General features: G+C 34.5%; 1 protein-coding gene across 1 annotated transcript; it reads right to left on the bottom strand.

The window, feature by feature from the left end:
- Positions 1-20,132: 20,132 nt before the first annotated feature.
- Positions 20,133-114,198, bottom strand: UBASH3A (ubiquitin associated and SH3 domain containing A). The gene is made up of 14 exons (XM_074300568.1): positions 113,968-114,198; positions 110,986-111,039; positions 99,331-99,517; positions 92,979-93,177; positions 66,840-67,009; positions 60,559-60,767; positions 48,585-48,708; positions 45,466-45,565; positions 40,957-41,079; positions 39,177-39,269; positions 35,182-35,326; positions 29,320-29,420; positions 26,824-26,933; positions 20,133-20,427 (listed from the first exon to the last, which is right to left on the bottom strand). The coding sequence occupies exons 1-14, from the start codon at positions 114,078-114,080 to the stop codon at positions 20,293-20,295; spliced, it is 1,863 nt and encodes a 620-aa protein (XP_074156669.1). The 5' UTR covers positions 114,081-114,198; the 3' UTR covers positions 20,133-20,292.
- Between the last annotated feature and the right edge of the window lie 23,523 nt (positions 114,199-137,721).

Here is a 137,721-nt window from a genome sequence, read left to right on the forward strand (position 1 = left end):
CTCCTCTCCAAAAGGGAAGAGAAACAACTTAATAAGACAAATAAAGAGGTGGAAATATATATTTACCAAGAATGAAGCTGTGGAGAACAATGTTACAGTTTCAGTGTATATATATGTATATATATTTTTTTAATTTTAATTTTAATTTTAATTTTAATTTTTTTTTTACTAGTTTCTACTTTCAGTTCTTAGCAGTACCCTAAGCTTTGATTGTTAACATTTTACAATAGCAAGGGTAGTGAGAATGTTGGGGATGTGCAGGCTTTTATTGAGACAAGGTGCCGGTGAAGTAAAAGAATTTACTAAATTATAAGTAAAAGTAGAAGTTTAAGTTTATTATAAATCATCAATGGAGCAGAACTCTGATGGAATTAGAGTTCTGTCCATTCTGCTCATCCACCCATTCTTCCCACCCTCGTATATATGATTTGAGATAATACAGAGCTATTGGGTTTGAATAGGCTTAAGTAAGGCTATAGAAAGTTTGATTAGTGATAGTTCAAATTGTATAGAACTTAAGTGGAGGTACTTAACGTGAATTCAGTTCTATTGAAAGTTAAGTGGGGGTACTTAGCATTAGTTCAGCTCTATAGAAAACTTGGGTGGTGTCAGCTGAACTCTATAGAAAGGTAAATTAGTGGTACTTAACAGAGGCAGGTTGGGCTGGCTTCTAGGTCAGGATAAGTGGGAAGTGACTCTTTTTAGGGTTTCCAGCCTCAGTTTCCCTGGTCAGATTCCCATCAAGAATGGCTACCCTATGTCAGGGTAGGCCCTTCTAATACGCCATAGTTAGCAGAGAAATCCAGAAGCACTGATAGGATTATAATACTCCCTGGGCAAACAAGGAAGTGTTTAGATGGAGCCAACTCAGCCTTCAGTGGGCCTTTTGTTTTTTAAGTAGGTGTTTATCCTCTTGGACTTTAGATTGCAGCCTCACTTCTGGTGGAGGTCTCTGGTAGAAATCATCATAACCTTACTTTACTGTATTCATTCTGGAAGCCAAGTTATGATATTGAACTCCCTGGGGTTATATTTCCTTTATAAAAGTTCTGCTCATCCTTGCTAAACTTGTCTATGAAGTTAGCCTTCTGGTCTCCTTGTATAACTAACCCTTTTTGGGGTTTGTCTACATATTTACAACCAACTCCTTTTAGGATCTTAAATTCCTTTTAGGGTTAGCCCTATAATTTCCCACTTGCCAGGTTTTAATGGTATTTTCCTCCTGATTCTTTGCAAAAGGGCCCTGGAAGAATCTGTTCTCTTAGGAAAGTACAGTTACAAATTATCTAAATCTTTAATCCTTATTTCAGAGGCTAGAAATTTGAGACTTTTGTAGAAGCAGGTACATTCAGCTGCTCAGTTGTTTCGATGTCGTCTTTTAATTTTTTTCCATTCAGTATATATACTTCTAAGTTAGTACTTTGTGGTTCCTTAGAAACTGGGGACATTAGAATCTTAATGTGATAGAACAGGTAAAGCAAGTAAATTATGATAATCAAATTTTCCCCCTAAACCAAATAAGATGCAATAGAAGGATTGATTTTTAACCTATTAAAAATATGGTATATGAGGGACCCAGAAGAATCTGGTCACATTTGTGACAAGGGAAGGATTGGAGTAGTTTAAAATTTGAGCACCATCTAGTGGCTTGCATAAATATTGCATTCCAATTAATTGGGAGTCATATGGCATGACCTGTCTATCCATCTGCTTACCTTTCTGCCTCAATTATCAATGTAAAAAAGCACTCCTATAGAGAAGAAAAACCTGTAACTATACCCCACAAGTTATAAAAGGGTATGGTAGCACTGTCCACAGCAACCTCTTTTTTTTTTTTTTTATATTTACTACATTTAATGTGGATAAACTAGAATCCTTTTTAATATGATCAGGGTCAAATGTACATTATCAACCTTATTTATCAGAGAGCTAAAAATTCTATCTATGGCAACAAGATTTAATAATGCAATTTGGAACAAAAATATGAATCCATTCCTGGAGACTTCGCTAGCCCAAGACTAAAGGCTCAGACTTTTTATATAGATTCTTTTCCAGCTGAATACAAAACAGTTGGGAGTAGCCTTAGGGAATTTTTCTATCTGTGTAATCCCAGTGAGGGACCTTTGCTTATCTGAATTACTCAAAGTGTCCTCAAGGCCTTTCCTTGTTGTGTATTCCCTTGCTGCTATATCTTTTTTTTTTTTTTTTTTTTCCCATTATAGCTTTTTATTTACAAGATATATGCATGGGTAATTTTTTCAGCACTGACCCTTGCAAAACCTTCTGTTCCCTCTTTCCCCTCACTCTCTCCTCTAGATGGCAGGTAGACCCATATATGTTAAATATGTTAAAGTATATCACAACAACCTCTTTTTGTATGCTTCCCACCCCCCTCAGGGAATATATTTGATGTTGTTTTGTATGTCTATAAAGTCTGTAAAAGCCACACGTCATGCTCTCCAAACCACCCACTTGGTGCTATTATTATCTTCTTTGTATTCAAGACTTTATGAGAGGCATCATGGAAAATTTGATAATGTTGGACTTTATTCAGGAAGATTCAAATCCCATTTTAGACACTTGTTTGATCCTGAGTAAATCACTTACCTCTCTAGACCTCAGTTTCCTCATTTGTAAAATAAAGGCTGTGGACACTATTGCTTGCATTATTTTTAGCTCTAAACCTAGTGAAATATAGATTTGATCCTGTTAGTGGCAGTGATGAGAGTTGTGGGAATCCCTTCTGGCTGACGCATATCCAACATAAAAGAATTCATGAACCCGAAGGTCTGAATGGCAAAAGGGAAGTTTATTGGTACTGAAAAGCCAGCTTTACTAGGAAGACAGTGACAAGGTCCTGGCAGAAAAATAACAAAAGATTACCACTGAGAAGAGGATCTCTCCACACCAGGCAGGAGTCCTGGCATACAGCTTTGCCAAGAAGAGAGATTTGTTGGCAAAGCATAATTCCTACTTAGGAATTCTGCAAAGATTCGGAGTTTGAAATGGTCATTTTATAAGAAGTCTGGACTTAGAGCTTCCATTGAATGAGATTCCTTCAATGTTGTCACTGCTCCCAGGCCTAGATTTCCAGTTGAATGAGACCACTTACTTTCCAGCTAAGTAAGGAGTGATCCCGGGTTAATCTTAATGAAATCACTTAATTCCCCTGAAGGGTGGGTTTCTGTCAAAGGAGAGTTTCAGAGCTCACTCCACAAATCAACGAGGACAGTTTCAGGGATCACCCCCTCAGATTCTTTTGTAATTTTTACAACTTTTATACTGAGCTTATTCCTATTCAAATCTGAATATTCCAGAGTTTCCTTAATATTGCTCCCATTTCTAGGATTTCCTTGGCTCCCAATTGATTGATCAAATAAAGGTAACACACTTTGAGATGAAAAAGAATGGACTCTTTTCCCTGGCCCAATACTTTATCTATTTTCTACTTTCTTAAAGACAAGATGCTGAGTACTCTCAATGACCCCCAGACATAGAACTAATGACATCTGAGTGTAAATTGAATTTTATCACTTTTTAAAAACAATGGCTAATATGAAAATGTTTTACATGTATAATTTATGTCATACTGCTTGTTTTCTCAGTGGGTGGGGAAGGAGGAATAGAGAGATAGAAAATTAAATTCCAAATTTGAAAAGGAGAGTTTAAAAAAATAAAATAAAAATAAAAAGATCCCTAAGCTTCTAGGATTGGATTAACCAGAGATGATTATTGGAGCAAGTAAGTTTATACCTAGGACTTTAAAAAAGCATTTGAATTTAAATTGACCACATATTAAATAATATAAAATATCATTTTCCCTATACCCTTTTTTCTCTACTGCATTTAATTTAATCTTTCTTAGAAATTCAGTTACAGAAACTTCCTGGTCACGTGGCTAAGGAGATAGCAGACTAGGCCTTATCTGTAATCCTTATCACCTCTTTAATCTCTCACAGCATAGATAAAGCAATTTCAGCTGTCTCCATGGTCTAGGTAGGTTATCAAGAAGCCAAACAAGTTAAAAACTTAAATGAGCTAACAATAAGTAAAGCCAGTATCCCCTAACCCTTAATAAATAATCACTGAGCAGTTTTTCTCCCTTGGTTCTATCACACTTTCTGTATGATCCTGATCACAAGCTTGTAACAAAATTGAACTTCATAAGCCAAACCCTCCTTCAATCTTTTCAAAGGAAAATAGATCTAAAGTAGAAGTGGTAGAAATTTGCTCAGATTTTAAGCTGTATGGCACCATTCTGTGATTCAACAGAACTCTGCCTGATCAGAGGAACCAAGGAACTAGGACAGTATAAATGATCAGGCTTATGATAGAGCTCAAATTCACACTCTGCTATCAGTTACATGGAGATCCAAACTCCAAATAGCAGAAATCTATCCTGTAATGTTCAGGCTAGTTGTTTGGAGGTCCTTCAGACAGGCCTTGGTCTCATCAGGATAGACACCAGGAGAATGGTCAAGAACAGTCTAGATTCTTTATTCTAGTCTAGTCTTGATCTCAGTGCAGGAGGTATGAGAGCCACCACAAGGCTGGTCAAAGATAGAATGTCTTTTTTCCAGTTCTTGTTGGTCCTTATATACCTTATTGTAATTACATTATTACAGCATACTGATTATGTGTGAATTTAGAGAACCATTACATCACCATGCTAAGTACTAAATGTATATGTGAACTAGAGAACAATTATCTCATCAATTCCACTGAATTAACGCCTTGTTTCAAGTATACTTTGGAGACAAAGTTCTACCTTCTACATATCCAATCTGTGATTGCAATATAGTAGTGTTCTCTAGGTGATATTAGGCCCAGGCCGAGTATTTTGATTGTAGGTATTGGGACCAGTGCTAGATCCCTTTCCCCCAAATTAACTAATCAGAGACATCTTCAGGTACAAAGAGAAAACACTTATTTAGCTAAAACTTGTACTTTAATGATTAAGTGAATAAGCAAGCAGGTGACGGAATATTGCTGCTTACATCAATGAACAGGAATCAGACCCTACTTCCACCAATTTCCACTATCTATCTTAGAAACTCCATCATCACAGAACAGATTGGAGTCTGGCAGCCAGTATTATGAGGAGGGAGGCTCCAGGGGCCTCAAGGCCATTGTCACATCATCCTCACCTCAAACAGCCCAGACCCAGATTTATTTGGGACAAAGGTCTCGTCTTCTGAAGCTGCTTCAGGCTGATAAGGGGCATAGAGCTGGCACTATCCAGTGGGGTCCAGCCTGAGGGGAGACAAATGACTTGTAGGTGATGTCAGCAGCATCTAGAGCTGAATGTCAGAATCAGGTCTCAGGTGATTTCAGATTGATCAAGTGGTTGGAATTTCATGATTTGGAGTCTGGAAGAAGCAACTCTCACAAGTATATTAAAAATACAAGGACTTGGTTCTGTTAGGTGGCTCAGTGGGTAGAGCACCAGCACCAGGAATATCTAAATTCAAATCTGGCCTTAGACACTTAACACTTCCTAGTGTAAAGCCAGAGAAATTGAGTAAGATAGAGATTAGAGAACAATTTAATAATTTATTTAATGGGAGAGATTTATTGGGACCAAATGGATCCATGGTTGGTCCCAGGGCTGAAGGAGACTATCCTCTCAAAGAATCCAGCCCTGAATGTCAGATACAAGATTCGTTTATAAGGTAACAAGAACAATGACATAATGAGGGAGATACCTGGATGGGGATGGCCTAATGGGGCTGGCACCTAGGATGACATAATGGGAGGTACTGGAGAGGCTCCTGATATTCTAATGATGTCTAAAAATGGATAAAGACCTTTATCCCATCAAACATTAAGAGGGAATGGCTATAGCCTAAGGTCTAAGACATAAGACCTTTATCCTGACATTAAGAGGGAATGGTTATAACCTGAGGCAGAGTAACTGAATAGGACAATTAGGGAAACTGGGTCGGGACATTAAAAGAGAACTGTGGCACAACATTAAGTATGTGACCCTGGGCAAGTCACTTAATTCCAATTGCCTCAGAAAAAACCAAAAATAAAATAAAATAAAATAAAAATACAAGGACTAAATGTGTGCAAAAGAAAGCAATAGACAAAAATATAGTTAATATGGAGATTACTAGGGATAGTAACCAGGAACCCTACCCAGAGGAAGGCTGAGGGGGAAGAGGCTATCATAAATGCCTCTCCTCCAGTTTTTCCTAGGATAATTACTGAAGATTGTTTTCCCCAAATTTTTGCTTTTGTTTTCTCAAAGGAATAGGTGAAATGGGTAAAATATTGTGTCCTTCAGTGAGTATGATCTCTCCCAGCAAAACCCCTAGAATCTTACAAGGAAAGACTTTTGCCCAACTAGTGTAGGCATTAACAAAACCAAAAGTGGTTTGAAATCCCTGCAAGGGTGCACATGTGCAGGCTTTTTTGACAGTCTTTTCAGAACTTACTTGTCTGGAAACTATATGAGGGAATATAGCAGTCAGAAGTTGGGGAATTAAAGGTGCCATGGTTAGGGGCGAAACAACAAGCTTCTTGGGGGTTTAAATAGCGGAAGCTATTTTCATTTTAAGGCTTTTCATTGGATAGATTAAAAAGACATAACTATTCTTGACCAATGGTCACCAATATTATCTGTTTCCCTTAGTGTCCTGTCACTTTCTGCAACTTCACTAACTTCCTGCATCCCAAGGTTCAAGGTCTGGGAATAGGGATCATGTGACTTGGTCTGAAACTGAGAAAACTTCATCCAGTCTCATTCATAGGGCATACCAGAGAAAATTGTGCAATGAATTGGGTGAAGTCAGGGAAACTCTTCTTTCTGAATTCAAATCTCACCTCAGTACTTGCTGGCTGTATGACCCTGGGGAAGTCACTTAACATTGTTTGCATCATTTTTTTTAATCTATAAAATGAATTAGAGGAAGAAATGGCAAATCATTCTGATCTCTTTGCAAAGAAAACCCCAAATGAGGTCCAAAGAGTGAGACATAGTACTCTATATGAGCTTGGTAGTCTCTGTGACACTGGGCTATAAAGCTGAGAAACAGAGGGAAGAGAGGGCTGAACTTGTCTGCATGGGACTATATGATATTACATTAAGCCTGAAGGACAAATCTAGTGTGCAGTTGTGACCAATTCTATCTCCTATAAGACACTTGGAGCAGAGACTTGTGCTAATGAATTATGAATCATTCAATGTGAGAGGAGACTGAGACACTTTTTGAAACAAATTTCTCCCTTCTAACGAAGGTTTCCTTGGAATACTACCAATGTGTAATCTTGTAAATTATTTTTTTTTTTGTTTATTTAATTAATCTGTTTAACAGTGCAGACCTTTTGCTAATATTGTTTTCAATGTTTTGTTCATTAGAGATACTGATCTATAGTTTTCTATCTTTCCATTACTAGGCATCAAATCTATATTGGCATCATAGGAGTTTCATAGTTTTTTATGTAGTTTCAACAATATATGAATTAGGGGCAGCTAGGTGGTGCAGTGGATAGAGCACCAGCCTTGAATTCAGGAGGACCCGAGTTCAAATCTGGTCTCAGACACTTAACACGTCCTAGCTGTGTGACCCTGGGCAAGTCACTTAACCCCAGCCTCAAAAAGGAAAAAAAAAAAAAACAAAACAATATATGAATTAATTTTTCCTGAAATCTTTGAGATAATTCATTTGTAAATCTGCCTGGTAATGGACTTTCTTCATTTTAATGTTTATTTATTGCTTATTCAATCTAATTTTTTGTTACATACATTGTCTAATTCTCATGCTATAATACTACATATTTTATACTTTTATTCATATATGTCACTCATGTAAGTTTTGAATTTTTTTGGTTATTTTTAAAAATTCTGTTTGGTAATTTCCTTTTTGTTTTCTTCTTTTTGGGGGATTTTTTTGAAGTTTTGATAGTAGTAATTTTATTTTCTTCTCTCTTTTCAAGTTAGACCAGGTAGCTTCCAATCTAATTTTTTAGTTTTTTTTTCCCCAAAACATTTTCTGGGTTTTAAAAATATCCTTTTTTTGACTTTAATTTTGTTAATCTCTTTGATTTTGAGAACTTCTGTTTTAGTGTTTAGCTGGAGGTTTTTTTTAAATTGATTGATTTTTCTAGGTTTCTTTATTGTATATCAAATTTGCTGATCTCTTTTCTTTTGTTAATGAAAATGTTTAGAGATATGAAATATCTAAGGATTGCTTTGACTATATACTAAAGTTTTATTATATTTTCCTGTTGTTAAAATTAACTTTGTGGACTGGGAAATGAATGTAAACTGTTATTTTTACCTTCTGAATCCAATTCTTCCTGTGCAACAAAAAATTCGGTTCTACACACATATATTGTATCTAAATTATACTGTAATATATTTAACATATATAAGACTGCTTGCCATCTGGGGGAGGGGGTTGGGGGAGGAAGGGAAAAAATCTGAATAGAAGTAAGTACAAGGGATAATGTTATAAAAAATTACCCATGCATATGTACTGTCAAAAAATGTTATAATTATAAAATAAAAAAAAAAAATAAATAAAAAATAAAAAAAAAAAAAAAGAAAAAAAAAAATTAACTTTGTTAGAATTGTTTCTATATTTTCCTTTTAATTAATTAACTCTTCAGATTAAATTATTTAGTCTACAATTAATATTGAATATTTTCTTCAAATATCTTTTATTAAATATTGATTGATTCTGAAGTCAAAAGCCTTGGGGAAATCCCATATTTTATGCTTATATAGCCTGTGACCATGGTCAAGTGACTATTTTCAATGGGCTTCTGATTTATAAAACAAGGATATTGGAGTAGAAAGTATATCAAATCTCTCCTATTCTATATCAATCTATGATGATCTTATTAGTCAGTACAAGATGTATTCAATATTTCTACTTTTCTGAATTTGTGAGAATTTTTAGCCCCCCTCCCACTTTTCTCTTTAAGTAACTTCCAGAGTTATTAAATTTTTTGTATTGAATAAATTCATCTCTAATTTGTAAATCTTGTAAATGTGTTATTGGGAATTTGCTTTCTCATCTATTGTGTAATATTTTCTCAGGTCCTTTTAACACATTTTTATCATTATTTTCCCTTCAATTCCTTATTCATGATCTTTCAAGTTCCAACTTGAATTCTGTATGTATTTAACATTTTTTTGGTCCAGTTTTGATGAAACCAAAATCAAAATGTTGACCTTTTCCTTATTCCCTTCACTATGTTTGTATATTGTTATCCATCTACATTTTGTGAGATTCCACTTCACTAATAAAATCTTTTAATGAAATTTTTTCCATCTTTTTTCTCTTTAGGCCATGTAAACAGAAAAATAGTGCTTTAGTCCTTTTTGTTTTTATTTAATTTCCTTTATGTCCTTGAAGGACTATGAAGAGACATTAAAATTTTTTTTTTCTTCATATTAAATGTTAGCAAATTGTTTTTGTTTAACTCCTTTCTTTTATTCAAATTTTTATTTATCTTTTTATGTATTCCTGACTCCTGTGTTTGAATTTTAAGGTTTTTCCTCAACTCTCATACCTACATTAGAAATACTTGAGAATTCTTTTTTGTCATTAAATTCCTATTACTTCTCCTCCCCAGTATAATTGTACTCAGGTTTTATTCTTGGTTGCAAGATTTTATCTTTTTTCTTTGAGAATATCAATGTTCAGGATCTTTAAAGAATGGATATATGAAGAAATATTAGGAAAAAATATATTTAATGAAGGATAGATCTGTAATCCCAGTCCTTACACACAAGAAAGGTGTCATTGATGTATCTTATAAATATGGAAGAGGCTGTGGAACCTGTATCTGGGAGTCATCATGATGTTTAATGAAAGTGGCTCAAGGAAGCTTTGGAACATGCACAATCATTCTATAATTGGCTTTTGTTTTTTAATCATTTATTGAATAGGATCCTTTTAATTGACTGTGCACCAGAAAACAGGAAGATTAAAAAGCCTTAGTTAGACTTAGCCCTTTCTTTTACTTTGACTTCTCTCTAGTTTACTTCTTCCAGTTAGGCAACACATAAAAGACAATTGTTTTTAAGGACAGAGACTTAAAGAGCTCTTTTTCTTTTTCATAGAACCTGTGACTCTATGAAAACATAGCTCCTCACTACAGCATTTGTTTTAGGTTAAAGAGATTAATTAGGAGGTTGCAATCTCTGAATTTCAGTATATCAGGTAAATCCCCAAATTTTAGGTGATTGAAAAATAAGGCCATGTTAGGTTTTGCAGCCTATGCTGCAAGCCTATGATTAATGCCCCTAGGAGCAAGAAGTGAATCTCAGAATACGGCTAAATAGTAGCTGAGATTAGAATTAAAATAATATTGATGCTGATTTTGAATGTGAGTTTGTGGGAACAATCCTATGTAGTATGCTAAATCTGAACCCATTGTTCCAGAGATTGAAGGGAGTGTTATAATGCTGGAGAAACTGAGGCAAGATAAAGATTAGAGAGTTTTTAATATTTTATTTGAAAGGGAGAAATTTACTGGGACCAAATGGATCCATGGTTTGGTCCCCAGGCTTGAATGAGAATCCAAGAATCCAGCTAACGTGTTCTTCCCATGAAGTATATATGCACATGGCTCCAGGCTACTAGGGCATAGACTGAGGCAGGGGCAGAGTCAGCACTGAAAGCAGGAAATGACTATCAATCAGGTCTGACAGAGTGGGGGTAGGTACTGGGCATTCTGATAAGTTGGGATCAAAAACAATGACAGAATGGGGGAGGCACTGGATATTCTGATAAATAGGGAAGGTCTGGGTTCATCATGTCTAAAATAGAAGGTCTTTTTCCTTATCTTAATCATAATGATTAAGAGGGAAGGGTGGTGTTGCAGGATTGAGTAGAACAATTAGGAACTGAGGCAGAACAATTCAGGGAAACCAAGGCAGGACAATTTAGAGAAATTGAGTCAGGATTGTGTGGTACGGAAATGGTGAGGGAACACCATTTAATAAAAAAAGCTGGAGAGAGCTCTAGAGAAAAGCAAAGTTTATTGTACATTCTCGCGAGAAGGGCATCCCACTCTTCGAGTAGACTATCAAAGAGAGGAAGAGCCTCCTGTGGGCAGGACAGCACCTTTAATCCCTAACGCAAAACGCCCCCTCCCACCACTGACCCTCATCCTCATTGGCTGAGAGTCTTACATTCTAAACTCGAGATCTACCCATGAAATTGAACTTGACCAATAAGTACATAGTTGCCCATATTTGGATGAAATAGGGAGATGTCATAGGAGGGGAAGGCAATGCCCTTTGCTCGAACTTCAGAGTCCTTCAGGCCTACTCAAACTCTGAAGTAGATGAAGCCTTACTCGATTTTCACAACTGTCTTGAAAGATCTCACCTCATCTCATTCAGTCCCTCCTCTTATTTTGTACACTGAGATCTCTTCAAATTTTTGTAACATAATTTCACATTCCCTATGAATTCCTCACTTCCTTCTGGTTCCTGTTGGCCTTGGGCCACCGGCTCCACCCTTACCCTTTTAACAGCATCTATTTAACAGACCCTTCAGCTTTCTCTTCCAACCTGATCATTCCAGATGATGAGTTTTGGACAATTCTGGTTATTAATCTGATCAAACAAGGGATATAGATAGGAAATAATATAACACCACTAAGAGCTATAAGGCCAAACCAAAGGAGCTGCTTCCACCAGCTTCCCAAACCAGGACCATCTAGAAGTATTGAACAGTGAAGTCCAAGTCTGTACAGGAACATGAGCAAGTTTCCTAATGTTCTTAGTGATTTCCTTCACTAGATTACCATTGTTATCAATCTTTATACAACATGTGGATAAATTTAGTTTAGCACAAACTCTCCCTTCCTCAGCCAACAAATAATCCAGCACAAGTCTATGTTGTAAAACAGCCTCTCTGGTTTGAGTAGTTTCATCAGCCAAAAGATGTAGTGCCTCAGCTGTCTGATTGGTGATAATCTCTACAACTGCCTGAAGCCTAATTATCCTGTTCAACATGTATATTGGAGTTCTATATCCCCAACTTCCATCTTGAGCCCAGGTCGCTGGCCCATACTCTTGACTATTCTTTCTGGAGGCCAGGCCTCACCCCAACCATTTGCATCTCTAGTCCAAGTGATGGAGTTATCTAAACTCCGTTTCCCCTTCCCAAATCATCATACAACTGAATCCCTAAATATTGGTTTGCCTGTTCGCGAAGAAAGAAAAATTTTGGCTTTATTAGTCCAATATAATAATTCCCTGTCCAATTGAGGCAGGTGAGTATAGGCAGTTAAACCATAGATCCAATAATGACCCTTTAGAGCAGGTTGTTCCCTTGGAAATATGTCTGAGCTATTCCTTGTAAAAGGGTAATATTGTTGGTCTCTCGTCCCTAGGGGGCTTCCCCCCACAAAGGGGTCATACTGGCATTTCCATAAACCTTGCTCTTTTCTCCAACTACAATTGGCAACTGGCCACTGGCCTGTTAGATTAGAGGTGCTCCAAAATGTGGAAAACAGAGTCCCATGTTGCCCGGGTGTCCCTGGGGTGACATTATACCAACCCCATTGGTAACTGTACCCAATGTATATGTTCCCTTTCCTCTTATTCTCTTTTATACATCTTAATACATCCCATTCTACTTCATTACACTCAGCAGTAGTGACTTGTTGATAGCAATATCCCTGCTCTCCTATTTCTGGGAGAACATTCAAGGTACAGTCTTTCTAGTCCTTCCCACACTTCAATTGAGGATTCCTCCCCATATCCCGCCAATATTTAGACATTTTTGTACAGTCAATTGTCTTTGGCCTCAGGTCTGTTCTCAAATAGGTCCACTCACATACACTATTTCCCAGCTTCAAACCTTGTCCTGTCTGATTTAAGCAGTATTTCCCTTTCCTATCTTCGGTCAATGACCACTGATGTTTCTCTTCTCAATTCCAGAAACCGGTCCCATTATGAATTTGGGATCTGTTGCTAAGGATCCAGGCTGGGCTTAAGGGGACAGGTACCCATGGCCATTGGTTCAATTGTTGGGATCCACCACAGATCCAACAATTCGATAAGTTAAATGTTCTCCCTATATTCTGCATGAGCAAGAGAAATTGGTTCTCATCTCTAGAAGGTAAAGGTCTAGTTTCTATGGCTATCATAAGGAAATAGATAAACCCAAAGCTTAGGGAGAGCCTCATAATGTTCAACTATTATAACACCGTGAAGTTAAGGTGAACTTCCCAAAGGAAAATATATCAAATCACAAACAGGCAAAGAGACCCAAAGTAAGAAAAGAGAAGTCATACAGTTACAATGCACTGGATTCAGAATCAGTGTTCCCATTCAGTGGAGGTCCCCTCTTCTTATGTAATTGGAGGTCTCCCCTGTCTTCAACTGTCCACTCTGATAAAGGTGGCGCCACAGGTCCTTTTGTCCTGGTGTGCGAATCACAGTATCTGAGGTCAGTATCACTTGGTAGGGTCCGTCCCAGCACGGAGTCAGCTTCTCGTCCTTCCAGGAACGGATGAGCACCCAATCACCAACCTGAATTCTATGAACAGGGAAACCTAGAGGAGGAGTCTGAGCTATTAGCCCTTTTTGTTGAAGTCCTTACAAATGTTCCAGCAATGATTTAACATATCTCTTAACAAACAAATCCTTAGTTTCTAAAATAGGGTCCCAGTCTCCCTTAGGATAAGCCTGGAAAGGATGACCATACAATAATTCATAAGGTGAAAGCCCAATATCTCTACGCGGCTTGGTCCTGATTCTGACCAGAGTGAGAGGAAGGCATTTCGTCCAAGGTAGTTGGGTCTCTAAAGATAACTTAGTCAGCTGCCGTTTTATTTCTTGGTTCATCCTTTCTACTTTCCCAGAAGAGGGAGGATGCCAAGGGGTATGGAGATCCCAAGTGATTTCTAAGGCCCTAATCAGATTCTGCAATACCTGGGCAGAAAAATATGTTCCCTGATCCGAGTCTATCCTCTCCACCATTCCATATCTAGGAATAATTTGTTCTAATAAGACCTTACTTACTGTCGAGGCAGTTGCTCGGCCTGACGGGAATGCCTCCACCCATGAGGTCAGATGGACCACTATGACCAGCAAGAACTTAAGGCGACCCACTGGTGGCAGCTCAGTAAAGTCCACCTGGATGCTTTGGAATGGTTTGATTCCAGGAGGTCGTCCCCCTTTTGGAAGCTGGCGTTGAGCAGCCCTGTTAGTCCTTCGACAAACAAGACAACCGTCCACCAGTTGTCGAGCCATAGTATATAGGCCAGGGGAAACATACCTTGTCAGTATAGCATCACACAGGTTTTGGACATCCCAATGACTGCCCTGGTGCAATTGCTGAAGGACTTGCCTCATACTTGCTTTGGTCAGTACCTCTCTGCCGTCAGGTAAGAGCCATCGTCCTTCCGAGTTCTTAACCGCTCCGAAAATTGAGGCCTTCTCTTTTCCTTCTGAGTAAAACTAGGAGAGGGTAGACTAGGGGGAAGTACAGGTATCAAAGCCATTATATGAGAGATTTCCTGATCTCGGGCTCCCTTGGCCTCCCAGTCTCCTAATCTATTTCCCCTTGCCTCAAAAGAATTTCCCATCTGATGTCCCTTTACATGTATTACTGCTATATTCCTAGGAGTCAGAATATTTTCTAGTATCTCTCTGACTAGTGTATGATGAACCAGTTCTTTACCTTTACTGTTTACATATCCTCTTCCTCCCAAATCCTCCCAAATACATGCACCACACCCCAGGCATATTTAGAATCAGTATATATATTCCCATCTTGGTCACGCAATAATTTTAACGCTTGATTTAAAGCATACAATTCACAACAATTCACAAGTTTGAGCCAACTAATGGGCAGGTAGACTGCCCTTGGTACAGTGGAAGTTCTAACAAACCCATTTCTTTTCCCATTTACCATCCTAGAAGAACCATACATAAATTCTAAACAAATATTTATCATAACCTTGTGTTGATAACAATAAGGAATTTGTCCCAATGAGTTTATATCCAAGTAGATCTTTCATAAGTGAACATTATTCATACAAATCAGTTTGTTTTTAAAAACACCCAATGCAAATACAATCATATACAGAATGTCTAATTCCACACAAGAGAATTCAAGAAGTTTTGATAAGAGATTCCCATTAACTTGTAATGGGAGAGACATTCTGCTATTCTGAAACATAAGGTCTTATCAAGTATTCTGATAGAGGCAGGGGGGGGAGGTTTGCATAACTAAGAGACAGGGAAACTGAGGCAGGACTGAGTCAGGACAATAATTCAAAGTTAAAACATAAGCTAGCCAATCATAGTCTAGCAAATTTTCAGCTAGAGTCCCCTGTAAAGGCCTTTTGTCTCTGTAGCCTTCTCCAAACCCCGCATCTGCTAAAATCAGGTGTGTCTAGCTAGTGGACAGGTAAAGAGCTTTTTCAACTTTTTGCAGCCTCTCCCTTATCTGTAGAGACAAGAGAGCGAGACAAAAGGAGACCTTTCGTCAATCGCAGCAATTCTTAAAAGAATTGTGCCGAGCATAGAGCTCTAACAATGATCCAGGCCAGAAGCAGCCTGGATGTCCGCTGCAAAAAAAGAAAAAAAATCTTTTACCTTTTCCAGAGTTCCATTCAGTACCCAAATTATGTCTATTTTTCGAGGTCCTTCATCAGGGAACCAAAATGATGAGGTAAGCAAAGAGTAAGTAGTTTCCAATTAGGCCTGAACTGAAATAAGACATCAGTTTTTCCCAATTTTCTGACCAGTTGAAATCTCAGTTTCCCTTCCCCCCCTGTTTACAGAAATTATCAGATTAAACACAACAGACTAGTAAATTTCCCAAAATAGCAATAGTCATACAGTTTTATACAGCAATAGTTCTGTTCTCCAGGGGACAAAAAGGAAGCAGGATTAAAATCGTGATCTTGGATTATGGAACATTCTTTTCTAATAGTATTGCCTCATGTTTCAACACTATGGAATCTGTGAGCCATCTCCCAGCCCTCTAGATTTAATATTGTTCTAACTTGAATACCCCTTCATTTCATCTTCTCTGCATATTTAATAGGGGATTGAGTGTCAAAAGTTCTTTCCCCACCATGATCATGCAAAACATGAAAAACGCATCTGAATATAGATCTATAGTCAGGAACTTGGGATTGGGGTTCCAGAGATTGCCAGCTTCGTCTCAAAAAGAAAGGCAAAGTGGGAGCGGTCCTAGCAATGTATATCTCACTGACCACTTGGCTCTGATTACAAACATAAGAGGAAAAACCAGGGGCATGATTTAAGGCAGTTTTACTTCAGGTAGCTGTCCTAATTTTAACCATCCCACCTCCAGATGGTGGAGTTTTAACGACCTCTGCAAACAGTTATACCTGAATTCAAAACTCCAAGTAAATATTAGCTTCAGTCCCAAAAGATTTTATCTAAATGCAGGCTGTTCCTTTAAACAGTAGAAATAATTAATATCTAAATCAGCAAGGAGGTGCAGTTATTAAAAACAAACTAACAAACAAAAAAAAAAACCCACTATACTTAATGGGAGGAGGGACCTCTCCACGTGGTCACCCTTCCCCCACACCACCATGCTTCCCGACCCAATATATCATAGCTCCATTTAAACTATTAATTACTTTTACAAATCAATCTTTCCTGTCCCGTCTTTAAGTAAATATATATGTATATATTTTTAAACTTTACACTTCAATGTTTGCACGTAACTGACCCAAATTTCATAAAACTTAATACATGCCCAACAGAGCTGACAAATACTTAAGGCATAGCTCAGTTACAAATTACCCAATACCTCTAGCAAACATGCCATCTAAGTAGGGAGATACAACCACAACCTCCCTTAAGTAAGCTACCAGCATTGTTTTAAAAACCTATGTTTTAACTTAAAATCCCAATCACAGCTTTAAATTCCCAATAATATAAAACTACTTTGCTATCATATTTAAAACAATGAACTTCACCAAATAGCGGTTTCTTTCCCCCGGCCCATGTGGCCCTGCTGCAGTCAGGACACGTGGGAGGAAGAGGAAGGAAGCCACCATCTTCACTGGCTCAATCCCACATACTTCCCCGTGTACAGGGTTTCTGATCCCAAATGGGATCTACTAACAGCTATTTCTGGTTAGCTGAAATGACCCCTGCTTCAAAAGACTTATTTCTCCTCCCTGCCCGAAGGCCCCTGGAAGGGCTAATGGAATTAAATCCTCTCAGGTCCTTCCTTTCAGGTACCATTTAATCCTTTTGGCACCACCAGTCTGCAACAAAACAACAATACCTTATCATCTTTTTCTTGCTTTTTATTTTTCCTCATATTTTGGCAGTTTGTTCCAATTACTTAATTTATCTCCCAAGGGAATATCTACCGGTATTTTCTGATATTTTTCTCATTTCTCTCCGCGAGGGCTGGCTGGGACTAGGCCACACCCATTGAATTTGGAAGGAGTTTAACAGACTCCTAAACGCCCAAACACGCTAACCGTCGCCGGTTAACTCAGTCACCCAGGAAGGCCTAGCTCTCTTCCTGTCTACCGTCTACAGCCCCCTCCAGAACCTATAACTAGACTCAAGGGGCTTCACAGGACGCTTACCTCCACTGGGTTGCTGCGCAGCAAATTTCTTGACTGATCTGTCCTCCACCAACCGGTTGGGATTTTCACCGCGGAGTTTCCGTTGCTTTTCTCTGAGTTTCTCCACTTCGGGTCCACTCTACGTCAGGGAGCAAGGAGAAGCCCCTGGATGCTGGTGGGCTGCCTAAATCAAGGCAGGGCGCCATCCCACTAGCACCCAGGAGTTCACTTACTCACCGAGTAAAGGATCCCGGACGAGCCCCCAAACTGTGTGGTACAGAAATGGTGAGGGAACACCATTTAATAAAAAAAGCTGGAAAGAGTTCTAGAGAAAAGCAAAGTTTATTGTACATTCTGGCGAGAAGGGCATCCAACTCTTCGAGTAGACTATCGAAGAGAGGAAGCGCGGGCAGGACAGCACCTTTAATCCCTAACGCAAAACGCCCCCTCCCACCACTGACCCTCATCCTCATTGGCTGAGAGTCTTACATTCTAAATGCGAGATCTACCCATGAAATTGAACTTGACCAATAAGTACATAGTTGCCCATATTTGGATGAAATAGGGAGATGTCATAGGAGGGGAAGGCAATGCCCTTTGCTCGAACTTCAGAGTCCTTCAGGCCTACTCGAACTCTGAAGTAGATGAAGCCTTACTCAATTTTCACAACTGTCTTGAAAGATCTCACCTCATCTCATTCAGTATGTAATGCCAGAGAAACTGAGGCAAGATAGATATTAGAGAGTTATTTAATAATTTATTTAAAAGGGAGAGATTTATTGGGACCAAATGGATCCATGAGACTATCATCTTAAGAATCCAGTAAACAATGTGAGTTCTCAATAACATATATACATGTGGCTCAGACTCAAAGGGTAGACTGAGGCGAGGGGGGGAGGGGAAGGAGAGTCAGGGTGCTGAGAGTGGGAACAGGGCTCTGGCAGGGTGGGGCAAGCCACCAGAGGTGGGATGACATAATGGGGGGAGGAACTCAGGAGATGGAGAGGCATTCTGATATTCTAAAATATAAGATCTTTTATCCTTTTATCTTTACCAAATATAAAACCTTAAGAGGGAAGGGTGGTTTTACAGGATTGAGCAGAACAATTATAAACTGAGTCAGAACAATTAGGGAAACTGAGTCAGGACAATAAAAGAGAACTGTGGCGTAACAAAAATAATTAGGGAAACTGAGTCAGGACAATAAAAGGGAACTATAGCACAATAGCATATACTGCTTAAGTGTTGTGTGGTACAGAAATGGTGAGGGGTCACCATTTAATAAAAAAGCTGGAGAGAGCTCTAGAGAAAAGCAAAGTTTATTGTACATTCTAGAGAGAAGGGCGTCCCACCCTTCAAGTAGACAATGGAAGAGAGGAAGCACCTCCTAACGCAAAACGCCCCCTCCCACCACTGACCCTCATCCTCATTGGCTGAGAGTCTTACATTCTAAACTCGAGATCTACCCATGAAATTGAACTTGACCAATAAGTACATAGTTGCCCATATTTGGATGAAATAGGGGAGATGATATCATAGGAGGGGAAGGCAATGCCCTTTGCTCGAACTTCAGAGTCCTTTGGGCCTACTCGAACTCTGAAGTAGATGAAGCCTTACTCAATTTTCACAACTGTCTTGAAAGATCTCACCTCATCTCATTCAATGTCATGGGAGGAAATGTTTGTACTTTTGCTCTTGAAATATCTTTGAAATAAATTAGTAAAGATCAATTTATAAAACCTAATCAATATCAGAATTGGATAAATTTAGAGTACTGACATCTATTGAAGGGGAAGGAACATATTCAGAATAGGTATTCCAAGTTTCTGGCATTAAGGGAGAGCTGTCTGCAGTCCCTTAAGAATATTTTTCTAGAAGGGTAGATGTATTTGGTCTCAGTTTTAAAGAATGAGGCCAAAGAATACTCATTACAAACAAAATAAAATAAAATAAAATACATATAAAATAAAATGTGAGTCTTGGATAATTAGGAATTATTGTATCTTCACTATTTTGATGAAAAGTAGCAAATTTTATTTTGAAATTTTTAATACTTAGAACTGTAATGCCTCTATCCTAAGGTAGGATAGAGATTAGAGAATAATTTAATATTTTATTCTTAAGGGAGAGTTTTTGTCCCAGGGCTGAATGAGACTATCATCTCCAGGAATCCAGCCACAAATATCAGATACAAGATTCTTTTATAGGATAACAAGAATGATGACATAATAGGGAAAGTACCTGGGAAGGGGATGACCTAATGAGGGGAGGCACCTCAGATGTGGATGACATAATGGAGGAAGATATCGGAAAGGCTCCTGATATTCTAATGATGTCTAAAATATAAGACTTTTATCTTATCAAACATTAGGAGAGAATGATTATAGCCTGAGGCCTTGGGGCTAGAATAACTGAGGTAGGACAATTAGGGAAACTGGGTCAGGACATTAAAAGGGAACTGTGTCACAACAGAACACATTAAAGAGACATGCCAATATAAGTTATGCTTAGATCATAAATACAATATGAGATTTCTTATAGGGTTCCCTAGAACAAAAATTACTACTAGCCATACCACAATCTAAAAATGTAAGTTTTATTTATAAATTCATACCAAGAGAACAACAACAACAACAAAAAAAACCCCTTCACAATCATAATATTTTGTAGTTCCATAAGGTGCTGTCACAAGGAAATATTTTTTTATTTATTACATTTCATTACATTAATAATGGAAAGCTTTTAACAATCTTGTATCCACTTTCTCCAGTTAAATGCTGAATTTGACCCATGAGTTAGTGTTTTAACTGGTGGGTTGTTCAGCTGCCATTTGTTCTCTTCCACTTCTTCACAGAAACACATGCCAAGTGAAGGGATCTAGAAAAGAGATTTTAATAGCTTGTTAATGAGGATTTTTGGCCAAGATAGCTGCTTGAAGGAAGGCAGAGGAGCATCAATTTCACATATGCTTACTTCAACAAAAACCTTAAGTTCATATAGGATAGAATAACAATTAGGAAATCAAATGAAGGACTATAATGTGTCCCTTTGTCCCCTCAAGAAATACATGGATTTTATTCAGGAACCCATAGCAAAGCTGAGAGAAACATAGGCAAACAAGCTTATAAGCAATGAATAACTTTCAGGACAGTTGTACAACACAATCAGAATGGCCAGAGATATTTGTAGTAGGTACTTGTTGGAGTCCAGCTCCAATGAATACCGAGAATGTGAATGAATATCCCAGGCCTGGTGGAAGATGTACTTTGCAATTTCCATTTATTAGTGTGAGAGCCAGCGTTTATATATCTTTTAGGTTATGTTATTATTAGCTACCTTCAGGTAACATATACCTTCTAGGGTTAATGCAAAGACCATACTTTGACATTTCAGTATCCAACTTAACTGTCAATATCAAGTTACTTATCAACACACAACTGTAAATAGCATAGTTATGATGCTCATCAATATCAACAGAATTGTAAATAGTTGTGATGTTTATCAATATCAAAGTACTTATGGAAACAAAGTAGTAAATAGCAGAAATTATCATGGTAATGTATTTACCTCAAATATGTCCTTAAGGAATAGTATAGTTGAAATGTCTTGTTCTTGTCTCATGCATTCTCCATCAAAATTGTCTTAAATTTATCTCATATCTTCATAATTCATTATTAGGAAGATGATGAGCCAATAGTTTGAATTGCTTGTCCTAACAGAGATCAGATCTCAAGTAATATCTCAACATGGACTTATTCAATACTGGTCCTCTACAGGTACTGTACACTATTTCAGTATCTTTGCCAAGAAAATACAAATGGGATTATAAAAGAGTTGGACATGACTGAAATGACTAAACAACAACAAGAAATAGATTGATTGGTGTAATGGATCAGGTGCATAATACATGAAAACAAATGAACACACTAAACTACTGTTTGACACACCCCAAATCCCAGCTATTGAGGCAAGAACTTACTATTCAACAAAATCTATAAGGAAAACTGGAATATAGTGTGACAGAAATTAGGTATTGATTGACATCTATATCATATACTTGGATAAGTTCAAAATGGTTACACATTTAGATCCAAAGACTGACATTATAAATAATTATTGGAGCATGGAAGAAATTACTTGTCAGATCTATAGATGGAAAAGACTTCATGACCAAAAAAGAGACAGGAAAGTTGACAGGAGGTATGATGATAATTTTGATTATATAAAATTAAAAAGTTTTTGCACAAAACCAGTGGAGCTAAAGGAGAAGAAAAGTAAGAAATTGGGGAAAATATCTGCATCAAGATTTTTTTTGAAAAAGGCTTCATTTCTAGGTTTTATAGGGAATTTGATCAGATTTATAAGAATCAGAGCCATTTTCCAATTGATAATCAATCAAAGAATATGAATAAACAATTTTCAGAGGAAGGAATTCTATGTGGCCCAATGCTTATGAAGTGAGAGGGAAACTGTTCCCTTTATTGAAGCTGTGTTCCCTTTAAGATTATCACTAAACTGTGTTCCCTTTAAAATTAAATTGTGTCCCCTTTCTGATCTGAGAGATAAGGATCTAGGCTCCAAGGAATCTAGAGAGAAGGCCCATCTTCCCAGGATGAGAGAAGCCACACTAGAAATCCTGTTTTGATCAGCTCAGGCTGTCCCACCCTCCCACCAAGATACCCATATAATAGGATCCCTTAAACTCACTTCTTGCAGAAGGCCTAAAGTAGCTTGTTCAGCTGTTGAGAAGGCATTCTCAGCACCAAAATCCATTTCCCCAATAGGACTCTGCCGCGATAGAAGTTAGTCTCTTAGCAAACTGGTTTCTATCCAACAATAAACTTTTATTTTGCAATTAATAATTTGGGAATAAATGAATTTTTTCATTTTAAACTTGCGGCTGACCAAAATGAGGATTTTAACAACTCTCATATTGCCACAAACCTCATCACCACCAGGAATTGAAGGGATACAAACTTCATCATATAGAGTGCTGGGCCCAGAATTAGGAAGATCTAAATCCATCCAGCCTCAGATAGGGGTTTATTCAGTGGGGGAAAAGGAAAAGGATGGAAGAATATATGGTTGGGTGAAAAAAAGCCTCATGATTGACTATTATGAGGGAAATGGTGTACAACCCACATTCTTACTTTCCAATTGATAGATCACAAAATTTTTGGAATAATGCCACAGCCCTTAACTTATGAAGGAAGTATAATATTCTGTTTGGAGAAGCAAGTGATCAGGATGCAAGCTAATTTGAAGAGACTGCATGAAGGATTAGAAAAATTAAGCAAATAACTTGATTCAGAAGGAGTTGAGTGGGTGAATCCTACATTTCCAGCTTGAATGTGTTCCACTTGTTGGCAGCAAAAATTTTTTTATAAAAGTAGAAACAACCTAAGTTATCACCTACACAATAGGAATAATTAATTAAAAGGGAAGTATTAATAATTCTCATCCATGAGTTGCTATTGTAATTAATTTTCCTTCTTATATAACCAATCTTATATTAGTATTATATTATGAATTACAAAGTTGACTAAAGAGACAAAATCCATACTTATTCCAAGTGCCAAAATTACTATTTATAGCTCTGTATTAGTCACCCAATGACATTATTACTTGTCTACATGGAGGTGGATTTCATCATGCATTTGAAACTGCAGTTGGTCATCATGTATATCAAAGCTCCTAAATCTTTCAAAGTTTATCTTTACAATATCACTCTCACTATATAAATTATTCTCCTGATTCTTCTCTCTTCATTTGGCAATAGTTCATACAGATCTTCCCAGGTTTTTATGAAACCCTTCTCATTTGGCAATCCTTTGGATCTTACTAAAGTAGTCTTCCTAAAAAATTAAATATTTAAATATGAATAGGAAATTAAGGTACCATAATATTTATTATGTAGAATCATGTTTTTAAAAAAGAGGAATTTGGATTTATTCTGAAAACTTTGCTGAATTGAGATATATAATTCAGAGATAATTCACTTATGCTTAGTTTTGTATTGTGTATGGTGCTTATACACTGAAAAACATATTTCCTGAAAAGCTGTTATGTTTACTATTATTTGATTGTTGTATTACATACACACAAATTTTTAAAAAGCAATTCATTTGCTGATCAAAAAATAAAGAAACAAAGAACAGAATGATTACTTGTTAACAGACAAATGGAATAGACCCATTTATGCTATTCCCCCAGAACACATACAAGAATAGTTAGAATATAATGAAACAAATATACCCATACTGCATACCATGAAATTAATGTATTAATAATTATTTTAAAATAATAAAATTATTTTAGTGGAGGCAAAATCTTTTTATATTATTATTCAATAAAGATTTTAAATATTTAAAATGGGTTGTAAGATTCTTTAAAATATCTATTTTATGCATGTTGTATAATGTATATAATGTATTATATGTATACATATCTATGTCTCTAAATAAATATATATATTTTGGGAGTACATTCTGAATTTTTATTGATAGGAACATAATGTCATAAAATCAAAAATTGATTTAAATATTATTTGGAAAGATTTAATCATGCTAGATTTAATATTTCCTTTTGTAGCTCCTTCTTGTAAACTTTACTCACCATTTGTAACCTGGAGAAACTTGCCTAAAGTCAAGCTTTTTTCTTATAATTACTTCTACCTTTCTTTTTGATTTTTCCAATTACATGTACAAATAAATTTTTACCATTCATTAAAAAGTTTTGAGTTCAAAATTCTCTTTCTCCTTCTCTCCATTCCCCCTTAGTGAGAAAAGAAGCTTTTTAATATAGGTTTTATATGAGTAGGAAAGAAAAACACATTTTTCATTAATGATATTGTGGGGGCAGCTATGTGGTACAGTTAGATCACCAGCCCTGAATTCAGGAGTTCAAATTTGATCGCAGACACTTAACATTTCCTAGTTGTGTGACCTTGATAAGTCACTTACCCCCAATGCCTCAGAAAAAAAAAATATTGTGAAAGACCAAAATAAAAAAAACCAAGAAAAATGGAGAACTTTAAAGAAAAAGTATACTTCAGTCTGAATTCAGATTCCATCTGTTATTTCTATTATTTCCCTGTTATGTCCAACTTTGTAAATCCCCCCCTCCCCATCACCCATTTTCCAGAAAAAAATTGATTTACCTAAAAGATCAAATACTACTGTAGCAACTCCCATCACTTGGGAATCTTTGTCTTGTGACTCAGATCATCAGTCTTGGCTGTGGTTAAGGAGATTTCAGAAGGGGAGGTTCAAATGATGTAATCTCAATTCTACTGTATCATCAATAGCCAATTAGAAAAAGACACCCTTGATGCTTGAGGTTTTGTTCTATCATCTTACTATTTGTTATAAAAGACCCTGTCAGCCCCTGTTCAAAATTTCTGGCATTATTGAGATAGTCTTTGATTCACTGCATTAGTAGATCCACACTGTGTTAATAAAGTAATAATGCTTGGAATGCTGTATCTTCACTGTTGTCAGTCATGAAATCTATAAACTAAATATCTAGTTTCACTTCTGTCATTTGAAAATACAAATGGGTAAACAGGACAGTTTCCTTTACATCATGGTCAATTCAAACAAATAACACAGGTAAGCCCTAAAAGTTATAAAATAAAATTTTATTCTTTATGTGAAAATGGTGGAGAATGGAACAAAATTGATGTGATAACTATGAGAAGTTTATAATGCCTTGTGATTGTTTTAATTTTCCTTTTCTCCTTTTCATCTATCAGGAACTAGTCTGTCCAACATTCAACATCTCTAATAATGAAAAAGAATCTCATGTAGCAATAAATAGTGAACTTCAGAGCTAGGAAAGCCTAGATTTAAATTTCACCTGATACCTATTGGTTACAAGATCCTGGGCCAATTAAGTAACCTTGTAGTGTTCTAAGTAACTCTCAAATTGAAAGTTGTAGAGAAGATGTTAAATTTTATTTGTGAAATTTATTCATCTAGAAGATATCTATTTTAATCAAAATGCCAATCTACTCCCTGATCCAATGTTATTTTGGTCCTTCTCCACTGCTGTTTTCAGTAATGTTGAACACTTAATTTTATTTTTATGTTTCACTTCCATTCTCACATATATTGGACTGCTTCCTGAAGAAAATACCTATGTAAACACAAAACAATGCTTGAGACACCTCTGAGCTCATGTTACTATATATGGCCTACATCAGGGAGAGAGAAGTGGTTTGAAAGAAATATGGAAAAAGAGCTACAGTATGAGCTTTGAAATAGCTAATGGACATCTCTGGTGCCTTAGATATATGGAGAAAGCTAATCTCTAAATATATTCCTTAATTCCCAACACTAGCAATCCCAGATGCGTTTCATCATTCCTAAGCCAAAGAACCCATTTAATATTATTTATTCTAATCTGTTATAATTTTTGTGATTTCTGTGTTACTCCTTGCTTAGATAAATGTTTGCTAGCTATTTGTAGTGATTATTGTTATTGTTGTTGTTGTTGTGTGTGTTAAATTTTTCTTTTGAGGGAACTAAACTGTCTGAGAGTAAGCTAATTATTGTTCTCAAAAGTCTAAGGCAGGATTTCTTCTCACCCTGAGAGTGGCCAGAAATATTAGTTTTTATTCTAACTTCAGAAAAGACTGCATATAATTTGATATGTAGTAGATAGATATAATTTTATCTCCATGTCCCTCTTGGAGACAGAATGGATTGTAAATGCCCTTCTGCTCTATTTGAAGATGCAAATAGCATTCTTTGCAGATGTGTAATGAGGCTTCACAGATCCATATATCTAAATATATATATTTTTTCTACATGGGCTGCCCATGATACTTATGTCCACCATCTATACTCATTACATTAGTGAGCCAAAAAAAAAAAAAAAATCCTCTTATATTTATTTCTGAAAAGAAAGGCAGAGTAATGACCTTAGAGAAAACCAATTGAATTATCATTAGGTTGGTAAAGGCAAAGGATCATAGTATCTAGAGTTGAAAGGGATCATAGTCATCATTCTGTCTAACCTTCTAATTTTCTATGAAAAGAACAAGGTTGAGGTATGTAAACTGATCTCTTCCAGATCACATGAGTCTTAGTACTCAAGACAAGGATACTTTTAGTTCCCAATTCATTTATTTTTCCATAATATTATACTACCCATTTAATTAGTTTCTTACTAACTCATTGATCAAGATTGGTGGCAGGCATTAGGACACAGTACAGCATTTAAAGAGAAAATAGCATTCTATATAGATTTCCTATATGAGAATGTATTTACCTTTCTGACTAGTTGGGCAAAATCACTAATGTCTCTGGGTGGGAGGTCAAGTAAAGGTCGAGTGCAGGAGTCCAGAGCTGAGCCATGACTTACAATTGAAATTATGCCACCTGAAAAAAAAAAAAAAAGAAAATGAAAAATAACCAAAGTAATAACTATTGAAATGCCCAAGGTTTGGGTTAGGATAACTCAAATAGTTTGTAGAGTGAAGTCAAAAGTGTGCAAGCAAATATTTAATAATCAACTTTCTGAAAATATGATAATTTAAAAGAGAAGATTCAGCAGCTACTTGTTAATAATGGGTATTATGATCAAATACTTTTTTTTTTAATTAAAGTTTTTATTTATCAGATATATGCATGGGTAATTTTACAGCATTGAAAATTGCCAAACCTTTTGTTCCAATTTTCCCCCTCCTTTCCCCTCCCCAGATGGCAGGTTGACCAATACATGTTAAATATGTTAAAGTATAAATTAAATACAATAGATGTATACATGTCCAAACAATTGTTTTGCTGTACAAAAAGAATCGGACTTTGAAATAGTGTACAATTAGTCTGTGAAGGAAATCCAAAATGCAGGCGGACAAAAATAGAGGGATTGGGAATTCTATGCAGTGGTTCATAGTCATCTTCCAGGGTTCTTTTGCTGGGTGTAGCTGGTTCAGTTCATTACTGCTCTATTGGAATTGATTTGATTCATCTCATTGTTGAAGATGGACACCTCCATCAGAATTGATCATCATATAGTATTGTTGTTGAAGTATATGGAGATCTCTTGATCCTGTTCATTTCACTCAGCATCAGTTCATGTAAGTCTCTCCAGGCCTTTCTGAAATCATCCTGCTGGTCATTTCTTACAGAACAATAATATTCCATAATATTCTTATACCACAATTTATTCAGTCATTCTCCAATTGATGGGCATCCGCTTAGTTTCCAGTTTCTGGCCACTACAAAGAGGGCTTCCTCAAACATTCTTGCACATACAGGTCCTTTTCCCTTTAAGATCTCTTTGGAATATAAGCCCAGTAGTAACATTGCTGGATGACCAAATACTTTTAAGTTTAATCTGACTTAACATTTTCTCTATTACTTTTTTTCTTTTTTATTAATAGTGTTTATTTTTCCAAATATATGTAAAGATAGTTTTCAACATTCATTTTTGTAAGATTTTGTGTTCCAGTTTTATTCTTCCTCCCTTTCTTACCTCCCTCTCCCCAAAACAGCAAGCAATCTGATATAGGTTGTATATGAAGAATCCTTTAAAAATATTTCCATATTTGTCATGTTGTACAAGAAAAATCGGACTAAAAGGGAAAAACCCATAAGAAAGAAAAAGTAAACAATAAACAAAAAGGTAAAAATAACATTTTAATCCACATTCAGTCTATATAGTTTTGTCTCTGAATGTGGATGTCATTTTCCATCCCAAGTCTATTGGAATTGTTTTGAATTACCTCATTGTTGAGAAGTGCTAAGAATATCATAGTTGATTATTACATAATTTTGCTGTTACTTTATCATTTTCTTTTCAACAAAAACAATAAATCAACCCTAATTTTAAATATTTGTTCATTTCTAAAATAAACAAATGCTCACCCTGAAGAATTTTTTTTTTTCTTTCTTTCTTTTTGAGGCTGGGGTTAAGTGACTTGCCCAGGATCACACAGCTAGGAAGTGTTAAGTGTCTGAGACCAGATTTGAAACTTGGGTCCTCCTGACTTCAGTGCTGGTGCTCTATCCACTGTGCCACCTAGCTGCCCTCACCCTGAAGAATTAACATTTGGTTTTTACAAGCTCCATGGATGAAAGTATTTTTTATTCCTCCCAAAACTTGAGATTACCTGGAGAATAGTGAGGGGATAAGGTATATCAGCATAATGGTAGAGTTTTAGGGGCAAATCAGTGTATGGTTAGGAGTGGCAAGGATTCCTTGCCAAATTTGGTCCTAATACCCACTATTAACAGTAGGTATTATTATAACAACATTTTTTAAATAAAAAAAAAAAAAGTTGAGCTATTTGATTTTGACTTGACATATTTACTTGTATTCACTCATATTATCTTTGCTCTGACCCAAGATATACTTGGATATAGGGAGTGAGGGCACAAGAAAAGGAGAGAGTATAACTTCCAAAAGATTGACAAATATTAAATCAATCCATTGAATTAACCCTAATGTTGTTGTACCAGAATTCTACTATAGGAAAAAGACACTAACATATTTAAATAGTAATTATTTTGGTGGTTTCTTTTTCTTTTATTTTTTTGCAAGGTAGTTGTGATTAAATGACTTGCCCAGGGTCATATAACCACTACACAGGATATGACTGAGACTGGATTTGAACTGAGTTCCTCCTGATTCCAGGGCCAGCACTCAATCCACTGTATTATCTAGCTGTCCCTCTTGGCTAGTTTATAATATAGGATAAATATTCTGAAGATAAAGGAAATGAAAATAATTATATATATTGTGAAAAACAATTGCTTTTACCTGGGCAGGCAGCAACAATTTGCTTCACAGTCATAGAACACCTTTTTACATAGTCATCGTAACTTTCTGATGGCATCAGGGAGGAAAGTGGAAATTCAGATCTAAAAAAAAAAGATAAAGGGAACAGTCATGTTACCTCTATACCAAAAAAGAATTGCCTCCCTCTCCCTCTTCTGATAATGATGGTTCTGTGATCTCACTGATGAGGATATAAGGTAATGATGACATTGCCTTATAGGCCATAGTTCATATGTACAAAAGAATCTATGAGATTCTTGTTTATGTTTTCCTGTATGTCCTTTATAAAAAATTGACCTAATGGGCCTTCTTCTAGATTTCTGGACCTGCTCATGAATCTATATATGCAATGGTTATGCCTCAGTTGCACTATATAAGAAAATCAGTTAATAATCCTTGCTGGCTATATATGAACTTAATTTTAAAAACATGTTATCTATACTTTTCTATCTTTTTATTTATTTCCCAGTTATATTTTAATCTGGTTCCTGGTGCAAGGGAATATTGTGAGCAGCGTGGTTCACCTTTCTGTACTACTTGACTGATTCACATCCATTTGGATTGTTGTTTATTTCTTTGAGGCTAGGGAATATGCCTTATTTTTGTTCTCCCTCTGAACTTAATTTAGTGCTTTGCTTAATCTCACGATGAAACTGGGCTGTCCTAGAAAAAAATCTGGGAATTTTTCCCAAACTGTAATCTAATTAAGTTTCTAAGGAGTTTCCTAAAGAAAAAAATAAGGAAAAAATTTTAAAATGATTGCACCTGTATAACCTAGACTAGATTGTTTGCTATCTTGGGAAGAGGGAAAGGAGAGAGAAAAAAGTTGTAACTCAAAATCTAACAAAAATGAATGTTGAAAACTTTAGTATTCTGGTTGGTTTTCTGGAGGTCTCTGGACCATCCTTTATTTCAGCTGAGTAATCACCATGAGAATAGCCAGGGATAATGTCCAAATTCTTTATTATCTCCTTCAAAGTCTTGTCTCCTTGCCTGGAGCTCTGTTAGCTGTCTGGGTCTGTCTCAGATTCCTTGTCTTCCCCGAGACTGACTCTGGCTGAGTTTGTCCCAGTTTATATGCAGTGTACTGAGTATAAGCCAATCATTATATTAGGGAACCATTTTCTGTTGTAAGATTAATTCAATCATACTGAACTAAAGAACTATTTATCACCTTGCTAAACTAAATAACCATCATATTATCAATTCCACTGACTTAACAGCTTGTAAGAATCCTTGTTTCAAGTACAGAGTTCTGGCCCATAACAGAAAACCACTTTTTACATGTAATTGGAAAAAAAAATACTATCAAGTGAAAAAAAATCATATAATATGAAAAGAGCCAAGTCTATCACAGTTGATCATCACATAATATTGTTGTTACTGTGTAAAATGTTCTCTTGGTTCTACTCGATTTACTTAGCATCAGTTCATTTAAGTCTCTCCAGGCCTCTCTGAAATAAGCCTGCTGATCATTTCTTATAGAACAATAATATTTCATTACATTCATAGATGATAACTTATTCAGCCATTTCCCAACTGATAGCTATTTACTCAGTTTTCAGTTCCTTGCCACTACAAAAAGGACTGCTACAAAAATTTTTGCACAAGTGGATCCTTTTCCCTTTTTTATGATCTCTTTGGGACATATGCCCAGTAGAAGTACTGATAGATCAAAGGGTATATACAGTTTTGATAGCCTTTTGGAAATGGTTGGATCAGTTCACAACTCAATGTAGTTGTGTCCCAGTTTTCCCACATCCCCTTCAACATTTATTATTATCTTTTTCTGTAATTTTAGCCAATACTAGATGTGTGAAGTAGTACTTAAGAATTGTCTTAATTTGTATTTATCTAATCAATAATGCTTTAGAGCATTTTGTCATGATTAGAAATGGCTTTAATTTCATCTGAAAATTGTCTTCATATTTGATCACTTATTGGAGGATAGCTTTTTACTACCTTTTTAAAGAAAAAAAACCTTTTGTTTCACAAGAAATGTAGTAAAGTAAGAGAAATGCATGTATTGGCTGTGTCTGAAAATCATGTCTCTTAATTCACTAACTTGTGATAAGAGGTTGGTAGAATGATTCATCAATGGTCCTTTGTGGTTTTAACTGGCCACAAATTGTTTTAATTATTCTACCTCTGCTCATTTTACTCTGGAACTAGTCTGTGGATTTCTGCCTTTCTTGTGGCATCTCTAGTCAGAGCTTTATGGTTTTTCTGTTCTCTATATTTTGTTAGCCAAAGCTCTGTGGTATTCTTCATCCTTCCATCCTTGGTCAGTGTTTCTATGGCTTTCAGAGCTGTTTACCTGAAGTTGGTTTTTTTTTTTTGTTTTTTTTTTAACTGACTCCCTTGAGGCAATTTGTTTTCTAATTCTTGCAGATTCTGCCTGTCATTTTGTGTACTAATGGGTTGGATTAAGGAATTTATTGTTTTTTTTCCTCCCTGTGATTTTCTTGGTTATTCTTTAATCTGATACTTTTTAATGGAACTTTGATGGATTATATGTGGGAGATTTTCTATGGTCATTAGACATTTACATCTGAACCAGTAGTCTGGATTTAAATCTCTTTAATTTCTGCATTTTTTTGCCAATTGCAAAATCTATTTTATTGGATCTTCTTAGGTTTGTTTCATTTTTCAAAAAGTTCCCATCAGTGCTATATTTTAAGATGGTCCAGAAATATAAGACTTCTTAGTTTTCATCTTTTCAGTTATTTGAATTTTCCTTGATTGATTCTGAATGTCCACAAATCTTATCACTAAGCCCTGTGGTGTTTTGAGATTGGCTGTGGCTAGCCCAAAGTTGTCAATAAACCATCTTTTAGCAAACATCAACTCTTATAGAACAAAGCTTTTTAAACTGTGGGTTGCAATTCCAAGTTATGCAGTTGCATAACTGAATGTGGTGGTCACAGAAAAAATTGGGCAACAGTAGAAGGTTTTTGAATGCAATGACCAAAAATTTATTCAAAAGCAAATGAATGATGAATCTGAGATGTTTCTGGCAGCACTTGCCTGTGTTGCATCATGCAACTTTACTGCAGTCTTGGTTCTGAACACACAACATACACACTTTGCACTATGCAAACAATGCATAATGCATGCATAGAAGCTGCTAGAACTGTATTGGCTCAGTTTTGAAATGGAATTGTGGAAAAATTATAAAACAAAAAAGGAGGGCTATAAGTGGAAAAAGTTTAAGAGGCCCTGTTATATAGGATCCTTCTTTCATTTATACTTTGCTCTGCTCATCTTCTGTGTAGCAATGACAAAATTGTCAGAGAGGAATATTTCTCAGATCTTGATAAGAGGATCATAGAATAGTTATCTTTGAAGTTACACATATTAAGGAATCTTATACGCTGTGGATAGGCTCATGAGAAAAACCCTGATCAAAAAGAGAATTTATAGTTACATTTCCCCCCACTTAAATCAAATGCTTTCTAATATGGCTGTGAAGATGTAGTTTGAGGGAAGAGGGCCATATAGAACTGAGACCATGTTTTATTCCATTAATGGTTTTCTGTGCCCCCAAAATTAATGTTTTTATGGACAACCTGAGTCTCCTAGTACTTAGTCCTCAATCAATAGCCATCTTGTTGCCATACCATATTCAAAGTCTTCTTACTTTGGGAAAGTTTGTTTTTCTTTCCTGGGGAAAGGAGGCATGATGTCTTAGATCCTGGAGGGACAAAATAGCACTTGCCTTCTGGGGACATGAAGGAGATTAAAAACTCTCCTGCTTCTTCCCAATTCTGCCCTTGATTTGCTTCTCCAGCCTACAGATTTTTTTAAAAAACTTTTTATTTTTAAAACATGAACAGATAATTTTAACATTGACCCTTGCATAGCCTTGTGTTTCAGATTTTCCCCTTCTTCCCCTCACCCTCTCCCCTAGATGGCAAGCAATCCAATATATGTTATACATGTTAAAATATATGCTCAATCCAATATGTATAAACATTTATACAATTCTCTTGCTGCACAAGAAAAATCAGATCAAAAAGGAAAATAAATGAGTAAGAAAACAAAATTCAAGTGAACAACAATAAAAAGAGTGAGAATGTTATGTTGTGACCCACATTCAGATCCCACAGTCTTTTCTTTGGGTGTAGATTAGCCTACAAATTATTATTAAGGTTATCAAGTCTAACTCTGCACTTTCTTTGGCTCTTGATTTACCCCTGAGGGAAGGTAGCTGGAAATTAGATGCTCTTTTGTTTTTTTCTCCCTCCAATTTTACCCTTGGGAAAGGATCAGGAATTTAAAGTGTTACTTTTCTGTCTCCCTTGTACTGAATTCAGGACCACCAAGACAAATACGTTCTTTTGGCTCCTAGTTTTCCCCTGGGAAAAAAGTTAATATTCTGTTCCCGCTTCTGTACATTTACAAAAGATGTTTGCCAATACCCAGAATGGATGCCCTCATTATCTACACCTCCCAAGAATCCTCATCTTCATTCAAGATTCAGTTCAGATGTCAACTTCACTATGAAACTTTCTTTGATGTTTCAGTTATTTATTTATGTATATATTATATTTGTCTAATCAAATGTAGGTTCTTTGAGGGTGGTAATAGTGGTGGTCTTGATTTTTTTATCTTTGTATCTGTAATGCTTAGAATACTGTCTATAGATAGTTAACAAATATTGAATAGATTTGAAAGCACAGATCATGTATTTTGTTAATTATGTATCTAACACAGTTCAATGCTGTTATTTAAGAAGACTTGATAATTAAAAAGTTGAAAATTTTGTTTCAAAGATTCACTTTCTTTCATAAAGACACTGTCTTCATTTCCTCACTCTCATTTACCCAACATATCCAATAAATTGCCAAATTAAGTCATTTCTATATTCATGATGCCATATTTGTTCTATTTCCACTCACATATTTAATAACTAGTCCAACCCTCATCACCTTTCATATGAACTACAATAACCTCATTAGTCTTCCTCTTTCCAGTCTTATTTCTCTCCGTTCTGTCATTTATAAAGCTGCCAAAATGATCTTTTTAATATAATGGAAATTTGGGACATACCTAGAATTCATAACACAAAGGCGCTCTGATTCTAGGAGGAGATATCCTTTGTTCTTCTGTCACCTGAATAGGAGCAGCTTCTTTTGGTTGGCTACATAGCCAGAAAGGACTTCATCTTTAAAACTCCAATCTCTTTTTCTGGAATACTCTTTCTTATATTCAGAGAGTGAATATTATGCACATGTCACAATTCAAATGCTCTTCAAATTCTTCTTAAAGGAGGCCTCGTCTGATCCCTTAACTATTGCTGGAGCTCTTTCCAAAGTTACTTTGTATTTATATTTTACAAAAATATGTATATATAATTTGTACATAATTACTGCTGTACATGGGTAGCTAGGTGTTGTAGTAAATATAGTGTCAGTCCTAGAACTAGAAGGATTTGAATTCAAATCTGTCCTAAGACATTTGCTAGTTGTGTGACTGAGCAAATTATTTAACCCTGTTTGCCTTATCTGTAAAATGAATTGGAGGAGAAAATGGTAAATAATTCCAGTATCTTTGCCAAGAAAAGTCCTAATTAGGGTCATGAAATCATATATGACTAATTGACAACATAACAACAAATTGATATGTATTTTAGAATGTAAGTTCTTTGAGAGCACATACTGTTTCACTTTGTTCTTAGTATTCTCAGTGAGTATTTATATTGAAGTACGTACTGTAGCATGTTAAGTAAGCATGGTGCTTGTGTGTTTCATTAATTCAATCTTAGAAGAGTAGTCTAAAGTTTAAATGATTTGAAGCATGAGAGCAGAGAAAATTCAAGGGAAAAACAGAAGTTTGGCATACCTGTAATCAACATCAACATTATAATTTGCTTTGGTTAGTTCTGCCAGTGTCATGAGGGAAGGTATTGTTTCACCTATTTCCCATTTGGTCCATTCAAAGAGTCCAGGTTCTACTCTTATTTTCAATGATTTCTCCTGTTTGAGTTCTGGATTCAAAAAGACATATTTTGTGGTGATTGAATTATATATAGTTGAACCTTAGATTGCAACATCTAGCACATAAACATGCCCCAAATCGTATTTTAAAGAAGATAAGTTGAAATATGTGATGCTCTTGTGAAAATTTTGCTGAAAACTCAGATATACAACAAAACACATCATTGTGAAGGTAATGAATGACCCCATAAACTCTGTTACTGTAATTGTATAACCCAATAAATATCAGTGTCATTAGTGAGTCTAATCACAGAGCACAGGAACCAGAAAGTTAACAATGCAAATGGAATTATGGCAATTTTAAATCAGTACAATTACATAGGCAAACTAAATCTTATTAATATAAGGATGAACATTGATTCAAAGAAGAAATAAAAATATTATCTAATCTAAGAAAACATGTAACTTGAGTGATATGCAAATAACTTACTATTAGCCACAGTATTTATCAAAGATCTTTAAGATAGTACCATAGGGCAAAATTTCTTTGACAACTGAAAATTTGGTTAATATAATGCCACATAGGAGAGTAACAATAAAGATGGAGCTGTTCTGGGTAATTGAGATTTCATATTGATCTAATAGGTCTATAGCATGTTCCAGGGGCAGTGATTCAAGAGCCTTGGAAGAAGGAAATCCTTTCTGTTGATGGAGGTGACTTGACTTCCAAGCTGACTTTCTTTCCTTTGTTCTTGGAAGAACAAGAAGTTTCCTGGTATATGGAACTAAGAAAAGAAAGTCACCATTACCATAATAGATTATGGGATAGAGCAATGTCAAAGAGATAGAGTTTCCTCTGCCCAACCTGCTAGCTATTGTCATATAACTCCTCTCCCTTGCATGGCTAAACTCCTTGAAAAAACCCATGTACAATCAAGAGCATCCATTACCTTTTTTCTGACTTTTTTCAAATTGTTCTGAAATTTGGCTTCTAGTGGGGCAGCTAGATGGCACAGTGGATAGAGCACCAGCCCTGAAGTCAGGAAGACCTGGGTTCAACTCTGATCTCAGTCCACTTAACACTTCCTAGCTGTGTGATCCTGAGCAAGTCTTTTAACCCCATTTTCTCAGAAAAAAAAAAAAGAAAGAAAGAAGTTTGCTACTACACTCCTCATTCAAATGATATCACTCTCTCCACAATTACCAATGATGTCCTTTTCCCCTATGTTTTTAATTTTAAAAATGTATTTTTAATTTATTATAGATATTTGCTTTAAAAAAAATTGAATTCTTGTTACACCCCTATAGACTACTCTAACCTGGTAGCTCCCCTTAGAGCTACTCTTAGTGCCTGTCGGTCGATGGCACGGCTAGGCCACACTTACCCGTCTTCGGGCACCAACCTGGATCCCACAAAGACAGACCACCAGGAGGTAGGGGTGAAGTGAAAGAGAACTTTATTCTGAGATAGCATATATTTATACCCCATTGAAGATATGGGGGAAAGGTCCTCTAGGAAACTGGCATAATGGGATTGGCCCAAGAAGAAGGAGGGAGGCGTGCTAGGCTTTGAGAGCACTAAGGAGGGAGGCATAGTACCTGGAACCAGACACCGCCTCTTGGGGCTATATCCCACCTCCATATAGGACTCGCCTGCGCCTCAGAACCTCTCATCCCTCAGGTCCTCCCACATGCCTTGAACTGCATTCCTTGCTTCTAGAAGCTTTTTAACCCTTACAAATTCTGAATTCTCTCTCTCCTTCTAGTACCTCTCCTCTTTGAGAAGGCAAGAAATGTATTCATGTGATATCATGTAAAACAATTTCTATTTAGCTAATCAATAATCTCTTAATTGCCAAATGTAATGATCCTTAGTGCTAAAGCTGTTTCTCTGAGATAACTTCCCAAATTTCCATGGGCCAAAGATTATGCTTTTGCCTTTCTTTACAATTTCTATGCTTGACATATAGTAAACATTTAATAAATGCTTGTTAATTGTCAGACTAGCCAGATTTAGGAGTCTGTTTAGCCACAGAGATAATGTGCATAGGCTTTGGGCGGTACCATAGATGGAGTAGATCTCATTTGTGAACATTATTGAGAGATTAGGTAACTCCTTTTTACTAAATAACCCCAGAGAGTTGAGAACCTTACAAAAGATAGTTAATCTGGAGGTAGAATCAAGATGTTGGAGTAAAGGCAGAGATTCATCTGAGTTTTCCCAAATTCCCTTCCAAAAAGCTACAATATTGCCTTAAGATGAATTCTTAACTGACAGAACTGACAAAAAGATGGGGAAAATACAACCTGGCCTAAAACAGCATTTCAGATAAAAATTTCTTCTATGATCTTCATATAAATGCTTATTCTTGTATTGTTATATCATTAAGGGGTATAGAACTAGGAACTCTATAATTCAAAAGGAGTGTGCACCTTACCTAGATGTACCCAAGAGGGCACAAGTACAAAATGTGTGTTCTCAATATTCATTCTTAAATAGTATTAACCCAGCCTTGACAAAATACTATATCTTTTAATAAAGTAGGACTATATTTAAATTTTACATTTGATTTTACTTTCATCTTTTAGAAGTATGATAGTAATATTTATCACAAAAATTATTTCCCTGGCTTTATTCTTTGTTAATTAAGATTAGGAATACTAAAAGAAATTCTGGAGAGAATTGAACGTTTGAAAAATGGGATTACAGGAGAGTGTTCTAACAAAGAGAAAGCATGAAAGCAGTGGAGCCCAATGGGTGATTAATATAAGCAAGTTGATTTCTTTACAACAGAAGAAAATAAAAAAAGTTCTTTATCAATTAAAACTGTCCAACAATTTGTCTTGCCAGACATTTCCTTCAGAAAAATGAAAAATACTTAAAACCACTTATTTTTAAGCCAAATACATTTTACACAGATGAAAAACTTAGAAAGTCAGAAATTTGAATAGGTGAAGCCAACAATTACTTACTTAGTGTAGGGTAAATTAATAGATGGAATTTGGGACTTTTGACCATGAGATGACTTTTTAAAAAATTGGGGTTAAATGACTTGCCCAAGGTCACACAGCTAGGAAGTGTTAAGTGTCTTAGACCTATTTGAACTCAGATCCTCCTGACTTCAGGGCTAGTTCTCCATTCACTGCATCATCTATCTGTCCAGATAACTATTTTTACTATTAAGTAATGCTTTTCTTTTCTTTTTCTATTAGAAGAATAGATAATAGATAAAAGTATTGCTCTGCTACATTCTTAGTAGTTCTTTTTGAGAGATGTGCCTATTATCAATTTTCTAATCCTCTGATAGGGAAGTCTGGAGAAGGACTCTAGAATTAGAAATGACTTCATAGTTCATCTAATCCAACTTTTCACTCTGTATAGAAATTTGCTCCCCTTTTATAAGTGAACTGCAATGAGCTCAAGTGTGAAGCATGAAACACATATTATACTCTTTCTGTGGAAGTATCTTGTTTTTCTTTCAGTCTTGTTCTATTGAGAAATTTTAATAAGAATGATCTAACAGTTTTTAAAAATTTGTTTTATAATTTCTGATTATTCTTAAAGAGTAGATAAAGAGTTCTCTCTGAATTAATTATCATTAAATTCTTAGCTATGCTCAATTCTCTTTTGCCATTGGAAAGAAGCAGTATGGGACAAAGGAAAGAAGACTAGGCTGTAAGTCAGAAAACCTGGATTTTAATTCTGTCAATCATTTATAAGCTATATAACCCTGAGAAAATAATTTGGCCTTTTTGGGCCTCAATTTCCTCAATTATTAAAGAAGGAATTGGACTAGATAAATTCCAAATTCCATTCTCATACACACATTATAAAATTCTGAGTAATCATTACAATTTTCCCAGTGAAATAATAGAAACCCATTTAAATATTTAACTTACCTTCTAGAATGTATTTTGCTGTCTGTATACATCGAAGTGCTGGTGAACAGTACATATAGCTAATTTTGATGCCACTATCTAATAGAGCTTCTCCTTGAAAACAAAAGACATTAAATTCCTCTTTTTAAATTAAATTTTACCATGGATATGGTTATAGTTGTTTTTCTAACTAATGCAGAGAGAAGAGAAATATACTCAACCAAAATCTCCCTCAGTAAAATGGAAAACAAGATATTTTTTGCGATGAGTCTATTCTTTTGACAACTTTTTTCATTACTACAAAAAAATATCAGAATTAACATAAGATAGTAAAGTTGATTTATAGGTAGAAATTTGTGCTTCTATAGGTCACACATCTACACAGACAAATGTATACAGACAAAGATGTCAAACAGTAGTTTGAAATACTGCAGAGAGAGATTATCTGAGTTTAAGGATGTCAAGATTCCAGTTCTAGTTTTGAGGCTCATTAAATTTGTGACCTGCAATAGGATATTTCATTTCTATTTAACTAATTTTTCTCATCTATTAAAAAAGTTTATTTTTAATTTTTAAGTTAAAGAGCTTCTAAAAATTAATTTAGTTCTCCTATTGTCCCTTAACCCCACTGAGAAGAAAATAAAAAAGAAGTTCAAAAAAACAACAACAACAACAACAACAAAAACGTTCTTAATACATAGTTGCATAGTTCAGCAAAACTCATTAGCTATGCTGGAAAATGTGTTTCTTTATGTATTTTAGCTTCAACACTTTCTTTTCAAGGTGCAAGTGGCATGTGTCATCTTCATTCTCTTGGATTTGTAGTTTATGATTGCTTTTTATCAGTGTTCTAAGAAATTATCCTCTCTCCTCCCAGCTACATATTTCCTTTCTAGTTTGGTTACATTAAAATTATTTGTGGTATACTTTAACATATTTAACATGTGTGGGACTACCTGCCATCTGGGTGAGGGGGAAAGGAGGGGAAAAGTTGAGCAGAAGGTTTTGTAAGGGTGAATGTTGAAAAATTACCCATGCATAATAAAAAATAAAATAAAAAAAAGCTATTTGTGGAAAATCTTTTAAATTTTATATTTTCAAAAATTTTCTATTTTTCCTTCTTTGTTTCTCTTTATCACTTGATTAGGCATAAAATAGTTTTCTTTTCATAGATCCCAAAAATAATTTCTTTCTTTTTTCCTCTAATTTAAGATGTGGTCTTTTATACCTCAGACTTTTATCTATTTGTACTTATATTTTTGTTTAATGTGAAGTTAGTTTAAGCCTAATTTCTGCCAGACCAATAATCATTTTTCCTTGGAATTTTGGTCATATAAGTGAGTTCTTCCCCAGTTTTTGGGATTATCAATGTTCCTATCTTCTAAATAGTCTAAATGGCTACAGTGCAGAAAGTAAAATTTTGGGTGTGAATACTATAATATTGAATTGAAGAAGTAATAGATTAATTAAAAAGAGAAAGAACTGGTCAATTAATTGAAAATGAAACTAAAAATATCTAAAAGTCAACAATTTAAAAAATCCTCTTAATTAAATACCAAGATAGAAATTCAGAAAATGAAGAAGAAATCAACTAAATTGAAAACATTAACTCATTGAATAAATTATTAAAACTGGAGAAAAAGAAATAATAGATTCTGAAAAAATGTAAGTCATAATTTTATTAAAAAATAAATTGTATACCAAATGATGAATCTTCTCTTCTCTTTGTACTTTCTATATAGAAAGTTTAAAATTTCAATTTTTGGTATTAATGCTAATTAAAGAAAAATCTAATACATACCTGTAAGTCTGGACTGGAAAATGCCACAAGAGGATAAAGGTGGATCATTTTCAAAATTTTTGAGTCCTTTCTTCCTTTCTGGCAGATTAGAAGGGAAATTCATATCTGGTCTATAGTATTTTCCTAAGGTACAAATTAATGTTTTAGTTACAATTAATTCCATCAAATTGGTGAAAATTTGTATTTTAAAGCATTTTACTATCCAGATGGATTCAGTAATCATCTAACCAAATTTATGCTAGTATAGAATTTCCTCTATAATATTACCCACATGTTGTCATTTAACCTTTACCTGAAAACCCCCTTGATGTGAAATCTATTAATTCCTTAAGCAGTCCATTCCATTGTAACAGGAAGTTTTAAATTACACAAAGTTAAAATCTTACTCTCTATATCTTTTAGTATTAATTTAACTTTTCAGCTTTACTGTAGCAACAATATTATTCATTCAGTTGATACTTAAAAATAGATAGTGTTTATAAACCCAAGTTTACTTCTGGTTTTGGCCAATCACTATGAAAAGAATACTGATGCAGAAACTCTTATTTATTGACCTAGAAAGATGTAGCATTCATGTGCCTTTTGCAGGAAACCACTGGCACTATGCTGATGCTAGAAAGTAGTTGAGTCATGCAAAGACCGAAAAGAAATTCAGAGCTTTTATAAAACATGGTAGAATGAGAAATGGGAATAATCATATTCACTCAGATCAGGAGAGAGGCCTGCAAGAAGTATATTTATGTAGCACAAAGGAAAAGATTCCGTATAGCTGAAAAACAATATTCAACCTGCATTGCTGCCAACTCTTTTTTTTTTTTTTTTTTTTGCCAACTCTTCAAGATAATGTCTATGATTTTAATGGACAGTATAAATTTGATGTGAATGTGAAATAATTGTTCATCAGTCCTTATGGGAAGAGTATATTGAACATCATTATGTTAACACTACTTAATTGTTTTATATTCCTGTTTGGGGCAACTAGATGAATAGAGTCAGCCTGGAGTCACCAAGACTTATTTCTCTGGATACACATCTGTTCTCAAACATTTAACTAGCAGGCTGATCCTGGGCAAGTCTCAACCCTATTTGCCTCATGAGTTGGAGAAGGAAATAGCAATCTATTCCAGTATCTTTGCCAAGAATGCCCCAAATGAGGTCACAAAGAGTTGAATACAATTGGAAAAAAATTGAACAAAAATGTTTCTTATCCTTTAGTGCATTGCATCTTTTTTTTTTTTTTTCTGTAATTAAAATAATTATATAAAAAATAAAAATAAACTTGTCCCATATTGAAGACACATATGTGGGAGACTACTATCTTCTTTAGGGAAAATCTTAAATATGAATCGTACAAGCTTTGCTTTTCAGATTTCCTTGAAGAAATCCAGGTCTGGAATTGACAAGCCAAAATAAACATGACTTCTTTCGGGTCAGGCCCTGGATCAAACCTAATCCATTTAAAGCATCTCTACTTGCTCCTGGATCATAGAATATGAATATTGCTATGGTACCTGAAAAGCCAAAAACTCCTCCTAAAACTGAGATCAGCTACTATGATAGACAATTCTTTTTAGCAATCCAGTGATACAAGATAATTTTTTAGACTTGGCATAGAAAATGCCGTATGCATCCAGAAAGAAAACTATAGAAACTGAATGCATGTTGAAGTATATTATTTTCATCTTTTTTTTTTTTTTTGGTTTGCTCTTTTTTTCTTCATTGTTTTTCCTATTTGTTCTGATTTTTCTTTCACAAAATGACTAATATGGAAATATAGTGAAAATATTTTATGTGGATAACCCATATTAGATTGCTTGCTATCTTGGAGAGGAGGATAGTAAGGAAGAGAAGTAGAAAAAAGTTTGGAACACACAGTCTTATGAAAACGAATGTTGAAAACTATCTTTACAATAATTTGGAAAAATAAAATGCTATTTCAAATTAAAAAAAACAAAACAAAACAATCAACAACAAAAAAACTAAGATCAGAAAGAGCTGCAGGTTTACTATAACAAGTCCTTCGAATTTTAAGAGCTACAGAGAATGGAGACCAAAAGAGACCTTATACAAGGCTGCTCTTGACTGCTTTCCATCATCACATTACTGAAGAATTGCTAATTCAAATACCACCAGTAAAGGGACAGAAAACAAAAAAGCACCAGCTTTGAGTTCTGTCCTCGATCACGTTCAGATAAACTACAATAAGACCTTTGGACAAATCAACATCTGATTTCAGAGTGATATTACCTTCCTTAAACTGATAGGGAAGCTTTGCTGATACCTATTCTAGGTATTGGTTGATTTCTACTTTAGGATTGGATAAAAATACTGGCAGAAACATGTGAGCTTGAGCCTCAAAATGATAACTCACATTTAAAAAGCAATTTAAGGTTTCAGAGCACTTTAATTTTTTAGCTCATTTAAAAATATTTATATTTTGTAAATTGTGCATATTATGTGCATATTTACATTTTTTTTTCATTTGCTCCTTGTAAGAACCCTGTGAGGTAGGTGCTATTATAATTCTTATTTTAAAGATGAGGAGACTAAAAGAGATAAAGCCCAGAGAAACAGGTTAAGTGTCTGAGGCAGATAAAACACAGATCTTTCTACTTTCAAAGAGCAGTACTAGGTACACTTATTGCTTTAAGCTTAGGCACTTAAACTATAAGCTAAATCATAACTATCTCTTAATACTGATCTAAAGAGTTCCTAAGTCTGGAAGAAGCAGTTAATCATGTCACACTGTGCTAGATTTGGAGTCAGGAAAGACATAAATTAAAATTCATTCTTAGATATTTACTAGCTGTGTGACTAGGGAAAAATTATTTATCTTCTGCTTCAGTTTCCTATTCTGTCAAATGGGATAATAATAGCACTTTTCTCTTGGGATTATTATGAGGCTAAAATGAAATAATATTCATAAAGCCCTTTATAAACCTTAAAGCTATAGACAAATACTAATTGTCATAAATATTATTATTAGTATGCAGTAGAGTTTCCATTTATTACCTTTGTTCCTTTTACTGATCTATGCCTGAAAGTTAAAAACCATGACCAGTATTCTGGAGAGCAATTTGGAATTATGCCCCAAAAGTTATCAAACTGTGTATACCCTTTGATCCAGCAGTGTTGCTATTGGGCTTATATCCCAAAGAAATACTAAAGAGCGGAAAGGGACCTGTATGTGCCAAAATGTTTGTGGCAGCTCTTTTTGTAGTGGCTAGAAATTGGAAGATGAATGGATGTCCATCAATTGGAGAATGGTTGGGTAAATTATGGTATATGAAGGTTATGGAATATTATTGCTCTGTAAGAAATGACCAACAGGATGAATTCAGAAAGGTTTGGGGAGACTTATATGAACTGATGCTGAGTGAAATGAACAGAACCAGAAGATCACTGTACACTTCAACAACAATGCTGTATGAAGATGTATTCTGATGGAAGTGGATATCTTCAACATAAAGAAGATCCAATTCACTCCCAGTTGATCAATGATAGACAGAAACAACTACACCCAGAGAAGAAACACTGGGAAGTGAATGTAAATTGTTAGCACTATTATCTATCTACCCAGGTTACTTATACCTTCGGAATCTAATACTTAACGTGGAACAAGAAAATTGGATTTACACACATATATTGTATCTAGGTTAAACTGTAACACATGTAAAATATATGGGATTACCTGTCATCTAGGGGAGGGAGTAGAGGGAGGGAGGGGAAAATTTGGAAAAATGAATACAAGGAATAATGTTATAAAAAAATTACTCATGCATATATACTGTCAAAAAAATGTTATAATTATAAAATTAAAAAAAACCATGGCCAGTGTGATAGACATCATTTTAATAAGTGCATATAATTAGGATTCTTCTTAGAGGTAACAAAAAAATTAATGGAAGGATGTAGGATTTTCTTGGTGGGATTATTTGCATTTATAATAATTGAGTAAATCTGCCCTAACTACATCTGCTAAATTAATGAAAAAAAGCAGAAAGAGATAAAATTGTCAAATGTTGCTAACCTTTTAAAAACCATAAAGGCTTTGTCTTTCTTCTTGAGTTCTCTTAAATGCTGTATGGAATGAATGCCACTGTGGTGAGCATGGGATGGTCCTTCCTATGCCTGATTTTTTTGGTGAGTAATTAGCAAGTAGATCTTGTTGATAATAAGCATTGCTCCTGATGAGTAAGCTTGCAATATTAAATAAATTGTTCTTGTTTTTACCATAATTTTGTTGTGTATCTAATAACACAATTAATGGCTTGTTTGTTTTTTTTTGGGGGGGGCAGAGAAAAGCATGATGCAATCAGAGTGGGAAGGAGGACTTGTATTTTGTCAGTTTTTTGAAACTAAAGATAATTAGAATCGAAAGTTGACAACTTAGAGCACTTGTCACATAATATACAATGTGTATCAGGAATGATATAGATGAGTGTAATGGTTGGAGAACTGATTTCAACATATCAATCTAATTTGGATTCAGGGTATAATTTCACCTACCATCTACAGTTGAACACTGCTGCAACCATGCCTTTCCAAAAATTTGATCTACCCTTTCCCCATGACGTATTACCAAAAGGCTTCTCTTATGTGTCAGTGCCTGAGAAAAGAAGAAAAAAAATTAGTATTTCAACATCAAACATGTGCTACAATACTTTAAACCTTACATATGTAAAGTGCTTGAAAGTGAAAACTTAAAGATGTGAAATGGCCCCATATGTGATATCACATAACTACATTTGAACTCATCTTCTGATTTCAAACACTATATGCTTTTTAAAACCAAATTGTTCTATCTAAGCATCATAACTTCTAATAATATTGAAGCATGTTAACAAAGAAATAGAACTTTCCTTTCATAGGAATTCTCCCTCTATAATTGTGGTAAATTCTGTGTAGTTCTTTACTTCCCAGAGGACACTTTGCACAGTTTCTATAGGACAGACAAATATTTGGAAAAATTAAAAAAGCATTGAAAATTGTGACCTCTTGGAAGACTCTGAGTTTTTTCTGGAGTTGTTTTCCTTTATTTCCTCCAAGAAAGTTCTTTACCTTGAGGACTATTTTGAGGATCATCCAAAATTCTTCCTCTATTGATTGTGTTAGAATTAATCTAAGTTTTAAAAGGTCACGTTAAGGTACCAAAATTTATAGTTTTGCTTTCAATTTCTCCAAGTAATTCAATCAGCTTTTCAATCAAGCTGAGAACTTAGCTATTATGTCATCTGGTATTAATATATTAAGTACTGGTTTTACTTAATTTTCTCTGGTGATTAATGTGGTTTTTATTATCTTTGTAACTTGTCTAATGAAAATTTTTAATTATTCTGTTTAATGTGTAATCTTCCTTGCATTTATATTATATATCCTTCTTGGTAATAAAGAACCATTTTCTGTAAGTATTTTATTTTATTTTTTATTTTTTAATTTTTTAATTTTTTTTTTTTTTTTTTTTTTTTTTTTTTTTTTTTTTTTTGGCTGAGACAACTGGGGTTAAGTGACTTGCCCAGGTCACACAGCCAGAAAGTGTTAAGTGTCTGAGCCCAGATTTGAATTCAGGTCCTCCTGACTTCAGGTCTGGCGCTCTGTCCAATACACCAACTTGCTGCCCTGTCAGTATTTTATTTTAAAATTTTCTGTTTGTGTTCATTAGGTAGAGTAGTCTATAATTTTCTCTGTTTTATCTTTTCTTTGTTCCAGTATTAGGACCATAATAGATGTCTGGCAGTATCCTCTCTATCTTTATGTTTTAGAGTAATTTTTTTATAGTGTGAGCTAATTGCTCTTTAAATATCTGATAGAATACACTTGTAAATACATTTGACTTGGAGATTTTCTTTGGTTATTCACTTAAGGCTTGCATAACTTTTTTTTTTCAGATTGGGTCATATAAAATATTTCATGGATTTTTTTTTTTTGGAGGGGAACATTTTAGATATTTTTAGATGCTCATCATTTTCTTTCCTAGTGTCATCTTTGCTGGTATTCCCACCTTTACTGGCATTGGTTTTGTGGTTTTAAAACATTTCTCTCTTAAATGAGAAAAATTTTAAATAAGTTGCATATATACTATCATGGTACAATTGTTGCATGGGAAGTTATTTTCTCTTTCTCCCCCTATCCAAAGAACTAAGAGTCACAGAACAGAAAAGAAGATAGGGAGAAATTCTGAGTTGAAAATTTTGCCTTTCCTGGTAAAGGTGAGAAGTTAATGTTTGTTGCTTTTAGATTCTAGGCTTTGTGTCCTCTTCTTCCCTCCTATTTCCCTCACCCCTCTTCATTAATGGCATTGATTTTTCTTCTTACCTATATATAAAGTTTGAACTTAGAGAGACAAAATGCCCAGAAAGAAGAGGATAGTCCTATTGTAGTCTGTCCTAATCAGACTATATCTGGCTCATATTTATTCCTGGGAAATATAATGAAAATTTGTAGATTGTTCAGGGAAGTTCAACCAGGATAATAAAAGGTCTTTTGAGTTTTATTTTCGAGGATGGCTGAAGGAATTGGGTAGGAGAAAAGTATTAGGGAAGATATGATAATAGCTTTCAAGTATTTGAAGAATCTTCCTGTGAAAGGTTCAAATTTATTTTTGTTTGTTCTGGAGGGCAGAATTAGGTTCAATGTAATTTTAGATTTGATATGAGGAAAAATTTCTTAATGTAATGATTGGTCAATGAGCCAATGTAATCTCCACGTGGATTTCAAAGCATGTACAAATATTGATTTTATTTTGCTTGCCATATGAATTAAGAGGAGCTTTTCTATTGACTGCTAAACCAGAATTGAAAATTACTTCAAAAGATATTAAGGCCTTGGGTCTTTATCTCACCAGTGGTTTGTATGTAGGTTGATAAGATACACAGTTATTTCAAACTTGATTGTACTTCCTCTTAAGATTCCTTTTCTCTAGAGGTCTTTAAGCAAAGGCTTAATGAATACTTCTCTAGTATGTGGTAGAGAGTATTCTTGTTCAGGTTTGGTCTTATCTAAATGTCTTAGAAGGCCCCTTTCAACTCTAATATTCTGTTAATTTGGTTCAAATTAGAATACTTTTGCAAACCTGGCATTTTTTTCCTATGCTGTATAAGCCTGCTATTCTCTTATGTATTTAGCTTAATGTCTAAGTGTCTCTAAAGTGTCTACATAGAGACACTCTTCTCCACTTCCTCCATTTTCAATTTAAAGACATCTTAATCAAAGCAACAAACTTTCAGACCCAAGCATTCTCCAGAACTCACTTTATATGTATTCTTCATATGAAGGGTCCGCAATTGCAGAATTTTATGCCAGATTCAGTTCTCTGTTACACTCCTTGCTCAGCAATTTGGCAGCTGAGGTATAAAAATGCCAGTTATTATTATTTGTAAAAAAGTTCATATATACAGATGTTCCCTTTCATCAGGGATCAGAAGGATACAAGACATGTGTAAGGTAATTATGCTTTATGCCTCATAGTATAAAGTTTTGTTGCAAATATTGCACAATTTCTAAGTTAATATTTAAAAAATGAGATGGACTCAATGGAACATATTTTAAATGAATTTTCTTTACAAATATTTCATTCAAATATATGATTGACAATGTGTAAGTAATTTTACTATAAAGATTTTGATTACCTGCAAAGTTTGTATTTTGCTTGCCTTTGTAGTCATTAACGAATGATGGGACTTATAGTTCATTGTAGTACTGTGCTCACTTTCCTTGGAGTCCAGTCCAAAGGCCAGACTAAATGTATAAGTTCTGATAGGAATAGAAACAATAGAGAAACATTGAGAAATTCAATCAGAGGTTTGTGTCTCAAAAAGTAACACTTTCCATACCATTACAAAAATATCTATGAAGCCTGCATGCACATAGCTATAATTTTTTATGTTTAGTAAAATCTGCCCTTTTCAAATCTTAGATTATTAGTAAATTCATTCAATAAGGCATTTGTCAAGTCCTCAGTATGTATATTTTGAAGGATACAAAAAAATAAATTGTTGCTGATAACTATTACAAAAGGTAGAGTCCTACTCAATTGACTCATTATAAGGTGAAAGTGACTCAATTCTTGAGGGTTAGGAAATCAGAGTGCAAATTCTGGTAAGTTTTCCTAAGCTCAAAAGGCTCTGAAAATTAGGAAGATGAAAATGTATTGAGATGTGACATACTAGAAGAGTTAGATATAAAAGAATTCTCTCTCATTTAGGTACAGAGAGGCAGGGAAGATTGACAGAGAAGATATTTGAATTGTATCTTGAAGACAGTATACAATAAGCAAATTCAGTAACTACCTAAGAAAAGCTTTTACTCACTTGTAGGTAAAGGCATAAAAACGGAGTTAGGAAGGTTTGGAAGTTAAAATAATTTTTAGTCCATATCTAAATGAAGGAAAGCTTATCAGTATTTGTTCAAATTCTCAGGAAACAATGCCTTCTATTAAATACTTTAACAAAAAGAAGAAGAAGAAGAAGAAGAAGAAGAAGAAGAAGAAGAAGAAGAAGAAGAAGAAGAAGAAGAAGAAGAAGAAGAAGAAGAAGAAGAAGAAGAAGAAGAAGAAGAAGAAGAAGAAGAAGAAGAAGAAGAAGAAGAAGAAGAAGAAGAAGAAAAGAAAAAAAGCTAAAGTACTATAAAATGGAATATTGGTGGTAATTAGACATAGAATGGAAATATCTTAAGATATACCTTTCCTTATGCTTAGTACAAGAGTCCCAGGCACTGAACTTTCTGTGCCCCTGATCTCTATAGCCATCATTTGAAGGAAGCAATTTATGAAAAAGCCAGGATTCTTTTCAATTGACACAAAGAAGGCAAGCAAATAATCTTAACAAAAATAGCAAAGCACCCAGACAAACAGACAGGATGTAGCATGTGCTAGGCAAGTCAAATTAGCAACTCCACCTAGACTTCTATCTCCCCTCAGATTCCAATATGGATTGCATGGAATCCTAAACCCAAGGGCATCTGGAATGATAGGAATGCCCTCAGACCACCAGTTCTAATTGTTATCTAATCAGATTTAATTCTAGCCTCATAGTCACCATTGAAAAAAGTGCTTATTGTAGTGAAGGGACCACCTTCCCCACTATTACCAGTAACAACTGTTGACCAACAAGAACAAGCAAATAGTCACATGAGATAGGGGAGAAGTGGACTCATGGGACCCCCAGAACACAAGTCCTGCTTCTAAATCAGTCCTCACAGCCATTATCTGGAGAAAAAAAAACTCTTGTGAAGTTATCCTATTCAACTTCTAACCAATTGCCATTCACAGGACAGGAAAGATGGCTTAGCAGAAATAGCAAGGCACCCTGAAAGAAAGGTAGGAGGCACCACGTATATATACATGTAAATACACCATGGTGCAAATCAAATCGCTGTCTTGTACCATCTCCCTTAAGATCCCAATGGAGACAGCTCAGAATTGTGAACCTCAGAGGCTTAGAAAGTGCTTCCTTGCTCATAGCCTGACACATTTTCCTGCAGGTGCTATAGCCTAACTGCTGCAAACCCAGAAAAGAAAGTTCTTGATAAAAAAAACAAACTTGGTTCTGTCAGAAACTACTATGATTTTATCAGTGGAAATGACATTTTAAAAAATTGTCGGGTGCTTTGCTCTTGTACCTAAAAATCATGGGACTTTCACTTTTTCTTTCTGACATAAAGCTGAAACTTTCCATATATGCTATTTCCCTCATTAGAATATGAGCTTCTTGAAAGCAGTGATTATCTTTGTTTATAATAGACTTTTATTTCACTAGTTCATTCATTCATTCATGCCCTGAAAAGATTAGCATATTGATTAGATGGAATAAGTTTCCTAATTACTTTATTTAGGAGAAATACTTAACTTTTTTTTTATTAATTTTTATAATTATAACATTTTCTTAATTATAACATATTCATAGGTAATTTTTTTTTTTTACAACATTATCCCTTGTACTCCCTTCTGTTCCAAATTTTTCCCCTCCTTCCCTCTACCCCCTCCCCTAGATGGCAGGCATTGCCATACCTATTAAATATCTTATAGTATATCCTAGGTACAATATATATGTGCAGAACCGAATTTTGTTGTTGTTGTTGTTGCAAAAGAAGGATTGTATTTGGAAGGTAAAAATAATCTGGGAAGAAAAACAAAACAAAACAGTGCTCACAGTTTATACTCATTTCCCAGTGTTCCTTTTCTGGATGTAGCTGATTCTGTCCATCACTGATCAATTGGAATTGGATTAGCTCTTCTCTATGTTGAAGATATCCACTTCCATCACAATACATCCTCATACAGTATCATTGTTGAAGTGTATAATGGTCTTCTGCTCGTTTCACTTAGCATCAGTTGATGTAAGTCTCTCCAAGCCTCTCTGTATTTTTCCTGTTGGTCATTTCTTACAGAACAATAATATTCCATAACATTCATATACCATAATTTACCCAACCATTCTCCAATTGATGGACATCCATTCATTTTCCAGTTTGTAGCCACTATGAAAAGGGCTGCCACAAACATTTTGGCACATACAGGTCCCTTTCCGCTCTTTAGTATTTCCTTGGGATATAAGCCCAGGAGTAGCACTGCTGGGTCAAAGGGTATGCACATTTTGATAACTTTTGGGGCATAATTCCAGATTGCTCTCCAGAAGGGTTGGATTCTTTCACAACTCCACCAACAATGCATCAGTGTCCCAGTTTTCCCACAGCCCCTCCAATATTCATCATTATTTGTTCCTGTCATCTTAGCCAATCTGACAGGTGTGTAATGATATCTCAGAGTTGTCTTAATTTGCGAGAAATACTTAACTTTTGAATAGCTACATAGGAGACCCTTTGAAGAGTATGGTCAAAGAGGGATTGAATAATTTTAGGAAAACAGAAGTGTTAGATGTGTGGCAATAGGAATTAGAAACTGAGGATTACCCTTGGGATAACCCAGTTGGGAAATGGCTGAATAAGTTATAGCACATGAGTATAATGGAATTATTGCTCTATAAGAAATGATCAGCAGACTGATTTGAGAAAAGTCTGGAAAGACTCACATGAACTGATGCTGAGTGAAATGAATATAACCAAGAGAACATGGTGCAGTAATAAGAATATGTGATGATCAATTGTGATGAACTTGGCTTTTCTCAACAGTGCAGTAATTCAAGGCAAATGCAATTGATTTGGTATGGAAAATACCATGTGGATCCAGAGAGAGAACTATGGAGACTGAATGTGAGTTGAAGTATAGTATTTTTAGTTTAGTTTAGTTCAATTTTTTTTCCTCATTTTTTTTTTTTCTTCCCCTTGTTTGGTCTGATTTTTCTTGTACATGACAAATATGAAAATATGTTTTAAAGGATTACAAATATTTAACTTAGCTCAGATTGTTTACTGTCTTGGGAGGGGAGTAGGAAATAAAATTTGGAATACAAAGTCTTCACAAAAAGGAATGTTGAAAACTATCTTTATATATATATTTGGGAAATAATATATTATTGAGAAAAAAAGAATTGTTCTGTTTGATGGCACAAATCGTTAACTCAGCTTTTGCCTGTGACATAATTGTGATTAAAGTGATTGTTTTAGAAAGATGTCTGACAATTCTACCAACAATGTATTAATGTCACAGTTTTTTCACATCCCCTCAAACATTCATCATTATCTTTTCTTGTAATTTTAGCCAATCTGAGAAGTGTGTGGTGATATCTCAGAGTTGTCTTAATTTGCATTTCTTTGATCAATAGTGATTTAGAGCACCTTTTCATATGACTAGAAGTGCTTTCAATTTCTTCATCTGAAAATTGTCTGTTCATACCCTTTGATCATTTATCCAATTGGAGACTGGCTTGAATTCTTATAAATTTGAGTCAATTCTTTATATATTTTAGAAAAGAGAAAAATGTCTTCCCATTTTATTGCTTCCCTTCTAATTTTGTCTGCATTAGTTTTGTTTGTACAAAAACTATTTAACTTAATGTAATCAAAATTATCTATTTTGTGATTAATAATGATCTCCAGTTCTTCTTTGATCACAAATTCCTTCCTTCTCCACAGATCTGAGTGGCAAACAATGTTTTTCTAATCTGCTTATAATATCATTCTTTATATCTAGTTCATGAACCCTTTTTAATCTTATCTTGGTATATAGTATTAGGTATGCCTAGAGTTTCTGCCATACTAGTTTCTAATTTTCCCTGAAAATTTTGTCAAATACTGAGTTCTTATTTCAAAAGCTGGGGTCTTTGGGTTTGTCACTAGATTACTATAGCCATTGACTATTTAGACATTATATTTTAAAGAGCAAAGGAGGTGGGTTGCATTTAAGAATAACTTATCCATCAAAGTTAAGTATAATTCTAAATGGAAGAAAAATGAATGTTTGATGAACCAAATGACTTACAGGCATTTGTAACAAAAAGAACAGAACCCAATGGAAAATTCTGTATAAAAGATCCAGAAGAAATATAAGGAAATCATCAAAGGCTAATTATAAGGCATTAATTAAGGTTAAACTGTTTTCATATATCTTTCATGATATATGAAAATGTTTTCAATATTCTTAAAACCATTATTATTACTGAGTTAGCTTGAAAGAAAACTTGCATCTGAGTTGTGTATGATGGAATGATTCTAAAAAACCAAAACAGAGTAGGAAAAAATTAAAAGGAGAAATTATCTCATGTAAATGGGGCATGAAAAGCAAAACTAATAGAGAGGAAGCAGGTGGCAGTGGAGGGCTGGTGATATTGAAATTTTATTCTCATCTTGATTGAAGAGAAAACAACATATTCATATGAAGAAGTTTAGAAATCTTTTGAACTACTACAGAGGTGAAAAAACTGTGGAATAAAAATTTTTAGAAGGGTGTATAGATTAAGATTAGGAAGCTAGGGTGAATAAATAAAGGAGGGACTTTTAGAGAGCTGGAAAAAATGAAAATTAAGAGGAGAGGAGATAAGGTAACAGAAATAGGGTGAAAAGAGACACTAAAACAGAAAATAATGAGTAAAAATAATTTGCCATAGACCAATATCTCACACCATTTGCCAAAATAAGGCCAAAATAGATATATGATGCATATATTGGATTTAACACATATTTTTATATGTTTAACACATAGTGGATTACTTGCCATCTAAGGAAGGAGTTGGAAGGAAGGGGGGGGGAATTGGAATACAAAGTTTTGCAAAGGTCAATGTTGAAAAATTATGTATGTTTTGAAAATAAAACCTTTAATAAAAAAACAAATAAACAAAAACCAAAAATGGATACATGACCTAGATAGAAAGAGAGATTACAAAACAGTTACATGGAGCATATTACTTCTCATATGTATGGCTAGATGAACAATTCATTAATAAACAAGAGATAGATAGCAAAGTTAGGTAGAAAATGGATAATTTGGACTATATGATATTAAAAAGATTTTTTATAAATAAAATAAATGTAGCTAAGATCAAAAGGAAAACAGAAAATTGGGAAAATATTTTTATAGATAGTTTTATCATAAAGGTATTTCCAAAATATATAAAGAACTTTGTCAAATCTATAATATTAATCATTCTTCAATGGACAAATGGTAAAAATATAAAAACAGGCATTTTTTAAGATGAAGAAATCCACTGTGCCATCTAGCTGCCTCATGAACTTTTCTATTACTGTCGAGGGCACTTCCATCTTCCTTGCAACCCAGGTTTCCAATGTATTACAAGAGAAAGAATTTTAAGAAGATAAATGGAGGCATTTTATAAGAAGCTCAGATTCAATGGCTGGAGCACTAGATCTGGAGTAAAGAAGATCTGAATTCAAATGTAACTAACTCCAAACACAATACTCCAATCATTTAAATACTGTTTGCTTCAGTTTTCTCAATTGTAAAAAAAAGTCAATAGTAACATCTAGCTCATAGAGTTGCTGTGAGGTTAGAATCATTCCCTTCCCCATTTAGTAGCCCTCAGATTGTTTACTTTCATTTTTTGCTATTTTCAATATACTGTTTACAAAGTATATTGAATATCTGTGTCTTAGTGGGTATGAAGAATTGCTCACTTGCAATTTGGAACTATGCTCAAAAACTTACCAAAGATGTGCATACCCTTTGATCCAGCAATGTTAGTACTGGGCTTATATCCCAAAGAGATTTTAAAGAGTGCAAGAATGTTTGTGGCAGTCCTCTTTGTAGTGGCCAGAGACTAGAAACTGAGTGGATGCCCATCAATTGGAAAATGACTGGATAAATTATGGTATATGAATATTATGGAATATTATTGTTCTGAAAGAAATGACCAACAGGATGGTTTCAGAAAGGCCTGGAGAGACTTACATGAACCGATGCTGAGTGAAATGAGCAAGACTATGTGATGATCAATTCTGATGGACATGGCCCTCTTCAACAATGAGATGAATCAAATCAGTTCCAATAGAGCAGTAATGAATTGAACCAGCTACACCCAGCGAAAGAACTCTGGGAGACGACTATGAACCACTACATAGAATTCCCAATCCCTCTATTTTTGTCCGCCTGCATTTTTGATTTCCTTCACAGGCTAATTGTGCACTATTTTAAAGTTCAATTCTTTTTGTACATATATTGTATTTAATTTATATTTTAACATTTTTAACATGTATTGATCAACCTGCTATCTGAGGGAGGGGGTGGGGGAAAGGAGGGGGAAACCTGGAACAAAAGGTTTGGCGATTGCCAATGCTGCAAAATTCCCCATGGATATATCTGGCAAATAAAAAACCATATTAAAAAAAAAAAAAGAATTGCTCACTTGGAGATTATATCAGACATGGGTTGAGGACTCTAGAACTTATATTTTCAGCAATATTCATATTATATACTAATGAAATTCCAAGCTGCAGCTTAAAGCATTGCAGTTATATGACAGAAAAATGGTGTGGTCACAGCATATGCAATCTGAGCCATTCTTGTGACCCGTGCAGAGATACCATAATTTTTTTGGAGGTTAAAGACAAAGGTGGCTAGCTGTTTGCCTGTCAGGTCTAGGCAAATACTATCTGATTGACCACTTAAATATTGCACTCCCTTCCTGTAGAATTTTTAAAGAAATTATTTATTTTTAATACACATTGCTTTTTGAAACATGTTGGGAAAGAAAAATCAGAACAAAAGTGAAAAACCATTGGAGAGAAAAAAAATAAAACAGAAAAAGGATTTACATTTAATCTCTATAGTTCTTTTTCTGGATGTAGATGGTATTTCCTGTCCAAAGTCTATGGAGATTGCTTTGCATCACTGAACCACTGAGAAGAACCAAGTCTTTCATAGTTGATCATCACATATTCTTCTGTTAATGTGTTAATGTGTCCTGGTTCTGCTTGTTTTACTCAGTATCAGTTCATGTAAATCTTGTCAGACCTTTCTAAAATCAGCTTATTCAACATTTTTTAATAGAACAATAATATTCTATTATGTCCATATACCATAACTTATTCAGCCATTTCCCAATTGATGAATTACTCATTTTCCAATTTTTTTTACTACCACAAAAAGAGCTGCTATAAATATTTTTGCACATGTGAATCCTTCCCCCCCCCTTTTTTTTTTTTTTTTTTAATAATTTCTTTGTGATACAGACCCAGTAGTGGCACTGTTGGGTCAAAGAGTATGCCCAGTTTACTAGCTCTCTGGACACAGTTCCAGATTAAGTTTCAGAATGGTTGGATCATTTCACAACTCCACCAACAATGCATAAGTATTCCCGCTTTCCCATATCCCTTCCGACATTTATCATTATCTTTTGCTGTCATTTTAGCCAATCTGAGAGAGTGAGATGCTACCTCAGAGTTATTTTAATTTGCATTTCTCTAAATAATACTGATTTAGAGCATTTTTTCATATGACTATAGATGGCTTTAATTTCATCATCTAAAATTGTTCATTTCTTTACACATTTATCAATTGGGGAATAACTTGTATTCTTATAAATTTGACACAGTTCTTTACATATTTTAGAAATGAGACCTTTATCAGAAACACTGGCTGTAAAGATTTTTTCCCACCTTTGTACTTCTCTTTTAATCTTGTTTCTGATGGTTTTGTTTATGCAAAATTTTTTTAATTTAATATAATCAAAGTTGTCCATTTTGCCTTTTATAATGTTGTATAGTTCTTTGGTTATAAATTCCCCCCTTCTCCAAAGATCTGATAAATAAATTATCCCTTTCTCTCCTAATTTGTTTATATCATCCTTTATGCTTAAATCATGCATGCATTTTGAATTTCTTTTGGTATACGGTATGAGATATAGGTCTATCTGGCTTTATAATTAATGTAATGAAACAGTGTCTTTCTGTAGGCTTAAAGAAGGCAGAAGATGAGATAATTTGGAATGCTGCCTCTATTATAGTACCCCAAATATTCTAAAGCATACAAATATTCATAGCATACATATAAAATTGGCACACCAATAACTATAAAAAGCCCTATTGCTTAATAATAATTACAACTAGTATTTATGCTATTTTACATAGTGCCATACGTATCTTTATTCCTTATAACAACCTTGGGTAGTAGATGTTATTATTCCCTCCATTTTACAAATGAGAAAATCGAAGTCCAGAGATATTAAATTATTTACTCAGAGCCAAACATTTAATGATATTTGAATTTGTGTCTTCCTGACTCCAAATTCAAAGCTCTGTCCACTTTGTGTGTCATCTAGTTGCCTCACTTCTACTTTTATTTTGTCTAACAGTTTATCAGCTATTAAAAATACATACACATTTGATTCAATAAATCAATACATCATCACAAATTTTCTCTTCAACAATATATATGTCATATAAAATTTCATGACAGAAAAAATAAACAAGAGACCACTTGATTCAATGGCCCTCTAGTTATTAATGTCAACAAAATATAAAAATGGGAAAAATGATACTTCCTGAAAGTAAGTCACCCTCTTTCCAACAATAAGATGATTGAGGCCATTTCAAATGATCTTATGATGAAGAGAACCATCTACATCCAGAGAGAGACTGTGGTAACTGAATGTGGATCACAACATAGCATTTTCACTCTTATTGTTGTTGTTTGCTTGCATTTTGTTTTCTTTTTCATTTTTTTCCCTTTTTGATCTGATTTTTCTTGTGCAGCAATATAATTGTATAAATATATATACATATATTGGATTTAACATATATTTTAACATGTTTAACATATATTGGATTACCTCTCCTCTAGGGGAGGGGGTTGAAGGAAGGAGGAGAAGATTTGGAACACAAGGTTTTGCAAGGATCAGTATTGAAAAACTATCCATGCTTATGTTTTGAAAATAAAAAGCTTGGGGCAATTAGGTGGTGCATTGGATAGAGCACCAGCCCTGAAGTCAGGAAGACCTGAGTTCAAATGTGATCTCAGACACTTAACATTCCCTAATGTGACCCTGGGCAAGTTACTTAACCCCAAAATTTCCTCAGCAAAAATAAATAAATAAATAAATAGAAATAAAAAATAAATAAAAGAAGATATCCTGCATAAAGTCCAAATGGAGAAAACAATTCATGTAGATGATGAGATCCTCTAGAGGATGATATTGTACTGATTGTAATCAAGCACCATCCAGAATATTACAGAGCTTTCTAAATAAGATCTGTTATTGCTCAAAATAGCTCAGCATAATAACCAATCAAATGAATGAAAAACAAAATGGATGACGGATATATACTGTTCAGATTAGGATGTGCAGTTGCAGTGCCTCAGTCCCGGTGTCAAGCCTCAACCTATGCCAGTCCCACATTAAGACTCTCTAAATAAATCTTTTTTAAAGCATAGCATCTAATTGGTTTCTAGCTTGGAAAAAAAAAAAAAAAAAAAAAGATGGAAGAGTTCACCTCCACTTCAAATTGTCTCTGACTCTGGAGTCATTAGAAGAACTGGTAGTCTCCACATTGTCCCTATCCCTAACTTCCTTCTCTAGAGTCTTGGGATAATTGTCCTTTGGGTGAATCCAGGACACTTTCTCTGTTGAACTGAGTTATCTTGCTCCCAATAGGAAAACTCCTTCACTCTGTATTGTTTACTATACATTCTTCTATGATTCTCTTTTGGTATGATTTAGATAAATAAGTTTCTTTACTATTCATTATATATGTTCATTGTGAAACTAGTATTAGATAATGAAGAGGTCAAGCCTTGGATATAGAGCTTGGGCTTTTCTTTTTTCCCCTCAAGTGACAAAGCTAACAAAAGTTAGATGAAGCCTAATCATATCTTCTGGACTAATAATATTTAAGGGAGCAGCCAGATATAATTTTTGTGTGGTAGCCCCACTGCTTTTGAGGAGAGCAGGGTGGTGGCCTCTAGTCTCAAGCTCCTGCTTTCCCTTCTGACAGGAATGAAAATCTCCCTTGGTGAAGAGTAGGGGAAGAAGAGGCTAGAAATATATAAGGACAAGCACTTGCCACATGGGCCACTCTGCAATATGGGCATGTGTATTACTTACCCTACCTATTCCTATTAATACAGAAGGAACTGGGTACATAATTTGGATAGATGTTACATATTGACAGCTAACTAGCTCCAAAATTTAAGAAAAAGAAGATAGTGCTCAGGATTGTCTTTGGGAAACTTTATAATGCTTTAGTGATCTTAAACAAACTTTTTTTGGAAAGAAAAGTCCACTTAAAAAAAAACACAAACAAACCAAAAAACTGTTCTTCTGGTGGTACTTTATGCAAATCATGCTATATAAATATTTTCAACAAATTAAAATTTAGAGTTAACCAAAAGTAACATTGCTGGCATAAGCATACTGCTACATAAAACTAACCACATCTTATTAAAGGTAAGTGGTATTTAGAAAGTTATGAGAGACTGCAAAAGAAGGAGGGTCAGTTAGGTGGTAAGAATAAGAGCATACACAACCCTCATGTATCACTGATATTCCAGGAATGTCAAGAGATAAAAGGAATATTCTTAGTAATTTTAATGGACTCATCCAGAATGATTTGTGAGAAAATATACAAAGGATAGACCAATAGAAAGATTTAATCTTCAATAGTGGAAGGAATACTCACATTGATAAAATCACAAATGCATTAAAGTATGAAAACACCTTTAATTTGGATATTTTCCTATTTATTAAGTGCTTTCACTTATATAGTTTTTTTTAATGCTCAGAAATTTCAGATAGGGGCAGCTAGGTGGCGCAGTGGATAGAGCACCAGCCTTGAATTCAGGAGTTCAAATCTGGTCTCAGACTCTTAACACTTCCTAGCTGTGTGACCCTGGGCAAGTCACTTAACCCCAGCCTCAAAAAAAAAAAAAAAAAAAAAAAAAAAAAAAGAAATTTCAGATGGTGACATTTTTCAAACTACAAAATTTGCATTTTTCAATGATGGCTGCAGAATCTTAAGAACAAACCAGGAAATTTACTGTAGACTTATACAAACCAATAAGGAAACACAAATCATCTAATAAAAATGAGATAATTCTAAAGTCAATACATATGAACACACATAGATTTCACTCAGTTTTTGGGATATATTTTGTGAGTTAAATGGAAAGAAAATAATACATTCTCCCTCTTATAAGCATATATATACATGCTCTAATTTGAAGTGTAATTGTCACTCCAAGGCAGTATTTACACTAACCTGTGTTTAACCCAAGTATCAGACTCATTGGCTCTCTCTGTGTAATTCTCAGGCACAAAGCCCCTGCAGCCTGTTCGGTGGGAGATTCCAATAACCCAGCCTTCACTGGCTTCAGCTTGTTGGGTTCGATCAACAAAGATGTATTCACCTGCAGTAAGCATCAACTCATCCATGTTTTGAGGCTTATACTGGAATAGTGCTCTCAGTGTCTAGAAAGGTAGGAAATTCTTTTCAGGAATTGCAAAACAATTTGCTTGGGGAGCAATTGCAATATATACAAATTAAGAAAACTTCTTTAAAAGTCCTATATCCAGAATCAAAACAATATATAGTGTCAATTATCAATGTTAAATTGAAAGTACAGACAATGAGGCAGCATCCTGCCTAACTGGCTGTGTGACCCCGAGCAAGTCACTTAGCCCTGTTTGCCTCAGTTTCCTTATCTGTAAAGTGAGTTGGAGAAGGAAATGGCAAACCATTCCATTATCTCTGCCAAGAAAATCCTAAAAGGGATCATAAAGAGTTGGATACAAGTAAAAACAATGACTAAGCAACAAAAGCCAAATTCAAATAGAAGTGGGGGTCACTAAATTGTACATCAGAATCCCTGTGGGTCACATTTGACTTAATTTTAAAATATAATATAATTTCTCTTTTATTGTATTTTCATTTATTTTATAAAGCATTTCCCAAATACATTTTTAAAAACTTTGGGCCCTACTCAATAGTGTTATGTGCTGCATGTTTGACACCTTCAATAAAAATGATGTGTGTGGGAAAAGCAACAAAACAAAACAAAAATACATTAAAGAAAAAGAGATCAGAAGGGGCCATGAAAGCAAACAAAAATATTTACTTTATAAATTAGTTATAAAGAATTCTAAGATTATGGTTTTATATATGATTTTTTCATTTTAAAAACATTTATCAAATGTTTTGTTAATGATTATATGCTAAGTGTAGAATAAAAATGTTATCCCATAAGTAAATAATGAAGTGCTTCTATGAATTTCTACACACTGTGATAGAGCTTGGCCCCTCCAAGATCATTCCAAAGTATGAAAAGGATTAAAAAAAAATTTATTGGGCTATCAAAAATCTAACAAAAGGTTCTTTCCTTAACTAATTATAACACAAATGGGAGTTAAAAAATAAATGTTGGTAATCACATTTTGACAATTACCTCCCTCTAATATGAAATTAGATTTTCAGAGAGCTTTCAGCTGTTATCAACTACCTGACATGAAGAACAATAAATTATTAAGATATCAGGAATATAATAACAAATAAGATTTATATTATACTTTAAAGTTTCTATAGTACTTTACACATATGAACTCTGTCCTCATTGCAATCTCATACTTAGATCTGTGATATTACTGGTAAAAGGAATTAACTCCTGGTAAGGAGATTTCCTCTACTAATATAGATTAGTCACTCTCTACAATTTATAATCTAATGACTATTTGTGAGAGCAGCATGGAATGATCATTGCAAAGTTGGACTCAGAAAAAAAGCAATCTAACTTCAAACTAGCTACATAATGCTAGTCAAGTCACTTAGCCTCTCAGTGCTCTTTACCTATGCAATGTTTTTAAGACACTATAATTTCAACCATCTTCCCCAAATTCTCCAAGACCAAAAGTATTAATCTCCATTTTACAGGTAAGGAAACTGAGGCTCAGAGTGGTTAAATTATTTTAAATTTGTTATATTATTTGTAAACATAGTATCAGAAACAGACTTGAACCCCAGGTTCCACTATGAGGTGGTATACACCTCATATATATATATATGAGTGTTAAACTCAAATAGAAATAGGGGAAACTAAACCACACAAAAGGGTTTTTGAAGACTACAAAAAGCAAAACACAAAAGAACATTACCTATGTTTTGTTGTACTTTTATTTATTTTATTAATTATTTCCCAATTATAATTTAATCTAATTCAGGTGGCACATTTAACATCCATTTAGTATATGTGATTTAGACAAATTTCATTCTCTTATTTCCCAATTCTTGTTTAAGACAGTGTCATTTCCCTGTCTTTCAAATTATTACTTGCTCTTGGGCCTATGGTGTTCGTGCCATAAAAAAAGATGATGGAACACTGATGACAATTATTATTTTTTTTTTAAAAGAAAATCTCAAAAGCAGGACTATTCTAAACAGGAATAAGGTAATGCATAAGGGTGAAGGTGATATGGAAAGATTTGAAAGCTGGCTTTGTAACAGAGGTGTTTAAGAGAGAAGATAAGAGTAGTAATGAATCTGGACATAAGTATACTATATTGAATACTAGTTCATTCATGAGATTTAGGCTCTTCATTCCATGACATAAGAAACATGAACATGTTTACTTGCTATTGGGGGAAGTCAAACTATCCAAGCTAATAGTGGCAACTGAATTTAGGAATTGGTGCTGTGGATTATGAAGCCATAGTCTGAGAGAGACTTCTTAGCAGCCATTCAGGGCTTAATGGGAGAAAACTGCAGTGTTTGATCTAGATGTTCTTATCCCATTGATGAGTCTGGGGTCTCAGGCACATACTCCTTCACTTCCTTCCATGACCTTGTAGTAGTAGCTGGTGAAAGACTCTTCCCCATATACCTTAAAGAAGGTAAGGAGGAAGAGATATGAAGACCAATGTCTGTATTCCATTTATGGTTCATTTGTGATTTTACAAGGTTTAATAAATCATACAATCACATAAAATGTGATCTTCTGTGTAATATATCTGTATTATCTGTAATATATGTTGAGTAGCTGAAAAAACATTTCCTCTTGTGGGAAAACTGTGGTCTTTTCTTCACAGAGACTCATAATGCATTGTAAGGGAAGTACATCAGAAAGACTGTGGACTTTGCACAAACATCCTGCAGAATAATACATGGGAGGCTCCTTCTTTGGTTGAAATGGCATTTAAAAGGCTTTAGTTATCTTCTATCCTTTTCTGCTTCATTGTTTTCAACTGTGTTCTTCGTGGGTAGTAGTGAATCATAATTTGTCATTCATAATGTCAAATAAGAGACAGTATTGTTAAGAAAGAGTCCTTTTAGTATTTTCTTCTTCTGAGGCCCCTTGTGGCCTTTTGAAAGGGACAGGTGAAGACCAGATTTTAAGGTCAGGAAGAGATTGAATCAAGGAAAAGTTTTGTGGCCAGTGAAGCATTGATACCCTAAGTATTAAGGGATAATCTTTGGGGACAGGCCTTCAGTACTTAGATTAGGATAGCTGAGACAAATCTTTCTTAAAATTCCCTCAGTGCTTAAAGATGTGGATAGATAGTAGCTTCAAGTCTCAATTCTATTCCAAATTTCAATTGGAAAATCCAATTCAATTCTAAAATTCTGATTAAATTTTTCACTCTTCCTTCCTGCCACAATTGAGGTTTCCTTTTTCTTTCCCTTTTGCTTATTGCCTCCATGCTACTAATTTCTCTGGTTACCTGTTGAGGGCTCCCTTATTCCATTCAGTCTGTCACAAATTTTATAGCTCTTAAAACTCTGTGTCATGACCTAATCCTGCCTTCTGGCAAAAGATCATGGCTGCACTCAAGGAAAGATTATATTTTCTTCATACTAAATGCAATAAAAACTTTTGTTTCTTATCTACTAAAGGTGATGGGATTTCATATTATATTTAAATATGTCCTGAGGCGGTTGAGCCAAAAAAGGAAAGATTTCTGTTCTTTAAAAAAAAAAAAAAGAAAATCATTGCAAAATACAATGTTACATGATAAAACTATTTGGCATCTGAGATTTGTAATTGAATGGCTTTGTAACAGAGGTGTTTAAGAGAGAAGATAAGAGTAGTGATGAATCTAGACATAAGTATACTATATTGAATACTAGTTCATTCATGAGATTTAGGCTCTTCATTCCATGATATGAAGAAACATGAACATATTTACTTGCTATTGGGGGAAGTCAAACTATCCAAGCTAGTGGTAACTGATGTTTTCCCATTCAATTACAAATCTCATATACCAAATAGTTTTATCATGTAACATTGTATTTTGCAATGATTTTTTTTTTTTTTTTAAGAACAGAAATCTTTCTTTTTTTGGCTCAACTGCCTCAGGACATAGTTAAATATAATATGAAATCCCATCACCTTTAGTAGATAAGAAACAAAAGTTTTTATTGCATTTAGGATGAAGAAAATATAATCTTTCCTTTGAAAGAGTCAGCTTGAAGGATAACTTCCTTGATATAAGTGTAAGTACTGTTCCTTTAAGATGTAATCAATTTAGTTGCTGACAAAAGAAGAAAAAAGAAATCAACTTGAGAAAAATGTTAAGTTTTTCTAGGAAATGAACAGTTTTGTGGCTGAAAGGGTTCACAAAAAGAACTTTTGTTTTATAAAAATGGCTAAAATACATGGGCAAAGAAATCAGAAAAGATGGAAGAAATGTGTTTGCCAAAAGAAACAGGAAATGAACTTTTGAATAAGCAAAAAGGCTTACATTATATTTTGTTTTTATACTCTTTTAAAGAATGCAAAATGATGTCCTTTACTATGAAAAAAGTTTGCTAACTGAAAGGTGGTAGAAAATGAACTTTTATGCCCTAAAAACTACTAAAATGCAAGTATAAAGAAATAGTTTTTAAAGACACTGAATATTAAGAGGACTGAGGACTGAGAAATAAGTGAAGCTCCATGTTGTGTTCATGTTCCTACAATTCATTTTTGTGCAACTATTTTTAAGGCTTAGGTTAAAACTCATAAAAATATCAAATATGGTAACTGAAGACTATAAGATAATTAAATGAGGCATTTTGCTTTTATAACAGAAAAGGGAGGTTAGTTTTTTTTTTTTTTACCTCATAAAGGGAAAGATGAATTACTGAATGGTAGAAGGCACTAATTGAATCACTGAAAGTGGTGAAGAACCTGGATAGAGTAATGAAGAATGGGCAGAAGAGAACTGAGGCAATAAAGATTGAATGGGAAGGGAAAAGGCACTTTCTGGTAGAACTGGGTGAAAAAAAAATGCAGTAGAAAGACCAGATAACACAAATGCTCCAGCTGTTAGTTCCTGATTTGCTGGAGCTGGTGAACTACTTTCTAATAACATCTATCTGGGAGAGAAGTGAATTTTCTCACAAATGTGTCTTACAAATTCTGCTGGTTAAATAGAAAAAAATTAGAAATGGCAAAGACAAGCTTTGCAGTAGATTTATTGTTGAATAGGCTAGCTGATGGAAAACAATGGAATCTAGGGGGGAATAAAGAACTGACAGGACTTGTTTACATTGCTTGTGTAATGAGGGACTGATACATGCCTTGACCATATCAATAAGTTCAACTGATATAAATTCCTCATATGGCACAGCCATGATGATATAATGTAAATGCTTTAGATTTGCTTAGAGAATTCTGAGGACCACAAGGACAACAGTTATTGGAGAAGCAGCTTTATGTGGTATAAATGTTTCCAAATGAAAAGAATGAAGCCTGAACACACTCTAAAGTTATGATTTTCTTGACTCATGTTTATATTTCGTTAAATACGTATCTTCTCTCCCCATAGAGATTAAGTGCATTGGTGGGAGATTGGTACCCAGGTTCCTAAGTCATAAATGTGACTTTGAGTAAGTGACTTAAACTGTTTGCTTCACTTTCCTCATCTGTAAAATGGGGATATATATACCACTACCTCCCAGGATTTTTATGAGTATGAAATAAAATAATATCCATAAAAGCACATTATATAGTACCTGACACAGTGCTATGTAAATGTTAATTATTATTATTTCTTAATTTATTTATGTTATCTTTGCACTGGTTATTAATATGTTTATTTTATTGTTAAGTAAATGATTATGTTTAAGATAAAGGTATTATCATTATGAATAGTTGGTTTTGTATAAATGGAACCATATAAAACCTATGTTTTTTTCCATAACAAGTGTTATAGTAGTGAATCTGAAACATATATATTTCCCTAGTATTTTCAAGTTACAATAATTTATAGAAGGAATATATTTTTTACCTAGAATTCTGAGAGATTTTGAGTATAGCCACAGTGGTGGTCCTTCTCTGAGAACGGAGACTTACCAATTAAATCACACATTAAGAGGAATGAGCTAACCTAGAAAATGAGTGGTCCATGTCCTAATTAAGGGGTATCCACACCAGCTACATGCACATAGAGACATAAGAATTCTCTTAGTTAATATGATACCTTTTCTTCATTTCCACCCCTACCTCCCATATTAAAGATAAAACCTTTCCATTGAATTGAAACTTCATGGGGAAGAAGTTTAAATCTTACCTGGTAATGTACAAAGCGCATATCCCTAGAATACAGAGCTGCAGTCCATTGACAATTGTATATTTGATCAATGGATTTTGCCAATTGTTCCAGAGTCTTTTGATGATGGGGATAAAATTTATGAGCAAGAGTAAGATGGAGTTGTTTAGTACATGGCTTTACAGTGCAATCTATAAAAAAAAATTTTAAATATCACAAAGTTATTTTGGAGATTTAATATATTTAAAAAATAATTAAATATAATATCTCATGTGGTAATTAATACTACACTGTTATTTAATTCTTAAACTGTTAAGTCACTTTTTGTGTTTGGATTCCACCCAATTTAACTGTAAGCTTCTTAGGGCAAGAATCTCTTTTATACTTCTTTGTGTGCCTTGCAGTGCACATTTGCACATAGAAACACAGAGTAATAGAAAATAGAGATTGAAATGGCTTTAGAAATTATGTATTCAAAGCCATTCATTTACAGTTATTTAGGAGAGATCTAACTCAGTCCAGTATAATAATTCAGCTTAGGGATTGGAAATCAATAAAATTTAATAAAAATAAATTTATGGATTACAGATTAAAAGGATACAATTTCTATTTCCCAATTTAAATGCAGGTTGTTTCCCTATATATACGTTTAGACTGTGATTTTTATGCCTTAGGTAGCAAAAAAGAAACACTGATGGTTCAAATCCTAGTCTCCCAAATCAGATCATATAGTAAGAATATCCTCCTTTTTATCTTTTAAAAAAACAAAAACAAACAAAACTCTCTCAACATGCATATAAAAAGTGCCTTATGCTACCATTTAGTAGCAACATTCTTCTTCTTTTGTTTTTTTTGGTCACTTTCAGTTTTATTGATTGTATTTTATTTTTATATTTCACACATTTATAGTTTCCCCATTTTATGAGAAGTTTCTTGTAACAAAATAAAACAGTAAAGTAAAACAAATATTATGGTGACCTCACTGAAACATTTTATGTCTGCAAAACTCCCACCTATCTATTTCAAAATGAACAGGAATCTATTTTCTCTCTCATCTGCCACTCATTGAGAAAAAAAAAATTCTTACAATAGATATGCATCATCATCAGCAAGGCAAATTCTATCATATATGTCTCAGTCTTCACCTTAAATTACAAAGTTGTTTTTACAATAAAAAGCAACAGTAATAATTATGATTTCAGGCAAAGCAATAACAAAAATAGACTTAAAGAGCCAAAGAGAAAAATTACATTTTGCTTAAAGATAACAGAGATAATGAATTAATTTCAATTATTAATACACACACACACACATATGCCCAGTGGCATAGCTTATAAATACTTAAAGGAAAAATTAAATGATTACAAGGAGAAATAGACACTAAAACTATAATAATACTGAACCTCCATTTGTCCTTTTAATCCCTGGATAAATCTAATAGCTACATTAAAAAATCAACAGAGAAGTTAAGGACTTGTACAGAATTTTGAAAACATTAAATATGATAACTCTCTGGAGAAAACTGGATGGAAATATAGAAAAAGATCATGGGAAGATGACAGCATGTCAGAGGATTCTAGATTACTAGCAACACCCTAGTGAAGTTTAAAAATGAAGCATTTATAAAAGGAATAAGAAGACACACTTGTAGATTTTTCTATGCAGACTTGCAATGAACAGAAGTATTGCTAGAATTCTACATAAATCTTGAAGAAACAAGCCCATGTGGGTAGAAAGACCAACTCGGAGTAACTGCATGACAAATGGAGAGAAACAACCAGATGAGGTCTTTGGTAAGGAAGGGATCCAAAGCACCCATCAGTTAAAGGGTTGCTTAGAGCCTCATGTCAAATAGTGAGAATCATAGCAAAGGGGAGAAAGGCCCTATTGAGGCCAGTAAGAGGGACTGTTCTTAACTCCACAAGAATAGGAGAGGACCCAGCCTTGTGTGAAAATGACTAATCTCTGTAGCAGCAAGAGAAAAAGGATTCAGAAGTCTTCTATGGTTCCACTCTGATTTAGCATCCCAATAACCTAGGGAGCCTTTTGGGCCAATTTAAGCAAAATATAAGTGATAAAGAAGTTTATGTCTTCAATAGAAGTTTTTTTGTCATAAACTGTTTATGATTATTGAAGTGGGAGTTGAAAGGAATATATATAATCTTAACTGTTCATGGTAACTTTACAAAAATTGACCACATATTTGTGAGGATCATTTTATTGAAGAATTAATCTATATACCCAGGTTTTTTTCTCTATCCAATCTTGGACCAGTCAGTATTATTTCAGCAAATACTGCAAGGTATTTTATAATACTGGTTATAATCAGTTTAACAAACTATTTAATCCATATAAGATTAACAAACTTCATTTTTAGCAAATTTCATCTAATCCATGAAAACAAAATGAACACATTTTTATAATCAAAATCCCCTAATTACAGTCACAATAAGGAAGGTTTCACTCTTGGACACCAAATGACTCCTCTTGTTATTCCCATAAGATTTTCCTTCCACTCAGTCCTTGTGTATGTTTCCAATAAAACAATCAGATAAAGAGGAAGGAACCTAGAAATCTGTGTTCCCAATCTGGGTAGGCTGTACTACCATCTCATGTATGTCCCTGGGATTCAATGGCATGAGAACCATATTATTTCATGCTTGTGAGTAATAAGGTGACTGATTTGTAATCCTTTGAATACTTTTTTGAGTATTCATTCATTCAAAAGAAACTTTTGAATGTTTCTTCTCTGTCCCCTATCTATCACCTATTACCAATATCAGGGCATACAAATCTCATGAACAAATGCAGAAGGGAGAATTTTAAATATATATATATACAAACAATTATATTAAATAAAGGGTCATATAATAAATGATTCAAAATTAGAAACTAAATGAGTTAATCTGATAGAATGGGTGGTTCAAAGAATAAATCATACAAATAATTTCTCTAAAGATGATAACAGCGACAAAATTTAACAAAATTTTGGGATATAGTTAAACTAATTCATAGCAAAATTTTATACCTTTAAATACATTCATTTACAAAAGAGAAAACAGATTAGTGAATTGGGATTCAACTGGGGAAAAGTACTTAGAAAACCAGCAAATTTTAAAACTTCAATTAAATATCTAAAGAAAAACTCTGAAAAATAAAGAATTAACAAAATTGAAAAGAAATACATCGAATTAAAACTAGCTGATTTTTAAAAACAACAACAAAAAATAAAAACCAATAAAAGATAAACTTAATTTGATTAAAAATATAATCAAATTATGAGTTGTTTAAAATGAAAAAGAAGGTAAATACACAAGAAATAAAGAAGAAATAATGAAAATTATTAGAGACTAATGAAATTTGGGAATATTTACAAAATTTATCAAATACTCACATTAACAGTATAAAAAATAGAAGACTTACATAACCCTGTTTACATAACCTATCCATGAGTTTTCAAAGGAAAAAAAATGAACTAGGAACAGATGAATTTACAAGAGAGTTATGTTAAACATTCAAAGAATAATTAATTCCAGTATTACATTTATTTAAAATATAAGAAACATGATATTGCTAAGTTCCTCCTCTGACATAAAAATGATTTTAATACTTAAATCAGTAAGAGTTAAAATAGAAGAAAACCATAAACTCTAACATTAACAGAAAAATAGTAAACAAAATGTTAGCATCATATAACAAAGATATTACATTGATGTCCTGAAATTAAGGGTTGGTTCAATATTAGGAAAAATATGAAAACAATTATATCAATTTAAAAAAATGATGCAAAAAAGCTTTTCACAAGATAAAACACACATTCCTATTTTAAAATATATGTATTATAAAATCTAAGAACAAATATATCTTTCTTTAAAATGAAAAAATGATAAAATAAAAAGTGAGGCAGCTAGATGGAATGGTGAATAGAGTATTGTCCCTGGAGTCAGGGGGAACTGAGTTGAAATCTGATCTCAGACACTTAGCACTTAGTAACTGTGACTTTGGGCAAATCACTTAAACCAAATTGCCACACAACCTCCCCCATCAAAAAAAAATATATAAGTAGTATCTATTGCCAAAGAAAATATCAATATTAATATTTTGTTTAACTTAATATTAATCTAATATATAAGTATTTTAGCTTGGAGAGAGAAATGTCCAAATTAGTATATTTCACTCTTGCTCTCCAACATAACTATCTGTTCCATGGTTATTTCAGGCAATGTTCATAGGAATCTTGAACAAGGAAAAGATCACAATATGTAGAAATATAATTGGAGTTAAAAGTTATGGAATAATTGACCATCACCAGGTTCCCTCTTCCACCACTCCCAGAATAAACAAAAGGTTTTCCTCCCTTTTCTAAAAGTCAATATACTTTCACAGTGGAAAAGGGTGTGTCAAGGAGTCAATTTGCTCTCAATGGGTGGGGAAGCTATGAAGTAAATAAAAAAAGAGTTACTCTTTGTTAAACCTTTGGGTGTCACTCAATCTAATTATTTAAAAAGAAACTTTTTTTTTGTTTACAACCTATTCCTTATCTTTCCTAGGGGCTTTTCTCCTGAAGTCTAGAAAGCACTTTGTAGAAAAATAATTTTGTACTATTTTCAATTTTACTAAAAAGGAGATTTTAAGATGCTATCACAGTATTTTAAATTAAGACAAAGCATTATATGTAATGAGGATTAACTAGAAGTTTTTCCAATAAGTTAAGTAGTAAATCAGGGATATGCAGTATCATAATTATTATTTGATATAGTATTAAAATTCTAGCTTCACCAATGTCAAGAAGTAATTGATAGAATTATCTTAGCATGATGTCATATGGAAAGCTTTTCAAGTTTTATTTTTATTTTAAACTTTTCTTTAAATAAAGTTTTCTTGCTCTTAAAAAAGAAATGGTGTATATTTGGGATAGAAGCAAATAGAAATGAGTTTTAATGTGACTAGTTTCCAGAAAGTTACCTAGAACGATGTCAGGTATGACAATCTTGGCAAGTTCCTCATTGCTTCATGGTACCAAGATAGAGATGCTAAGCATAGTAAAGAGGAAACAAAATTATCATTGGCCTTTTTAAGTTAAGGTCTTTCCTAGATCTCAGTTTGTATGAGGCAATGTCCATTCAGTGTAATTAAAAGCTAGGTAAGAATTGAAGCAAAAGATGTCCTTGTTTGTTATCATAAAAGAATCAGTTTGAGAAGGGAGACCCTCAGTATTTCTGGCCAGACTAGAAACAATTACTATTTATATTCACTCTGAGCCATCAAAACCTAGACAATATTCAAGTGAGCCTTGGAATGGAATCTATTATTGGCTAATCAGTGAAGACCAAATTACCAACATTCATTGGATTATGGAGAAAGCAAAGGAATTCCAGGAAAAAACATCTACTTCTGCTTTACTGACTACACTAAAGTCTTTGTATGACTCACATTAAAATGTGGCAAATCCTCAAAAGGATAGAAGTACAATACTTGAATTTTGAGTAACCAGTTGGTGGGTCAAGAAGATACATTTAGTACTAAACATGCAATAATTAGTTAATTTATGATGGAAAAGAAATATGGCAAGGCTGTATATTGTCATCTTATTTATTTAATTTATATGTAGAGTACACCATGAAAAATGACATGTGTGTTATTTAAAAACTAAAAATTAAGGTTGCAAGGAAAAATAAAAACAGTTTCAGATATGCAGATGATGTCACTTTGATGTCAGAAAGTGAAGAGAAATTAAGAAGTCTCTTGATGGGAGTGAAAAAGGAGAATGTAAAAGCTGGTTTGGAGCTTAACCAAAACATTGAAGATCTTGACAACTGGTCCCATTACTTCCTTGTATATAGATAGAGAAGAAATGGAAGTAGTGCCAGGTTTTACATTCTTGAGCTCAAAGGTCCCTACAGCCATGAAATTAAAAAATGCTTGCTCCTTTGAAGAAAAGTTATGGCAAATCTGGACAGTCTACTAAAAAGCAGAGATATCACCTTGCTGACAAAGATCTGTAGAGTCAAAACTATGTTTTTTTCCAGTAGCAATGTATGTCTATGAGAGTCAGATTATAAGAAAAGCTGAGAGCTGCATAAACTATGCTTTTGAATTGTAGCTCCAGAAAAGACAGAGTATTTTGGACAACAATGAAATCAAATCAGTCAATACTTAAAGAAATTATTTCAGTCTATTCACTGGAAGTTCAAATATTGAAAGTGATATAATGAGAAGATAGGACTTATTGGAAAGGACCTTCATCTTGGGAAAGATTGAAGGCAAAAGGAAAAGGTCACAGCAAAGGATGAGATGGATAGATTGTGTTATGGAAACAACAAACATGAACTTGTACAGACTTTGAGAGTGGAGGTTAGAAGGGCTCAGTGTGCTATGTTCTCTGGAGTCACAAAGAGTAAGACATGACTGAATGCCTAAACACAACTAAAACTAAAAAATCTAATGCAGTTAATAATTAGAAATTAATTCCCATATAGCTGGGGAAAATCTTAGCATAAATATAAGGAAAGATTCTTATTCTCCCATATTTGAATCAGTTTCTTATATTTCTTGGAAATGACAGGGACACTTATTGAACTAGTAGAACTCTGCAGCCAATAGAAAAATCCTTGCTCCATTAAACCATGCTCACTATTCACTGTTATAATGATTGCTATATAATATAAATTGTTGTTTAAACCTTTCTCTTTGGACCAATCTAAAATTTCTCTTAGAGAAAGTCTACTCATGACCTGACCTTTTATGGGAGGGAGTCATTACTAAAGAGGTGGAAAACTTTTTTTTTTTTTTTTTTTTGCCAAGGATCATTTGGATATTTATAAGATCATTCATGGGCCATACATAATTATCAACTTATAGAACTCAAGCAATAGGATGTTCTTGTGTTGAGATGTAAGAATTGAGAGATGAGAGATCCCATCTGGTCGATATCTCAGATTCTTTGGGAAAGAATTCACAAACCTGAAGTTTGTGGCAAAAGGGGATTTATTTACACTAAGAAGACAGCTTTCTTAGTAGGCAAAGAATCCTTTTAAGATTATTTTTGTGAAAGTCTGGATTTTATGGGGTCTCCTTGACTCCAAGCCAGGGACCAATTTCCAGATGAATGAGGGACTAATCTCCAATTCAATAAAGGGCCTTGGATATCTATGCCTTAGGCCAAGATTTTCAATTGAATGAGATTTGAGACTCAGGACCACCTTTCCCCAGGGTTTACATCAGGGCCTTTTTATCTTTCTCCTTCAGATTAAGGGGGACACAATTTACATCAGGGCCCCCCTCAAAGATTAGAGACACAATTTATATCACTTCTATCTAACTTTCAGCTCATCATCACCTGTGGTTGGTTGCCTTAGCAAATGATTTTGCAGGCCTTATATAGCCCCCAGACTGGACATTCTTGACCCCTGTCTTAGAAGATAATAATAGGATAAGTTCCAAATTAAGACTACTCGCTATTCTTAATTCTCAAACACATTTTTTGCTCCCATTCTCTTGCTTTATAATGCTGATTTCATAATTCTTCAATGAGAATTCTGGGCAGAAACCATACTTCCTTTCCTATGTAAAGCTTATTGGTTTCTACGTAAATCAGCAACATCCTCTCACCAGTGCTATGATTAAATCATAATTTGCCCTACTCCTCTTCACATATAATTAGGAAAAACAAAACAAAAAATAATGAAACCAAAGAAAAACATTCATATGGATCTCTAATTGTTGATTGTGCAAGCTGATCTGCCTTAAATATTGTATATTTTTCTATTCCTTGTTTTTTGGGAAGTACAAAGCCATAAGCTAGATCTCATTGTAAATAATTCTCCCTGAGATTAGGTAAAGAGTGTAAAAAGTCATAAAAAAGAAGAAAAAGTTTCCCTTCTCTTTGGAGTTCAGGTTCCCCTCAGACAAAATTTGTCTTGTTTCTGTTATGAGTTCAGAGTTGAGAGAGGGCTCCTTTGCCTGAGAAGGAAATCATGAGGACACAGCTCTGCTTCAAGCTTACAGGGTTATTCTCTGTATTTTTGTATAAATAAATCTAGAATGGGTTTGAATCTGTTTTGAAGCCATTTTGCCATGTTTGTTGCTTTTACAATTAAGTAAGAATAAATTGCCATACATGATAGTGATTAAGTGACTTACTGAAAGTCACTCAGAATTTAAAACTAGCTTGTCTGATTGAATCTCTCAGTACTTCTGCTGTAGCATTCTATTTTTTTTTTTTTTTTTTTTTGTTAACATAGAGTGTTTGAGATCAGGGATTATACTTATAATTTTAATGAAAGTGGTAAATCCAATAGATGAAACTCCTACCCATACAGGATTGGTCCTGAATGAGATGAGGTGAGATCTTTCAAGACAGTTGTGAAAATCGAGTAAGGCTTCATCTACTTCAGAGTTCGAGTAGGCCTGAAGGACTCTGAAGTTCGAACAAAGGGCATTGCCTTCCCCTCCTATGACATCTCCCTATTTCATCCAAATATGGGCAACTATGTACTTATTGGTCAAGTTCAATTTCATGGGTAGATCTCGCGGTTAGAAAGTAAGACTCTCAGCCAATGAGGATGAGGGTCAGTGGTGGGAGGGGGCGTTTTGCGTTAGGGATTAAAGGTGCTGTCCTGCCCACAGGAGGCGCTTCCTCTCTTCCATAGTCTACTCGAAGAGTGGGACGCCCTTCTCGCGAGAATGTACAATAAACTTTGCTTTTCTCTAGAGCTCTCTCCAGCTTTTTTTTATTAAATAGTGACCCCTCACCATTTCCGTACCACACAGTTCCTTCACTGTAATATTTAAGAGGCAGGATTTAGATCTACCCTGACTTGAGGTTGACTCTTTAGCTAGTATACCACACTGCCTCTCCTGTAAACCCTTTTTATTTTTGATATGAAGAGACCTAAGACAATTTTCCACAAGGTTCCTTTAACAAAGTTAAAGACATTTACCTGATAATCAGGATGAATTCAGTGTTGAGAACTGAGTTAGCAGTTTCAGTTTACTTTGAAGTTGGCTACTCTATGACCTTGTGAAGGTGACTTTTTTCTGAATGATCAATTTCCAACTCTAAAGGAGTTAGAATGATAGTAATACCTAATTAAACAACTTAGAAGTTATACAGCACTACAATAGAGATATATATGCTGTAAATGTCAATCATGAAAATGTCAAGTATTTATGAGCAATCTCTGAACAACAGAGATGATAGAAATACAACCCTTTAAAGTGCTATAGGTTTGGAAGATATTCTAAGTGATAATTTACTAAGCATGAAGATGGGATGATTATAAGACAGTCATCAGTACACTTGGAAAGGCCAGATTTCCCCTGATAGTCATTCTAGTAATAGCTCAAAAAGTTTTGATTTCTGAATCAAATCTTTTCTTCTTTTAAAGAGTGATTATTTTAAAAGAGAGAAAAATAATCAGTTGTTTTGCAAATAAAGTTGTAGAAAATCATGGTAAAATTTGGTTGCTGGAGAAGTTCATCAGTGTTGTATGCCAGTTTCATGATGGCATACTTACACATGCACTGGATGAAGTGCTTTCTCAGTCACCAATGCTGCTAAACAGGGCTATGTGCTTGCTTCTAAGCTTTTTAGAATGATGATTTCCACAATGTTGTCAGATGACCTTAGTGAAGATGAAAATAGCATCTAGGTCACCTACTGCAACTGATGGTAAGCTAACCATTTAACTTGAAAAGGCTACAAGTCAAAACCAAAATGGAGGGAGAGTTGGTGCAAGACCTTTTGTTTGCAGATGATTATGCACTCAGTGCAGCCTCTGAGATTGAGATGCAACAGAGTACAGACCAATTTGCTGCTCCTTGTGTTAATTTTGACCTGACAACCAACACCAAGAAAACAGAGGTTCTTTACTAATCAGCATCACATGATCCATGGTGAAACCATTGGTCAAAGTAAATGGAGAAATTTTGAATAAGTTCACTTATACTTTCTAGGGATGTCTACATAAATGATGAGATTGGTATACACATTGCCAGAGCTAGCTCAGAGTTTGGGGGGGGGGGCAGGAGAAAAGAGATATTAGACTACTTACTAAGCTGGAGGTCTACAAAGCAGTTGTGCTAACTTCATTGTTGTATGTCCATGAAACCCAGACTGCCTATCAGCGCTATGACATAATCAGAACTTGAATTGTCTTAGGAAGATTCTGAAGTTCATTTGGCAAGATACAGGACTGGGCATGGAAGTCCTATTTTTTTTTCCCTGAGGCAATTGATTAGTTAAGTGACTTGTCCAGGGTCACACCCCTAGGAAGTGTTAAGTATCCTGAGACCAGATTTGAACTCAGGTCCTCCTGACTTCAGGGCTGATGCTCTATCCACTCTGCCACCTTTAGCTGCCCCTATTGGTTGTTTTCAAAAACAAAAGGATGAACAATATCAAGTGACAATTATTTAAGCCCATAGAAGAATGTTAAAGTTTATGTACCCTAAAGAAGGGAAAGGGACCTGTATGTGCCAAAATGTTTGTGGCAGCCCTTTTCATAGTGGCCAGAAGCTGGAAGATGAATGGATGTCCATCAATTGGAGAATGGTTGGGTAAATTAATGGTATGTGAATGTTATGGAATATTATTGTTCTATAAGAAATGACCAACAGGAGGAATACAGAGAGGCTTGGAGAGACTTAAATCAACTGATGCTGAGTGAAATGAGCAGAACCAGAAGATCATTATACACTTCAACAATGATACTGTATGAGGATGTATTCTGATGGAAGTGGATATCTTCAACATAGAGAAGAGCTAATCCAATTCCAATTGATCAATGATGGACAGAATCAGCTACATCCAGAAAAGGAACACTGGGAAATGAATATAAACTGTGAGCACTCTTTTGTTTTTCTTCCCAGATTATTTTTACCTTCCGAATACAATTCTTCCTTTGCAACAACAACAACAAAATTCGGTTCTGCACATATATATTGTACCTAGGATATACAATAAAATATTTAATATGTATGGGAATGCCTGCCATCTAGGGGAGGGGGTGGAGGGAAGGAGGGGAAAAATTTGGAACAGAAGGGAGTACAAGGGATAATGTTGAAAAAAAAATTACCTATGAATATGTACTGTCAAAGAAAATGTTATAATTATAAAAATTAATAAAAAAAAATTAAAAAAAAAATAAAATAAAGTTTATGTACCACCAAGCCTGGCAGCAAATCCACTCTAGATTAGGGCAGAATCAAGAGTCAGAAGGGAATATGTAATAGCAGAACATATATCAAGATTGGGGTAAGAAGATGGGAGGATATTTGAAGTCTAAAACCAGACCTATCATTTCTATACTTTTTAGATTACAGAACTCTAACATTCTAAGTTATAGTTAAGCACACTTTTATTGCTTGATAATTGCCCATTAAGTTGAATTCATATTGATAGTTATACCAAGTAATTCAGACTTTAAGTAGAAAATTTTTTTCTTTGTAGTAATTTCCATTCTGGGTGGTATAAACTAAGTATAAAAAGTTTCTTGAAAATTTCTGTTTGACAGGTTTGGGGAAAAGAGGGATCCTTGCCTTCATGCCACAAATTAAAGTCACAATTTCCATTTGTAAAAAAAGGAACATGGACCATGTCTATAGGAAAAATGTAGGCCAGTTCCATTCTAGTTTAGTCCTTCTAGTGTTAGCCTTGTCATGGTTCAGTCATGTCTAAATCTTCACGACTCCATTTGGGGCTATCTTGGCAAAAGATACTGGAGTTGTTTGCCATTTCCTTCTCCAGTTCATTTTTCAGATAAGAAAGAAAACTGAGGCAAATGGAATTAAATGACTTGCCCAGGGTCACACATGTAGTTAGGTACACTTTATTGAAAGGACTTAAGTGAAATTAGGAAACGTCTGGACAGACTTCGAGGAATCTTTTATTTTTTTAATGTCTGCTGAACATGGATGTGGGAATGATTAACAAAAGAGATAAAGGCATGTTGATTAGTTCCTTAGTTATATGGGCAGTCTCCTCTCTCCGCCTCTAGCTCTCTCTATCTCTAATACACACCTCACACACACACACACACTTTTGAGAGGAAAAAAATGGACAGTGGCAGTAGATGGCAGCAGTAGCTTAGGCAGAGATAAAAAGTATTTGCAGAGATAGGCCAAAACAAACCAAAGCAGAAAGGACTCACTACAATATAACCCTGGAACCAGCAACAATCCTGAAAAAATCCTCTCCAAAGACTGGACCTCTGTGGAATACTGTACTTCTTCATGTAGGGAGACAGAGAATTTTCTCTTGTTATCTAATTTATTTGTCTGTTCACATCACATGTTTTGCTATTTACTTTGTGGTTTCTACTTGGTAGAGAAAGTACTGAATGGAAGTTTTACATAATTGTGATTATTCAGAAAACCCTATACTGAATTTAGGAAAGGACAGGATCTCAGAGTAATATTATGTAGAAAATAATTTATTACCAGCAACACTTGTTAACCTCTCTAAATCACAATTACTTAAATATTTTGTTTTTTGAAATTTCATAATAAACTTGTGAAATAGGTAGATAAAAGATCATTCCACCTTGTATAAACGAGGAAGAAAGTTAAGACTCAAAGAAATTAAATGATTTGCTGAGTCTCACAGATAAGTTCAAATGAGTCCTTTGACTTGAAATCCAGTTCTCATTTCATTCTATCACAATTAGGCCTCCCTCTTTATTTCTTATATAAAATCACATTAACTCCCATTTTTAAAAGCATTAAATCTTTTTTGTTGCCATTTTTACATAAAATATTGCTTTACATATTCAAGTAGCTGACATAGAAGATTATGCCAGGATTTAAAGTGTGAGACAAGGCAATGTCTGATCCACTTGCAATTTCATTCATCTAAAACAACTTTGTTCCCAATCAGGAACCTACAATAAAACATAGTGTTTGAAAACATGTATTTTCAACTTTTCTGGGCATTTATAATATGTCTACTACTTCTTAGAATAAACATAGAAAAGTTTAAATTCTAAGTTCAAAGAATATTTCATCACTAAATCTGAGAATTGTTCTTTTCTACTGGTTCACATTTGTGGAAGGAAGTGGTATTTCAGTTTTCAACTTCAGATGCTATAGTTTAAAAGTATGTCTACAAGACACTGAAGCTTTTGGTTCAAAAGTGAAATACTTCTAAACAAATTGTGGAACATGAATGTAATGGAATAATACTGTATGACAAGCATGGTGGATACAGAGAAGTATATATAACTTACACGAATGAATATAAAGTTAAAACTGAGAGTCCAGAAATATATATCACATGTAGAGCTGTGCAAAAGCCCTGAAAACAGCCAAAAATGAATATTGTAAAATGATAAAGAACAAGGGTGGTCCCAAAGAACAGGTATGGGAAGACACTTCCTTTTAATCCTTTGCAGACATTGGGGCAAGGAGAGGTTTTCATGAATATAAGGCATCACATATAATGTCAAGAATTTTTCAAGTACTGATTAAGTTTTGGGGAATTTTTTCCTTTTTCTTTCTCTTTTGGTAAATATCACAATAAACTAAAATCAGAACCAGAATTGTACACTTATTACATCAAAATTAAAAAAATAATAAAGCATATTCAAATGCTTTACTTTCATTTAAATGTTAAATTTATTTAAATATTTCTTTAAATTTTATTTTCTCTTAAATTCTATTTTTTGTATATTTATTATGAACACAATATAGTAGTACAGTAGTACATGTATTATATACATAATTTATAAACAAATGTGGATATATTTAATTTAAAAAACAGGTATATGGTAAAAAACAACAACTAGAGATCATTGGTCTAGAAGCTCTGATCTCAAATACTACCATTGTGTAATCTTGGAAAATCACTTCATCTCTCTAAGTCTGTTTCCTCTTATTTAAAAAAAAAAAAAAAAAAAAAAAAAAGGATTAGACCAGATGAATTACAAGGTCCCTTCTAACTATAAATCTTTTCCCTCTTATTATCCTACTATTTTGTGGTATCCACTGTAGCTTGTGGTAGTCACCATTCCTGAAAACACTCAATCGCTTAATACCTACTTTAATATAGGTTGCTCTTTCTCCCGTATTCTCTCAAACACAGATACAAGAGGAAGAGGGGTTATAATAGTTCTTGATTCCTACTCTCATTTTCATACAATTATACAATTTTAGAGTGGAAGGAATCCCAGTGATCATCTATTATAAGCCATATATAAACAGAATCCCTACTACAACATTGACAAGTGATCATCTAGCATCTGCTTGAAGTTCTCCAATGTGAATGCCATAAATTGCTTCCATTCCACTTTTGTATAATTCTAATTATTAGGAATATATTCCTTATATTAAGGTCAAAGTTGTCTTTTGGCAACTTCTACTCCTTTCTCCTGGATCTGCCATCTGAGGTTGAGTAGAAACCCTCTTTTACATGACCTTTAAATATAAGAAGACAGATATCACTACATGTCAAGGACTCAAAACTCTTCACTATCTTCATTTCCCTTCTTTGGATATTCAGGGTTTTGTTGGAGGATTGTGCTTAAACTCACTCTTTACTGTTAAATATTTAAGTGTGAAACTATACATCATAGAAATCAGTAAATGTTACAACTTGAGATTTTATTTTTAAAAAATTTCTTAGACTTACAAAAGTGATGAATAAAATATTAATAATGTAGGTTAAACTTAAAAGTATGTCATCTTTTTGGAAAGTTGATTATTAAATCAACCGTACTGTACCGTAAATTAATTGTTAAATCAGTGTACCCTGGTTGTTTTACAATGTAGTCAGACTGCTAGATGGCACAGTGACTTTACTGAAACTGGAGTCAGGAAGACATGAGTTCAAATCTAGGCTCAGATACTTACTAGCTATGTCATCATAAGCAGGTCATTTCACTTTTGTCTCCATTTCTTTGTGAAATGGGGAAAATAATAGTAACTACTTTTTTGGATTGTAGTGAGAGTAAAATGAAATAATATTTGTATAGCACTTTACAAACTTAAAATGCTATATAAATGATAGACATTACTAGTTATTATTATTATCAATGTTTATCCTAAAATGTGGCAACTCAAACTGAATACAATACTCCAAATGTGGAGTATAGTAGAATTCTCACTGTTTTATTCTGAAAATCCTTCTTTTTTCTTTTTTTAGACTATTTATTTGGTATTTTTTTTTTTCAGTTACATGTAAAATGATTTTTAACATTTGTTTTTAAAATTTTGAGTTCTGGATTCTCTCCCTTTCCCTACTCTCTCCCTTCCCCCCACTAAGAAGGTACATGTGAAGTTATGCAAAACATTTCCATAAAAAAAAAAAAAAGAAAACATAAATCTCCATCCTCATCCTCTCAAGAAAGCCAATTCTCAACAAAAATAAAGTAAAAAAAAAATGTTTCATTCTGGATTCAGACACAATCAATTTTTCATGATAAGTCCTTCAGAGTAGTCTTGGATCACTGTGTTTCTGAGAACAGCAAAATCATTCATAGCCGATCATCCCAGAACATTACTCTTATTTTGTACAAAATACATTTCATTTTGCATGAGCTCTTGGAAGACTTTTCAGATTTTTTTGAGAGGATCTTGTCTGGCTATAATTTCAATAATATGGGAGTTAAGGAAAGCATATTGGGAAAGATCACACTAAAGAAAATTAAGTTGTTTTGGGAATTTGGGGAGAATGCCAGAACATTATGCTTTTCCTTGTTCAAATCTCTCCTTTCCCCACTTGAACTTTGTACACAGTACATTTTTTTTTTTTTTTTTACATTTAATCATTTTTATTGAAAAAACCAGAAGTAATTAGAACATTTATCTACAAACATAGTAAAGATAGTTTTGAACATTCATTTTTAAAACTTTGTATTGTAAGTTTTTTCCTCCTTCCCTTACCTACCCCCTCCCCAAAGCAGAAAGCAATCTGATATAGGTTAAATATTACACAGTACATTTCACTTTGCATGAGCTTAGGGAGGACTTTCCAGGTTTTTTTTGAGAGCAACCTACTCAACATTTCTCATAGGGCAAAAATATTCCACTATAATCACACATCACAATTTATTCATTCTCCAAATGAGGGACATCCATTCAATTTCCATTTCCTTGCCACCCCAAAAAGAGTTGTTACAAACATTTTTGCACATGTGGGTCCCCTTTCCTTTCTTATGATCTCTTTGAGATACAGACCCAGTAGTGACACTGCTGAATCAGAGTATGCACAGTTTTATAGTCCTTTGGGGATAATTCCAAATTGCTCTCCAAAATGGCTGGATTATTTCCCAACTTCACCAACAATGCATTCATTAATGTCCCCGTTTTCCTGTATCCCCTCCAACATCATCATTATTCTTTCCTGTTATCTTAGACAATTTGCTAGTTGTGAAGTGGTGGTACCTCAGAGTTGTTTTGATTAACATTTCTCTGATCAATAATGATTTAGAGCATTTTTTCCCAGATACTACAGCTGGTTTTACTTTCTTCATCTAAAACCTGCCTGTTCATATCCTTTGATCATTTGACCAATTAGAGAATGGCTTATATTCATATAAATGTAACTTTTTTTCTAAATAGTTTAGAAATGAGACTGATGAGGGGAGCCCTGAAATTCTTTCTCTTTTTCTCTGACTTTAGGGGGGAACTCTAAGCTCTCTCCTGAGAGATCCGCCCTAGGGAATCAAGATAAAGTGGTTTCATTCTGTTATCTAGGTGGGGCTAGTTGAGTACAGGACCATTCCTACTAATCTGGAGCTGGAGATTCCAACGCTACTGAGTTGGAAATTAGCCCAGAGACAGTAATTCAATTCCAAGATTTTCTATTCTGATTTCAACTCAAACTGCTCCCCATCAAGAGTTGCCCCCAACTTCTAGCCAAAATTTCAATTATAAAAAGAGGCAATTTGGGGCTCAGTCCTTCCAGAAAGCCTAAAGTAGCTTGCTTAGCTGCAACCTCTGCCTGTCTTTTCTTTCAGCATTACCCCTTCTTTATTTTTCTCACCTATTTCCCTTACAAGACCTTATTCACCTCTCTATTGGGATTTCTCTGCTACAGAATTTCTCTGCTAGAAACTCTCTCTCCCTCTCTGCTGGATTCCTCCATTAGAAAATTTATATCCCTCTGCCAGGACCTTGCAATCAAGTAATTCAGTCTTTCAAGTAAAGACTGACTTCCCAATGCTAATAATAAGCAGGAATTTGGGGCTTGCTCCATCATAGCAGCCCCAACCCCTGGTGGTTGGTAAAATGGGTGGGGCTTCTCCTTCACTCTAGCTCTGACCCTCTGGTCTCTCTATCCCTTCCCCATGGAGTGGGGATAACAGGGGGTGGGAGGCCTCAGGACCTGTCTTGAGATTTCTCCTCTGCCTAACCCAGCTTAGTGATTTAATCTAATAGATAGCAAAGCCTCCTACCTTACTTGACTCTCTTGGTCCATCTCACCCTTAATCTCATCACCCTTGCTCCTTGACTCCACTCCACTCCAGGAGAAATTAGTTTTCCTGAAAATTGGAAAGGGTGGCTTATTCTGTCTCAGGTACACCCTAGACTTTAAGCTACTTAACACTTTTACTAGTATGAGAACTTTTTTGCTCCTAGCATTTTCTCTCCTACCTTCTTGATTGGCATTCTATACCCCTCCCAGCAATTAATTCCTTAATTACCTTCAGCTAGGGAGCTCTGTAGGCAGTGAGGTGATTTGGTATTGTTAGATGGGCTATCAGCATTCTTAAAGGCAGCCCACAGATGGAACCTGATGCAATTTTTTTTTTTTTTTTTTGCAGAAGGCCCCATTCTCAAACCTCATTATCTCAACCCTGGATGATACCCTACTTTTAATCTGCTCCTGAGATCTGTTTTCTGTAGGCTTCGAGTTTTGGATTTTCAACTGCCCTTCAGCCTAGAGAACATGGGATGACTGACAAGGACAAACATCCTTTAGATGCTGTTTTTGAATCTCACCCCCCCCCCCTTCTGGCATGAATCCCCAAATGATCTCTATGAACCTTGCCAGCTTGAAGCAGTTATGGAAGAAGAGACCTTCGCCCTTTATCCCAAATGAATTTGGGAATGACTGCTTGAGGAGGGAATAATGAGGGGAGGAGAAGCACAAGGGGACCCTATCCCAAACATCATCATTTGGGGATACAACCTTGAACCTCTTCAAGATCTTTATCCAAAACACCGGCTGTAAAACGTTTCCCAACTTTCTGCTTCCCTTCTAATTTTAGTTGCACTGCTTTTGTTTGTGCAAAAACTTCTAAATTTAATATAATCAAAATTACCCATTTTACATTTCATAATGTTCTCTATTTCTTATTTGGCCATACATTCCTCCCTTTCCCATAGAGCTGATGGTAAACTATCCCTTGTTCTCCTAATTTGTTTATAGTAACATCCTTTATATATAAATCATGAATTAATTTCTAGCTTATCTTGGTATAGGATGTGAGATGTTGTTCTATGCCTGATTCTGCCATACTATTTCCCAGTTTTCCAAGAAGTCTTATGTACTAACTTATCTTACTGATCCACCATTCTATTTTTTAGCTAGTACCAAATGGTTTCAATGAATGGTTAGTAGTACTCTTGACAGAAATAGGGAAGTTCAGAAGAGATCTTTATTCTGAGAAATTAATAATTTTGCTTTGGACAGAAAAAGTTTGAGGAGGCCAGTTTTTTTGAACCAGAGAATGGGCTTCATTAGAAATGTCATTTCCTTTAGAAATGTCAAATACATAATTGGTAATTTTAGGCTAAAGTCCACTTTAGAAAGCAGAAAATATAATTTAGGACTCACCTTCATAGAGATATAAATAAATCTCTGTGAGTGGGAACACCAAGGGATAGAACTTGAAGACAGAACCTTAGGCTTGGGGATATTATATCAATAATGAATCAGCAAAGAAAACTTAGGAGTGATTAAACAGGTAAGCAGAGAATGTAGAAAGACTAGTGTCACAAAAATTCAGGGAAAAGATAACATGCTAGAGATATCTCTTAGATTTGTGTCATTTATAAGTTTAATAAAAATGCTATTTATATTTTTATCCAAGTCACTGACAAAAATAAGATAGGGCCAACCATAGATTTCTGGAATACATTTTACTAGCGATATACTGTTTTATGTTTTTTGTTTTTTAATTTCTTTTTTTAAATTATTATTATAATACCTTTTTATTTACAAGACATATGCATGGATAATTTTACAACACTGACAATTGCCAAGCCTTTTGTAGAGAGATACTGTTAATCTAAAATTGAAACATTAGTGACTAAAAATCATTCAGCATAAATCTTTTCATCTCTTCCACAAAAATAGAAGGATAGCCATTCCCCAGTTGATAAATAATCAAAATATATGAATGGGTAGTTTCTAGAAGAAGAAAGCAAGGTTATCAGTAATCATCACTAATTACTAATAATTAGAGAAATGCAAATTAAAACAATTTTGAGATACCATTCATCAGATTGGCTAACATTCATTTAAAATTTTTTTGATTTCTAAATTTCTCTCCTGTCTTTAGACTCCTTCTCTACTCCTTGAAAATGTAAAGTAATGTACCTATGTTAAAAATAAATATAAAAATATCATAAAATATATAATATATAATACATAGAAAAATATATAAAAAATAAAAAAATATAAAAAAGCCTTTTGAAACATCAGAAAAAGGTACATATGCTAATATTCCCCAGCCTATAGAAAATAATATTGCACCAAATTGGGACCACAGATCTAGGTTAGGACTTTTCTTAAAGAAAAAGGAATCTTCTTTTTGGGGAAGATAGCAGAATAGGTTAGACAATCTTAAATTCTGGGGCAGCTAGGTGATGCAGAGAATAGAGCACCAGCCCTGAAGTCAGGAGAACCTGAGTTCAAATCTGATCTCAGACACAACACTACCAAGCTGTGTGACAATTAATACAATTGCCTCAGGGAAAAAAAAATCTTAAACTCTTCAGATTTCCTCCACAAACAAAACAAAATTGATCCTCAGGGTAAACACAGCCAGTGAAAAAACAATAAGACTTGGGGCAGAGCAGGGGTCCTTTTAGAATAACCCAAGAAAACTTGAAGAAAGACACTAGGATCAGGCTTTAACAGGTATGAAGTATAAATGTCTTCAGCTTAATTGCAGAAACAGCAAATGGGGAGCCCTGGGGTTAAGTGGCTTCAACTGGAGCCTCAATCTGAATCTTAGGAACTTTTACCCCCCCATAGCATGGAGCATCTGAGGGAACATCTATTGATTAGGAATGCCAGGTCCACCTATGCTGCAGAAACTCCATATTAGGTGAGAAGGAAACAGCACTGAAAAAGCAGGGATGATGCTGGCTGCAGGAGGATGGAGTTTTTCATTTGGGGTTCCAGGTCAGAGGGAAAAGCTGAAATGAAGCTAAAGACATTATCCCTCCACCTAGGATTAGAGGTGCTTAAATTAATAGTTTTAATTAAAAACAAAACAAAAAAAAACAAAACAGGCAAAGAAGAAAGAATTCCATTTGGAAATTTACTATGGGAATAGGGAAGACTGGGATTCATTTGTAGAGGAAAACAGTGAAGTACAAAAACAAAAAAAAGAAAAAGCCTCTTCTATCCTAAAGAGTAATGTTAAATAGCTATCTGCCCACAAAGAAATTATTGAAAAAGTTAAAAAATACTTCAAAAATCAATTGAAAGAGATTGAGGAAAAATGATTAAAAAAAAAAAAAAAAAGAACCATTAGAGGAAAAACAAGAAGATTATGAAAAAAAAAGTTAACTAGAAAAAAAAAGAGCCAGAGACTTATAACAGAAATGAATTCTTTGAAAATTAGATTTGGGTAAGGGAAAGCCAGTGAATCTATAAGAGATCAAGAAACAACAAAATAGAATATAAATAATGAAAAAATAGAATAGAATATGAAACTTCTGGAGAATAGATTAAGAAGAGAAAATATAAGAATAATTGGACTGTCTGAAAGTTGTGACCAAAAAAAAAAAAAAAAAAAAAGAAAAGAACCTTGATATAATAATGCAAGAAATAATCAAAGACAATTGTTCTGGAGTGATAGAACATGAGAAGGAAAGTAGAAACAGAAAAAATCCACTGATCACTATCTCAAAGAGATCTTACAAAGAAAACAAAGAACAATATTAATGCTAAATTAAAAAAACCCAGATTAGAGAAAATTTCTTAGAAACAAACAAAAAACAGCAATTTAATATCTGGAGCTATAATTAGAATTGTATAGGATTTTTCAACCAGCTATAATAAAAGACTAGAGGTTCTGTAATAATATATATCAACAATGAAAAGAACTAGGCTTCTGGACAAAAATATCATATCCAGCAAAACTAACCATAATATTGAATGAAAAAAAAAAGGACATTCAATGAACTTGCAGATTTTCAAGATTTTGTCTTAACCAAACCTGAACACAATTGAAAAATTAACATAGAAGATGCAACATCAAAGAATAACCTACAAGAAAGATGGATAGTCATGAAGATATAATCACTTCTATTATCATATATGCTTTTTTGAAATGGAAATTTATTTTTACATATTTTGACTCCTTTTGAGGATTCTCTTCTGAGCACTTTTTTTTAAAAATTTTGCTTTTTTGTCTTTCTTTTTCTATTTTGTTTTTTCTTTCTTTCTTTTTTTTTTTTTTTATCAGCAAGGAAGTATGGATATTGTGTCATTGACAGGGAGAAATTCTGGGAGCAGCCCTGAAGTCAGGAGAACCTGAGTTCAAATCTGATCTCAGACACACTACCAAGCTGTGTGACAATTAATACAATTGCCTCAGGGGAAAAAAATCTTAAACTCTTCAGATTTCCTCCACAAACAAAACAAAATTGATCCTCAGGGTAAACACAGCCAGTGAATTAGCAGAGAGTGAATTAGATTTCATTGTAGGATCAGTAGAACCTTCAATAGACTGTGTGATCTGTAACTATAGTTTGCATAAAGCTGAATCCATTTTTTTTTTTTTTTTTTTGCTAGAGTCAGGTCATTCTGAGAAGATAAGGAGATGGTGTTAGAATACTGATGAGTCTGTGTGGATATCTGTTCATATAGTGGGCCCTGAGTAATACTAGGGCATTTGGATTGTTGAGGGAATTGGGCTAGGGTAGCTAGAAGTTGGATGTAATTTTGTGTAAAGGCTTACTTTCAGTGCTAGTACAGGAATTGCCCGTAGTCTGACTAGAGGAGGTTGTCCTGGTAGGAGTAGATTATAGGACAAAAGTTTAAAGTTTAAATTTGGTATATCTCTTGTGCTAGGCATCAACTCTTCCAGAGCAGAAGTCTTTGAGGTCAAAGAGGACTTTTTCTTTTGTCTCTGGCTTTGAATTGGCTGAAAGTTAGAGATCTGGATGTCTGAAGACCATGGGGATATCAATGGAGCTGAGGTAGATTTGCATGGCAATGGAGAGCAAGGTACAGAGATGTAACTAAACAAGTGGTTATACATTTGGCTTTTCCTACAGGATCACCTTCATTATGGCTGAAGATGAAGTGAAAGCCTAGTGCTTTGTTAACAGCAAGATTTGTTAGTTTGGACTTCTAAATCTACTGGGTTCTTCAAATCATAGCATTAGCAATGAGAATTGTGTTGTAGAGTCTGTTTCCCAAGAGAAAGTGATAGTGCTCTTGATGGGGGGAACCCTGAAATTGTCCTCCCTTACCATGGGTGGGGGGGAAGCCATAGGGCTAAACTCTGAGAGACTCTCCTATGGGAGAGGCCCACCTCAGGGAATCAAGATAAAGTGGCTACATTCTGTTATCTTGGTGGTGACGAGCTGCACTCTCTATTGAATTGAAAATTAGCTGGAGCATAAGTAGTCTTATTCAATTGGAAATTTAGGCTTGGGGGTAATGGCAACATTGAAGGAATCTCATTCAATTGATTTCTTATAAAAAAGGCAATTTTCAACTCATTTCTTTGTAGAATCTCCAAAAGCAGGATTATGCCCTGTCAAAGGACCTCTCTCTTTGTAATAGCTGTCTGCCAGGATTCCTGCCCACTGTAAAGAGACCCTCTTCTCAGTGAAAACCTTTTCTTATTTCTCTTCCAGGACATTGTCACTTAAAAGTCTGTATTTCTAACAAAGCTGGCTTCTGCAGTGCCAACAATAAAACCTCCTTTTTGCCAGTCAAACTTTTCGTGTTCGTGAATTCTTTCACATTGAACCTGTGCCGACCAGAAGGGGATTCTCATACCCCAACCCTCTGCACTGCTACTAACGGCATTATTCCCACCTGATTAAGAGCACTGAGTTGTTAACTGCGCTAAAATCTGGGCTATCTTGAACTGTTCTAGAATTGAGAGCCTGTGGTGCTACCAATTTCAGCTTTGCTGACATTTCCAAATCCCTTTCCTACTGGGCTCACTAAGATATGATGGAAATAAAGAGCTTTCTGATACAGGTTGTGATATGGTGCTCTACCCTGAGTTACTGAATATCATGGACTGGGAAAAGAAAAGAGCCTGATATGTATCAGCTTGATTGATTCATTTTCTGCTGAAGTTATTTTCCCTTATAAAACAGCAAGGTCATTCTAACAAGTGGTGATTATCACTTTTTTCTGCAAGCAAAAACCTTGAAAACATATTAGCAGCAATAAAGCTCTTGGTTTCAGAAAAATATTAATTCCAATCTTCTGTATCCCATTCCTCTGTCCCAGTGCTCCATCCTATTATTTGGCTCAAAATGGCAAGCATTGTATCACATATTGCCACAGTTTTCACTAGTTGTGTTTTTTTGTTCAGTCATTTTTCAGTTATGCCCCACTCTTTGTGACCCCAATTGGGGTTTTCCTGGCAAAGAGACTTGGTTTATTTGCCATTTCCTTCTCCAGCTCCTTTTATAAATGAGGATCTGAGGCAAACAGGGTTAAGTGACTTAGTGAGAGCCACATAGCCAGGAAGTGTCTGAGATCAGATTTTAACTCATGTAGATGAGTCTTCCTGATTTCAGACCATCTAGCTGCCCTTTGGTGTAGATGATTCTGCATAATTGGCTGGGTTAAAGGTTGCCATTTCTTGGGCAGAAAACCATCCTCCCCTCCTACCAAAGCCACCTGTGCCTCTTCTAGATGCCCTTTCAATCTTAGCACCATGTAGTCCTTAAACTTTTGTCCATGATTGGTGTCTCTACACTTTGGTATTTCATCGAGTATCCTGCTGTAATTTCTGTCTGGGTCTTGATTATCTTTGATTTCCTTATTCCATCTGTCCACTGTCTCTCTGCCTCAGAGTCCTTCTTTATCTCCATTTTCCAGGAATGCATATCTGGGTTCTCTTCCAGATCACATTGATAGCTCTATTGATATTTCTATTACAGTCATGTAAAACAAACACAATTCATCCTAGTTCTTGCCTGTGATATCAATCATTTACTTTACCTTTTCATTAAAGTCATCATTGTTATGGTCAAAAATCATCTATGTGGGTTTACTCCATTTTGTAGTAGTTTCTAGCCCCTGCTTGAGATGCATTTGCTTCTGTTTCTTTGTCTACTTCCAATTTCCCTAGACTCGGTGAACCCTGATGTTATAATTTATAGTACATAAAATAACCGTATTTATGAGGTAGAATGCTCAGTTTCCTCTGCAATGACGTCTTGAATGACACTGCCCCTGTCATCCAAATCTCCCTCCAAACTATATTTTAAATCTGATTTGGATAGCATTTAAAAGTAAGCTCCTTGAGTTTGACACTTATGCTCTTTTTACTGTTAAAAAATGGCACAAGTTGGAGCTGTGCAATTACTGAATGCCACTGTAGTTGTGCAGTGGAATATTGTACTAGACTGAAACTGATCCTATTAGGAATTTATATTACCATGTACATTTTGTGCCATAGATAGCATATTTTAAATATATCTAGAGCATTACTTTGCCTTTACTAGTTTGTTAATCTGTGAAAGAGAAAATGGCACTCCTTTAGTATGACTTTTTTGTTTTTGCCTTACAAAGATTTTTTAAAATTAGTTAATTGTCAAGTGTTATATTTATGGATATTGCCTGAAAACCTCAAAGTAGTCTGAAAATATTAGCACAAATCACACAAAATAAAACATTCATTCAGGTTAAAAAAGTTACACATCATTAATGGAAAGACCTTACAGTATGCTTTATTCTTTCTTAAATTTTTTTTTTATTTTTATTTTTTTATTTGATGAGGTAATTGGGGTTATGCCTGAAGTCACATTTGAACTCAAAACCTCCAGACTTCAGGACTGATATTCTATTTACTGCACCATCCAGCTGCCCCAATATGCTATATTCTTAATGAAACTATGATGACTCTTTGCTAAATGCTCTTAGCCATTTTTACATCAATCTATCACTTAATTTTTTCAGGCATCAAAGTTAAATCTGCTAGTATAGAATGAAATAAAAGTAAAACAATAAATGAATAACAAAAACTAATTTAAATAAAGTTTGCAAACTTATCCTCTTTCATTTTTTGAAAATCAGGAAAACATTTATTGTTTTTCAGTCATACAATATCTTGCCTATTTTCCATAATCCTGTGATAATGGTTCAATCATTACATTCATTAGCGCTTTTAGTACCTGAGGATGTACTTTATCTCAACCAAGTGACTTGAATTCCTTCCAGCTAACTAGGTGCTCTCATGTTATCTCCTCAATTATCTTGGGTGTCAACTCCCAATTTGTTATTTTTGCATTTCCAGTGGAAAAGTCATTCAATTCTCTTTAGTAAGAAACAAAATAAGAGTTGAGCAACTCTACATTCTCTGATTCAGATACTTCCTTTGTCACCATCACTTAGCAGGATTTCCTTCTTTAAAATTAAATGTAGGCATCCTGTTCAGATTCTAATTGCTGTCATCTATGAACTTCTATGTCATTTTCTTCTCCAAAAATAAACTCATCACTGTACTAACATTTATCTCTTTTGACCCTCACCCCTTATTCTTGGAACACACTGGTGTTCTAGTTTGTTTGTTTGTTTGTTTTATCTCAATAAAATTCTCAGTTCTTATCACCCCTATTGCTGGTTTCCTTGAAAGTAAGATTTCCTCTTTCCCCTATGTTATTAAGTGAATTTCCTCTGGGTACTAAAATTCCTTTTTATGACCTTGGCTTATTTTAATATTACAAATGAACAATTTCATTATTGAATAATTTCTGTAGTTTCAATGGATAATAGTGACCTACCTGTCAATATAGATGCTTCCGTTGCAAAATTCATGGCAAATTCTCGAATAACATCTGCAGAACTATCACTAATGAAGAATCCAAGGTAACTGATAGAAGAATGGAGAGTCAAAGGGATAGTGGAAGGGAAGGAATTCAAAATCTTGTCACCAGCTCTCTTCAGGGCCTCATATAAATATTCCACTTTCTGGTCTTCACACTAAGAAAAAACAAGTAAAAAATGCACTGTCCCTGAGAGGAATCATTCAAACCTTAAATATAACTAATAGATAGCTATTATTTTTGACAATTAAAGTGATACTGATGTAATATAGCAATGATTTTGAGGTTCCCCTGATTTTAGGGAGGCTTCTGTTCTAACAATATGTCAGTAATCCTAAATCTTCTGGCTTTGGAGCCTGCCTCAGGGATTTCCCACACTCTCAATCTAAGAACAACAATCTATTGGGTTCAGAATAGACCACTCTTCAATTCCTAGTTTATTGATAATCTGGTCAGTGAGAACCAAATTTCCGAGACCACTCCCTGGCCCTGGCCCTACCTCTGGGTCATAGAATTAGCATGTCCAAGATAGAAAGCTGGATAAAGATGTCTCTTCTCTCTTAGGACTTTGCTAAATTGTCTTGGAATTTAATCTGCCTGTAATGGTGTTATAATTACAATAAAACTTTGCTTCTTGACCAGGAAATGGGTTTGACCCTGCAAATTCTTTTGAGACACTTGTGACACTAGTCTATGACTCCAAATTTTTGGGGTCCCCTTCCAATCTCAACAATATCCTTACTGAATAATATTTCAGTGATTAATATCATTGTTTGGAATACAAGCAGCAGCTTCCCTCTTCTACCTATTATCCTTATAGATCAAATCAGGACTTTAAAAAAATTTGGAGCACCTGCAACATTCTTTCTCACATATTAGCTTCCAGAAATGCTATCCTTAATTGGATATAATCTCTCACAAATTATTACATCAGTGGGAAAGAATTTTTATGTAGAGAGAACACATGATCATAAAACCTGCTATGAGGGCACATATGTAAAAAGAATGAATATGTATAGTCAAGGGAAATACACCTCTAATGTTTCAGCACAATGTTCTCTGGTGATATCATTCTGCTATTATTTGCTATCCATTATCAGTATTTCATCTTTGATTTTTAGTGAGTATGTTATCTCCTGTGGTCTCTATTGATTCTACCATCAAGTTTCTACCACCTTATGAACTTATGTTTTCAGGAAAATTTTGTGGAATCGTTGATGCCATCTACCTTGATGGAATGACTAGAAAACCTCTCCCTGATAAAGCTAGGCCGAGAGATCTTTAGTTCTTAGTTTAGATTAAAAGCTCCTTCATATATTTCAGGGCAGCCAACAAAATCCAGCAAATGTACTTGTTACTATTAAGTTTATTCAATTCACTGTCAATTTATCACTGATTCAAAGTCTGTGGTCTAGGCAACTATCTGATTAGGATAAGAGATCTCTTTGTAGAAACCATACAATATGGAAAAGGACCCACATCTGTAGAAATGTTTGTGGCAGCTCTTTTTATAGTAGCAAAGACCTAGAAACTGAGTGGATGCTCCTCAGTGGGGAATGGCTGAATAAGTTATGGTATATGAATAATATGGAATATGAATATTATTATTCTATAAGAAATGATGAGTAGACTGATTTCAAAAAAGCCTGGAAAGACATACATGAACTGATGCTGAGTGAAGTAAGTAAGTAACCAAGAGAATATTGTACACAGAAACATGATCATCTGTGATGGGACTTAGTAAAACAGAGAAGTTATCCAAGACAATTCTAATAAACTTGTGATAGAAAGTGTCATCTGTAGCCAGAGAGAGAGCTATGGAGTCTGAATGTGGATCAAAGCATAGTATTTTCACCTTTTTGTTGTTGTTGTTGTTATTTGTTTGATTGTTTTTTTTCCCCTTTTCTCATGTCTTTTTTCCCTTTTGGTCTGATTTTTTTTTCTTTTGCATAGCAATGATGAATATGGAAATATGTTTAGAAAATATACTAAGCATTAGGTTTCAAAAATCAAATAGCCTCTGTCTTCACAGAGTTTACTGTTAAAAGAATGTATTTCTTCTAGTAACAAACATAGGAGGTTGCCTGGAGAACTTCCTTGATAAATTTGCTATACTGTATCATTATATTTGCCTTCTCTCCACTAATACAACTCTCATTCTAGTTCAGGTTCTTATCACCTGGATTATTTCAAAAGGTTTCTAATTAATCACCCATCTCAAGTCTGCCCACTGCAATCCTGCCTCCACACTGTTCTCTAAGTGAGTTTCCTAAAGTATAGTTCTGAATCCCTCCCACCAGTTCTCTATTAGCTCCAAAATAAAATGTAAAATGCTCTGTTTGGTATTGAAACTTCTTTATAACCTCATCTCTCCCTCTATTTCTAGTCTTTTTGTATTTTATTCTCCACATATTCTAAGATCCAGATATTTGCCTACTTGCTATTTTTCAAACATTACAATCAATATCATCTGATGCCTTTGTAAGGGTTAATCAACATATCTCCAGTGTTCTATCTTTTCATTTAAGCTTTTTATGTTCCCTGGTTTCTTTCAAGACTCACATCAAATTCTACTTTCTGTAGGTTTTTTGCAGTCCTCTTAATAATGCTGTCCTCTCTGAGATTACCTTCCATCTACTCTATATATATCTTATTTGTACTTAATCATTTCCATGTTATCTCCCTCATTAGAATGTCATCATGTAAATTTAGGGCACAATTAAGGTGAAAAGGACAAAGTGACAATGAGATAGATTTTATTGATATTTGAACCCAAGTGTTGCCTAAGAAAAGTACAGCAATTCAGTGAAGCAGAGTTGAACATGGTTCAAATGAGTAATAGGATGTGTTCTCTGGTCAAATATACAGAATTGCTGGGAGTCTAGATTTTGATTGGATTTTTAGACAAAAAGTTTGCCATTGCATCTGTCCTGTTGATAGTAGTAGTGATGGCCCCAGGGAAGATGAACCAGTAACAAAATGGAAGAGGGTCTAAAAAATTTAATTAGGAAGGGCTACTTAGGTTAAAGAAGGTGTAAATATAATAATGCCACATCAACAATTTGCAGAAGTGTCAGCAGACAGATAATTCTAACCAGAACATTATTCAGATTAAGTCCCAATCATACAGGAGTTGTGTAATAGAATCGACAGTGCTGGGAAAGTAGAACTACAGACTTTTCTGGCTATTCCATTGTAAGCATCTTTAGGGCAGCAACAGTTTTCCCTTTTGTATTTTTAGTACTTAGCACAGTACCTGGAATATAATAAGCATTTAATAAATACATATTTCCTGATTGATTGATCTGCTAGGTAAATGGGGATGCTGAATCATAAGATTACATGTTAAGGAATTCATTTCCTTGTTATGGATCCACTCAAAGTTTATTATAGTGAAATCTAAATATAATTTAGAACCTAAGTTTCCACATATATGGGTCAAAGATTCACCCACATTCCGAAGCAGTGCTCAAGATAATACTATTCTTTACACTCTAAATGACTATAATAGCATACATTTATATAGCATTATATATATATATGTACTAGGCATGGTGCTGAGACATTTAGAAATGTCATATAATTTGATCTCTGGGAAGTATTATTATCCTTGCTTAACTGATAATTAAATTGAAGCAAAATAGGGGTTATGACTTAGTAGATTGAAGGAAAGGTCCATCTCACTATGGTAAAAGTGGTATGCAGTCTAATGCAAACCATACCACAGAATGTCAGCAGCAGTATTGGCATCTTCCAGGAGTCCTAGATCACAAATAGTAAAAAGAGAGAGGGAGGTAACAGGGAACACTTTAATGGCACTGATGTAAGACTCAGTTGCATTGTGAGGGTGAGGAGAAGTACTAGTACTCTACAGGATTCCCTCACAGAGATGCAGAGTCTCTGGTGACAGTTCCAGGGTGGAAAAGAGTGCTAGTGACTCACAAACCAGAGCAGAGGTTAGGAAATATGACCATAACTCTCCTTTTATCATACCATCATGGACAAACTGAAAGCTTATGGATTCTCAGAAGTAGTTCCGAAAATAGTAGTATGAAAAACCTGAAACTTGGGATAGTACTTCCTCATCTTGGAAGCAGAGTCCAACTTTCACATAGTTAAAAATCAAGAAACTAGCTAGAAAAATGAGAATACAACAACAACAAAAATAATATGACTATAGAAAGTTACTATGGTGGCAGGAAAATTAAACCATAAACTCAGAAGACAATAAACAACTATATGTAAAGTGCCAAAGAAAAATGCAAATTGGATTCAGTCCCCCTCCTTACCCCCTCCCTCAAAGAATTTCTGGAAGAGCTTAAAAAGGATTTTAAAAGCCAAATAAGAGAGGTAGAGGAAAAACTGGGAAAGAAATGAGAGTGATACCAAAAAAAAAAAAAAACAACCATGAAAAGAACAATAGTTTGGCAATGCGGTTAAAAAAATACTAGAGAAAATAACATCTTAAAAATAGAATAAGGCAAATGACTTAAGAAAAGGCATAAATTCACTAAAGTAAAAATGCTTTAAAAGGCAGAATTGGCCAAATGTAAAATGATGTAAAAAAAATTTCACTGAATAAAAGAATTTAAAAAGTAGAATTGTCTAAATGGAAAAGGAGGGTCAAAAGCTCATTGAAAAAAAAATAATTTCTTAAAAATTAGAAGTGGGAGCTAATAACTTCACAAAATATAAAGGAACAACAAAAGAAAATCAAATTAATTAAACATTAGAAGGAAATCTGAAATTTCAATAAATTGTATACAGAGAAACAGTTAAAATGTGATACTAAGAACACATTTGCACAGTGAGGATATTTTAGGAAAATAAACAGGCCAGTATAGCAAGTAATCTATGAATTTTCCATTCCTTTGATTCAAAAAATGTATCAGATCAAAGAAAGAAAGTAAATGAGAAAGAAAACAAAATGCAAGCGAACAACAACAAAAAGAGTTGAGAATGTTATGTTGTGATCCACATTCACTTCCATAGTCCTCTCTCTAGGTGTAGATGGCTCTCTTCATCACAAGATCATTGGAACTGGCATCAATCATCTCATTGTTGGAAAGAGTCATGATCATCAGAATTGATCATCATATAATATTGATATTGTCGTGTACAATGATCTCCTGATTCTGCTCATTTCACTTAGCATCAGTTCATGTAAGTCTCTCCAGTCCTCTCTAAAATCATCCTCCTGATCATTTCTTATAGAAGAATAATATTGAATAGTGTTTCTCTTCCCATAAGAGTTTGGAGACCTATTAAGGTAAGCTATCGACCTCTTCACAATCTCAGAGCAGGTTAGAGATCAGACAAAAGATGCACACAGCATGATAGCATATAGATGGCCAAATGGAAGGCCTATTGCCTCTCCTAGACTTCTATAGAAATCTGGAGATCAGATAGGAGTTGGACTCTGTTAGCTAGAAATATGTTGGCTTTTCTGTTACAAGAGATCTCATCACACTAAGGAAGAAACAAGGTCAGATGGAAGCTCCCTTGCTTCTCCTCTCCAGTTTCTAGATGATAATGCTCTCTGATTCTTTATCCAAAACCTCTGAGAAAGAGATAGCACAATAAAGTTTAAGGTGGACCCGTGGAAAGGGTGAATATCATTTGAAGTGATATATCATAGTTAAGGGCCTAAAAAGGAGTCTACAGTATGGATTCAGGGAAAGTTTCTAAATAGAGAAGATTAGCCCTTGATAATGCACTTTGGAACAAAGCTCTATCCCCTAATCCTGTTATGATTCTGTGTATAATAGAGAAGATTTGTAGTCCTGCCAATTCTGAAGGAATCTTGAAACTATAATCTTGAAATGTTCACTTTCCATACAGCTGTTCCTATTCCTTTTGGGCATGTAAACAATAGAATCTCTGTTCTTGAGATTACAATTGAATCAGAGTAGGGTGTAGATCAGGGAAATGTATAAATAGCTACAACAAATTAAATATAATCTAGTGAGTAAGAGAGGTTTAAAGAACTGACATTAGTAACTTACAAAGGGAAATAATCACTTCTTATTAGAGAAGACTTCATAAAGAAAGGGGTATCTCATCTGAGCCTTATGGGATAATATGGGGGGAATGTTAGACAATGTGTGCAAATACTCATAGATAGGAAGAAGCAAGACAAGTCATAGAACTTTTACTATTACTAGTATTCCAACTTGGCTAATACAGAGAGCAAGTAAAGCAGAGTAGTAAGAAAAAAGGTATAAAAAAAGAAGTTAGAACCATATCATGGAAATCCTTTAAAGCTAAGTTAGGGAATTGGTATTTTGAGAAATTAAAGAAATTGTCTTACCGTGAAGAAGTCACAGAGTGTCACATGGGGGAAAATTTCATGTGCTCTATTTTTGCCACACTGGCGTTTGCTTTCTCTCCAAAATTCCTGTAGGTTTTCTAATAGAGGTCCAGTGGGGCACAGGTAGAGGGCATATTCTTGAGGGATTGGATCATCTAAAGAAGGATCATTGTAATGAAAATGCAACCTGTAAGGAAGAATTGAACTTTCACATGTTAGAAAGAGATCTCTTCCCTCTGACTGATGCAAAACCAAAAGAAAAGAAATAAAAATTTGGCTCTCAGACTGGCTCTAAATATTCTAATAGCTCCTTCACATTTTTGGTCACTTGAGGTGTCATCTGGAAGTTATTTGTTTCTTAAATTTTGCTGATATTTTGATTCTTACATTGCCAGAGTTTTCTGAAGAGTATTTTTTCTTCCCTCTCCCAGAGAATCATCCCACATTATAAAGAGTATTTTTTTTGTGGGAGGAAAAAGAAAATCAGCAAAATTGATCAATATGTTGAAAAAGTCTGAAAAACAAGTGAATGTGAAACAACTGTTGAATTCCTATCTCTATGAGTTGGTTGGTTGATGGTATCATCTTATATGTCTTCATTTGAGTTCTATTTGATCTTTATAATTTTGTTACATTTATTTTTGTCATTTTTTTCAAGTGTGTTTTTTTCTTTTATCTTGTTGTAGTTACTGAATATATTGTTTTCTTGGTTCTATTTATTTCACTCTATTCTGTATCACTGTATGCATATGTATACACATATATTTCTTTGTATTCAGCACACATATAATTTCTTTTAGCACACCAATATTCCATAATATTCATCTACCACAATTTGTTTAGCTGAACAATGACTTTCTAATTCTTTGCTAGCACAAAAACGGTGTTATAAACATTTTGGAATATATAGGAACTTTTTATTTTTAATCAATGGCTTCATTGTATTATTATTAGCTCAATAATAGAATCTTTGACTTAAAGGGTATGAGTATTTTAGTCACTTTATTTGTGTAACTCTATACTGCTTTCCAAAATGGCTGGTACCAAATCCACAGATCTTCTAACAATATATTCATGTGCCATCCTCTACTATCTCCCTTCTAAAATGACAGTTCTCATTTTGGGGGTCATTTATTTATTTATTTAGCCAATTTTCAGAGTGAGGGGAAACTTCAGGCTTCTTTTAACTTGTATTTTTCTTATTATTAGCGATTTGGAATATTTTTCATGTGGTTCTAGATAATTTACAATTCTTTTGAGAACCATTTTTTCAGATCCCTATTAGATCATTTATCTAATGGTGAATGGCTATTACTATTATATATATTCAATATATATTTGGACACCAAACCCTTATAAGAGAAATATAGTACAAAGATTTTTTTCCCATTCAATTATTCTCTTTTTATCCTTTGCTTTATTGTCTATGGTTTTCTTTCATCATAATATAATTTTCTTGTTTATCATTTTTCTTTTTTTACTTTTTGAATGCTTGTTTTTACCCATCTGATAACATGAAGGCAGATTTGCTTCTTTTGGCTTCACTTGATACATAGTCATCCCTGATCCCCCCATCCTGATATGATAAATATGGAAATACGTTTAGAAGAATTTCATGTGTTTAACCTATATTGTATTACTTGCTGTCCGGGGGAGGGGGAAGGAAGGTAGAGAGGGAGAAAAACTTCAAACACAAGGTTTTGCAAAGGGAATGGTGAAAACTATCTTTGCATACAGTTTGAAAAATAAAGGGCTATTATAAAAAAAAAAAAATTAAATCTATATAGCATGATGATCTATAGCAGTTACTTTAATGTTAATTAAAGTTTGCTTTGTTTCTACTGGCTCTCTTTCCTTTATCCCTTATCCTCCTTTCTCATTTATTACCCCTTTGGGATTTTGTTTATTAGTTCCTTTTATTCTTCTGCTTTTTTATGGTTATAAAATTCTTCCCCCTCTTTTTCGCTCTCAAGTCAAATTGATTCTCTCTTCCAGTATTCTTTTTCAACTAATCTTGAAACATGAAAAAAAAATTAGTCCGCATCTTTTACAGAAAAAGATTTCTCTCACTCTTTATTATGCTTCTCTATCTCCTCCAAAACATCATTTGTTGAGTTATGACTACCATAATCATTTAGTCTTTTTTTTTTTTTTTTGCATTCCTCATGTAATTAGAACTTTCAGAGTACCCCTCCTAAATTCTCCCTCTAGGTATCTCCTGTTACTGCTTTGTAGAATTTACCCTCCATATTTCCCTATTCCAATTTCCAAATTCACAAAATAATGCCTATTTTTGCAGTTGTCAGAGAGACTCTGCTTCATAATAGGGCCCTTCCCCTACCACATCCCTAATTATACAGTCTACCACTGATCTATACCATTTCCTGTTTATCTTTTTTTCTTTTTGACATTTGCTTCAAAATTCCACCTCCTCTGTGTCCAGGCCCTCTCATTCCCCTAGATAACATTTGCTGCAGGGGTTTTCAATCTCCACCAATATGGGGGTGAATAGATTTTTCCAGCACAAAATTCCTTAGATCACATTTGGTATAAGGTTGTCATTTCCTTTTACAGAGGATCTATGATCACAGTTCATACACACTGATTGATTCATCAGTGGAATCCCCTCCCATTACCAAGTAAAATCTCTTTCCTTTCTCCCATTCTTCTAATGCTTCCCTCCTCAACCATTTTCTGGCAGATTCTCCTCTTTCTGAAACTACAGAATATTTCCTTCAATACTAGCCTTTGATTCAAACCCAAAAATCAAAGACTCTTCTCTAACCTGTTTCCTTTCCTTCCTTTCATATACTTTCCCAAGTTTCAATTTAGTCCTACCAAAATATATTACCTGTAGGGAAGGTGTCACCAGGTTCTAACTGTAATAGCCCTTGAATGTTTCTTCAGTATCTATCAGATTTCCACCTTCAACCCTGATTCCTTGTATACATCAAAAAAAAAAAAAAAAAAAAAAAAAAAAATCTCTTAGTTCTTCCCACTGTCATTCTGTTGTTATAGTTGACCTTTCTTTATTCATTTGTTCACTTAAGTTGTTTGGGGTGTTCAAGAAGCAAATAATCTCTTTGGTTCTGTTTTTTTTTTTTTTTTCTTTTTAAAAATGTTTCAGATTCTTTATTATTAAATGTCCATTTCTTTTTTTTCCTTCTATGGTTAAGCTCAGATTTTCAGCGATGTTCACCCTGGCCTGCATCCTGAACTTCATTACTTTTTGGATGACATTATTCCATTTGCTACTACATTGTCTAGAGGGTGCAAAATAGTCTTGTATTATTTAAATATTCTTTCCATTTATATTATAAGCCTGTAAAACCAGCAGAACCTGGAATCAGGTCAACTACTTTGTAAAGAAAAGAAAGTCAGTACCAGGACAGACAATCCTGTAGCAATCTTATTGTGATATAATCTTTCTCTTGATCCCTCACAGAACTTATTTCAAAGTAGAATTGTTAAACTGATCCACTGTGTGTCTTAGATTTTGTAGCTTTTTTTTTTTTTTTTTTTTTTTTTCCTTCTGGAAGTGATCTATGAATTCTTTCAAGTGGAATTTCATTTTTTATGTTCAGGAGTTCTGGATATTTTAGATCACTTGTTTTGTGCTTGCAGAGGGAATAGTTTTTCTTTTAATGTCATTGCTTTATGTTTTTCTTCTAGATTATCCTTACATTCACAGTTGATTGTTTTCTGTTTTGTGTCTTTGGTGACCCTTGTCATTGCATATTTCATTTTTCTATTCTATCCATTCTTTTTGCTGTGTATGCCATAAATTCTGCATTGATCATTCTCATTCCTCTTTTGAATCCTCAGCAACAGCATATTATGTTTCAATATTTTCCTCAAATTTTACAGGTTTTCAACAAAGTTGAATTTTTTTTTTTTATTGTATAGATGCCATTCATCTATGCTTGAACTTGTTTATTAAATCTGGAGGCCATATTTCCTTCTGTTAATACTTTTCCTGTTGATATATCTGTTTTTTATGGTCTTTGAATTTTCTTCTTCCTGTATCAATATCTTTGATATTTCCCCCACCCACCCATTTTCCCTATTACTCACTTTATGACTCTCTTCTCATAGTGGTTCTTTTGGGGGCTGGATCTCAAAGTGTCTTAGTAACTAACACTAAGTAGCTCAAGGTTTACCAGCTTAGGTCTTTGTTCCAGCTGACTTCATGGTCAGAAGTGGCTCCTGCTGGATACTGTGCTCTTTACCTCAAGCTTAATGGAGTGCTGCATATAGCCTCCCACACATGATCTTCTATCTTGTTGCTCTGTCCTGCTCCCTTTATTCGTTAGTTCTTTAGCCCAGTACCAACAGCATAGATCTTTACAAAGCAATTGCTACAAGACTGGCTATCTTGGTACTGGCTCTCCTGTCTTTATAAAGTAGTTGGCTTGGCTCCAGGTTCTGCTGGTTTTATAGGCTTGTTGACTCCCACATTGAAGTTCAGAGCTTTGCAGCATTAGAGTTATAGGATTGGAAGCTTTAGTTGGCATTTGCTTTGAAGAAGCCATGGTCACATGTCTATCTGTCATGAGCAGGGCAAATTTCCATAGCCAGGATCTTCAGTGAACTTGAAAGGAAAAGGAGGAACTTGGATTTTATTGTAAGTCTTTGTCCTTCAGTCTATTAGTTAGTTAGTCTCACTATTAGTAGTGTGGGAGGTGAAAGAGGATTGCTGAGTAAGTTCAGGATCAGTGAGCATCAATTCATTTTTTAAAACATTATTTTAAATTCTGGATGTCTTATTAAAGCAGATTTAACTCAAGTACCTATAGGTTCTCTCATTTATGCCGATAACTTATTCATGACTAAAATATAAACCACTTTCTTTGTCTTTGTTTTAATAATAAATTTATCACCAGAGCAAAGCAAAGTGGCTCTCACAAAACAGATTTAGTAAACTCCCATGAAACTAGGCCATGAGTTTTCACATTTGTAATGATATTAATTTCTTCTCCACCCAGTCCTTTAAAAAAGAAACTTAAGATTACATAACTATGGAATGTTGTAAGATCACATAATTTAGATCTGGGACTTTAAGGATCCTTTGATCCATTCCTCTCAATTAGACAAATAAGGAAACTAAATTTCAGGGAAATGAAGTGACTTGCCTGTTTGTACAGTGAGTTAGCAAATCAAATATTGATAGGTAAATACTTTTGCCCAACCCTACTCTCAAGTAATGAAAGAGTCAAGAATAGGCAACACGAAATTGCTACTGTGACTTGCAAGGATGATGTTTACTTGCTTCCTAGTCCTTTTTTGATCTTGATTTTTGATTTTATTGGTGTAAGCAACTCAGTTTCCTAAATCCTCTCTGCCAATGCAAATCAATAACTCTTGTTAATCTAATCTTAGAAAGTTGCCTGGGACATAAAAGATGAAATGAATTGCCCAGGATCACAAAGCCAGTCTCTTTCAAAGGCAGTATTTGAGTTCACTTCTACTATAGTCAGTTTCTTGCCTCCTGACATTAATTAGTGTCTGATTTGCTTAACAATCCTAAGAAAAAAAGGGTAAAAGAAATGATTACTGCATCTCCAAAAGTCTTCTGAACTCACTGGGCAACTTTGGAAAGTCATTTCACCTATCTTGGCCCAAATTTTCTTGGTTAACAAGATTATATTCCTGAGGATGGCTCAGTTCTGATGTTCTCTGACTTTTTGAAGTTAATCTTTTCATCTTTTCCCATTTTAGTACTAACTTTCTCAGGCTTGCTACCTTATTGACTGGTGGCTGCAAATGATTGACAATGGTGCCAGACTTCAAGAAAAGAATAATTCTTTAATTCTTTTTTTACAATTAATGTTTTTGTACACATTGGCACTATTTTAAGCATATTCTCTAATTTTGACTTGCACAAAATAAGCATAATTTATAATTGATATTTAAAAGATAATTTTAGGAATATGATTTTGATTGAACAAATATTAATGAAGCACTTACTACATGATGTGGGAGAAAATAAAAATGAATAAAATACTAAACTAGTTTAGAATCTAGTAAAAGTGAAAGAAGTCTATATAAATAATTTGAGTTAGAAAATTATTAAATGCACAATGGAACCATGGAGGTAAATATAGGTCCATGCTTAAGTACTTATTACTAATTAAATAGACTAAATACTAAATATTTAAGAACCCTCAAGGTTAATTCAGAACTTGAGGATGCCAAACCATGGACCAAGTTCTTTTTAGAGTATAGAAAAGTTTGTCTTAAAAAAAAAAAAAATTATTTGGCCCTTAAAATTACTCCTGATGTCATCGAACAGACTACTTTCTTTCTGACAAACAAATGAGAAGATATAAACAATAGTCACCCAGAATTATGGTTATATATAACCTGTATTACTGGAGGGACTATCCAAATCAATTAAATGTCATTCTAATATTTGAGAACTGGAAACTAGACACAACCTGCAATCACCTGCAAAATCACCTGCAAAAAGCAAGAGCATTTTTCTGGGGACTTGAGGGGTAAATTTAAGTAGATACCATATCTAGAAACTAGAAAAGTTTCTGCCAAATAAACTGGCATCATCAAATTAAATAAACATTTGCTAAGTATCTACTATATGAAGAAAAAGTATATATGACATTGTTCTAGTTCTCATGGAGTTCATATTTAGTAGTACCTTAATGAAGTCAAGGGGGAAGCAAGGTGGCACAATGGATTGAGAGCTGTTCGTGGAATGAGAAAGACTCCTCTTCATGAGTTCTAATCTGGCCTCTCACATTTACTAGCTGTGTGACTCTGGCCAAGTCACTTAACCTTGTTTTTCTCAGTTTCCTCATCTATAAAATGAATTAGTAGAAAGAAAAGGGCAAACCACTTCAATATCATTGTCAATAAATGTAAAGTCTGGGCAAGTTCCCTGGAGGTCTCAGGATCAGAGTTAGGAATCATAAAAGTTCTTGGTCTTTAGGGGAAGAAGCAGGCAAACTGCCAGGAGTTTTGCCAGACATCTTTTCTGGATTCTGGAGTCTAGAATCTCCACCTTTCTCCTCCTGTAGCCAAGTGAAGTCACCCTCTAATCCTTGCCTACTATTATCTTAACATCAAACATTGAGCCCCAGTGGTGAGAAGATTCATTTTCCCAAACATATGCTAATAGTGTCATTGTCTGGTCATATAGATAATTAGCCTTAAGTCCTCGGTTGTCTGATTCAAGTACACCTTTTCATAGTTTCAACCCTTTACAAAGAAAACTCCAACTGGGGTCATGAAGAATTAGACAGAACTGAAAATGACTGAAAAAAAGTGGTTCTATTATGTCCTTATGATCTTAAGAATTGAAAGAATAGAGATAAACACATGGTAGGGATGGAGAAGAAGAGGAAGTAAAAATGATGTTAGAGAAAATTATCTCACGTAATCAGAGTATAAAAGTACAAGTGAACATCTATCTAGGGGCCGATACTTGAACCTCATTCTTATATGAACTGGTCAAAAAGAAAATGTGCACGCACACACAGTTGGGTAAAGAAATATCTTTGAATCAAGAGGGAAGTTGGATGAAAATGGAAAATGAATAAGAGATATTAGTTCTAAGCAAAACAAATTTTAAGCATGTAAAAATATTTATAGTTCTTTTTGAAGTAACAAATAATGGAAATCTGGATGAAAGTCCATAAATTGGGGAATAAAAAAGTTATGATATAGAAATGTGATGAAAATCTATTTATGTTGAATTATTTTAGCATAATGATAAGCATTGATTCCAGAAGACTAGTGATAAAACATAATATCCATCTCCTGATAGAGAGGTGAAAGGGTCAATATAACACTAATTTTTTTTTGACATGGCCAATGTGAAAATTAATTTTGATTGACAAACTTTTAATGGTTTTGGGTTTCTTTTTTGGAGGGTGTCATTTGGGAGGATTTGATATGAGAGGGTAACAAAGCAGATTTTGCCTAATTAAAGCAAATAAAAATATTTTTAAAAGAAAAAAAAATTTCCATTCTTACTTCAGCACATGAGAGTAAGTAGGCACTTGAGAATATTTATTGACTGACTCATTTAGGGACTGCAGGAATGAGGGTGCTATCAATGTGAAATCCAAGAGTATAGTTCATTTCCAGAATGAGGAGTCAGGAGTAGATCCTCAAGAGGAATAAAGACATATCTTATGCAGAATTTTTTCTTAAAGTAGAGCTTCATAGAGGAACCAGCCAATTACTTCAGCTATAGAGCACTAACAAGTCAGAGTGATATTCTGACTTGTAGCTTCTGACCTCAGCATAGGATGTAAGACTCAAGGGGAACATTGGCTGTACTCAGAATAACATATGGGCCAGAAGAGTAGCAGTCTTCCAGACTGAGTCCCCGTGTGCTATGGGTCCCAATATTAATGGCTGGCAGAAAGATATGAGGGCTCCACTGAGAGAAGGAGGCTCTAGGAGAGCAGAGAACAGAATTGAACCCAGTGCCAAAAGTACCTCAGTAGAAGAAGCAGTATCCATATGGATAGTAGCAAAAGGCAGAACAATTGTCAATTATTGTTTATTGTAATCTAATACTGATTGGCCCTTCCATGTTGCTGCCAGAAGAATCCCCAGTAAGGACTTGGAGGGAACAATGAATGACATTATTGGGAGTCTTGCTTTCTGGTAACAAGGAGAGAACTTTTCTATCTAGCTCTCACAGAAGAAAGGAGGAAGTCTCTCAGAAACCTGTCATAGCGGGTAAATTTCATATTTGGTCCCCTTCATACCATGTACTCAGAAGGGAGGAGGAAGTGCTACCTGGTTGGCCAGGGAACACTAAAGGGCATATCACAAGGAAACCTCCCTCACCCATGATAAGGATTGGTAATTTAGGATTAAATTGTTATCTATAATGTCCAGTTTGAATGATTTAACTACCTCCTAATTGGCAGGTTTCCTTTTTTCAGAAATGATTTGGACTTTTCTTATGAAGTCTTTGGCAAGGTTAAAGAATGGGATTATTGTGATACTTTGCTTTTTCTGATATATAGGAAGTAAAAATTTCTTTTTAAAAATTATTGTGGGCACTAGTGATGCTCTTATTGCTGTTGCTGGCTATCATTTTTATTTTAATGGTAGGAAATCTCCATGTCCTTCAAATTGTTCTCATTGTACAAATTGTACCATTTTAGAAGATTGTATTATCTTATTGTTTTGATTTTTAAAAGAATTATCTAAAATTTATTAATCTTTTCCTTCATTGTTATTTTTGTTCAATCATTTTTCAGTAGTGTCCATTGTTCAGTAGAGGCCCTTTATGGCCTCAATTGGGGTTTTCTTGGCAAGATAATAGAGTGATTAGCTATTTTCTTTTCCAGCTCATTTTATTAATGAGGATTAAGTGATTTTCCCAGAGTCACCCAGCTACTAAATGTTTGAGGTCAGATTTGAACTCCTAAAGATGAATATTCCTGACTCAAGGAGTGGCACTGTGTTATCTAATTGCTCAATTTTATGTTAGAACTGTTTTAAGATTATTTTAGTGGTGGAAGACCTTTTTCAATATTTTTGGGACCATAACTCCAAAGTCTTACTTATAGTAAGAGCAGCATTTGTTTTCTGTAAACTTATTTGGTTTCACTATAAGGTGGCAGAAAGGCTGTTTTGGGGATTATCATTACTTTCAATTCTTTTAAACATGAAAAACATAGTGTATGGGACATTAATGTTGGAGATTTGGTAGATTTTCTAGTGATCAAGGAAAACTAATGCCTTTTTGATAATGTGAACAACTGTCATGGAAAAAATGAAATGTTTAGGGAATATACATTTTATCTGAAAATGTTTTAACTTTAAAGTTATAATCTTTTGATTCCTTATTTTTAAATTATTGAATTTTATGATTTAAAAGTATCATTACATGATTTCAGAAGGACCTGGAGAGACTTACATGAACTGATGCTGAGTGAAATGAGCAGGACCAGGAGATCATTATATACTTCAACAAAAATACTATATGATGATCAATTCTGATGGAGGTGGCCCTCTCCAACAATGAGATGAACCAAATCAGTTCCAATAGAGCAGTAATGAACTGAACCAGCTACATCTAGCTAAAGAACTCTGGGAGTTGACTATGAACCACTACATAGAATTCCCAAAACCTATATTTTTGTCTGCCTGCATTTTTGACTTCCTTCACAGGCTAATTGTACACTATTCTAATTCTTTTTGCATAGCAAAATAACTGTTTGGTTATGTATACATATATTGTATTTAACTTATACTTTCACATATTTAACATGTATTAGTTAACCTGCCATCTGGGGGAAGGGGTGGGGGGAAGTAAGGGAAAAGTTGAAACAAAAAGTTTTGCAATTGTCAATGCTGGAAAATTGTCTATGCATAAAATTTTGTTAAAAAAAAAAAAAGTATCATTACATTCTAACCACAAACCTCAATCACTGGAGTATGCTGACTTGGGTCTGAGCAACAGAGACTCGGAATAATTTTGTTACATTTTTCTTATTAGTGATTTGTAGATTGCTTTTCTATAATGATTTATTCTTTTGAAACCTTTTCATAACCTGTTTCAACTTATCTATTATATAAAAAATCTGTTGTATATTTGTCTCTCTTTTCTTTATTTTAGTTTTAGTTTTTTATTTCTGTGATTTGATTGAAAGATAATTTTTTTCACTTGTTAGTTTTTTCTTTTTAGTCTATGTTGACTTTGCTCATGTAAAATCTTTTAAATCTGAAATAATTGAACTTTTCTATATTCTAATCAATTCATTTCTTGTGTAGTTAAATTTTAAAAGAATTCCTCCCCTAGCCATTTCTATGAAACATATCTTCTCCTGTTGTCTACTTTAAAAGAAAAAAAATGTGATCAATTATATTAGTGTTATACTCTTTCGAAACTTATTGTGGTATGCAGCATAAATTTTTTGCCAAAATGCTTTCCAGTTTTCCCAGAAGTTCAAGTTAAATTTCTCAATAAATTATATTTTGGAGTTTATTAGTTACTGCATTAGTGTGTATTAAGCCCCCACCCACTCCCAGTTCTTACTCATCTAGTCTATTCCCTAATTCACTTTTCTATTTTAAAAACAGGTATTAAATATTTTAAAAATTAATTTTTATTTTCATGTCTAGATTCTCTCTAACCTCCTCCAACTATTGAATAAACAAGAAAAACAAAACCCAATACATGTATAGTCAAATAAAACAATTTCTCACATTAGCACATTCATATATGTGACTTTTAATAAAAGAGAGGAGAGAATATTGTAGTCTACCCACTACCCAGAATTCCTTCCCCCACTATCTCTGGTTCTCTACAAGATATATTCTTGTTTCTCTGTGTTTATAGTAGTAATTAATTTTTACATCTCTAGTTGACATAATTTATATGACCTCTGTACCCAGATGGCTCTAGAGAAGAAAGTGAGGCAGATGACTTTGAACAGCCCTCCCTCACTTAAATCCATTTTACTTGCATGTAATGGCATCTCTTCCCTGATGTCACAGTTCTCTTCAAGAATGAAGGACAAATAGCAACAACTTCTGAACACATAGCCTAACACTGTGCAATTGAGTTCAATAATATTATGTTAAAAGATAGAAGTTCTGGCCTGGGGGGGAGGGGGGAAGAACCATTTGAATTGCCATAAACGCAACACAAAATCCAAATTTACTCACCATTCTGATGCCTCTTCTATTGTCCTTCTTCCTGTGGCTGCCAATGCTTTTTGTCTGGAAAAGATAACATAGAATAGAGCTGAAGATTTAAAGGCACACAGCTGAGAAGGAAAATAAGAAACATCCTTATGATCTTTTATAGTTGTTACCAAGTCTTTTAAAGACACAAGCAAAAGGAAATCGGAAATTATTTATTTATCAAATGTAGTCCCCAACTAAATTAAAAAATCCAGAAAATAAGATGGATATAAATGACAACTATGATCTCCTTTGTTCTTAAAGAGCTTATCTGTTCATTATTTTTAGAGTAATATAGCTTTTAAATACTCTATAATCATTCCCATTAATTATTGAACTTAAATAGAGAAAATTAATAAGAATTATAAAATATGTGACAAAAAATGAGAGGCACAAAAGATGGAGAATCATAGACTAAAAAAACACTGTGATAATTTAAACTCATCTAAACTTACACATATATGCTCACATATATATGTTTTATAATATTTAATGTATAGTACTTGTTTATGTAATAAATGTGATATAGATTGATAGATTAAAGGTAGTATGGAAGTGACGATGATTAATTAAGATGTTTCTTACTATAAAGAACCTAAATTCCAAAGTGGATTCATTATTATAAAAGCCTATATAATTATGATTCCAAGAATTGATTGATTTTCTACCTAAATTTTTTTTTTTTGGTAAAAACTCCTAAAAATGTGCCCATTATATCTATAGAGTTATTTTGTTAAAAAAGAGAAATATTGCTTCAGAAATAACAACATGTAGCTATCATTAATAACATTTTGACCTGACACTGAAAGCTCTTGAAAAGCAAATGGGGCTTACACCAATAAATATTCCAAAAATATCCCAAGTTTTTCTTTAGGAAATTCAATTGCTGAATGAATTACAAAGCTCTTTTCTAACTCTGAAAACTCATATAATTTTTTCTAGTCAGAGGAATGGATGTAGATACTGGTCTAAAATGACACATACCTTCTGAACTAATGTCAGATCATACTTCTAGGAGAATTTGGGTTGGATTTATTTTCCAGGAAACTATGACAATCTCTAGTTATTACAAATCAATTTTTCCAAATTCTGGCTAGAATATACAGTGAGAGAAGGATGATAACGTATACATGGTTAGAAAACCATGGCAGATTGGTTGTGAAGTTCTTTAAAGGCTAATCATTATGCATGTGATATGGTTAGATTTGTGCTTTCAAAAATTCACTTTGGCAGCTGGGTAAAGAATGCACTGGACTGGGCATAGATTTAAGATAGGGAGACTAATTTAGTTTTTGTCTAAGCCAGAGATGATGAGGACCTGCACCAGGATAACAGCTACCTGAGTAGAGATAAAGATATATGTGAGAATCTCTGAGGAGCTCAAAAGGAAATATTTTGCAATTAATTGGATGGGGTAAAAAGGGTGGGTGAGAGAGGGATAAAAAATGTGCAATAACATGAAGGATAACTAGAACAGTGATAGAAATATTGGCAGAAAGAAGAAATTTCAGAAAAGGGGTGGTTTTGGGGGAAAGATGAGATTTATTTGGACAAGAGTTTGAGATGTTAAATATTTTTATGTTTTCTGCAATAAATATTTTGAACTCTATTTTTATGAAGATGCTTATTAAATTTGAGATGGACTTTAAAGAATGAGATATAACAGTTGGACGTGAGCAAGTGTGAATGTTTTGCTGGAAGTAAGGGAGAAAGGTACAATGGAATGGAAAGATAAATGCTCATATAAATAAATACTAAATCATTTGTTCATTAAAATGGGGATGACTTTTGGTTAGGGTCAAACAGCTGTGGGATGTCAGGCAAAATTTGAACCCCAGGCCTTTCTTACTCCAAGTTAATATTCTATCCGCCACACAATGATGCCTCTTTTTAAGGCACAAGTCAGGATATTTGCTGAGGTACAGAAACAGGTCATCTAGGTTAGAAACTCTTATTTGTTGAATTATACTACCCTAACTAACAACCAAAACAAAAATAAGAGACTTATTTGTTGTATAAATGAGAAATGACTTTCAAATGTTTATTGAAATAAATTACTTCTTTTACCATGCTATTTAGCATAGTCCCATACTCAAATAAAAAACAATTTTTTGATGATTAAAATAATAATGAAATTTAGTTTAGGGAGAGAAATGTGAGCATGAAAGATTATTTCATTCAAATTGCCCTGTTTTAATGGTAAGATTTAATTTAAAAAATTATCCTCAACCAAAACTCAGACTCTCTTTGGGCTTAAAGGTTCAATATTTATCCTGGTAATTATGGACCTGAAAACATATAGTTCTAACAAATCTTAAAGTCAGTTTAACATAGAAAACCTTAATCTAAATGAATCACATGGTAGCCAATAAATAATTAATTATTGATAATAACAGTGCCTCAGTTTTTTCCCCTGCAAAATGGAGAATAATAAATTGTAACTTTTCAACGGAAAACATATTGACATGGCAGAAGATAAAAGAATCCAAGAAACATATGATAGATTCATCATTCACAAGTAAACATAGCCATATACAAACCTATTTACTACTTTACCTTGATAGTTAATAAAAATTGGCATTTCAAAAACTGCTGAAACATAGACAGTCAAGAAATTGTTTATTAATTGATCCCAGGATTCCTTTTCACACACAAACCTTCTTTATGATAATTTTCATTAAGCAAAATATTTCTGTAAAGTAATGAACTAGCTGGAGCATGTATTGAAAATATTTACCTCCAAAAAAAGTGAAAGGATTTTTTTTTTTTTTTAAAGAAATGAAGAATCTACTCTTCAGTTAAACTTCGGGAGGAAGAATTTCAAGCTTGAGATATAAGCCGAGAATGAGAGAGTGGTAGTAACAGATGCCTCTAGCTTGCATTTCAAAGAGCTCAAAGTTACAAGTTCTTCTAGGCAAACTTTCAGGCATATCAAAAGCAAAATTTCTGAAAAATAGTACTCACGCAGTATGTGCTGGGAACCCCATAGCCAGAAGTGCTTCCAAAAAAGGGAAGGTCATTTGGTCCTTAAGCTTCTTAGAGATCTTTGTATAGAGTTGAGTTTCTTTAGCAGCCATGCTTTGCTACTTCAAGTTAAATAGGTATACCATATAGACAAAAATCAATATATTTAGTTTTACAAGAGAAGAGAGGTTGAGGTTGTTAATACCAAACCCTACATCTACTTGTGATCTCTCTGACAAAGCTGACATCCTGTTTGCAGGATAGTGGTTTCCTCTAAGTTATATGAATTCTTTTTTTTTTTTTTCTTTCCTACTACATGCTTTACTTGAACAAGTCTATAGAGACTCTAGCTGTTCAGTCACACCCATGCTGGGGAACCCTATTTGGAAGAAAGACAACTGAATGGTTATAGTAATCATTTTAGATTTCTTTGTCTCTTGCATGTTTATAGTATGACTTTTTTGGGGGGAAAGTGACTTTTTTGGGGGGGAAAGTCATCTCATAGCCAGTTGATTTAAATTGGCCTGGCTAGAATGAAAATAAACATCAATTCCCCACAGATGAAACAAATTTGATGTCTGAGATTCAATCTCTTATTAAATATATTTTCTTTTTTATGAATTACTTTTTTTTTTTTTTTTCTGAAGCAGTTGGGGTTAAGTGACTTGCTCAGGGTCACACAGCTAGGAAGTGTTAAGTGTCTGAGGCCAGATTTGAACTCAGGTCCTCCTGACTTCAGGGCTGATGCTCTCTCCACTGTGCCACTTAGCTGCCCCATGAGTTACTTTTACTTTTAAGAGAGATTGAATTTATGGTTATTGCATATCACCTTAGAAGTTAACATTATGGCATGGATCCAAGATGGCAATACATTAAGAAATACAGTAAGATCCCTCCTATCCCCAAACTCTTTCAAACAGATCAAGAAAATGCACCAAAGTCTTCATTAGAAATCCTAGAAAAAGTCATGGTGGATCTTTTATATACCTCAAGGAAGCATAGAAGATACAGAGAGTTCTGTGGACTCTGGTACAAAATCTGATCAGAACCTCAATGTACAGAGCATGCAGTACAGAGAAAGGCAATAGATTAGTCAAAAAGCATCTCCAGATCCAAGGCCCTAAGTTTGTGGAGGGTGTGAGAACAGGTGTTAAATGTCATGTTTGTTACATCCTACACGGTTACAAGTCAAAGACTCAGAGGCACATGAGGATACCACATGGTGGTATTCTAGGTTAAGGAATAGTTACAGGCCTTAAGCTAGGTTCTAAAAGGAGAAATTTTAGAAGTAAGCAACAGCTGGGTGGCTTTGACTGCAGGAGCTTAGCAGCATTTCAGGCCCATATTCTAGACCTGCCTGAAATCCACAGAAGATTAACTAGGGCAGGAATCCCAGACTAAAGGGAAGCCTATAGTTGTCATTCTGAACCAGCAGAGCTTTCTAGCTTGGTGATAATGGCTGAATTCTATGTAGTTGTCTATTATTTCTCAGATCTAAACACAGTTCAAGGACTTGTAGAGCTCAAATCAGGATGGTCAGCAATTATGCTTTGTCCTGGATCATACCACTTTGAAAGCTCTGAAACTGATGAGGTTTAGTGCAGGACAGAGAGTTGTGGGAACCCCTTCTGGTTGGTGCAGATCCAACATGAAAGAATTCACAAACCTGAAAAGTTAGGCTGGCAAAAGTTTATTGGCACTGAGAAGTCAGCTTTTGCTAGGAGGCTGACTTCCTTTAGTGGCAAGGTCCTGACAGAGAAGTAAAGGTGTAGCAGAGAAATCCTGGCAGAGAGAGTGGGCAGGGTCCTGGCAAGCAGCTATACCAAGGAGAGAGCAGGGTTCCTTGGCCTGGCATGGTCCTGCTTTTGGGCCTCTGCAAAGAAATGAGCCCTAAAGTTGCCCTTTAAAAGAGATCTGAAGCTTCAATTGAATGAGATTACTTTAATGTTGTCATTGCTCCCAGGCCTAGATTTCCACTTGAATGAAACCACTTACTGGAAGTGTTCCTGTGCCAATTTTCAGCTCAATAGAGATATCAGGTCCAGATCTCTAGCTAAATGAGATCACTTAACTATCCAGAAGGGTGGGTCCTTCTGAACTCAGGAGAGTTTCAGGGCTCACCACAAAGGTCTAGAAGGACAATTTCAGGGCTCCCCTATCAAAACCGTGCAAGTAGCCAGCCTGAGTTTTCCCTCACATCGAATGGACTACTACAACATTGAATGGCCAAAGAGAGCAGCTGCAGGAGAAATGCAGATCTTTCTTCCAGAAGTGCTGCAGAGCCCGGTATTAACAATGAATTGAAAGAAATGAAGTAAATTGGAAGAATGAGTAAATAAACAAAAAAGAATCACTATAAAAAGCTGTTATAGTGACAAGGATGCTTTAAACACAAACTGAGAAGACAATGACAGTAAGTTATCTATAAGTAAAGGCTTAAAGGAAAAATAAAAACCAATGTAAGCACAAATTAAACTAGACTTTAACATATATATAAATGAAATAACAGAGCTGAAAGAAAAACATTTCCATGGAAGAAAGAATAATAAAGGGAGTTAATAGCTTGGCACAAGAAATACAAAGACTCAGCCAAACAACAAATTCCTTGAAAATTAGAATGGATGAAACACATGTCAGTCAACAAGAAATATTAAAATAAAGTCAAAAGACTGAAAAAAGATGTTTTAATATTTATTAGAGCAAGAACAAATTATCCAGAAAACAGATAGAGAAAAAAATTAAGAATTATTGGATTATCTGAAGATAATTTTAAAAAATAGAACTTAACATCATATTTCAAAAGATCATAAAAAAAGATTGCCCAGATGTTGTAGAGCCAGAGTGCAAAGTGGAAATAGGAAGAATCTATTGGTCACCTCCTGAAAAAAATAGAAAAATGAAAACTCTTCCATAAAGCCAAAGTCCAGAGCTTCTAGTTTAAAGGAAAAAAAATACTGCCAAGTAGACAGAATTTATAAACTAAAAAGTCAATCAAGACCACATGTAATTTTGCAGTCCCATAATGAGGGAACAAAGAGTTTAGAACATGATATTCTAGGAGGCAAATAGGCTCATAGTTTAAAAACCAAAAAAACAACTTTTCCAGAAAAACTGAGTATAAAGGGGAGGGGGAAGGAAGAGAAAAACACTTTTAATAAAATAGAGCAGGCTTCTTAAACTTTTTCTACTAGTGACCCCTTTTGGCCAGAGGAATTTCTACATGGTTCCAGGTATATATATATATATATATATATATATATATATATATATATAATAGATATATAAATCAACTATTAAACATTTACTGACAAAAAACATTCATAATTTCATGACTGTAACATTCTGTTATAAGATACCATATGGGATCATGAATTACAGTTTTAAAAGTTGGAAAACAGAGGACTTCCAATCATTTCTGGTGGAAAGATCAAAGCTGCATAGAAACTATGAAGTTCAAACACAGGAGTGAGGAGAAAAATAATCTTCCTTTTTCTTCTATCACTAGTGTATTCTTCTTCCCCTTTCCATTCTTTTCTTAAAGTCACTAAGATATAACAAATTGACTCCCAGGTCTTTTCTAATTAGATTTCCATTATGAACCCTGATAATAATAGGATTTAGAAGGGGAAAAAGAAATGGGTTTGCTAGAACTTCCACTGTTACCAAGGGCAGTCTACCTGCCCACTGGTCGGCTCAAACTTGTGATTTGTATGCTTTAAATCAAGGGTTGAAATTATTGTGGGACCAGGATGGGACTATATATATACACACACACACACACTGATTTGAGATATGCCTGGGGTGTGATGCATGATTTGGAGGGATTTGGGAGAAAAGAGGGACTGGAAAACATTCTGGAATATAGCAGTAATACATGTAAAGGGACATGAGATGGGAAGTTGTTTTGAGGTAAGGGGAAATAGATTAGCAGATGAGGAGGCCAAGGGAGCTGGAGACCAGGAGATTTCTCATATAATGGCCTTGATACCTGTACTTCCCCCTAGTCTACCCTCTCCCAGTTTTACTCAGAAGGAAAAGAGAAGGCCTCAACTCTCGAAGCAGTTGAGAACTCGGAAGGACAATGGCTCTTGCCTGATGGCAGAGAGGTACTGACCAAAGCAAGTATGAGGCAAGTCCTTCAGCAACTGCAGCAGGACACATTGGATGTCCAAAACTTGTGTGATGCTGTGCTGACAAGGTATGTTTCCCCCGGCCTATATACTATGGCCCGACACCTGGTGGACGGCTGTCTCATTTATCGAAGGACTAACAAGGCTGCTCAACGCCAGCTTCCAAAAGGGGGACGACCTCTAGGAATCAGACCATTCCAAAGCATCCAGGTGGACTTTACTGAGCTGTCACCAGAGTCGCCTCAAATACTTGCTGGTCATAGTGGACCATCTGACCTCATGGGTGGAGGCATTCCCTTCAGGCCGAGCAACTGCCTCGACAGTAAGTAAGGTCTTATTAGAGCAAATTATTCCCAGATATGGAATGGTGGAGAGGGTAGACTCGGATCAGGGTACACATTTTTGCTAAGGTATTGCAGAATCTGATTGGGGCCTTAGAAATTACTTGGGATCTCCATAGCCCTTGGCATCCTCCCTCTTCTGGGAAAGTAGAAAGGATGAACCAAGAAATAAAATGACAACTGACTAAGTTATCTTTAGAGACCCAACTACATGGGACTAAATGCCTTCATCTCACTCTGGTTAGAATCTGAACCAAGCCACGTAGAGATATTGGGCTTTCACCTTATGAATTATTGTACGGTCATCCTTTCCAGGGTTATCCTAAGGGAGACTGGGAGCCTATTTTAGAAACTAAGGATTTGTTTGTTAAGAGATATGTTAAATCATTGCAGGAACATTTGCAAGGACTTCAACAAAAAGGGCTAATAGCTCAGACTCCTAGGTTTCCCTGTTCATAGAATTCAGGTTGGTGATTGGGTGTTGATCCGTTCCTGGAAGGACAGAAGCTGGGACGGACCCTACCAGGTGGCACTGACCTCAGACACTGTGATTCGCACCCAGGAACGAGGCTGGACACCACACCAGGACAAAAGGACCTGTGGTGCCACCTTTATCGGAGTGGACAGTTGAAGACAGGGGAGACCTCCAATTACATAAGAGGAGGGGACTTCCACTGAAAGAACACTGATTCTGAATCCAGTGCATTGTAACTGTATGACTTTTCTTACTTTGGGTCTCTTTGCCTGTTTGGAAGCTGATATATTTTCACTTGGGAATTTCACCTTAACTTCACAGTGTTATAAGTTGAACCTCATGGGGCTTTCCCTGAGCTTTGGGTTTACCTATTTCCTCATGATAGCCATAGAAACCAGACTTTTACTTTCCAGAGATGAGAACTAGTTTCTCCTGCTCATGCAGAATATAGGGAGAACTTTTAATTTATCAAATTGTTGGATCTGTGTTGGATCCCAACAATCAAACAATGGCCATGGCTACCTGTCCCCTTAAGCCCAGCCTGGATCCTTAGCAACAGAAGCCAAATTCATAATGGAACCGGTTTCTGGAATTTAGAAGAGAAACATCAGTGGTCATTGACAGAAGATAGGAAAGGGAAATACTGCTTAAATCAGACAGGACAAGGTTTGAAGCTGGGAAATAGTGTATGTGAGTGGACCTATTCGAGAACAGACCTGAGGCCAAAGACAATTGACTGTACAAAAATGTCTAAATATTGGAGGGATACGGGGAGGAATCCTCAATTGAAGTGTGGGAAGGACTGGAAAGACTGTACCTTGGATGTTCTCCCAGAAATAGGAGAGCAGGGATATTGCTATCAACAAGTCACTACTGCTGAGTGTAATGAAGTAGAATGGGATGTATTGAGATGTATAAAAGAGAACAAGAGGAAAGGGAACATATACATTGGGTACAGTTACCAATGGGGTTGGTATAATGTCACCCCAGGGACACCCTGGCAACATGGGATTCTGTTTTCCACATTTTGGAGCACCTCTAATCTAACAGGCCAGTGGCCAGTGGCCAGTTGCCAATTGTAGTTGGAGAAAAGAGCAAGGTTTATGGAAATGCCAGTATGACCCCTTTGTGGGGGAAGCCCCCTAGGGACGAGAGACCAACAATATTACCCTTTTACAAGGAATAGCTCAGACATATTTCCAAGGGAACAACCTGCTCTAAAGGGTCATTATTGGATCTGTGGTTTAACTGCCTATGCTCACCTGCCTCTCAATTGGACAGGGAATTGTTATATTGGACTAATAAGGCCAAAAGTTTTCTTTCTTCCCGAACAGGCAAACCAATATTTAGGGATTCAGTTGTATAATGATTTGGGAAGGGGGAAATGGAGTTTAGATACCTCCATCACTTGGACTGGAGATGCAAATGGTTGGGGTGACACCTGGCCTCCAGAAAGAATAGTCAAAGAGTATGGGCCAGCGACCTGGGCTCAAGATGGAAGTTGGGGATATAGAACTCCAATATACATGTTGAACAGGATAATTAGGCTTCAGGCAGTTGTAGAGATTATCACCAATCAGACAGCTGAGGCACTAGATCTTTTGGCTGATGAAGCTACTCAAACCAGAGAGGCTGTTTTACAACATAGACTTGGGCTGGATTATTTGTTGGCTGAGGAAGGGGGAGTTTGTGCTAAACTAAATTTATCCACTTGTTGTATAAAGATTGATAACAATGGTAATCTAGTGAAGGAAATCACTAAGAACATTAGGAAACTTGCTCATGTTCCTGTACAGACTTGGACCTCACTGTTCAATACTTCTTGGTGGTCCTGGTTTGGGAAAGCTGGTGGAAGCAGCTCCTTTGGTTTGGCCTTATAGCTCTTAGTGGTGTTATATTACTCCCTATCTGCATCCCTTGTTTGATCAGATTAATAACCAGAATTGTCCGAAATTCGTTATCTGGAATGATTAGGCTAGAAGAAAAAGCTGAGGGGTCTGTTAGATTGATGGTATTAAAAGGACAAGGATGGGAGCCATTAAAACAGTGGCAACAAGAACCAGAAGGAAATGAGGAATTTGATAGAGAATGTGAGGTTATGTTACAAAAATTTGAAGAGATCTCAATGTACAAATAAGAGGAGGGACTGAATGAGATGAGGTGAGATCTCTCAAGACAGTTGCGAAAATCGAGTAAGGCTTCATCTACTTCAGAGTTCGAGTAGGCCTGAAGGACTCTGAAGTTCGAAGCAAAGGGCATAATTGCCTTCCCCTCTTATGATATCATCTTCCTTATTTCAGTCAAATATGGGCAACTATGTACTTATTGGTCAAGTTCAATTTCGCGTTTAGAATGTAAGACTCTCAGCCAATGAGGATGAGAGTCAGTGGTGGGAGGGGGCGTTTTGTGTTAGGGATTAAAGGCGCTGTCCTGCCCACAGGAGGCGCTTCCTCTCTTCGATTGTCTACTCGAAGGGTGGGATGCCCTTCTCGTGAGAATGTACTATAAACTTTGCTTTTCTCTAGAGCTCTCTCCAGCTTTTTTATTAAATGGTGTTCCCTCACCATTTCCGTACCACACAGTAGGGACTGAAGATTACATCCAGATAAAGAAAAGGACCACCACTTTAAAAAATATATATATTAGGCAATTGGGGTTAACTGACTTGCCCAGAACCACACCTAGGAAATGTTAAATGTCTGAAGTTGGATTTGAACTCAGATTCTCTTGATTTCAGGACTGCTACTGTATCTCCTATGCCATCTAATTGCACTTAGGAGCACTGTTCTTAATGAGCAACAAAGAATCAATCAATCAAAATGCATTGTTGGATGCACCATCTGTTACATGGTAAACACTTAGAATCCTACACAGATGAAAGGAAAAAACATCTGAGATGAGGAATCACAACTCTTATTGACTTCTTCTTGGCCTGAGAGTAAGAGGAGAAGGTTGATTGGATTCTAGTAGAAGTGGGAAGTAAAGATGTGAGTATTTTACTATCTTGTCTTGTTCACCTCCTTCATGGTCATTCAACTGTCAAAATGATTTTTTCTAAAATGCACATCTGACCACTTGATTTTGTTAATGCAAGCTTTGAGAAAAATCACTCTGATGGCTTAATGAAGGAGAGCTTGTAGTGAGTCTGTGACTGATTACCTGTGGCAAGGAGTCCAACTAGCAGGCTATTGCAACAGTTCAGACATGAGTACAACAGGGTGGTAGCAGTATCAGAGAAAAGGATATATTTAAAAGACGTTGCAAAGGTGAAATCAAAAGACATCTACAACAGAGGAGATATAGGGGAAGGAATAAGAGAGATGAGGATGACAAAAAGTTATGATCCTGAAAGATTGAGAGAATGATGGTGCCCAAGTAGTAGAAGGGAGTTTAAGGGAGATAGGTTTAAAGGAAAAGATAAGTTCCATTTTGGACATGATGAGTTTAAGATGTCTATTGGACATATGGTCCAAGGTGTCTGAAAGGAGGTGTGAGACTAGAGGTCGGCAGAGAGGTTGGGGCTGGAAAAATAGGTCTGACCATCTGCACAGAAATCATAATTGAATCCATGGGCGCTAATAAGATTACCAAGTTAAGTAATACAGAGGGAGAAGTATAGGAGGCCCAAGACTTAACCCTATGTAATACTTCTTACTGGGAATGATGTGGATGAGGATTGAGCAAAAGAGACTGAAAAGGAGGGATCAAATACATAGGTGGAGAACCAGGAGAAAGGAGGATCAGGAAAGCCTAGACAAAGGAGTATATAAAAGACAAGAGGGTGATAGAAAGTGTCAAAACCTGCAAAGACTTCTAGAAAGATTGTAGAGATATTATTGTTTAATAATAATAAAATTAAATAAATTATTATTTATTAATAAAATAACAAAATATAAAATAATAAAATTATTAAATAAATAAAATAATAAAAATTAAACAATTGGGGAGAAACATTCAGAGTGATTTTTAGTCATTAGTATTGTGACATTAGGTTGGAGTCCTTTTGAAGTCATTGGCATTTCAAGTGAAGAAACAAAAAATGGGAACAGAAGCAGTGATGATATTCTCCTTCCCAAAGACCACAGCTAAGGCTGGAAACTTATTGATACAATGGTGTTTTTTCTCTTCCTCATAGGATGTTTCATACTAGGCAGGAGACCCACATCTCCACAATCCAACAGGGGGCTAAACACGAGGCTCTTTTTATTCTTCATCTGATATTCTTTCCAATGCAGCTCACATGTGGTGAAGCTGAACAGGTATGAACTTAAACCTATATAAAGTAAGAGATTAAACTGTATTTATATATATAATTTGCTTTGTCAAATTCCACATATAATCACGCTTTGATATGATATAATTCTTTTAGTCTGCTTTTTTACAGAGGACAGATATAGACTTGGACTCAACATCTAATCTTTAAATTATGTCACTTTGAGAACAATCTGGGGATGGGGGCAGACATCCATACCAATTCACTTATTTTTGTTTTAGTCACGAGCTGCTACATTAGACTGTAAGATCCTTGAGATCAGAGATTTAGTTTTATCGTAGGGGGAAATTTTATGTCTTGTTGTAGTGCCTAATATTTCCATGAATATAATAGACAATTTAAAATGTGTACTGTAGTTTATAGATAATAGAGATAGAAGGATCTGTTGATTGTAGATAATAGAGATAGAAGAGTCTGTTGAGATAATTTAGTCCAAGGCCTCATTTTTACCAGAGAGAACAGAGGCACAGAGTGTGAGTAGTGAGTAGCTGGGTAAAGATTCTAACCCTTTAACTTTAAATTTTAACTTCGGTACTATTTATCACCATTTTTATTGAATCGGTTAAATAAAGGGAGAGCGTCACCTTTAGTGAGAAACTACCATTTCGTTTTCCCTAGGTAACTATGCTATTCTTAATAAAAATGAAAACATCTATTCAAAAGATTCTTTTTTTGAGAGGTCCCTAGAAGGATTCAGTTACCTTACCTGTTCACACTAATTAAAAAAGAGGCAGTCTTTTTTTTCTTTTGCCTTCCCCATTTCTGTAGTCCTGCCATCTAGGCTATCAGATATCCATAGCCGTAGATAGCTTAAATTTCACAGACTACAGCAATAATGTCATTTGCTACAATTACTGAGCCTGCAGTGCTGAGTGAATTGGTGAAAATATTTCCAAAGTGGAGTAATTTGTTAGATTAGTTTCTCATTGAGTTGATTTTTATAATGAAAAAGGAAAGCCCTTTTGTTTTGAATGATGGATTCTCCAGAAATGGTGAGTAACATGGGGGTGGGCAGTGACGCATCTTTGAGAGGAAGAATTCCTTATGCTCCTCAGTGTTCTATATACTCAGTTACCTAATCGAGAAAGAAAAAATTCTATACTCATAAGTCTTACATTTCAAAAAGCATTTTATACATACTCTTTTTTTTTTCTATTTCTCTCTTCCTCTTTCTTCCACATACTTTCTCTCTCTGTCTCTGTCTCTCTCTTTCTTTCTTCCTTTCTTCTTTCCTCTAAATAATTTGCTGAATGCCAATAATAAGCTGCAAATATCAGCCCAGGATAAAAATGGCTGAAGCATAAATTCATGAGTTGCATTGGATATTCCACAAAGATAGAAGGGGAAAAAGAAAATATCAGCATGTTGTTTTTATTTGTAATTGAACTGTGCATTTTAAAAAAAGTTTAACTTCTAAATTTGTGCAACAGGGAATGGGGCTGGCCAGCCCCAGACCCCCTGTTATATGTTTATATAGTTTAATAAAAACTAATTTGAAACATTTTTACAACAAAGGGAATACAAAATTAAAGTGAAAGGATACTGTCAAACATTTATTAAAATATAAGTTTTAAATTTATGTAAATTATAGCTATGCAATTATTCTTGATCTCTGCAATTGGGAAAAGATAGAATTCCTTGATTAAGGAAAAAAACCCATCTTGTAATTGTTGGAAATGATATTCTTCTCCAGACTTTGTTATATAATGGTATCTAAGAGGACAAAAACACATAGGAGAAACAACACCAGCATTTATTTTCACCCTTAATTAGGCCATATGTCTAATGACCAGAATTTTTTTTTTTTTTTAGAGGAATGCCAATATTTAGAATTGTCTTCAAAATTAAAATTTTATGGTAGTTGCACTAGCATAGCTACAGACAGCACTCTTGGAAAGTCATAGGATTTACCTATTGAAAAATAGCCTAAGGATAATCATTAGACAGAAGGTCATCAAAGAATTGAAAATTTTCTCTCTCTTCCATTTTCTTTCTTTCTTGAAAAGGAGGCAGAAGTGGAGTTGGAGACAAGCCGTGGAAATTCTGAAGTAGTCACTGTATCTAATCCTGAATTGTCAACAACTGAGGCACCTTTTTCTTTTAGATCATTTTTTGGTTTTGATGATTTAAAAATGGAACCTAGTGATCTTGGACCAGGTAGGTTTTTTTCTCATTCCAAAACTTAATGCTATGGAATCTGCCTCTTAATAATATCTCTCCAGGTGTTCATTGAGAATAGAACATAAGGTTTTTACAATCATAGAATACTAGATTAAAAAAGAAAAACAAGTGATTTACTGGTTCAATAATCCTGCCACCTTTAACTAGGTACAATTGAATTTATTTATTGAAGATTTCCAGATAGAAATTTTCCTCTATGTAGTTAGTTGCAGCATTTTATTATAACTAGGAAATTCTCTTTCATCTTTTTTTTCCCCCCTGAGGCAATTGGGGTTATGTGCCTTGCCCAGGATCACACAGATAGGAAGTGTTAAGTGTCTGAGATCAAATTTGAACTCAGGTCTTCCTGACTTCTGCAAGGAAACTTCCTGTATCATTTCAGACCTTTTCTTAAAACAATTGTTAGAAGGTTCTTAAGGTCAGAGAATGGACTTAAACTCAAATTTTTTTTTTTTTTCTTTGAGGCAAATTATCTACTATTACACATGACTTCTACTTAGGCTATTAATTCTTTTTTATGTTTAAACAAATCTACTTTAACTTATACTCATTTTCTCTGTTAGTATTCCAGGAGTAAGAAAGCACTAGAAGTATTTCAATGTAAAGGAAAGAACATTCAATTTGAATATAAAAGAGATTTAAGTTCTGGTGTCACATTTAGCTATGTGATTTTACCATAGGTACTTCTCTGAGACTCTCTTCTCTCATTAGTATAATGAACATAATAGAATCATACTATATATTTCATAGAGTTGTTTAAATGCATGTGAAGAAAGTGCTGTGTAATCTTAAAAGCACTATACAAATTTGCAAGAGTGTATGTCATAATAATATGATTCTTCCTCCTTAAGCTTTTTGTCAAAATGAATCATCATCCCTTATTTACTTCAATTCAGATCAGATTGCTTCTAATGTGAAATCAGGTGGTTGGTTTTAAGTTTCCAGAAATATTTGTAGCAAGTTGGGAGGGAGGAAGAGCAAGATGTATTTTGCACTTTATTCTTTGATGCATAGGAAAGGCAAACTATATAAATTATGAATGAATGAAATAGAATCAACAAGCTCTTACTATGGGCCAAGCTCATGCCAAGGAAGTGAGGATACAAACACAAAAGCAAAAATAGGTCCCACCCTCAAGTAACTTGCTTTCTAATGTGGAAGAATCCTTTATCCATCCTCTATCCATCCATCCCCATTAGTGGCAGGAAAGGAGAACACTGGACTAAGAATATTATCTGGAATTGTGAATAAGGTCATTGGGTAATAAATTGACGCACTTCATCCAGAAGCACTAACAAGTTTGATATGATCATCAGTGGCTCATAGTTTCATACCTAAAGGTGAGTGGGAAAGAAAAGTGATCTGGGAAAGACAGTTGTTAAAGAGATTTAACTCTATCCTAAGGCTCATTGGCATGGAACTGTTTCCATATTGGTGGAGATAAATGCTCTGCCTTGCATGAAGGGCAAACAGGAGTTGGTAAGAGGCAAGAAAGTTTTACCTCTCTAGACTAGTTCCCTTTGTGACTCTCCCTCTTCAGGATGCTTAAAGCTTCTCTTCCTCCACCTCTTCCTTCTTTTTTCCTGGACTCTTTAAGTATTGAGTTTGCTTTGGATACTTTTGTCTTGTATTTTGGGGAGAAAACATAGTAGGGATTAACACATTTCAGTTTGCTGAAGGAAAGAACTCAGGGAAGACATGAGTAAAGTTATTAGTTTTCATAATGTCCCCAATCCCAGTTGACCAAACTAGAGACTGCCACATATTTCCCCTTGGGTGAAATTCAGGACTCTCTTGAATTATATTACTGCCAATGGGAGAGCTTCTTAACTATGTATTTTCTGTTATGTATTCCCTCATACATACATTTTCTGGTTTCTGTCTTCCTATAATTTGGAAAAATGGTTTTTTTTTGCTATTTGTCAGTGGGACTTAGAAATCACTTAAGGTTTTTTAAAGCAATCTGTTTATTTATTTAATTCAGTCACAGAAAAAGAAAGAATTTGGTCTAAGTCTCCAAGAATAATTAAGTGGATGTTGCTTTAATTGACTTTATTAAGCAATCTAGGTTACTGATTTAGAGAGAAGCATTAATAATTACCAGAACAATATCTTCTGAAATGCCTTTCCCTTCCCTCTCTCTCAGGCTTTCAGGGGCTATGGGTCACAGTAACATTTAACTGCCAATGTGAAACCACTGAAGGCCCCTAGAAGATGGAAGGGGACATTAATTGCATGGATAAGAGAGCTGTTGCAAGTAAACAAGGGCCCATTTAGTATTTCAAACTGAGAAAAGAAAATTTTATGATTTTAATCTTATGTTTTGAACTCTAGTCCTAAAACTGTTTTTTTTTTTTAAATATGATTTATACAATGAAATATATTGTAACTTAAGATGCCATCTTAAGAAAAAGAAAACAATGCAGTACACTAAATTGAGGTAACATATTTAATTCTAATCATTTATTATTTGGAATAGGTTTCTTCATCTACCTTTTATCATGGATTTCTTTGGTATTCTTTTTTTCTTTTTTCTGAGGTAAATGGGATTAAGTGACTTGCCCAGGGTTACACTTCTAGGAAGTGTTAAGTGTCTGAGGCCAAATTTGAACTCAGGTCCTCCAGACTTCAGGGCTGGTGTTCCATCCACTGCACCACCTAGCTGCCCTATCTTTAGTATTCTTAGGAAATCTATGAGCCAGTTCTCTGAATAACGTTTTTAAAAACATAAAATAAGATACTGTAGATTGCAAAGGAAGCCAATTTTAGTAAAGATATAAATTTCTATAAAACAATTGATCCTCTACATAAATGATATAAATTTCTACATCATAAAATTTTATCTACATACAAAGATATGAACTTCTTAAAGATTTGTTTTCCTGTGTAATTTTACTGACCCTTTGAAATCTACATATAGACTCCAAGTTAAAAATCTATGATGAGGAAAAGGTTTTTCTGTTGTTCTCCAGATCTTCCAAATCTACCACTTCTTTCTTCTATTCTTCTATTAAACAATCTGTTTCTACATTACTTAATTGAGAATGAAAATTACTTTATCTATTAACTTTTGTCACACTTCTCACATTAATTTGACATTCAATCTTTGTGTTCCTTTCCTTTTCCTTTATTTATTTTAAATGCACATTGCTTTACGAATCATGTTAGTAGAGAAAAATAAGAGCAAAAGGGAAAAACCATGGGAGAGATGAAAAAAAAAAAACCAGAAAAAAGAAGTGAACATAGCATGTATTGATTTACATTCAATTTCCTTAGTTCTCTTTCTGGATGCAGATGGAATTTTCTATCAAAGTCTATTGGGATTGTTTTGGATCATTGAACTATTGAGAAGAACCAAGTCTAAGTTGATCATAACAAATTCTTGCTGTTATCGTATATAATCTATTCTCAATTCTGTTTGTTTCCCTCAGCATCAGTTTGTGTAAATCTTTTCAGATCTTTCTAAAATTAGTTTGATCATCATTTTTTATAGAACAATAATATTCCATTACTTTTATATATCACAACTTGTTCAGCCATTCCCCAATTGATGGGCATCTATTCATTTTCCAATTCTTTGCTATCATGAAAAAAGCTGCTACAAACTTTTTTTGCACAAGTGGATTCTTTTCCCTCTTTTGTAATTTCCTTTGGATATAGGCCAAATAATTGTGCTGCTGGGTCAAAGGCTATATACAGTTTTATAGCCTTTTGGGCATAGTTCCAGATTGCACTCCAGAATGGTTGGATCATTTCACAATTCCACCAACAATGTATTAATGTCCTACATTCCTTCCAATATTTATCATTATCTTTTCATGTCATCTTAGCAAGTCTGAGGAGTGTGAGGTGGTACCTCAGAGTTGTTTTAATTTGCATTTTTCTAATCAATAGTGATTTAGAGCATTTTTAGATATAACTATAAATGGCTTTAATTTAATCATCTGAAAATTATTCATATTCTTTGACCATTTCTCAATTGGGGGATGATTTATATTCTTATAAATTTGACACAGCTCCTTATATATTTTTAAAATGAGCCCTTTATCAGAAATACTGGCTGTAAAGATTTTCCCCCAGTTTTGTATTTTCCTCTTAATCTCATTTCTGTTGATTTTGATTGTGCAAAAGCCTTTTAATTTAATGTGATCAAACTTGTCCATTTTTTCTTTCATAATCTTCTTTAATTCTTTGGTCATAAATTCCTCCCTTCTCCACAAATCTGAGAGGTAAATTATCCCTTACTCTCCCAATTTGTTTATGGTATCATCCTTTATGCCCAAATCATATATCCATTTATCTTTATGTTGGTATGGGGTGTGAAGGGCTATACCAAGTTTCTGACATATTACTTTCTATTTTCCCCAGCAATTTTTGTCAAATAGTGAGTTCTTATTGCAGAAGCTGGAGTTTGGAACTTCTGGAGTTTGGGAGTTTATCCAATGTTAGATACCTATGGGCCTTGATTATTGTATTATACGTATTTAATCTATTCCATTGATTCACCACTCTATTTCTAGCCAGTAGGAAATGGTTTTGATGATTGCTGCTTTATAATATAGTTTTAGATTTGGTATTGCTAAGCTACCATCCTTTGTATTTTTTTTTTTCATTAATTCCGTTGATATTCTTGATCTTTTGTTCTTCTAGATGAATTTTGTTATTTTTTTTTTAGTTCTATAAAATAACATTTCGGTAGTTTGGTATGGCACTGAACAAGTAGACCAATTTAGGGAGAATTATCATTTTTATTATATCATCTTAGCCTAGCCATGGACAATTGATATTTTTTCAATTGTTCAGATCTGACTTTATTTGTGTGAGAAGTGTTTTGTAACATTTGTAATTGTTTTCATATAAGTTCTTGGGTTTGTCTTGGCTTTATGTTCCTTTCCTTTCCTTTCTCCTACCTTGCCTTTGCTTATTTTTCTTTTCTTTTTCTCTTTCCTTGACTTTTGAGTTTGTATCCTTTTTGAGTTTCAGGAGATCAATATAGCAAATTAATTATAATACATTCAAATAGCATTTTGACTTGCAAACCTCCAAAACTCTTAAAAACCATGTATTATTACTCCTATTTTATGAATGAAGAATCTGAGGCTCAGGAACATTGGGTATCTTGCCACTGACAACACTATTAGTCTAGAATTCAAATCCAGGTCTTATTCCAAGTCCATTTCCCTTTCCACTACACCATTATTTAACCCTTGCTATTTACAAGGCACTAAGAGATGCTAATAAAAATAAGAAATTATCCAAATGGAGATAAAAGACCTATACACAGAGAAGAAAAATACAAAATAGAAAATAATGTCTGTATAAGATATGAACAAATTGCTATGAAAATTCCCATAACCAAGATCATTTTGGGCCAGGAAAGGAGGAAAGAGTGAGATGAATTCAAGGAACAGTTCATAAATGATCCTGCCTCAGACACTATTTAACATTTTGTCAGAGCTTTATACATTTCAAAGGACAGATACACAAATCTGCACATTATACAATGGAAACTTTCTCTTGTTGCTAAAAGCAATAGGGCATAGTAAATAGAATGCTGAATCTGGAGTCAGAAAACTTTTGGCACCAATCCTACCCTGGATACTTTTTTTTTTTTTTTTTTTAGCAGTGGTATACTGAATGAGTTGCCTACTCTGAAGCATTATTGCCTCATCTATAAAATAGGGTTAGTATTAGCAACTCAAAAGCTTTTTGTTAGGTTAAAATGAGATAATTTACATACAGTGTTTTACAAAAGCACTACTATTTCTGAGCATTTTAAGTCAATCTTTTCTTCTTATTCACATCTTTTTCAAGGTGTTCTGACAGAAAGGGTCATGGAACATGTCACTAACCTACTTCTATTCTTTTTGCCTTTTAAATTAAATGTTTTTTTTTAATTATCAAGCATTTATTTTTTCTCCTCACCTTCACATGTCCCCTCACTAGGAAAAAAAAAGATATATGTAGTAATGCAAAACAAATTCCTACCTTGGCCTACATAACTATGCCACATTCTGCATTCTCATTCAGGAGGTGGTAGCATTCTTCATCAATAGGCTTTTGGAATTTTGTTCAGAATTTTTGTTTTTAAAAGTTGTTGCTTTTTTAATGTGTTATTGATGAGGGGAGCTCTAAATCACTCACTCACTCTCTCTCTCTGACTTTGGGGGTGAGCCATGAAGTAAAGCACTTGAGAAGGTCCTTGAAGAAGAGATTCTCTTTGAACCCTGCCTCTGTGAAAGACCCACTCAGGGGAATCAAAACAAAGTGGTTTATCTTGGTGGGACCAGTTGAAGTAATCTCATTTACCTGGAGATCTAGATTTCTATTGACCCCTATTGAGCTGAAAATTGGCTCAAAACCACTCCCAGTAAGTGGTCTCATCTAGGCCTGGGGGCAGTGACAGCTTTGAGGGAATCTCATTTGGTTGAAACTTCTGTCTCAGATTTGTCTATAAAAACAGCAATTTTAAACTCATTTCTTTGCAAAGGACCTAGCAAGCCATGCCAGGGAACCTCTCTCTCCCCTTGGCATGAGCTGCAACCTTCTGCCTGCTGAAATGATATTCTCCTTCAGCATTACTCACTCTTTATTGCTCTCTCTCCTATTTCCCTTACAGGTCTATGTCCTCTATACCTTCCTGCTGGGATTTCTCTGCTTCAAACTTTACTTCTCTGTTAGGACCTTGCCACCAAGGAATTCAGTTTTTCTAGCAAAGGCTGACTTCCCAATGCCAATAATAAACTTCTTTTGCCAGTCTAGCTTTTTGGGTTCATAAATTCCTTTACAAAGGATCCCTGCACCAACCAAAGGGGTTCCCACAATTCCCTGCTCTGTGCCAAACTTCATCATTTGAGGAAACAACCCTAAACCTCTTCATTTGGCTCCCAGACCTCCAAGAACCTCAAACCTCTTCATTATAATATAAATTGTTCTCCTAGTTCTACTCATTTCACTCGTTCTCATATCATTTCACATAATTCTTACTAAGTTTCTCTGAAATTGTCTCCTTTGTTGTTTCTTATAGCACAATATAATTCAGTTGCATTAATATACCTTAATTTCCCATGATAATCATTTCCTGAATTTCCAATTCTTTGCCACTGTAAAAGAAGCTATTATAAAATTCTTTATGTATGAGGCAGCTGATTGGTTCTAGTAGATAGAGCTCAAAGCCTGGTTTTAGGAAGACTCGAGTTTAGTCTCAGTCACTTACTAGCTCTTTGACCCTGAACAAGTAACTTAATCTCTGCCTCACTTTCTCATCTGTAAAATGGGGGTATTAATTATACACATCTCCCTGAACCATTGTAAGGATGACATGAGACAATAATTGTAAAGCATTAGTTCAATGCCTGGTGCAGAGTAAGTACTATATAAATGTTAGTGTTGAAGTGTGAGAAATGAGGGATGAAAGATACCCTAACAGCAATGACCCCAGGCTGGTGTCACAGGTTTTTGCAAAAGAATTCACAGTCCCGATATGCAGGCAAGTTTTTTGGCAAAAAAAAAAAAAAAAAAAAAAAAAAAAAAGTTTATTACATTGAGAAAAAACTTCCCAAAGGGCTAGTTCCAAAAAGGAATTTAGCAAAGGTAGGTTTTTGGCAAAGATGGATTTATACTTAGAAACAACTTCCCAGTGGGCCAAATCTTGTTAGGAAATTAGCAAAGGTTTGGGGTACAGCCTTTGATTATATTAGGTTTCTATGGTTTGGGTCTAAGGAGCAATTAGGAGCTAACTTTCAATTCAATAAAGGGTGGTGATTGTTTTCCAGACTAAAATGATTATCAGATCAATTGGAAGTGGGTGATTCCTGTGGGAAATCAGGTAGTTTTTCCAAGGAAGTTTCTATTGGGTGGGGATCATGTCCAGGAATTTTCCTAGGCCAGATGGGCCACTCTCCACAAAGATCAGGGAGACACAGAGTCCTTATTACATCATTAGTTAGTATTTTTGTTGTTAATTATAAAATATAGGTCCTCTTTTCTTTTTCTATGACATAATGGAACATAGCTCATTAGAGGTTTTATTGGGTCAAATTGTGTGCACATTTGAATAACTTTTGGGGTATTGTCTGGACCAATTTATGGTGAATTAATTTATCCATTAATGCATCTACAACTTTTCAAATAGTTTTCATTTCCTCTTTTTTCTTTGAGGAGTTTAAGGTAGAATTCCAAAGCAGCTTTAATTTGCATTTCTGTAATTATCAGTGATTTAGAGCAGTGATGTCAAGGAAGGGCCAGTGAACTATACATAATGAAAGCTACAGGTTATACATTGACTTTGTTTAAAAATATAATATTATCCATGTTTTATTGTATCTTTATTTTGTTAACCATTTCCCAATTGCATTTTGTTTCATATTATTCTTGGGAATACTAGAGTCTGCGTATAAACTGAGGCCATATATTTGACACGATTTGAAACTTTTTTTATATGGCAATATATTGTTTGAATTTCTTCATTTTGAGAACTGCCTTTTCATATCCTTGACCATTTTATCAGGAAGCATGGAAAAGGAAACTGAAAAAGACATTAAAAAGGGGAAAGTGAGTATGCTCTTGCTGAAGCAAATAAAGATGATAATGGGGCAGTGTTAATCTTCTCAAATGTCAAAGAACTCATTCTTACATATTTGATAACTCTTTTTCTTCTAGTTAAGTTCTTGTCTAATCTTAGCTGCATTGGGGGTTGTTTTTAGTCTACAAATTTTAAAATTTTATGTAATCAAAATTGTTTATTTTGTATTTTATAATCCTGACTTTTTCTTGCTTTATTATGAACTCTAGCTTTAAATCTGAAAGGTAATTCATTTTTTCTTTAATCTGTTTATGATGTGATTTAAAAAAAATCTAAGGCATGGATCCATGTGGAAATTTGGATCTTATCTTAAATATATGTTATGTGGTATTGATCTAAATCTAATTTTTGTCAACTGCTTTCCAGTTTCCACTGTAGCTTTTGTCAAACAGTGAGTCCTTTTTGTAGTAATTGGGGTCTTTGGTAACCTAGGCTACCTTCATGTTATGACCCTAATCTGTTCCACTGATAAACTTCTGTATTTTTAAACTAGTATCAAATTGCTTTTATTATTGCTTAGTAATTTGAATTATTGCTTAGTAGCATTAAGATGTGGTAGTACTGTCCTAACTTCCTTTTAAAAATATTTTCTTTGTTTCCTCAGAGGAATTTTTAAATTATTTTTTCTACCTTTGTCAGACAATCTTTTGTCAGTTTCCTGGACACAAGACTGAATAAATAAATTTAAGTAATATCATTTTTTATTTCTGCAGTCTACACATGAATAACTAATATTTCTTTAATTCTTTAGGTCTTTTTTATTTTCTCCATTCAGTTATCAAAATGATCTTTATAAAGCACAGATCTGAGTATATCATCCTGCATTTGGTAAAATTCAGTAACTTATTATTTCTAAGATAAAATATAATATTTTCTTTGACTTTTAAGATTCTATGTAATTTGGTTCCTTCTTTACTTTTTTGTTTTTTCATATTTTACTCTTTTCTACATATACTTTGATTAAATGACATTTGCCTTTTTGACATTTTTTATATTTCCTACGCATGTTCATTGATTGTTCCCATGGCTGGAATGTTCTTCCTCCATCTTCACCATCTGGCTTTCTTGGAAATATCAGCTAAGTTTGTACCTTCTGCAAGACTCCTTTCCCAGTCTCCCTTAAGGTGCATCCTTTCCCTCTGAGATTATCTCAAATTTGTGCTGTATACATTTTGGTTGTACATAGTTGTTTGCATTTTATTTTCCCAATGAGATTGTAAACTCCTTGAGAAAAGAGTCATGTGGTAAGTCCTTATTAAGTGTTTGTTGACTTGTCTATAATTCTAGTGTTTTCAGGTGATTTATGAAATTTTTGTTTGTATCTTAATAGGTAAGTTATCAAGTTTTTTATATGTTCTCTGATTCTTTTAAATGTGATTTTTCTTTCTATTCTTGTTGGGTTTTATTTGTAATTTTCAGAAACACTAATGATTTATGTGGATATAGTTTAATGTACTCCAATTTCTTTCCAGCAAAGTATTTTAAAAAATCCAGAACTTCCTTGATTAAAAAAAAAATACAACAAGCAGCCCCAAAGAAAAAAAGCTTACGGTCAGATTAAAAAAAAAAAAAAAAATTGGTATTCACCACTATACTGAGGAAAACTTGGAATACAATATTTCCAAAGTCAAAATATAAAGGCTTTCAATCAAAGATAATTTAGCCATGGGGAGCTAGATGGCATAGTGGATAGAACACTGGCCTTGGAGTCAGGACTACCAGAATTCAAATCCAGTCTTCTATACTTAATATTAACTAATTGTGTAATGATAGGCAAGTCACTTAGCCCAAGTGCCTTGTCAAAAAGAAAAAAAAAATGAAGGAATGATTAAGCCTTTAGGCTAGATTTAGGAAAATGGGGTATAGTTGTAAAGGGAGAAAAATGGATCTTTTATAAAATAGAAGACTTCCAAGCATTCCTGATGAAAATATAAGAGATGAATAGAGATTTTGAAATGGAAACATGAGAGTCAAGAGCACTCTAGAAGTGTAAATGTATTGGAGGATATCAGAAGGAATGATACAAAGTTGAAAAATTTACATTCTGATAGATTGAGAAGAAATAATGTCCTTTAACAACTCTAATGCCATTAGAGGGGAGTGTCAAAAAGGGAGCTAAATATCAGAAAGGGTCTGGAAGTATTTTTATATGTTTCTTTAAAATAATAAAAGGAATGGAGGAGGCAAAAAGTAAGATAGTAGAGAAAAAAAAAAGGTGTGTGTGTGTATTGGGGGGTTTTCTATTTCATATAACTGAGACATACTAGTTATATATTATGCCAGAAAAGAAGTAGATTTAGTCAGTATTACTTGAAACTCAATACACACATAGGTAAGTTTCATGTAACAATACATTCCATTTAAAAGAAAAAAAAGAGACTGGGTTGGTGGAGAGGACAGAGCTGAGAAAGTAAAGATTGTTGGCATACTCATGGAGATATTAGTCATACTCAAAAAAACCCCATACACTTAAAGAGTAAATCATTTAGAGGGGTTTCAAAATAATGGAAGGGAATATTTAAGAACCCACGTTTGTGGTATCAATAAAAGGAAGAGAAGCAGAATCAAGCCATATACCAGTCATACTGTGCATACTCAAGTTTCCTTACTCTCCTCTTCTACATGATTAAATTACAGATTTCAGTATGCCCCCTGGCTAAATCATTTCTTCAATTTTTTTTTTCTTTTTTCTTTTTGACAAGACACTTGGGTTAAACGACTTGCCCATCATCACACAATTAGTTAGTATTAAGTATAGAAGACTGGATTTGAATTTAGGTAGTCCTGACTCCAAGGCCAATATTCTATCCACTGTGACATTTAGCTTTCCCTGGCTAAATTAACTTTGATTGAAAGACTATATCTTTTGCCTTTGGAAATATTGTATTGAGAGAGAGAGAGAGAGAGAGAGAGAGAGAGAGAGAGAGAGAGATTTAAAACATTAAAAGAGCAAACAAATGTCAGTAGCTAAGGACCCGAATAGAATTTCAGAAAGTTTAGCTATCTGGAGGTTGATGATTGAAAAATATACAATTGTGTGTGTATGTGTACATAATACATATGCATATGTATACACATGTACATTCATGTATGTATATATATGAGTGTATAGTTATATGAAATATATTTATGTAGAAATAGATACATTGTATATTTAAAATTTTTATTACATTACAATTTTATTGTATATTTTTATTTTTTATTTTTTTATTACATTTATTTTTATTTTTATTACATTACAATTTTTATTGTATATTTTAATTTTTTAATCTACATACACACACAATTCTCTTTTTTTCCTATAAGTATTTATTTCTCAAAATCACATGGCATATTTTAAAATTAACCACAATTAAGACATTAAAAAACTCACAAAAATCTGTAAAATTCTACATATTAAATGTACTCTTTATTGAACACAGTTATAAATTTTTAATTAATAAAAGGACATTAAGCCAAGGATTAAAATTATCCAGAGACTAAAAAATCCCAAAATACTGATGGTTCAAGATTGTCATGAAACAAAACATAATTTCATTAAATATAATTACAACAAAGTTTCCACCACTATTTTAAAAACAGAATGAAAAGGAAAACTACAGGAAAGAGAACAACAGCAAAAAAGTGAAAATAGTATGCCTGGATTTGCTTTTAGACTCCATAGTTCTTTCTGTGGATAGCATTTCCCATTATGAGTCTTTTAGAATTGTCTTAGAACATTGCATTGCAGAAGAGCAAAGTCTATCAAAGTTGATCATTGCAAATGTGTT

The sequence above is a fragment of the Sminthopsis crassicaudata genome, chromosome 3, assembly GCF_048593235.1.
Source record: "Sminthopsis crassicaudata isolate SCR6 chromosome 3, ASM4859323v1, whole genome shotgun sequence".
Classification (NCBI taxonomy): domain Eukaryota; kingdom Metazoa; phylum Chordata; class Mammalia; order Dasyuromorphia; family Dasyuridae; genus Sminthopsis; species Sminthopsis crassicaudata.

Coding starts and splice junctions, on each gene's coding strand:
- UBASH3A (XM_074300568.1), bottom strand. CDS start 114,080: ATGGCTGCTAAAGAAACTCAACTCTATACAAAGATCTCTAAGAAGCTT. Junction 93,178..99,330: donor CACTCTGTGACTTCTTCACG/GTAAGACAATTT, acceptor GTTTTTTCTTAG/TGTGAAGACCAGAAAGTGGA. Junction 60,768..66,839: donor TGCGCTTTGTACATTACCAG/GTAAGATTTAAA, acceptor CTACCTTTCTAG/ACACTGAGAGCACTATTCCA.